The sequence below is a fragment of the Mus musculus genome, chromosome 6 (assembly GCF_000001635.26).
Source record: "Mus musculus strain C57BL/6J chromosome 6, GRCm38.p6 C57BL/6J".
Taxonomy (NCBI): Eukaryota; Metazoa; Chordata; class Mammalia; order Rodentia; family Muridae; genus Mus; species Mus musculus.
Genome location: NC_000072.6, coordinates 51,188,069 through 51,332,247, shown reverse-complemented (window position 1 = coordinate 51,332,247; position 144,179 = coordinate 51,188,069). Strand labels below are relative to the sequence as shown.

General features: G+C 44.6%; 1 protein-coding gene, 2 long non-coding RNA genes and 1 other non-coding gene across 8 annotated transcripts; all 4 read left to right on the top strand.

Moving 5' to 3' along the window:
- Positions 1–23,431: 23,431 nt before the first annotated feature.
- Positions 23,432–46,834, top strand: Gm32479. Of its 4 annotated transcripts, none has more exons than XR_001785247.1 (4): positions 23,605–23,674; positions 43,108–43,187; positions 44,615–44,725; positions 46,311–46,441. It is a non-coding gene; the product is annotated as a predicted gene, 32479 (long non-coding RNA). The 4 variants fall into 4 exon arrangements; XR_869086.2 differs by having other exon boundaries at positions 23,605–23,792; XR_001785248.2 differs by lacking the exon at positions 23,605–23,674 and adding an exon at positions 40,965–42,611.
- A 4,841-nt stretch (positions 46,835–51,675) lies between these two features.
- Gm38821 (predicted gene, 38821) lies at positions 51,676–109,291 on the top strand. The gene is made up of 4 exons (XM_011241556.1): positions 51,676–51,985; positions 60,838–61,041; positions 61,296–61,968; positions 108,906–109,291. Exons 1-4 carry the CDS (start codon positions 51,676–51,678, stop codon positions 108,952–108,954), a joined length of 1,236 nt encoding a protein of 411 aa, XP_011239858.1. The 3' UTR covers positions 108,955–109,291.
- Positions 62,338–62,436, top strand: Mir148a (microRNA 148a). The gene has a single exon (NR_029719.1). It is a non-coding gene; the product is annotated as a microRNA 148a (primary transcript).
- A 15,605-nt stretch (positions 109,292–124,896) lies between the features above and the next one.
- On the top strand, positions 124,897–131,329 carry Gm32403. Of its 2 annotated transcripts, XR_001785436.1 has the most exons (4): positions 124,897–125,071; positions 126,528–126,755; positions 127,490–127,611; positions 131,093–131,329. It is a non-coding gene; the product is annotated as a predicted gene, 32403 (long non-coding RNA). The 2 variants fall into 2 exon arrangements; XR_001785435.1 differs by lacking the exon at positions 131,093–131,329 and having other exon boundaries at positions 127,490–128,421.
- Positions 131,330–144,179: the final 12,850 nt, after the last annotated feature.

Here is a 144,179-nt window from a genome sequence, read left to right as displayed (position 1 = left end):
TACAGACTGCAAGGTGGTGTCCTCAGTTCCCCTATGCTGGGCATTTCTGTTCCTTGGCACCATTGAAGGGGCTACACAGATCTAGGGCTACCCCAGGATCAGACTACTCAATGGGTCTTCAGGAGCTACACCCCCTGTGAAGGACAGACTTTTGAAGCCACTGGACTGGAAATTCAGGAGGTGGGGTCCAGGCATGGATAGATTGTTTCTAAATAGCTGTCAAATAGCAGATCCCCCATTCCGCTGCTCAAGAGCATAAACTGGAAGTGGGGGTCACTGGCCAGTCTTGGCACGAGTCACAGAATGTCCTCTGGAATTCTTGTGAATAAGGCCAAGGGCTCGAAGGCTGCAGTGTTGGGCTTATGAAGGCAGAGGAAGAGCTTTCTGAGCTATGGGAGTCACAGTCTCCTCAACAGCTCGCCGCACCTGAGCAGAGAGCAAGGGCAGAGAGGCCGAGAGAGGCTGGGCTCACAGAGGCCCGGGAACATTCCTCTATTCTTTTTCTCTAAAGCTCCAACGTGAGGGGGGCTCCAGGCTTTCCAACCTCGGAAGAGCAATGTTACTAACAAACTCTGAGTAATTTAAGCCTGAGAAGCCAGTGGACGCAGGAGGAGTCAGTGGACATGAGGACGGGAGAGGGCTCGCACTCACACACTCCATATCCTCACTTGTTCTGGACCCTTGTGTTGAAGAGTGAGTGGATAAAATAATGGATTTCATTATGACATTTTCATCCCTTTGCACTGTCCTTAGCTCGTCTTAGCCTTCTCATTTCTATTTCCCCCTTAAGCTTTCAGAAGGTCTTTCCTTTAGTCGACAAAGCACAAAAGAATCAAGTTTTTAAATGAGTATTACAATTCATAACTAAAACACTAGCGGAGAACATTTCCACAGGACTCAGAAAACGCAAAGCAGCGTTTGCGATGATGCCCATGACAAAAGTATAGCAGAAACACAAATATCATCCGCGTGGCTTAGCAGAAAGTATACCTTAGATATTAAGCCCGAGTGACTCCTTAAAAGCAGAAACTGGGCTTTTCCAGTTCCTATCAGTGTGGAGATAGAGACACTTTGTGGGTACCAAGGCAGCTCAGTAGAGGGAAAGACTCACCTGGGAAAGAACTGGATCTAGCCCAACTCCTGTGGAAAGTTCTAGAGTACTATAAAGACAAAGTTACTTATACAGACATCAGCAGGTTAGGGACCGGAGTTTCAATAAGGCAGGTGTTGCTGCAGTATAGTCTTCGTGGTGGGGTCCTCTTCTTTGCAACTGGAGCCATCAGCTGGTCTTCCGAGTAACGACTCATCATGAAGAATTAGCTCTGGTTGACTCTGACTCCATCATCTATTCTTTAGGTCTGAAATACCTTTGAGCAGGCAGGACACTGATGGGAGCTGGCTTTAGGCACCACTGTCTCTCTTCTGCATCAGCACAGTAGCTTTGCTGCATCGTGTACAGTTTCTTGTTGTGCAGTGCTGGGAATCGAACCCAGCTTACTAGGTAAGTGCTCCTCCACCGAGCTCCAGAAAGCTCTGCTTTTCAGCTGCACCTGGCTTGTTTCCTTTTCTAAGTCTGCTCATCTCACTGACTACCAGGGTTGGCTGCTCTGTTCCCATCTTGATATCACCTCCTTTTTCCTTCCCTCCCCTGCCCCCAGACACTGTTCACTCTCTAGCAAGTTGCTCATTTGTCAGCTCTTGCTGCAGTATAACCTGGGTGTTCTTCCTCCTGTGGTGGAAAGCTCTGCCTGAATGAATAATCAGTTTCCAGATCAGAGGCTCGGGGGTGGGGGGTGGAGGTGAGGTGAGACAGGGCACAGAGTCTGATGCTCTAGTGTTGTTCCTGGGTATCCTTTACCTCTCGAGGGTCAGACTGAGGCTTCTTGATGCAGACATCCTATATCTCCTCCCTGTCCCGTGGCTGAGAGCTGTGTGGTATAAGCAACCCGGAGATTTTGACTCTGTACTTTCCAGGTTTCCCCCATGGGAAGTGTGTCTCTCGTGACACACATGAGCAGTACCTCAGGGGAAACCCCATTCAGTATCTACAGTCACTGCCTCAGTTCCTCAGGAATTCACTAGACAATGTTGAGCAGCTCTGCATGCCTTTCAAGCCACCCCCCATTCATTCCCACCCCTAACCTTATTTCCTAGAGTCAGCTCTTCAATGCTGCTGGATTCATCTCTTTTCTTTCAGCCTGGGATCCATTTTTCTCTTTCTCTTTTGCTCTATCTTGCCTTTTCTTCATTTTTGGTTTTTGGATCAACTCCATCCTGTGTTCTTTTCCCTACCCTTAGGGTCTGATTTGAAGTCCTGTCTCCTGGAGGGATGTGCAGGCTCTCAGCCTCTGTCACTGTCTTCTTCTCCAAGTAGAGTCATATGTGCACTTGGAATGGAGTCAAGCTGCAGCGATTTTGTCTCCCAAGGGACACTTGGCACATGTGGCAACTGTTATCGGTGCTCACTTGCTGAGTTGGGGTACTGCCGGCATCCAGTGGGTGGGGACAGGAGTGCTGCCCAGATCTCACAGTCAGCAACACAGTTACCTGGTCCAAATACAGCTAAGGAGAGGGAAGGGTTGAAGATATGTCTGGGCTCCCCTGCAGGGCCTTGCTTTTTCAACCTTGCCAGGAACTTTACTCTTCACCTTGGCTCTCCAAAAAAGTAGACACCGACGAGTCTCAACTTGGAGAGCCTAATGAAGTGCACGCTCCCTGGCTCAGGTCCCTTCTCCGACATTGTTACTTAGTCCCACCTGTGCCATGTTGGCAGATTGAGCCCCAGTTCTGGAAGTCACTTCCTGAGATCTCCAGACCTTTGACGTCTATCTTTCTTCAATGGACACGAAGCCTGGGTCACCATCCCCCATCCCCCGCCGCAATAGTTTATTTGCCAGTCTGCTCTGTCCACTTTTTCTCTGTCCAAAAAGTCACAGGTTTTCTTTTACTGCTAGCCCTATCTGACTCACATACTTTCCTGGTTTGTATTCTTTTTAAAAATAGAATGTTTTATCAGTTCTTTGGGAATTTCATACACGCATGCAATGCGTTTTGATTATATTCACCATCCACTCCTCCCCTAATTTTTCCCTGGCCCACTCCTACCCCCTTCTCCTTTTATAACCCACAAAGTCCAGTTCAAGGTATCAATATGGCCATGGGTGTGAGCCTACCCACTGAAGCCTGGTTGACACTCTGGGGCCTACACCCTTGAAGAAAACCAATTTTCTCACTCCCAGAAGCCATGGACTGTCGATGGCTCCTCTGCTAGTGGGAAGGGCTTGAGATCTCCCTCCACTCTGACAAATAACACTCCCCCTCTTCCCCAAGACTGTCAAAGGTGCAAAGGAATATAACTAGGGTAGAACAGTCCATTTGTGTTTTCCAAACATCACTCCTGGTGCAGGTGTGTGTGTGTGTGTGCCAGGTCTCCTAGCATAGGAGACTGGTGTTGTGTGCTTCTAGCAAGGGCTAGCTATTTTCTCCAAGAGATAAAGCTGGGTATCGTAGCCTTTCCATAGGTGCTCATGAGTGAATTGTCCCTCTACTACTCGAGGTGGAAGATGTCTTCCTACAGACATGTTTCCCGTGGACTCTGAGCAGCAAGTACCAGAGCAGGTCAGCACCTGCTCACTGTTTGCCTGGTTTATCTTGTGTTTCATGGGAAAGATGCAGCTGTTAAATTCTTAATATAGACTGATATTAACAGCACTCACCTACAACAGAGTTGAGACTGCTTATGCTCTCTCTAATAACGCTCTATATTGCTGTTGGGAAGCCATCTCTTGTGAACCTGTTCCGAGAAACCAATCACACCAATCTTCCTGTGACCTCCTGAAGTCTTAAAATGACAAGACATATGCACTGAGCTTCAGAAAATCCTGTTTTACTGTATTGTAATGTCTGATCTTGCTAATTATAATTTGGCCATCCGTTTTCATTATACAAGTGGCAAAACACAATGAGACGGTTTCAGGTGTCAAGGAAAAATAATGACATTTTCTTTCCATAAATCATGCGGAGAAAACCTTTTAGGGCTTTATATTCTTTTAATGGCTCTATAATTTAAAATTCCCAGTTATATCACTTTATCTTTATGAATGTGATTTTTAAAAAGCTGAACAGTGCTTGTTTTGTTATAAATTACAATTTTATGAGCATTAGAAATGCAGCCTTGCAAATTTCTGCTCATGTTTATATGTGAACATACTCGAGCACTAGCAGATGTTCTGTGATCAATAAGACACGATTTATATACATTATCTTGAAGTGTCCTTGGCTGGAAGTGTTGGTTGGCAATATTCAAATTATGGTTGAATATGAATGATAAAGATCAAGAAGAAAGTTGCTATCCACATGGCCCCTGTGGCAAGTTGTGTCTCAGCAGAAGTAGCTATTGATTGGAGTTAGCATGGTATGCTTACCACAACTATCCAGACTGGAGGCGTTGAGAGTTTAATGTTGCCCAAAGTAATCTTTGTGCTTGCTTCTAGGGCTATAAGATAGCTAGCAATCTTGCTTTATTTGGTAAAGTTTGCTACCAGAGTAAAATTAGACCAAGTAAAATAGCTGAACTATCCCATTTGCCTTTGAAGTTAATAAATAAAATAGATGAAACTTTTCTTCTACCCTCTAGGAATGTCAACCAAGAATAGAGGCCAATATAATTTTATTAATCAGCTTACAAACACATTTATGTATGTATGTGTGTGTATGTATGTATGTATGTATGTATGCATGTATGCATGTATGTATGTATATGTGTTTTACCTGCATGTATGCCTGGTGCCACAAAGGCCACAATAGGGTGTAGATCCTCTAGCACTGAAGTTATGAACAACTTTAGCTGCCATATGAGAACTGGAAATTGAACCCAGGTCCTCTGGAATAGTAGCCAATGCTCTTAGCTGCTGAGCCATCTCTCCAGACACTATTAGGAGATTTTGCCTGCCTGCCTGCTTTCCTTCCTTCCTTCCTTCCTTCCTTCCTTCCTTCCTTCCTTCCTTCCTTCCTTCCTTCCTTCCTTCCTTCCATCCTTCCTTCCTCCCTTCCTTTCTCTCTCTCTCTCTTTTTCTTTCTCTCTCTTTCTCTTTTTCTCTTTCTCTCTTTTTTCTTTTTTCTCTGTCTTCTTTCTTTCTTTCTTCCTTTCTTTCTTTCTTTCTTTCTTTCTTTCTTTCTATATAGCCCTGGCTAGCCTTGAACTCATTGCAGCAACCCTCCTGTCCCAGCCTCTTGAATGGGATTACAGGAGTTCACCCCCAATCCTGGCTTAAATACCTTGGATTTAGGTTACCATTTCATCTTAGTCAGTGGTCCCCATCCATCCTCAGCTGCTATTAGAACTACTTGGAGAACTTATATAGGACACAGAACAAGACAAAAAAATCCAAGCCAGTTGTCTTGGGGCAGGGGCGAGTCTAGGACACTGGTATTTAAAAAGCAACAAACTGACAAGGGAGCAGGTGTTTTCCATATGTCTCTGAGAAACAGGACCTCTGATAATCTTGTTCAAGAGACCTTCAAGCTGTCTGACTAGTTTGCAATTAAATCATGTCTATCATAGTTTTGCTTTAGCTAGAGTACAGGTAGTCCTTTAAAAATTAATCTCTGAAAGATAAAAAGAGGGTGTAGCTTGGGTTACCCTATGTGGTCTCTGAACCTTCACACACACAGCTGAGCCTGGCGCTGGGCATTTGGGGGCATCTGGGGGGGGGGGTCTGAGGTGGTCAGTCCATGGAGATGATGAGGCTCTGTAGCCTCAATCATCCTTTTTTCCCCCTCTGACTCCTTGTGAAGTTCAGTGGCATTTCTGAGAGACTCTCAGAGTGACAAGAAGCTATGGTGGTATTGAATCTAGGAAATCAGGTGTTGAGTGACAGCTCTGCTTCATGCTAGTCCTGACTAAGGACTGTGACCTTGGCCTGGGAACAGGTTACTTACAGTACAGAGTCTTGGCTCTGTGCAAACCCTAATGTTCTGCAGAGTAACCAGATGCCCGCACACATGCACAATGCACCACCTGACTTCTCTGAGTCTCAGTCTTAATATAGTTTTTTGTCTGTATTTTTTATTTTTATTTTTTAAAGTTTATTTATTTGTTTGTTGACATCCCAAACACTGTTCCCCCTCCCAGGCCCTTCCTTCCAGAATCCCTCCCCCCCCCGCCCCCCCTCCCATTCCCTTCTCTTCTGAGAGGGTGGGACCCCTCCTGGGTACCCTCCCATCCTGGCACATCAACTCTCTGCCAGATTAAGTGCACCCTCTCCCACTGAGGCCAGACAGGGCAGCCATGAAGATTGGGTTGCCTGTCTGCTACATATGTGCCTGGGGCCTCATTCCTGCTTGTGTCTTAGCAACAGGGGACTCTTGATATCATCTTTCCATCTTTACAAGGTGTTTGTGAAGGCCAAACGCATGAGGTGAAAACATGTTCGTTTTCTCTCTCTCTCTCTCTCTTTCTGTGAGGAAAAATATGTCACAATCTTATCACAGTTCTTTAAACATTTTAAATCAATACACAAACTGAGTCTGGAGAAGGGCCGGAGAGTTGTTGGCTCAGCAGTTCAGAGTGCTTTTTTTCTTGCAGAGGACCCAGGTTTGATTCCCAGGACCTACACGGTAGCTCACTACCATATGTAACTCTAGTCTCAGGAGATCCGACCTTCTCTGACCTTGTCAGGTACCAGGCTCAACATGTAAATGGCATATAGACATACAGGCAGGCAAAATACTCATATGCATAAGATAATAAAATAGATATAATAAGCTATAAAATGGGCATGGAGTTATGGGCTATGATGTGATGTTTTGACACATGTATGTATTATGCAATGTTTAGATCATGGTAAACATTCTTTTTTAAAATTAAAGTATAATTATATCCTTTTCGTCTTCCCTTTCCTTCATCTGAGCCCTCCCGTAATTTGGTGTTGCTCAGATTACATGACCTCAGCATCGACTGGTGCTGGATAAGCAACCAGACAGGCTCATCCCTGTGGAAGACTGTTTCTCCCATCTCCGTACTCTTTACTTATCAGGAGTTACAGAGTTACTTTCCTGAGGCCCCCTACCCCCATCCACTCCCTCCGTGAGAGTTCCGCCTTCCCTGTTGTCTGTCTATTGTGGTGTACTCATTCAGTCCGTGTCTAGGCAGCCATGTTGTTAAGGTATCACTTTTTGGAATATGTAGTATACGTTGTGATGCATGGCCACCCTCCTCCGCAATACCTCACTTCCTGCTCCTGTCTACGTGTGTCTAATACCCCCTGGAGAGTCTCTGTCTGGGTAACTATCATTCCTTTTTCAGATGGCCACAAGACTGACTTTTAAAAATTCCAGGCACGCAGTGCTTATCTTCCTGGGCCTGGCTTAGAGCGTTTAACTTTAAACACATTGATTTCTGACTTCACCAATGTTGTCACAGATAATAGGATTTCATTTTTTTTTGATGGTTTAATATTCTATTGTGGACAGACAACACACTTTCTTTAATCATAGCCAGTTGTTTCCATTTCTTGGCTACTGTGATTGTGACTGGTGCTGAGCTAACAGGAGGAGTGAAGTATTTCTCTAACACATTGTTTTTACTTCCTTTGGATGCATCTGCAATAGTGGACTGGTATGTCATGTGGTTACTTTCAGCATGTCGACAGCCCACCATGCTAATTTCATAACGGCTGGGCTTATGTTCCTATCTGCAAACAGTATTTGAAGGTGCCCTTCTCAGCTCCTCAGCAGATATCTTTTGTCCTCTTAATAACAGCCTTTCTGAGTGAGATGGTATCTCACTTTGGCTTTGATTTGCATTTCTACGATGGGTAGTAGTGATATGGAGCATTTTAAAATGTAACCGATGGCTATTTGTATGTCTCCATTTTGACAACCCGCTGTAAAGTCTACTCACAGTTTTTTACAGCTAGGTTATTTGTTTTTCATTTGTTATTCATTTGTTCGTTCATTCATTGTTCCATTGCTATTGAGATTGGAGATCCTTATATGTAGTGTTAGCACCTTGTCAGATGTGTGCTTTGCAAACCTTTCTCCTACCTTAAAAGTCGCCTTTCTGCTGTGTTGACTGTTTTCTTTACAGCAGGGAGCCTTCAGAATGCAAAGCAACCCCATTTGTCTATTTTGCTTTGTTTCTCATTGCTTATAAAGTCTTGTTCAAAAAGAGGCCTATTTCACTTCGATTCTTTCTCTGTTTTCTTCTGGTGTTTTCATAGTTTCAGGCATTAGATTTTAGTCTTTAATATATTTTTTGGACATTATTAAAAGACTTGTTTCCCCCACTGTCTGAAGGCACCTTTCTGAAGATTCTCTGTAAGTCTGAGTTTGTTCCTGGTTGCTTTTCTCTTCTGTCTGCTGGGGCCCTCTCTCTCTGTCTGTTTTTATGCCAATACTATCTGTTTTGGTTAACTTTGTAGTATATTTTGAAGTCAAGTAGTTTAGTGCTGTCTGCTTTGTTCTTTTTGCTCAAGATTGTTTTGGGAAAGATCACGAGAGTCAGAGGATGGGGATGTCTGTTCCACGTTAGACTCTTCTAAAGATATAGGGGGGAGATAGGAGGGGTCAATCTGGGAGCATGGGGAGGGGGAGCAGGCAGTGATGAGCAAGAGACGTTGTATGAAATTCTCAGAGGATTATGTATTTTAGGATTTTTGTTGTTCTCTGGTGTTGAGTATTTTGATCAGGATTGTAATAGATCTGTAGATTACCTTGGATCATTGCAGACATTTCCACGGCATTGATTTAATTTTTTGTCAATTTATTTAGTCAATAGTTGCAGTTTTATTGTAGAGGTATTTCAACTTGTTGGCAAAATGTATCCATAGGCACTTTACAATAATTATTTTGTAGCATCATAAAAGAGATTACTTGCTTTGGTTTCTATTCTAGATACTTCACGACTATGGAATTAGCAACCTTAGTGATTTTTGTATATGTTTATTTTGTATCTTGCAACTTTCCTGAGCTATTTATTGAAAGACTATTTGATCTTTTGTTTATCCAAAAGCTTCTGGCTAGAGTTTCCTTTTAGATCTATGGCCAGTCATGTCATCAGCAGACAGTGACCATTTGACTTGCTGTTTTCCAATATGAACGCCCCTTTTTCTTTTTCTTGCCTAATTAATCCGGCTAAGATCTTTAGTACTTCATTACATGAGAACAGCATTCTTGTCATGCTCCATACAGAGGTTTTCAGCTTCTCCATGCGCTACAGTGCCGGCTTCTATATTGCTAGTGTATACCCTTTGCCGTATCGAAGCAGGCAGCATTTCTATCTGATTTGTACACAAGTTTTTATTTTTTTAATCATGAAGGGATCTTGAAATTTGTCACCTGAATTTCTGCATCTATTGAGGTGAACATACGGATTTTGTTGATCTTGTATAATTTATTTATTGGTTTGTGAATGACAAAGTGTTCTTGTGTCCCTGGGATGACTTTCACTCCACCATGTGAACAACCTTTCTTAGGATGCTGGATTCAGACAGATTTGTTTGTCTATCTTCATGGCAGATACTGGCCTAGCGCTTCCATTCTTGCCTACTTTTCTACCTGTACAGTTTAGGGCATTAAGCACATGCACACCGTTGGGCAGTTATCCATATTTCCAGAGTGAAACTCTGGCTACTGCACACTAACATCCCATGGCAACCACTAATCCATGATCGTCTGAGTCCAGCTTTCACATATAAATGGAACCATAGAGTAGTTACCCTTCTGTGATTGGCTTCTTGTGATGACCTCATGGTTCACTCACCATGTTGCAGCATGGATCAACATCCTTTCTTTTAAAAGGTGAATAGCCTCTTAGATGGCTTTGCTGTATGCATCTGAGTTTGTCTGTCTCCTTGATCTGTTTATGGACATTTGCATAGTCTCTACCTTCTGGTTACTATGAAGAATGTTGCTATGGACACAGGATACAAATATTTCTTTGAGTCCATTTTCTGTTTAGAAGCATCACTGCTGGATCATATGGCTGCCAGGATTCACTTTTCTAGAAGCTTCCATATTGCTCCTTAGAACCTATACCAGCTAACATCCTGCCAGTCTGCGCCTAAGGGCTTCTCTACATTCCCACCAAAGCTCATAACCTTCTGTTTGTTATTCTCAAAAAATAATAGGCACTGACAGGTATGAGGCAGCAACTCAGCGAAGCTTTGATTTAGTGGTGGTGAAGATCATTTCACGTGCGGAAGGGGTGGGAAGCGTTTTATTTCATAGACGCCGCAGTTTGGGGATTACAGTGAAGTTCCAATGTGGTGACTACTTTGTTCAAGAAATCTTGCAGGTTCTCACTGGTTGCTTCGAGAGCAAGCCATGTTTTCTCCTGGAGTGTGAATGAGCTATACAAACCGAGACCTGAACTATACAGTGGGAAGAGCTTTTGACTTATTCTCCTCATCCATAAAATTGAGGCACAGTCCTGCCTCGCTGAGTTGCTTCAGTGATTAAGGCAGGCAATGCATTTCACATCCTTAATGGATACAGATGTTCCTCCATTGTGATGGGGTTACTGCTTGGGAGACCCTTTGTAAATGGAAACGATCATGGGTGGAAAATGCATGTCGTGTACTTAGCCCAGAGAACCTGAGCTATCAGCTACACAGTGTACCGTGGAACATTAAAAAAAAAATCAATTAAAATTCAGAGCACAATTTCTGCTGGTTGGCTATCCCTTTCAAACCTCTGTCAGGCTGAGAATCATTAAGTTGAACCATTGCACATCGGAGCTCATCTGTCTACAAGACGTAGTCACTATTATTTCTCGTTACAGTGGGCGGGTGGGTGGAGCATCACATGATGCTTCTGAGAGGAGATGGGGGACCTGGACAGGTCAAGAGAGGCAAAGGAAGAGACAGAGAGAGTATTCTGAGGGTAAGAGGCTGTTGGTGCGGGCATGAGTCATGCTTACGTGACTGGGGGTCTTGCCCACAGTGTGGAGACAGTGGGAGGTCATGTTGGGAGGGTTGTTTGAGACCAGAGGTCAAGTCCATCAAGAAGTGTGAGCTTTTGAGGGCAGTGTGGGACCACCGAAAGTTCCATGTTGGGAATGCTGGGATCAAAGGCAGCCTGTGTTTATTGTTCTTCCAGACAGGCATGCCCCACAGGCTGTAATATCAGCGCTCCATCCCCCAGACTTTGATCTTGACCATTACCAATGTTTACCTTCTGGGGAGTACCTTGGATATTTACAAAGTGCCATGCAATCAGTTTCATTAGCTGAGAGATAAGATTAATTAGACGAATAAGGTAAGTCAGGCCCAGACTTGGCCTTGAAAACTCAGGCAGTAGAGCAAGCTGCTCTGAGGCTGGGGTGGTATGGTGGTGCTTTCTCTCTGAGTATCTCAGAGTCCTGGCCTCTGCCTGGAATGTGCAGAACAGCACAGGAGACTCCCCCATGGGAAAGCCCTGGAGCCTGCCTTGGAGATCAGCCTCCTCTGGGAGGGGTGGAAGTGCGTACAATTCAAGTGGAAAGCCCCGGCATAGGAGCAAGGCTGCTCTGAGGGAAGCCTGGAGTCGGCTTCTATCCCACTTTACCTTAGCATATCTGACAAAGAATGACTGCTCTGCCTTCAGCGGAAATCAATGCAAGCTCCCCAGCGTTTCTGCTACTTAACCAGCGCTTGTTTTCTCAGAGACAGGGCTTCCTCCTCCACTCAGGGCTCTGATCACTTAAGGTAAAAGAGTTTGTCAAGAGAAGTGACTATCAGTGTACTCTTAAGGGAAACAGCATTGAGTTCCTGCGTGTACGCTTACGTTATTTATTTACTTGTTTGTTTATTTGTTTATTTAGTGTGGTGTGTGTGTGTGTGTGTGTGAGAGAGAGAGAGAGAGAGGAAGACAGACAGACAGACAGACAGAGACCAGAGGCTGATGTCAGGATGTCTTAGTTACTTCTCTACCTTATTTATATTTGAGAAAGGGTCTCTCACTGAGCCTGGACATCAACATTTCAGCTAGGCTGGCTGACCAGTGACCCATGGGATCTGCCTGTCTCTCCTCTCTCCACTCCCCAGGCTCTGGTGTCGCAGGCTTGTGCTGCCACACCTAGCTTTTTATGTGAGTGTTGGAGCTTGAACCTAAAGTTTCATGTTTGCACAGCAAGCATTTTACACACTGAGCTGTCTCCACAGCCCATGTTTGATTTTATAAGCTTTCCTGTACTTGCTAAGAAATCTAGTTCAGCTTATATACTTAGAACTTTTTAAAAAATGTGTGTAGCGGCTAGAGATATGGCCCAGTGGTTAAGAGCACTGGCTCCTCTTCCAGAGGACATAGGTTTGATTCTCAGCATCTACATTGCAGTTTGAAAGCATCAGTAACTCCAGCCCCAGGGGATGTGGCACCTTCCCTCGACCTCAGATCAACATGAAGACCAAACATCTGTATTCTTAAAATAAAAGTAAAGAAGAGGATTGTTGAGTCTATATGTGTGTGTGTGTGATGTGTATGTACGCTTGACTTGTGTGTTTGAGGTGTGAGTGTGCCATGGCGTATGTGTGGAGATCAGTTCTCTGCTTCCACATCTGGGGCTCAAATGTAGGTCATTGAGCTTCCGAGGTGAGCATCTTACCTGCTGAGACGTCTCACTAACCCTTTGGCTTACACTGTTACACAATTCGATACTTCAGTTGGTAGAAGATCCATCCTAACTAAATAGATGTTTTAAATTAAAGCGTCACTGTGATGACTACCACATTTGTCCACTACCATTGCTCTGGAGAGCTCTGGAGTTTTCAGATCCTTAGACTATAAATGTTTATGCATGTGTTGAAGGACTTCCAAGCACCAGCCATTCAAGGCTCCTTCCTACAAACTTAGGGATGTGCCTCATACTCTTAGCCATCACTCAGAAAAACAGAATCCAGTGTAGTTATCCCATGCAGAAATAGATTTTATAGAAGCAATTTAAAAAAATGTTACAAGGGCCAAAGAAGAAAAAGACAAGAAGGGCCACTGCCATGTTCAGGCTGGCATGGCAGTCTAACCGCCAGCCCCTGCTCTCAGCTCAACACAAACAAACTCAATGGTGTCTTTGGAGGTTCTTTGTCTTGTAATGTTAAGTCAGGCCATTTTAAAAGAGTCTTATAGGTCCTTTGTGTATATATTATGGCTTCCAGTTTTGTGTTTTTATTTATGTATTCCTGTGTGTGAGAGTGTGTGTCTTGGTGTCTATATGGATTCCTGTGTGTGAGAGTGTGTGTCTTGGTGTCTATATGGATTCCTGTGTGTGAGAGTGTGTGTCTCAGTGTCTATATGGATATTCCTGTGTATGAGAGTGTGTGTCTCGGTGTCTATATGGATATTCCTGTGTGTGAGAGTGTGTGTCTCGGTGTCTATATGGATTTTTTGAGCTTTTTCTTTGGCTCTTTTCCCTGTTTGGTAGTTTTGTCCTATTCTGAATCTGTTTGTTTTATCTTATCTTACTTTATTATTATTATTCCTTTGATGCCTTTTTTATTTTCCAGGAGAGACAGAGAAGGTGTGGATCCCGATGAGAGGGGAGGTGGGGAGGAATTGGGAGGAGTAGGGGGAGGGAAACCATAATCAGGATATATTGTATGAAAATACCTTCTATTTTTAATAAAAGAAAAAAACAGCCATAGGAATTTGTTGCTCATGGTCACAGTGGGTCACAGCACCAGGCTGGTAACTAAAGAGGGAAAACTTGACCTTGAAACATCACAGCTGTTGAAGCCCAAAATGTCTTTCTTATCAAGAACTATGAAGGGTGTGTGGTCGAGGGGAGGGTTGTTTCTGGGACTTGTGACCAGGCTTAAAGCCCTGGGAAATAGGGAAAGCATTGGAACATGCAAGAAGGTTGCCAAAGCAAAGCACGGAATGAAATGAACACTATACCCATCTCTTACAAGAAGTCACAGAGGATGCTGGAGCAAGTATGAAATTCAAGTCTTATTGCAGGACCACAGTTTGCTCGAACGTATTACCCTGGGGGTGCCTGTCACATGGTACACAGCCCCCAAGTCTAATTAACTTCCTTGGCTTTGATTAATACTTACCAACTTATCACGGTTTTAAAATGGAGAGTCCCGACCCCTTTTTCTTTGGTGCTGTTTCAAAAGTGGCTGCCTGTTCCTGCTCCTCTCAGAAAGTGTGATCTGACCAGCAGGCAACTGAAAGTCAAGAGGTGAGAGGCCACAGCCCCTCCCCTCCTACTTGCACCTCATCTGTGATCCCTCTGATCCCATATATCCATACGCTCTATGACTGTGATCTCTATTGGACAGCGCATGGCTCTGCAGTTCCCATTCACGCTGCGTTCTGGGGATCATTCCTTCCCTGTCTCCTCAGCACTAGGTGTATGTCCCACTCTGGTTGATATCAGGGTTTCAGTAATCCTGATTTAATAACACCCCCAATGTCTGTGATTAATTTTATCCTCACTGAGTCTATCTTAGGTGTGAACTGCTGATGTTTCTAAAAGATGTCAAAATTCCTCCCCAAGATGAGTGAGTTATTTACTACCAAAAGGGAAAGTATCTCATGGGGTCTTGATGGTGTCTCAGAACAGAATTAAAGAATCTGGGGTCTGAGTTTAAGTGGCTTAAGGTGGGTCTGTCAGTTAAGGTCTCTGATTAGACTTGGGCACCACTTATGAGGAAACTGTTTAGGGCTGGTGGACATAAGCAAGAGGGAAGAGTTTTGAAATAAGATCTGATAAGTAGTCATTTGATAGGGGAGCAGGTTTGTCCGGATGAGTCACATACTGTCCTAAAAACCAGAACCAACAGGATGTGTGTGTTTGTGCGTGAGTCCATGCAGGTGTGGATGGCAGAAGGAGGGAGACTGAGAGATTTTTGAGAAATGGTTTCAAAGTGTTAAGTTGTAAAGTGTCACAGCTGCTGCTGGATGGGAAGAGCTAAGACAGAAGTTGTGGTACGGAGACAGCCTTCTGCAGAATTGTTCCTCATGGAGGCCAGCCGTTTCCTGGAGGCTCTCAACTGGTTGTCTGAAGCCCACCTACGTTACAGATCTATTGTACTCAGACACCACTGGGTTAAATGGTAATCTTATTAAAAATAATTTGTATGGCAACATGCATAGAAATAATTTGTTTGAACAAATTATCTGTGCACTAGGACCTAGCCATGAATGAGGAGAAAATATTTGCAAAGCATATGCCAGATAAAGGACTTATATCTAGAGTATAAAGAACGCTCCACAATAAGACAAATACAATCCAATAAAAACAGACAAAAGATTTGACTGGACACTTCACAAAAAATTCTCAGTAGCATTAGTCATCAGGGAAGTACAAAATAAAACCACAATGAGATACTATCAGACATTTATTAGCTCAGCAATATTTAAAAGGTCGACCTTGTCCAGTGTTAGTAAGGATGGTAAGGAACCTGAACTCTCTGGCACAGCAGATGGGAGCATAAAATGGTACCAACACTTTGAAAAAGAGTCTGCAAGGTACTTAAAAGTTGGTGTCTTATTTTCTTCCCCAGTTGCTTTGGTAAAATTCTCTGAAAAGAGTGCAGGCGTGGTGGCACATGCCTTTAATCCCAGCACTTGGGAGGTAGAGGCAGGCAGATTTCTGAGTTCGAGGCCAGCCTGGTCTACAAAGTGAGTGTCAGGACAGCCAGGGTTACACAGAGAAACCCTGTCCGAAAAAAAAAAATCTCTGAAAAAAACAACTCAGAGGAAGGTTTATTTTAGCTCACAGGTCCAGGTTACAGTCCACCACTGCAGGGAGGTCAGAGTAGCAAGAGCACAAAAACAGCTGCTCACATTACATCCACACAAGCAAGCAGAGCATTGAATGCATCTTGCTTGTTCTCAGCCAGGTTCCTTTACTCTCACACAGTCTAGGATCCTCTAGGCCCAGAGTCTAGGGAATGGTGCACCCGCCGTGGTCAGGTCCTACTAATGTGATCAATACAACCCCCTATAGGTGTGCTTACAGGTTCTGCTCCCAGGGGATTTTAGCCTTCCTCAAGTTGACAATTAGTGCTAACCTTCAAAGCTAGATACATATCATATGGTCCAGCCACGTTAGTCATGTATTTACCCCAAATAAAATGAAATATATGTTTTGTTTGTTTGTTTGTTTTTGTTTTTCGAGACAGGGTTTCTCTGTGTAGCGCTGGCTGTCCTGGAACTCACTCTGTAGACCAGGCTGGCCTTGAACTCAGAAATCCTCCTGCCTCTGCCTCCCAAGTGCTGGGATTAAAGGCATGTGCCACCACTGCCCAGCTGAAATATACGTTCTTAAGGGACATCTGTGATTGCTTATATCCATCTTTTTGGTAACAGAGCTTTTAATTTTTTTTTCTGTGACCTTTTCTTGCCTGAGAAATTTTGATATAGCTCTAGGTATGTAGAGATCTAGACTAGGCATATAAACTAAAGATTTACTGATAGTAAATTTAACCTAGGACTTGGGGAATGGCTCTGTCAGCAAAGGGTTTCACTTGCTTGAGGACCTAGTCCCATCTTTAAAAAAAGAAATCCATGGAAAAATCCTGGGCATGGTAGTGCACACTGTAACCCACAAGGATACAAGTCCCCAAGGACATGGGGACAGGAGAACACTTGGGACCTGTTGGCCAGCTAATCTGGCCTAACTAGTGAGGTCCTCTCTCAAAGGAAATGGATAACATTCCTGGGGATGTCTTTTCACCTCCACATGCACATGCTTACATGTGTACATGTTTGCCCATGTGTGCCCACGTGTGCACATGTGCACACACACACACCTGCACACATACAAACACATATGCATTTAAAACTAAACTTTAAAGCAATTATTTGATATTCACATAATTTTACCATTGTATCAAAGATGAAAGTGAATTTGCACGAGGTAGATTTGATGGTTTATATTTACATGAAGCGTTGAAATTCTGGTAGGATATTTAATACTGCAGGACAAACCATCACCAGCCTTTTCCAGAGTTGACTGACATTTTGATTTTCCATTAATTGGAGAGAATTGTGAGAATGCATTTTGTGTCAATACATAGCACAAAGTGGCAGGCGTCTGTTTAGGGGCATTTTAGACATCCGGTCTTATGTCCAAGTCTAAAATCATCTAACTAATGATATTTTCACGAAACTCAAATCAACAACTCAAATAGAAATTAAAAAAAAAGAAAATAAAACAGTGTGAGGCATTCACCTGTGGAGGAATGACAGGAAACAGTGAGTCCTGAGTTTTGTTTTCTCCTAGAAACCATGATGTTTCTGTATGAGCAGAAAACTGGTTATGAAAACACGGTGGTTCATGCATAAGACAATCTTGGAGTGGGACCGTGGTGTTTTGAGGGTGTTTGTTGGTGGGTTAGTGTGCATAGTATCAGGTGCCCATGTCCTCTGTTTGGAACAAGACACCAGTGGGGGTCACATGATACAACATGGCTGAGTGCGCTGTCTGAAGCACTTCAAATTCCCTTCACATTTTATTTTGAATTGTTAGTTGTTGTGTGCTCAGCAACCTTTTATTCTTGATGTGTTCCCCAAATCCCCACATTTGTGGGTTCACAATTCACAGTTTAAGAGGCCGGCTTTCAGACAACCCAAATGTCCACAGCGAGTGGCTGGATAAATGAACCACCATGCCTGTCCTCTAGTATACAGGAGCGGCCACGGCTTCCAGGAATGATCCAGAAACTCAAAGGAAAAGTGGGGCTAAAAACTAAACCCTGCAGTTAGGACCTAGAATACAGACTTCATCTAAATAAAACTTGTAAGTGCAAAGCATTTTACAGAGACAGAAAATAGGTCTGTGGTTGTTTGGGGATGATTGGAGCAAGAAGGAGGGAAGACCATTGAAAACCTTTGGCATGGAGGGCGTGTTGCCTGTGGAGATGGTTTCATAAAACACAACCATATATCAAAACTTTGGTCAAATTATATATTTTAAATGTGAGTAGCTTATAGGTCAGTTTATACCCCCTCCTTACAAAGTTTCTTTTTGCCCAGATCAACTGTCTTCCCACAGCTAGAACCGTAAGCCCTGCCCTACTCCCTACTCCCCACCATTGGTGACAAGAGACCCTTCCTCTTCTGACTTCAGTTTGAAATCTTCTCACTACTGGCTGGCTGGCTAGCACAGACTGGGGCTAAGAGAAATGGAGAAGAAACTGACTGGTGTTATCATTAAAGCTATGGGCAGAGGACAAGAAGGATAGTCACACCCTTCAGCACTCTGGTCCCTGGATGACAGGCTGTCGTTCTCAGAACAAAGACATGTTGAAGGGACAAAATCTTACCTGTGCACTGCAGCCTTTCCCATGCCTTCCTTTATTTTATCTTTAGATTAGAGCGGAGTGGTGGGGATTGGCACCTCCATTCTCCAGCACCGGATACCGAGCACTCAAAAGAGTAGGTAATACACCCATCACACTGGGCTAACTGTCCTCTCAAGTTCTATCTGTCAACTTGGCTAGGTTTCTTACACAGTGAGTTTTGACTCCATATGGTCACGTAACCAAATGGGGCCACAAGGTTAATGAGAATAAAAAAGCTTTTGAATGCTTGGTAACCAAAAGTTACTTAAAAGTCAAACCTGTGATGAATCCCAGGCATTCCTGACATCCTGCTCATCCACGCTGCATGGATACTCTACTACAGCCTTGGTTTCCAAAATTGAGCACGGGCACTTCGCATGTCCATATGTCATCATGACATGTAACGCTAACCCACACTTCTTGAAACTCCTGGCCCAGACCTGAGAATATTGTATATTGGGAACTGCAGATGAATTTTGACATGAGATTTGACAGAACAATTTCTGAAATGGCCCTAAATCTACTTCTGCCATTTTATTCCACGTATTTACAAATCACTGTATTTTATCTACATATTTATCTCAACATTGATGTTTATTAAATCAAAATATCAAAAAACTTTGACAGACATTGAAGATGGACTAGTCTTGCAATCTCAAACATTTGGTCAAGATTTAATCCTTTACATGAAAATATTCACAAAAGTCTCATTAGCATGCAGATTTTGTAATTGTTAATCAATTATAGAATTATATGTGTATTCAAGAATTCTCTGAAGATATAGTCTTTCCTATTGGCAAATGTGCAGGCAAATGTATACCTGCTTTATATAAATATACACCCAAGGTCACATAAAAAGAAGCTATGAGTGAAAAATTATTTTATTATGTGTGTATACCTTTAAATGTTATTTTAACTGAAAATAACTTTTTTCATACAATATATAACTTAAAGCCCACTCCACAAGATAGAACCTATCCCTGACACAACTTGGGTGACCAAGAACCTGAGACTAGATACCCCAGGGACCAAGGGTAAAACCAAATAATGCTACTTTAAAAAAATGCAGTGATAAAATGATTTCTAGTGATATTCTGCTAGACTCAGAGATCAGCGCCTTGCTCAGCCATCACCAGAGAAGCTTCCTCCTGCAGCAGACGGGAGCGAATACAGAGGCCCACAGCCAGACATTATACTGAGAGACTCACTCTGCCCTAACTGGGATGTCTTCATCCAATCCCTTCCTTCAAAGCTCCGGGAACCCCGTGGAAGAGGACGTGGAAGGGTGTAAGAGCCAGAGGGGACGGAGGAGACCAGGAGAACAAGGCCCTCTAAATCAACGTGATCCAAGCTCATGTGAACTCAGAGGCTGCAGCAGCATGCACGGGGCCTGCACAGGTCTGCATGACATCCTTTGTGTATGTAGTGTGGTTTCCAGTTTAGTGTTTTTGTGGGATTTCTGGATGTACAAATGGGTGTGTCTCTGTGGGATTTCTGGATGCACAAATGAGTGTGTCTCTGGCTCCTGTGCTTTTTCTTGGACTCTATTCCTTCTGTTTGCCTGTCTTGTCCAACTTCAATGTAATAGTTTTTGTTTTATCTTATTATAGGCTATACTACTATATATATTTAAATGAATGAATGAATGAATGAATGAATGAATGAATAAAAACCAAGCTACTATGGTAAGGGTTAACAACCGAACTGAACCTGTACACGTCGGGAGAAGGAAAATCAGTTTTCTCCAATAGAGTGACACTGGATACATCAACCACTCCATGAAAAGTCTAATGTTCAAGAGTAGTTGACCAACATAGAATTGGACTCCATAGTTTTTTCTTGTGTGTGATATTATTTGGTTAGAGTTTGGAGATTTGCTTTTTTTTTTTTTTTTTTTTAGTTTTGGGGTGTGGCTTTTTATTTTGTTTTCTGGGCAAACCTTTTTTTTGTTTTATTTTTGTTTTTTTTGGGTTTTGGGGGGCAATGTTGTATGGGGTTTTTGGTTGATTTTTGGGAAAGAACTTAAAGTTGGGTGAGTAAGGAAAAGGAGAGGATCTGGGAGAAGTTGAGGAAGGGGACAAATATGATCAAAATATATGTAAATTTAAAAATGTTTTAAACAGTAAAAAATGTAAAAACAAAAAATGATTTTTGTACACTATTTTCTGATCATGGCTCCCCTCCCCCACATCCTCCCAGATTCTCCCCACCTCTCACCTACCCAGCTCTGCCACTTCTCTCTCAGAAAACAAACAGGTATATTAGAAAAACAAAAAAGAAACAAATATGAATTTAAAACCCCAGCAACAACAAAGAAAAAGCACAAGAAGAATATATACACTCAGACACACAGACACAGAAACCCAAACCCATTACAATGCAAAACCCAAAACCATAGTATACAAGCAAATGACCTGTAAGGTTAAAAAATCTTTCTAAAGTACCATAGCATTCATTTTGTGTTGGCTGTCTTCGCTGGACATGGGCTTTGCCCTTAAATATGGTTTGTATATCCAGTGAGACTCTATTGGAGAAAATTAATTTTCCTTTGAGGGTGGTTATCAATCGGAGGTAGCTTCTTGGTCAGGCATGGGGGCTTGCATCCACTTCCCCTCTCATAGCTGAGGCCCCATCTGGCTTGAACCTGTCAGGACCCTGTGCATGCGGCCACAGTCTCTGTGGGCTTGTTTGTGTGTCAGTCCTGCTGTATCTGGAAGGTTCTGTTTCCTTGGTTTCTCTGGGCCTGACAACCTTTCTGCCTCACCCACAGCTCCCTGAGCCCTGAGGAAAAGGGTTTGATAATGCCACCCACTTGGGACTGAGTGTTCCAGTTCTCTCTGTATTAGTTCCCGTCTACTGCAGGAGGATGCTTCTCTGATGATGGCTGAGTGAGGCACCGATCTATGGGTCGTGCAGAATGTCACTGGAAGTCATTTTATTGTTATGTTTCTTTAGTAAAACAATAGTAAACATCTTTTTATTAGGTCATAATAATTGCACCCCATAGCAAATTTCCTCATGACAATGTCAGACATGTGTGTGATCATAGTCACTACCCCAGTTTCCCTCTCCAGTCTCCTCACCCACTTTCTTTCATCACCTTTCATATCTCAAACAGCCTCCCTTTAAAATGTCTTAGACTCTAAATTCCACATAGGAAACAAAACAAAATGAAACAAAACGCATGAGTTTTCACTTACCAGGGTGATCTCTAGTCACACCTATTTTTTTTTTTTTTTGCAAAGAACATAATTTCACTCTTTGTGGATAAGTAATTCTTCACTATGTATAAGTGCACACATAAATGTGTGTGCACACACATACTCATGCATATCATGCTCTCTCTTTCTCTCTCTTTCTCTCTCTCTCTCTCTCTCTCTCTCTCTCTCTCTCTCTCTCTCTCTCTCTCTCTCTCTCTCTCTCTCTCTCTCTCTCTCTCCCTACTAGAATCAATAAATTTAACAACAGTATAGGATACATGACCTACAGGCAAAACTTTATTTCTATATACTAGCAACAGTCAGAAACTAAAAATTTTAAATACCATTCAGAATGTGTGTGTGTGTGTGTGTGTGTGTGCGTGCACACCTGTGCATGTTGCTGAAGGTGGGACCCAGAGTCTTACATGTGTTGGGCATGCACCATCTCCCTCAGCTACAGCCCTGACCTCCTACAGCCTTGTTTTATTTTTGTGCTTTTCTGTTTTCTATAGTCAGATTATCATATCTTTTGTGACTAAAAATGATTTCATTTAGTGTATTTTACTAGACAAATTCTTTGCTTTTCTTTCTTTTTAACCTGACTGCATGTACTAGACTTCTAGTATAGTGTTGGATGGAAGTGGGGGCGGCGTATAGACTGCCTTGTTCTGGATCTCAGGGATGCATTCAGAATTAAATATGGTTTTTTCATTAAACATATAATTGTTTGGAGATGTCCTTTATCTGGCTGAGAAAGGTTCCTTCTATTCCCAGTTCTTTGACTGTTTGCCTAATTTTTTTTATTGGTTTGTGAAACAGAGTTTCACGATATAGCTTAAAGTGACCTTGACCTTGTGTTAATGCATCTGCCCCAGTGTCCCAGTTGTTGGTGCCACATCTGGCAAGGGCTTTCTTTTTCTTTTCTTCTCTTTTTTTTCCTCAAAGCACAGATCAGAAGATTGGTTATTTATACAGAATAATAGAATGAATTTACAACTGTGCTCAGTGTGGTGGGTTTTATTTTCAGTCAGGAATGGATGCTTGATTTTTGTCAAGGGCTATTTCTTACACATGCTGAGATGATCATATGCTTTTTATTTTTAACTTTTCTGTTATAAACTGTACTGATTTAATTACAGTTGTAAATGTCAATGTATTCATTTATTTTGTACATGTGTTTGTATGTATATGCGTGTGCGTGTATACCTGGCATGGATGCAGAGGTCCCAAGACAATCTGTGGGAGTCAGGTCTTTCTTTCCCACAGTGTTGGTACTGGGGATCAACTCAAGTCCTTAAGTTTAGTAGCAATCACTCTTACCCACTGAGCCATCTTGCTGGCTCCTGATTTAATTGTGCATGCTAATTCGAACCTGTATTCCTGGCATAAACCTCTCTTGGTTGTGATGTAATATTCTTTTAGTGTAGTATAAAATTAAATTACATGGTAATACTCAACTCAGAATGAGTTGTGAGTTAATCTTTCTGATTCAACTTTTAAAATAAAAGTTTATATAAAGAGAGCACCATTTCATCCTTAAATGTTTTATTTAAATGTTTTTAAATTTTTTATTTAAATGTTGACTATCTTGAGGCCCTCTGGAAAAAGGATTTTCTTTGTGAGAAGAAAATTTAAGATATTTAATTATAAAGTTATGAAAATTTAACATTTTTGAGAATTTTCCACATGTGCACAATGCATTTTAACCATATTCATTCCCTTTCTCCCCTAACTCCCCAGAATGCACCCCTATCTCTCTCCCAATGGTTGTTCTCCCCACTTTTAACAGTCCACTGGTTTCATTTTGTGCTGCTCATATATTAATGGGTGTGGGACCATCCACTGGATTATGGTTGGACTACCAGGGCCCAAACCTTAAAAACAAAACATAATAAAACAAAACTGACCCTAAGGCTGGAGAGAGGGCTCAACCCTTAAAAGCATTTGATCTTTAGAAGACCCAGGTTTCGTTCCCAGCACCCCCATCAGGCAGTTTAGAATCTTTAGAAAATCTCTAGGGAGGTCTAACCCCTCTCCCACAAGCATCTGTGTGCATACAGTGCCCATATAGATAAACAAGCAGGCACACACTTTTTTTTTTAAAGAAAGGCTTTTAAAAAAAAAGAAAGAAAGAAAGAAAGAAAAAAGAAAAAGAAAACTGCCTTTCTCCTCCCTTGAAGTCATCAACTATCAATTGTTCTTCAGGTAGGGCTGTTACAGTTACACAGTAACTTGATTGTGCAAATGTAGAAATAGTTGGACGTGTAACAACACCGTAATTCACACTACACAGGCATTTCCTGTAACCACCCCTGACAAACAGGTGAGCGTATTACTCAGTCAAATGCTGTGCTAGTGATTTATGGGGTAAGGCAGTGCCCAGAAAAGCAGGGCGAACTGTCGTACACACGCCGGATCTCAGCATCCAGCCACTCTTCCAATCCCGGAGCCTCCACTGCAACTGGCTTGATTCTTCCCTCTTGGAAAAATAAATACGGAACTTAATTTTTATTTTGCAGGAGCCCACAGTTGAGAGGCTTTGCTTTTTAAAGAGATGTTGAATATTTTAAAGAGATGAAGCTCTTACAGTGTTTGCTTGAATGTTTTAAAGATTGTGAGACTATCTTATAAATGTAATATTAACATGAGATTTGAGAGATAAATAAGAAAGGAAAGGTCATGGTTAATAGTGATGTGTTTGTGTATCAAGTTGACATGGGGTCATATGTGTTGGTTAGTTTTGGTCAGCATGATACAAACTAGTCACATGGGAAGAGGGAACTTTAATTGAGAAATTGCCTCTATCAGATTGCTCTATGGGCATATCTGTGGAGGAATTTCGTTTAAATTAATGACTGATTTTGGAGGGTTCAGCTATGGGTGGTACACTCGAACTCAGTGCTGAAGCAAGCACCATAGACCTAGAGGCCAGCTTGGATCACCAGGAACTGAGATTGGAGCTGGACTTGACTACATCTGCAGAAAAAGCATGGCACAAGAAAGCGAATCCTTCAGCTGTGTGTTTCCAACCAGAGGCAAAAGCAAAGAAAGTTCTGAGCTAGTGGGGTAGGGAGGCAGCAAATTTCTTCTGTCCTGTTGAGTTGCCAGATAAAATGTATGATTCCCGATTAAACTCAAATTCTCCATGAGCACGAATAACAGTTTAATATAAATATATCCTATGCAACATTAATAAAATATTATATAACATAACAAAATACAAATTGCTAACATAGTGCCAGATACTTGTGGCATATCTGAAATTCTTATTTAAACAGCGGTATTATTTTATTTCCTAAATCTTGCCACTCTGCCATCTCAGAGTGATGAGAAATGTGGTCTCTCCATGAGGTGATGAAGCTTCAGCAGGCGTTTGGGAACCAAGAGGAGGTTCTTTATGGCATTTCTGCTCCTTGAATGCCCTCACACTAACTCTCTGCTGGAATTTTACTTTCCCAGTTGAATAAATAGGATGTAGTGTTACAGCAGGCTCCATTCTAAAGAGGGTTTGATGGTGAACGTTAGACTTTTATGCATGTCTGCATGTTTACAGAGCAGTTCTAGTTGGCACAGCAGGCATGGAGTCTACAGATGAGAAAGGACTGTTCCCAGCATAGAAAAGCTACGGGCGATCAAAGACTGGGGAATACTTCCTGCCTCCAGAAAGGAGCAACTGTCTTGCCAGTTAAAGATAGGGTGTAGGCTCAGTCCTGTAAAACACACACACACACACACACACACACACACACACACACACACACACACACACACAGACTGTGGGGGAGATTTCTACAGGAAATTTTGATTCTCTATTAAGTTAGTTCAGTCATTGAAGAAGAAAAGCGGCTTGTAGATTCTAAGCTTACAGAGAGGCAGAGTGCCTGGTGTTGCTGCTGCTGTGGGGCTGGATCGTAATGCTCCTTGCTGCATACATCCTAGCAGAGAACGAAGAGAAGGAAAAAACAGAGTATCTGACTCAGGGCACATGGTTGAGTAAATTATGATAAAGTCACACTATGAAGTATTTGATAGCAAAGGCTGTTATGAAGCATGAGAAGGCAGAACTGGAAGGACCAATCTGGGAGAAGGGCAGTATTTGTACCATATGGCTCAGTGAGAAAAATATTACTGAACATAGTTAATTATTGGATATAAAGAGAGAAAATGAGAACTGCAATGGCACCAAGCCTCAGAAGCTCATGTGAATACTTTATATACTTTTCTGAGAAGTAGGTGAAAGGGCCGTATCAGACTGTCTAACCACCCGCCAAGAGAGGGAGGCAGGCTGAGCCTAGTGAGGCTGTAGGAAGATGACTGACTCGTTGGTACTACTCCAAATTCTTTGGCAAGTGTGCACTACTGTTAGTTATAGAATCAAAACAATAAATAGCAAATTAAATATAAACAGTTTTATGGCATGTAGATTAAATTTTTATCAAAGGGATTTTTTTCTTTTGGAAAAATCTTTGCTTATTGAGACCTTAATAACTATTTTAGAAGGTCAGTGGATTCTCAGTGAATGTTGGAATGTAGAATTTTCCAAGTGTCTGTTTTAAGCTTTGAAGATCCTGTACCCTTGGCCCTCTAAGCACATACTCTGCTGACGCTGAGGAGTTTTTTAAAACAGTAAAATCCCAGCCCAGAGAAGGAGGGGAGATTCTAAGTCCCACTGCTAACCAAGAAGCTATTGCAATTGATATCTGTTGGGAGAGGGAAAACCAGTTTTCTCCAATGGAGTGATGCTGGGTATATCAGCCACATCCAAGGGCAGACCTCGTACTCAGCAATAGCTGGGCAACAAAAAACAGACTTGTCATTTTGTGGGACATTTTTGTGCGTTCTTGCTCGGTTTTTGGTTTTGTTTTTAAAATCTTTCTTGGTTTTGTTTTGAGACAATGAGAACATGCAGTTGAATGGGCAGAGAGGTGGAGATGATCTGGAAGATCTTGGAGGAGAGGAAAGAATAAGACCAGAATATATATTGTATGAAAAAAATTTAAAAAACAATCTAAAATGTAATAATAAAAGTTTATTTTTAAAAAGTCTATAGACTGTTGATCAAATTCCTTCTTTCTCATTTCACACCTTATTATAGGCTTAGATTTATCAAAACTTACTTTGATTGGGGTTCTTTAATGCTTTCATCTCTCTTCTAGCTCACCATCTACCAGAGGTAGGGGAAAGGAAATGTTAACAGAGCAAAAGGGGCCTGTTTAGAAATAGTTCTTTGGGGCAATTGCAATCTCTGTTGTCAGGATATCAGCCGTTCAGTTCACATGAATCAGCAGTGGCAGCTGGATCCACTCACAAACACCATTCAGAATCAGCCACAGCAGTTCAATCCAGAAGAAACCACAAGGCTCTGCCAATCAGCCTGACTCTGCTGAAGTGGCAAGAAGCTGCCTCAGGTTATCATGAGAGGTTCTTTGGTGTGTTTCTCTCTACAGAGTCATGACAAATGATCAGTGAAGAAGGCAAGGTGAACCAATGCCACACAGCATAGTCAGTGAAGACCAACATTAGCAAAGCCCAAAGAAGACCAGCAAAGAGTGGCAAGGCGAACCAACACCACAGCACCAGGGTTATACCCGTTCCAAACATCACACATCTTCTCAAGTGTGTGCTCTAGCAAAACATCATCATCCCTTTTCCAGAAAGACCCCACATGACACAACTGAGTCTCCAAAGAAACCAGAAATTTGTACTTCACCTTTTACATTTAAAACATGGTGCATATTACCTAATTTTAGTTGATGGTTTTCCAGGAGTGTATTTTGACTTTGTGGCGTTCTTATGCCTTTTCTCCAGGGAAGCTACAGAAGCAGGATTTTAATCTGCTCAGGAAAATGTTGGATGCTGTGATAAAATGAGTCAATGGTAACAAAGGAGACTTCCCAGGAACACCAATTCAGAAACTCAGGTTCAATCATCAGGAAAGGCTCTTAGGAATCACACTTCTGTTTTCATGCTTGCTGATATTGTTGGCCTTATTTTCAGCGATGACTCTAGAGATTCAGCTTATATCATTCATTCAAAAGTTCAATTTGGTGTTCCTAGTTTAAGTGCTAAGCATTACGATTGTCTTAGTTAGGTTTCTATTACTGCAATGAAATATCATGACCAAAAGCAAGTTGGGGAGGAAAGGGTTTATTTGGCTTACACTTCCATAGCACTGTTCATTATTGAAGGAAGTCAGGACAGGATCAAACAGGGCCGGAACCTGGAGACAGGAGCTAATGCAGAAGCCATGGAGGGGTGCTGCTTACTGGCTTACAAGGCTTGCTTAGCCTGGTTTCCTACAAAACTCAGGATCACCAGCCCAAGGATATCACCACCCACAGTAGACTAGCTCCCCTCCCATTAATCACTAATTTAAAAATGCCTTATAGTGGAATCTAATGGAGGCATTTTCTTTCAGTTGAGGGTCCCTCCTTTTAGATAACTCTAGCTTGTGTGAAGTTGACATAAAACTAGCCAGTACACTGCTAATTTAGTGTCTTACAGGTTGACTTTTCTCTAAGTCTCTATTCTAGAAAGTTCTATACACTTAGATCCAAGAAGGTACTGGAAAGCTTATAAATATATATTTTTGCACTTATAATAAAATTTACATATTATTTGTGGTTTGTGCATCAATAATAAATGAAAGTGAAATATATAACAGTTATTCATGAGGCAAGGTGGGTTTTGGTTGTAGTTGATGGATAAGGCCGATGTGTCTCTCCTCGTGTCTCCTTTAATTCCTAGCTGAGTTGGAGGATTGAATTGAGTTCCATACAGTGGGCTTTTGCTTCTAACATATTGTAGATCACTAAAATTTTCAAGCACATTTCTAATCCATAAAATACCAGCAAGAGGGTGTCAATACCCAAACCTCAACCATCTTGATAGTTACTGTGAAGAAAATGAGTTAAAATGTAGAAATAATTTCATAATTCTTGGAAATGTCTGTATAAACCCAAAGAAGACCCACTGTTGATGACTGATAGTCCTGATGACCTGTAGAAGGAAACTAGAGTATTCATTTCATATTTTGCTTTAGGGTAGATGCTTGTCAATGTGAGATTTGATACAAAATCTCTGGGTTCCCTGTAGACCAAGTGTGAAGACTCTTGGGAGTAAACTTGACCCAGGGTAGCCTCTGAACAGTATAAACCATTCAATTTCCAGCCTTCTCTGTGTTTAGAGGTTAGACTGATTCAGCCAAAAATGTGTCTATCTGTTGTGGCTCTCTGAAGTGGAAACTTAAGGGTTCTTTGGAAAGTCAGTTGGATAGTGTTTCGCTGGGGCAAACACATGAAGGAACATTTCGTTAAAGTGGACACTGGTATAGAAGGCTAAGGCAGACTTGTGAAGGAATGTTTCCCTGAAGGAGACACAGGAGAGAGGATGTTCTGCTAAAGCAAGCACGTGAAAGGACATATGATGAAAGATTCTTTGCTAACAAAATGGATGTATTGGTTCACCTTACATTACACAGTTGAGATGCACTTGTCAGGGCTCCATAGAGAGAAATGCACCAAAAAACGTTTTGGTGGTGTACGGCAGTTTCTTGCCACTTCTCTGGACTCGGGCTGAAAGACAGAGTGATGTCAATTGAGACAGACACATGCTGAGGCAAGCGCCATGGAGGATATGTGATGTTTGGAAGGTGTCTTAGTTAGGATTTTACTGCTCTGAACAGACATCTCTTATAAGGCAACTCTTATAAGGACAACTTTTAATTGCACTCACTTACAGGTTCAGAGAGGTTCAGTCCAGTATCATCAAAGCGGGAACATGGTGACATCCAGGCAGATATGGTGCAGGAGGAGCTGAGAGTTCTATATCTTCATCTGGAGGCTGCTAGCAGAATACTGACTTCCAGGCAGCTAGGATGAGGGTCTTAAAGCACACTCCCACAGTGACATACCTACTCCAACAAGGCCACATCTACTCCAATAGGAGTAGCACCTTCTAAAAGTGCATCCACAAACCATCACAGAGGATATAAATAGGACTTAATGGACAGTGACAGGGACTGAGCTAAGCTTGCTCATAGAGCTAGCTGTGCAATGCTTGTGGGTCTCGAGTCTTCATTGATCTTTGCTCTGCTGAGAGAGGCACATCTGAGAACTCTGGTTGACTTGAGCTAAGGCTGAGGCCTAGCTGTCATTGCTAGGTCATGCCAGCGCTGACGATTCATGTTTGCTATCCAAACTTTACCAAACTGGACTAGTGGGGTATCTGCTGCTGCTAACCTGCCTTCTTTTGGTGATGAACAGCAATGTGGGAGGTTTTGCTGCTAGCTCTTCAGCATGGTAGGGTAACTGCCGGTCAAAATGGTCTGTGATCTATTTCAAAATCACTGGGTGAGTTTAAAGTTCCCAAGAAGGACAATAAACGGTTGAAAAGTTGGAAGCAGCCACTGCTCTGATTTGATCGTTACACTTGTGGGTGTGTTGAATTACCATGATGTACATACCCTAAGACATGCAAATATTGCAATATCTCAATGAAGGGGTAAATAAAGAATCATCCGGATCCGTTAAGTAATGATGAGAGGAATGAAGGAGCAGACACATGGCTGCTCTGAGCATGGCCGTAGCAGGAGCTGGAAGGGGACTGGTGGGAACAGAAGGCCTTGGGCAAGAGTGGGGTCAGGTATCCAAGCCTCTGGAGAAGTCCAGGCAGCTGCTGTAAAGAGCTGGAGAGCAAGCGGTGACACTCAAAATTAGGGAGGGACTTGTAAATCACACAGATGGTATGGGTGCCGAGAGATAACCACACTGGTTATCTAGTGCATGGTTTCAGAAGGTAACTGAAGCTTTGGAAGACTGATCAGTCAAGAAAGTGCCAACCGTGTGACCATGAGATCCTGAATTTGGATCCCTAGCATCTAGGAAAAAACTGAAACATGGTAGCATGTGTCTGCAATCCCAGCAAAGGGGAGGCAGAGACAGGTGATCTCTGGAGTTGGACAGCCAACAGTGTAGCTGGCATGGTAGGCCCCAGGTTCGTTGAGAGACCGTGTCTCAAAAAGTAAGGTGGAAAGTAGTTGAGGAAGAAATCTACCTTGGGGTGGCCTTCTAAACGTGCTGTGTTTCCACTTCAGTATTTCTGTCATCAATGTAGGTGCCCATGCAGGGAGGGAGCAAATCTGCCCTGCTTCCCGTTTTCCCTAGAGGACAGCAACATTGCAGGGGACACTTGAGAGACTCCTGGGAAAGACCAAGCTTCTGTATTTAGTTTGCAGTAGTTGTTTGGTTGTTATTCCAATCAAGACATAATTCTTGCCATGTCCAGGGTCAAGGTGAAAAAGAAAAAGCAATACCTTCAGGAAAATAATGAAGGGAGAGAGAACTGTGTGGCTCCAGCCTGTCACCTTATGCTGAAAAGGAGGGACTGGACCAAAAGGGTCCCAGGCCTGGTGCTCTACCCCACACCTCTCCTGCTCTCTCCACCCTGCTTCCGGATCACAGACCTGGGACCAGCGCTGCACTGGCTGTTTCTTGTTCCCTCCCTGCTCATCTCTCTGCAGGCTTGAGCACCGAGCAGAGTTCTCAGTACTTCTGGCTTCCGACGTTGGCTGCTTATTCTGCTCAGACCTTGAGAGTGCAGATAAGAAAGCAGATGGTTGTGGGTCAAAGTCAGGGACACAGAAAACTTCACACTGGTGTACAGTCAAGAGTCAGAGAGTATTTCTGACATGACCACTTTAAACACTGGCTCTAAAGACTCAGCGGTCTGTGATTACCACACCAAGACCCCGTCTCTGTGAAGCTACAAAGCTGCTTGCAAAGACAATCACAGCCAAGTTTGACAGACCCCGGCAGTGGGTCAGATGGATGGGTCCTTCCTGCCGTTGACAGACATCTGGAGCTCTGAGCACGTGTTGCTACATCACTAAGCCACCTAATGACTGCCTGACCCAGGACTAATCCTGTGGTGGATAGTTTTGTGTCAACTTGACACAAATTAGTCATCTGAGAGGATGAAACCTCACTTAAGAAAATGCCTCCATAGGCTCGGGCTGTGGACAAGCCTGTGGGGGCTTTTTCTAGATTGGTGATTGATGGGGGAGAGCCTAGCTCATTGTGAGTGGTACCATCCCTGGGCTGATGGTCCTGGGTTCTATAAGAGAGTATGTTGAGTAAGCCAGAGGGAGCAAGCCAGTAAGCAGCACTCTTCTGGGACCTGGGATCTGCATTAGATCCTGCCTCCAGGTTCCTGCCCTGTTTGAGTTCCTGCCCTGACTTCCTTCAATGGTGAACGATGATCTGGAAGTCTAAGTCAAATAAATCCTTTCCTTCCCAACTTGCTTTGTGGCCATGGAGTTGCATTGCAGCATTAGAAACTCTAACTAAGACAAATCCTTCCTGGAGATTGGAAAGAAAAAGCAGAGTTCATAAACAAACAAACAAACAAACACCCTACCTCATCAGCGTCAGCCCCTGAGATTTTCGTGGGCACAGAACAGAGCCATTTTAGGCTAAATCATGTACTCACACAAAATGATAATAATATTGTTTTATTTCTGCTTTGTTGTTTCCAGAGGAATGTCTCAGTATTAACGAAGTAGAATAGCAAATATTATGCTTTCAACATTGATGTCAAAGATGAGCCAACACCTTGTCTACAGGACTAGAGACTACAGCTAAACTCAGCTTTAGGATGTCTCTATTTAATGCCGAAACATTTTAGCATAGATAAATATTATGGGTTTTTTAAATTGTTTTTTTTTTTTTAGACACGGTCTTACTATGTATACCTGGCTGTTGCTATATAGACCAAGTTGGCCTCAAATTCAGAAGCTTCTTGCCTCTGCCCCAAAGTACTGGGACTAAAGCTGCATTCAGTTTTCTTTAAGAAGCAGTTTCTCTTGACTTTCCACCCTCTGCTTCTTCCTCCTGCCCCTCCAGCTCATCTCCTCTTCCTCCTTGTTTTCTCCCTCTCCCCATCTTCTTTCTCCCCACTTCCTCCTGTCTCTGCCTGCCTCCCAACAGCTTATAGATATGAACACTGTGCCTAGTTTAGAGATCTGTTCTCTATGTCTCAAAATGGCTTTCATGACTCCAGGTAGTGATACCATTGGTGACATCAATGTCAGAAAAAAAGAATGCCTTTTAGTCTTATGCTCCCTTTAAAGAGAAAGGGGAACTCTTCCAGGATCTTGATGCCAATTATCCATTCTCATTGGTCAGATGGACATCTCTCTGTCTCTGTCTCTGTGTCTGTCTGTCTGTCTGTCTGTCTGTCTGTCTGTCTGTCTCTGTCTCTGTCTCTGTCTCTGTCTCTGTCTCTGTCTCTGTCTCTCTCTCTCTCTCTCTCTCTCTCTCTCACACACACACACACACACACACCTATCTAAACTTGCTGATGGAATGGGGTCCATGTTTGGATTAGATCTTTACTTTGTGGTCTATATATTATGTGTGATACATTACTTTCCAGCAACTATTAAAAAACAAAAAAAGATGGCACAGGTGAGATTAGTCTTACTAGGCTATTGTACTGACCCCAATATTTAAGTATACTATTTCAATTTATTGAATTCAAGTAACAGACTGCATCGCTGCTGCCTTTACCGTCCTTCTTTCCCATACTGTGCAATCCAGAGCTTATTTGTACTTGTAGTGCATCTCAGTTACAAATAGTCACATTCCAAGTGAGCAATAGCCATGCTGGGCTGGTAGCTTCTGCACTGGGTGGTACCTGTCAGCCCACAAAACAGACTGCCCTGTTATTTGGAGGTGTAGAGAAACTTTAATCCAGCAACATGGCTGCTCTGGCAAGGGATCACATCCAAACAGCTTCTAGGTCTGTGTGAAATACAGACATGCCTTTAACCTCAGGAGCCAGAGGCAAACAGATCTCTCTCCGAGTTCAAGGCCAGCCTGATACAGAGCAAGTTCCAGGTACAGAAAAGCTTAGGTCCAGTCATGGTGGTTCACACCTTTAAGCCCAGCACTCAGGAGTCAGTTCTGCTCAGTCGGCTGGGGGTCAGTGCAGTGCACGCAGTGGAGTGGAGTTGAGTTCATGAGGTTCAGTGCAGGTCAGTGGAGACAACTGACCAGAGAATAAGGAGGAGGCAGAAGATTAGAATAAATTGACAGAGTTAGTTTGAGGCCAAGCAGAGCAATTCATTGAGAATCCAGATTGAAGCAGTCATGTTGGAGTGGGATTTGAGCCTGAGCAGCTGACTTGAACCAGCCAGCCAGAGTTCAGAAAGAACCAGAGCGATTGAACTTATTCAAGAGTCAACCTCTGAGACGATAATTACGTCAGGGGAATAAAAGTTACTTTTACATGAAGGGACCTAGCCTCCATCTTCAGAGGACAGTAGACAAAAATCAAGGTTCTGCCAGCCAAGGAAAAGGACAATGGCTGGTTCATGGGTTCTTGACTTTCTTTCAGTTTGTCTCTTCCTGTGATAGAGGAAAGGTACTGTCCATGTGGTTAGCAAGAGAATCATGAGTGAGCCCATATCCCTTCTCTCCTCTTCTGTAGCATTGCGATTCTGCCAGTATCTTTATACTGCTTCCAAGACCATGGCTTGAACTGTCTGTCAAAATCCCAACCACATCTCGTTATATCATTGGTTTCTGGAATGTTCTTCAATAGTTCCCAGAGTGTTGGGTATATGGTCCAGATCTTGCAGTTCAGTGTATGGTAGCAGTCTCTGCTTCATTTCCTATATGCTTGGCTCTGGGTATGGAGAGCCATGTTCAGGTCTCAGAATGCTTTCTGATGTCTCCCTCCTTCTCACAAATCTTTCCTTCCTCTCTCTTTCCTGAAATCTTATTCTTGGGAGGGTTTTTGCCTTCTTCCACCAAGGTTGGATTAAATGTGTCTCCTCTAAGCACTCTGCCTCACATCCTCCTCTGATCTAGTGCTCTTCTGTGTGGACTCCCTTGTGTTGACTCTGCCATGCTTCTGGATGGTGAGACCTTGAGAGGTGTAAAACCCCACAACATGTGTGCATGACATACAAGAAGCACTTAGCACTGTACTTGCAGAGTAAAGGCTCCAACTCAATTCAGAGTCTAATGAATGGGTGTATGGATGAACTCTCTCCTCCTTACAGGCCTTTTTGTTGTTGGAAAGCAGCCTTTGCCTAGTTTTCTATGGCAGCCATGACAAAGAACCACCACCAAGATGGCTTCACAAACAGTTCTGCAGGCAAGAAGTCCAACATCAAGAGGTGGCAGGGCTGTCTGAGTACTCCAAGGAGGTTCCACCACAATCTACCCTGCTGTGGCTGGCAGTTCAGGTCGCCCCTAGTTTGTCAATGGTCCTTCCTGGGTCTTCTCACCTTCCCTCTGCATGTGTGCATGTGTCTGGTCTGTGCTTAAGGTTCCTCTTCCTTCACTGGACAAATTAAGCTGGGGCTCTCTCTCCCTCCAGGCTGTGGGTTCACTTGATCCTTTATAGTTGGATGGCTGTTTTCAAATAAAGAACACCACACAGGTATTGCATATGAGTTAATATTTTGCCACCTTTTGGCATGAGCACAATTCGGTGCACAGCAGACCTGAGAGCAGGTGTGTCTGTCTTCTATTGATGTGTAGAAGGCTGTCATAGCCTGAGTATCCTTAAGATTCTTGGTCACACCACAGCTTCCCTGGACCATCTGTGGCTCTGTGAGTCTCCTGCATAGCCTCTCCAGGCTACAGTCAGTGCTGGTCTAAAGGTGTTCTCATTGAAAAGGTGTAGAGAAGAATCCACTTCGAAACTCTAAATCTATGTGTAAGCAGTTGTTGGTACAATACACTTCCTTGTTGCAGCATGGGGAGCCTGGCTGCCATGGGCTACCAGATGAAGGCCTCCACAGTCCATCATGCATGTTCCCCATTTGAGGGTTAGCTTGGGGTGAAATTGGTCCTTCTTCTATTTTGTTCTCTCTCTAGTTGTGGGACAGATATAGAGCCCCAAGTCCCTCCCACCCTAAAACAGAGAGGGCTACTCAAGGATGTGGCCCACTGGGAGGGTCACAGTATGCTGCATCCATCTGGGGAGGTGTGTTTCTTTGTCAGCCCCCAGCTGCTTCAGAACTGCTGTGCTCAGGCTTTCAGAGTCTACGAAATTTGCCACAGGAAGGGGTTGCATTCTCAAGAGTCTGAGAAGCCTGAAGAACATAGTTTTAAAAATGAAACTCGTGATCCTGGAGAGGAGGTTAAGAGCACTTCTCGGATGCTCTTTGTGAGGATCTGAGCTCATTTTCCAGCATGCACGTCGGTCAGCTCAAACTGTAGCTCCAGGTGGTCAGATGCCCTCTTCTGGCCTCCACAAAGCCCTCTTTTGGCCTCCATAGAACCTTCACATATGTCATACCACACACACACACACACACACACACACACACACACACACACACACACACACTCACCCCAGATACTGAAGAAGCTGAGGCAGGAGGATGACAGTTCAAAGCCTGCTTGTCTGGGCCAGTTTATATGATTTTGGAAATCCTGGTGATGCTAAGTTTTAAGTGTCAACCAGACATAATGTAGAATCACTTGGCAAGAGTCTTAGTGAGAGACTTTGTTAACTAGATTGACCCATGAGCATCTCTGTGGGGGACTGTCTAGACCAGGTTGGCCAATGGACTTGTCTGTAGGGGGTTGTCTTGGTTACATTAATTGAAATGGAAAGACCCAGCTTAAATTTTAGCAGCAGCATTCCCTGGATGCCAGTCTTAGACCATATTAAGGAAAAGAAAGCAAACTGAGTGTAAGCATGTATGCATATAAGCATGCAAACATGCATGTATGTAAGTGAATGCATGGATTCATGTAAGGGTGCAAGCATGCATGTATGTGAGTGTAAGCATGTATGCATGTAAGGGTGCAAGCATGCATGCATGTGAGTGTAAGCATGTATCCATGTAAGGGTGCAAGCATGCATGCATGTGAGTGTAAGCATGTATTCACTTTCTGCTTCCAGTTCCTGCTGCTGTGACTTCCCTTCGTCAATGGACTCTAACTTGGACTTGTGAACTAGAATAAACCCTCCCCTTTGTTGCTTTTGTCAGGATATTTTCTCACAGCAACAGGAAACAAAAGTAAGACAGATTAAATAAATTAATAAAAAAAAACCAAGCGGTTTGGGATATAGGTTAGTGGTAGAGCAAGAGTCGGGGAGAGCAAAATCCAGGTGCTAATACAGGAAAACAGAAAGGGGAAAACCTTACGCATTTTAATTTAATACAGTGAAATACTTGCTGTATAAGTGTGAGGACCTGAGTTCAGATCCCCTGAATCCATATAAAAAGCCAGGCATGGTGGTGAGTGTTTATAATTTCAGAACTGGGGACATGGAGACAAGATGATCCTGGCTGGCTGGCCTACTCTAGACAAATGGTGAGTTCTAGACTCAGTGAGAGATTTGACCTCTAAACTGAGAGGGATGGCGGAAGACACCTGATGCCTACCTCTAGCCTCCATGCATATTCATACGGCACCTTACATACACATGTATGTACCTGTATACACACACACCACCACCACCACCACCACCACCACCACCACCACCACCACCACCACACACACACACAGACACACACAGAGAGACAGAGGGACAGAATCACGACACACAACATTTGGTGTAAAAATAAGTTTATAGAAAAGATACTAGTAATAATGACTGGTGTTAGGATGCTATTGGGTGCTGGCCACTTGCTAACTAAGTACTGGTCCCCCACACTGGCCTCTGGTACCTCATTTCGTCTCCAGCACTAGCCTCCTAATTAGAACCATTAATTATTCTAATTCTACACGTGTGGATACTATGGTACAGAGATGCCAACATAATGGCTCCAGAGCCCATCACAGGGACCACTAGGTCAGAGGTACAAATCAGCTCTCTGAATAACACTGGATGGCACACAGGTAGCCACTGATTTGACTGCTCTGGGTTGTTGCTACTGAGAGATTGGGGCACACCATCAAATCGCCCCTTCCACTCTCTTTTCCTTAGCCATGGCCTTTGGAATGATCTGTTCTTTATGGATGATTTACTGTGCCATCAAATGATAGGAAAAGCAATAAAGTCAATTTACAAGATAAAGGGGATTCATTTATACCGCATTTCTGAGCTAGTATAGGGAGAATGGAGCGGTTCTCCATGGTTCCCTAGTCACTTGGCAGTCTAAATACCTGTGAATGCTTAAAAAGATTTTACTGTATATTTGAAAAACCATGATGATAAGCAAGAATTGGAAGTCACAGTTCTCACAGGATGCTGTGGAGACAGATTTGGAGAGCACGTGGCATCCCGTGATCTCAATTACATATTGAGAGATTTGTGGATACTCAGAACTTGGAAGCAGGAAGACCAACCGCGCCATCCGGTAGGGACGACATGCCACACCAGATCCATGTTAACTCGAGATGTTAGCTTTCAGTCTGTGCATTCTCAGTGAGCAAGAACTAATAACCACAATAGTGTGAAATTTTAGACTTCTTATCACTATGTGCCTACACGTGCTTTACAATGTCCTTTAGGACGGGGAGCTTTCGCATGACGAAACCAAAATATTACTTTTATTTTATGTAAATGAGTGCTAGCCTGCATGTGTATTTGTGCACCATATGCATGTCTAGTGCTGGAAGAGGTCAGAAGAGGGCAGTGGCTCTCCTAAACTGGAGTTTCAGACGGTCATGCGCTGCCATGTGGGTGCTTGGATGGAATCTGGATCCAAGTGCTCTTAACCACTCACCATCTTGCCCGCGCCAACAAAAACATTCCTTTTCTAATAAATAATAAATAGGGCATTTTATTTCCAATCTAGTGATTTTATATATATATATATGCTAGACTACAACGGAACAACGGAACAGACTAACTATGGCATTTTTATACTGCTGCACCATTACAATGTTTCTCATTCACCTCCATTGCTTCCCATGTCCCTTCCCCCAATTGAAATGGTGCTAAAAAGTTCTCAACCATTTGAATACCATCGGACAATTGACTTTACCTAACAACATGACACAGTATTATCCAATGGAAGGAGAACACAAGTTACTAACGGAGGACTTCTAGGAAGACGCTCCCATCTTTTGGGGTCAACCCCCCCCAAACCCAACTCTCTGTAATGTTTTATGCTGTGCTACTCTCTGTGGTGCCTAATGCATGTTACAAAACCTACATGTGGTCTAGAATGTTAAGTACTTGGCTGTTAAGTGGCTGTACTGATTCTGTGAGATAAACGTCCCAGAGGGGTGAGGTTGCTACAGCTGGCTTTTATAATCTAGTACCAAACACAACCTGAACAGACACTAATGTGCAACACAGACATTTGCACATTCGGGTTGTGACAAGATGATGCTATATTAGGCACTTGTCTTGCTGCTGCAGCAAAACTCCAAAGAGAAGCGACTTAAGGGAGGGAGGGTTTCTTTTAGCTCACAGTTTGAGGGTAGAGTGCATTGTGACTGGGAATGTGTGACGGAGGAGCAGGGGGTGTCTGGACACAGTGTCTGCTGTGAGAAAGCAGAGATTGGGGATGCTTTGCTCTGCTTGCATCCCGTTTTAGGCAGCCCACAGGATGGTACTTCCCTCAGTTAGTGTGGTATTCCCACCTCAGCGGAATTCAGATAAGACTTCACAGCCAAGCACAGAGACTCCCCCCTTCCTCAACCCCTGCCGACACCCCCCAAGACTCTAAATCTCATCAAGTTACCATCACACTCAGGCTTTTACTGGGCCTGTAATTTGTTTTCTTGGTGTCTAGTTTCCTGAGTTCTTTATATATTTTGGATATTAGCCTTCTATCAGATGTGGAGTTGATAAAAGTAAAACTCTTTCCCACCCTGTAGGCTGCCATTTTGCCTGAATGGTGGCATTCTTTGCCTTGCAGGCACTTGCCCTTTCCTGAAGTCCCATTTATTATTGTTGATCTTATTACCTGTGCTAACAGTGTTCTATTCAGAAAAATGTCTGCTGTACCAATCAGCTCAAGGGTATTCCTTGCTCTCTCTTCTATCAGGTTGGTGTATCTGACTTTATGTTGAGGTATTCAATCCATTTGGACTTCAGTTCTGTGTAGGTGATAAGTATGGATGGGGTTGGAGTCTTCCACATGCAGCAACTCAGTTTGACTGACTGCTTGCCTTCGTTCTTTCATTCCTTCCTTCATCCATTCATTTCTTCCTTCCTTCCTCTTTTAATATCAAATCCCAGATGTTCATAGGTGTGTAGATTTGTGTTTGGGCCATCAATTCTATTCCAATTATCAATGTGTCTGTTTTTATGTCGAAACCATGCTGGTTTTATTACTATAGCTCTGTGGTGCTACTTGAAATCGGGGATGGTGATACTTCCAACAGTTCTTTTATTGTTCAGGCTTCTTTTAGCTAGTCTGGGGTTTTTGTGTTTCCACATGAAAATGAAGATTGTCCTTTCAAGATCTGTGAAGAATTGTGTTGGAATTTTGATGGGGATTGCATTAAATTTGTAGATTATTTTTGGTAAGATGCCATCTTTATTTTATAAATCATGCTGGTCCATGAGCTTGGGAGAACTCTTTTAATTTGCTGGTCAGGATTATTAATTCCTTGTGTTTTCTTGAGTGTAGTTAACTTCCTTAGGTTGAAGTTTTCCTTCTAGCACCTTCTGTAAAGTAGGATTTGTAGATAGATACTGCTTAAATTTGGTTTTATCTTGGAATGCCTTTCTTTCTCCATCCATGGTGATTGGAAGTTTTGCTGGGTATAGTAGTCTGGGTTGACATCTGTGGAATCTTGAGTTTGTAGAACATCTGTCCAGGCCCTTCTGGCTTTTAGGGTCTCCATTGAGAACTCAGGTGTTATTCTAGTAGGTTTGCCATTATATGTTACTTGGTCTTTTCCCCTTGCAGCTTTTTATATCCTTTCTTTTTTTCCCCCACACATTTAGTGTTTTGCTTATTATATGCTAAGAGGAATTTCCTTTCTTGACCAATCTATTTGGTGTTCTGTATGCTTCTTGTACCTTGCTAGGGTATTTCCTTCTTCAGCTTAAGAATACTTTCTTCTGTAATTTTGTTGAAAATGCTTTCTGTGTCTTTGGCCTGGGTTTCTTCTCCTTCCTCTATTCCTATTATTATTAGATTTGATCTTTTCATAGCATCCCAGATTTCCTGGCTATTTTGTTCCAGGAGGGTTTTTTCCAACATAATATTTTCATTGGTTATTTGGTAATTTCACATAATGTATCCTGATCACATTCACTTCCCAGTCTTCCCAGGTTCATCTTCCCACCCTTGTGACCTCCTCTCTGGGAAAAAAAAAGATGAAGAGAAGAAGGAGGAGGAGGAGTGAGAGGAGAAAGAAGAGGAGGAGGAGGAAGAAGAAGAGGAAGACTTGGAGGAAGAAGAAGAAATACCAGATCCAATTTGCATTGCCCATGTACTCATTGGAGCATGGTCAAACTCCCAGTGGCTGAACTCTTAGAAAAACTTAAGTCCCCCACCCCAACCCCCACCAGAATCCGTCAGCTGTAAAGAGTTACACTTCAGGATCCTTTGCACAATTTTTAAGAGCTCTCCTCAATGGCTTTCTATCTAGATAGTTTCTGGTTTTATCGGGAGAGAGGTTGTCACAGAGGCCTTCTATGTCTCTCATTCTCGACTGTGTGTCTGCAGTGATCAATACCACTGCAAAAGAAGCCTTGCCCTTTACAGTCCTTGGAAGCATGAACCATGGGCATCCCCATGGCCTCAGGCACCAGCATGGAGCACAGACCTCAGTGTGGTCTCCGGCAGCAGAATAAACCATGGACATCAACATGACCCTCAGCTGTACCATGGACAATGGACACTATCATGGCCCTTGGTGGTAGCACAAGACAAGGACATCAACATGGCTTCAGGTGGCAGCATAGACCATGGAAATCCACATAGCCTTAGGTACTAACATGGGCCATGGACATCATATGATCCTCCGATTTCCAGCAACAGCAGGACCACACACACATCAACATCCATCCCCACCCTATCCCAGTCCTCTTATAGGTCTGGTGCCCTCTGGGGTTTAGTGTCTTCTATTCTACTGACTCAGAATAAGCTTATGATTTTTGTAGGAGGCTACTCCTGTCATCTGGAAGTGTGGAATAGCGGAAAAGTGATCCAGTGTCCACATCATGCCCTCCGTTGGCCTGTCTCACATGCAGCATCTCCAAGTTCAGGGTCTCTGAGTGTCTAGGGAGAAGGTGGCTCTCAGCAACTCCCTGCTTCCCTGCTAGGCCATTCTCTCTTAACGTCACTATGAGCACTCTTGTCTTTCTGAAGCCCTTTAATTATAACTTTGTTATTTTAGTGTGTGTGTGTGAGGGTGTGCGAGTGTGTGCACAGGTATGGGTGCTGAGAATAACTCTGGGTGCTCTTCCTCATGTACAGTTTACCTTTGCCTTGAGTCAATGTCTCTCACTGGCCTGGGTCTCACCAAGTGGGTTATTTGGGCTGCCTGGTGAACCCCGGGGATCTCTTGTCACTGCCTCCTCACTCCTGGGATTAGAAACTCGTGCCACTGGCTTTGTCACATGAACTCTGGAGATCCAAACTCAGGCCCTCAGGCTTGTGTGACAAATGACTTGTCCACTGGGCCATCTCTCCAGCTGTATTTTATGGTTTTACAGGTGTTTAGTAGACTAGGTAACATGCATGCTCAGTTTTCATGGATCCTCCCTTCTGTTCCCTTCAAAAACATTGATTTTATTTTCTGTGTGTACTTGTGTGCCTGAGGGCATCAGTAAGTGAAGAAACCTATGGAGGTCAGAGTCTCAGAACTAGCATTGCAGATGGTTATGAGGTGCCATGTGGGCTCTGGGAACTGAACCTAGTCTTCTGCAAGAGCAGCAAGCATTCTTACAGGCTAAGCCACGCCTCCAGTCTCCCCATACATCCTTTTTGTCTTTTCTTATGGATTAAATCATGTCACCTCCAACTTCACGCACTAAGGCTGGAATCTGCAGTACCTCCGGTGATCTTTCAATATATAATGTTGATCTTAATGCTGAGGTCATACTGGAGTGAGCTCCAATCAACATGGCTAGCATCCTCATACAGGGGAAATCTGGGCACAGGAATGCACAGCAAGAACATATATGAAGATGAACACGGAGACACACAGGAAGAATACAAAGGTAGACACAGGCATGCACAGGAACAATGCACAAGAAGGTGAGTGTTAAAGAGCCACAAACCACAGAAAGAGGAAAAGATTCTTCCCTGGATCCCTCAGAAAAAATGGACCCCAACCAAATCTTTGTTTTGGCTTCCTGCCTCCAAAACCATGGTAACAATTCTGTCTGCAAGCCACCCAACTCTGTCATGGCAACTCCGTAAACTATGCTTTTTAAAAACCATATTTTGATGGATATATTTAAGTCACTTCAAATCTTTTAAATAAAAAGGTCGAGAGTTGATGAATAAAAATGCCACCGAGGTTTGAATTACAATCAGCCAGTCTCCCAAGTGTGGCTTAGGAAATTCCACAGCCATTGCCTTAACCTAGCCAGTCCCCAGAACTGAACTTCGCATGGAGATGTCTTTAGTAGTTAATTGTAACAGTTGCCATTGCTATTATGACTAAGTATTAGCTGCACTTTAAGGTTTACTTTAGTATTTGAGTTGGAGAGCTGTCACAGTTCTCTAATGGGATCATTTCATTTGACAGATACTTGGATGTGTGCACCAAGGCAGTGCTGAGCTGGATCCTTGGTAACAGGAAAGAAAAACCTGAGAAAACGGAGTCAGGTGCTCCTCCCCCTCCCCTCCCCCCCTTCTTCTTCCCTTCCCTCCTCCCCTCCCCCTCTTCACTCTCTTCCTCCTCCTCTTCCTCCTCCTCCCCTTTTCCTCCTCTTCCTCTTCTTCCTTCTCCTCTTCTTCAGAATGCTAGTAAGTAGCTCCTGGCCTTGTTAAGGGACCCATCTTTGTCTTGGCCCTAGTAAGGAGGTTTATGGTGCTAACACTGTAGGTGGTTGTTTCCCCTGCTAACACACCCTATGAAGGAGATTCCCCCCCCCCCCAGCTTAAAGACTTAGGGTCCTGCTCAAATTTCTCACCTTAAAGATGTTGTACTAACAACTTATTTTCATTGCTGTGAAAAAAATCCAGCAGGAGCAAGTTAAGGGAGGTTTGTGGTTGGGTTATTTGTTTGTTTGTTGTTCTGTGCTCATAGCTTAAGGGGAGATATAGTCCATTGTAGTGAGCAAGGAAGGGGGAGGGAGGGACTGCAAGGCAGGTGGTTACATTGTGTCTGTAGTCACGGAGCATAGCGGAGAGATGGACACTGGAGTTCAGCAGGCTTTCCCAGTTTCCCCTTTATCTTTGGAGATTCTCCCCTGTCCGTGGGACGATGGCACCCACACTCGGGACGGGTCTTCCCTCCTCAGCCAAGCCTTGCTCGACACACCTTCACACTGTCAGTCACATAGGTGAGTCTCAAAAACTGATTTCCAATTCAGTTAAGCTGGCAGTGAAGATTAAGTATCACAGATGTCACATGTGGCCTGATAACACTGTCACTGGGCAAGTGACATTTGAGGTATATATATCTTCCCTAAACAGAAAGTAATCTGTAATAAGTAATGAAAAGTTGACCTGTGTGGTCACCTCACTATGGTAGCCTCCCACTCCACCCTGCCCCCCGCTGCCAGGAGGGTGAGCTCTGGGAAGAGATGAGAGGGCTTGAGAGCAATCTGTGAGAGCACACATTCCAGCCTTTGGCTGTGCAGCTGTGGCAATTTGCATAGGTCTACGCTATTTATGACTCTGCACAATTGCCCTAAAGGAACCATCTCATTTTCGGATGGCAGTTGCCCACACTGTTCTGGCTGCTGCTGGGGTTTTCCAGAGGCCACCACGCTGCCACATCACCTCAGAGCATCTTCCCCAAGTTCTTTATGCTTCTGTCCCTCCCATGTGCTGAGGTTTCGCTCTGACTAGTTCACTCACTTAGCAACTGTGCATCTCGAACCTCTATGGGCCAGACCTTGTTCAAGTTTCTTGCAATGGGAAGACATGTGTGTTGTAACTTCCCCCTTCCAGGGGGCTGCAGACTCTAGCTGAAGACCATCAAAGTTGGCCTCTGCTCCTCTTGCTACTTTCTCATTGCTCAGTTTTCCCACAGGGGTTTTGTACCTTGAAGGCTTTTTTTCCCCTTTCTTTTCTTTAATTGTCAGGCTTTATAGCACTACTGCACCTGGTCAGGAAACTCCCTGCAGCCTGCCTTCTGACTTAGAGAACCTCCAACGTCACCAGTCACTCACACCTGCTCCCTTCCCCAACAAAAGGTGTGTACTTTTCTAGAGTTTCATTTATTTATTTTTTAATGTGATAATTGTGTGTGTGTGTCCCCAGTACCTGTATGTGTCTGAACGTGGTGCCTGGCTTTCCCCCAGGTCTTCAGGGTGCCCTGTTCTGCTTTCTTCTAATATGAGTCTAATACATCTTCTCTCCCCCATCTCCCCACTCTTCCCTTATGCTCCAGAAACCCCAACTAATCCTGACTCTCCTTTCTGGTTCTTAAGCCAACAGATTCCAGGCCAGTGTGGTCTCTTCCATCTCTGGATCTGTGGCTTGGTGGGTGGCATTGCATTTTGTGTTGTGTGTATGTGTTGTGAGTGTTACTTTGTTATAGCATAGTTTGGTTTTCCCTGTGCTCAGAGGCGATGAGAAGCCCCTCCCTGCTGTATCTGTGAAGACTATGTTAGGTTTTATCCTTTTGTTTCAGTTAGGTGGCTTTTGTTTGGGGCGTGGCTGGGAGCTTGGCTGTATAGCTCTTGTCCTCCCTAGCTCTCCTTGGTATTGCAGATGACTGAGTCCCAATGCTTGAGGTCCCTGGGATCCTGGGTCAGCTGGTTTGAGGATAGGTTTGTCCATTGGAGAATCCAAAGGGGAACTGGACAGGAACTGGATGGCAACTGGATGGCAACTGGATGGGAACTGGGTGGGAACTGGGTGGGAACTGGATGGTAGGAAGAAGAGAGAGCTGAATCTTTCCTTGACTTTCTTTTCTCAGCATCTATGACAGCACTCTATGGCTCCAGACCCTAGGGCAAAGGACCCCCTGGTCCAGTAATCACAGAATCTCATAGTGCCTTCCATTTCCCCTGCCCTTCACATTTGGATAGTATCTCCCTGCTCCTGCTAATTTCTGGGTGGCCTCAGCACCCTCTGGTAGCAGCTTAGCTTTGTTGAGTCCTGAAAAATCAAAACAGTTTGTTTTGGTTTTTGATTGGCCCAAGGCTGATATGTTCCTCAAGAGAGACCATAGCTGCCTTCATAGCCTTAACCTGGCTGAGGTGCTATCCTGTTCGGTCTCAGGTAATCTATAGGTTAGAAGTATGTCCGGCTCATGGTCAAAAAGAAATGCCCCAGTATGTGAGCATCAGCAAGAACTGATCATTGAAGGCCACCTTGGAGACCTTCTTCCTTTTCTTCCCTTTCCTCCCTCCTCTTCGTTCCTCCCCCCTTTCCTTCATTTCTTGCCTTCTTTCCCTCCTTTGGTCCATCTTTCTGGATGTATTGGCAGGATTTAATTTCAGATGGATTTCCTAAGACGAATTACTTCTCTGAGGGTGTCACATATGTCGTCTCTCTTGGCACCTCCAGCAAGCTACACATCTGGGTGTCTCTGAGTTTGTCTGAGAACTAAACATGTATAGCTCTACACCTATGGAGGTTAACCTTGGCATTTTATATTCTAGATGTGAAAGCGATTCTTGAGCGCAGCCCATCAGTAAGGGCTTGCCGGAGTAACCATAGTCACAAGTCGTTACAGAGACCATTAAAATCAGCGAGGCTTGTTCCTCCTGGCTTCTTTCATTCACCTGAGATTAATACTAAAGGAAGTATTTTGTTCATGTTCTGTCCCAGGTTCTTCAGTGTGTCCATTTCTCTCCGGGATGAACTGGATCATGAAGGAAGGGACAACAGATGGCAGTGTGACTTCTTCAAAGATCATCACCCCTTTGGAAATGCAGTCTCCCCTTCCCCCAATGTCACTGAATCTCTTAGTGTTGTTGGCATGAGATCTAACTTATGGGCCCCTCTCCACCATGATGGCAACCTTCCTCCAACATGCCACACTGAACTGTGGGGTACTACAGTGCATTGCTCGGACAGGAGAAATGAGCAGAGGTTGCATAGACCGTCTTTTTCCCCAGATGTTGAGAGCTGCTGTTTTTTCTTCCTCTGAGGAAGTATTCTCTATTTTTATTCTAGTCTTTGGGAAAAAAACGAAACAAGAGACAAGAGGGGATGAGAACTTGTCATCGCTGGGTGCAGGGGCCATTGCATACAATTTTTTTTTTTTTTGCTATAAATACAGAATACGCTGGATACCTGCACACAGCAAGTGGTACCCATGTGTTTGCCAAAATAAACACAATTCTGCCCTGGGTTGTGTTTTTCAACACTGTGAAAAGGTGCCAATTTTTAAAACTGAATTTTAAACGTTATAACCACACCCGATGGTTTGTCCTTCCTGCTGCCTCAGCAGGGACCACTTTTTAAGCAGCCATCCTTGAGTAGCAAGGCCTGGTGAGCAGGCACTCCCTTCACTTTGTTCTAAGGGAGATCAGGGAAGGGGGTGGGGGATTATGGGAAGGGGCTGTGGAGCTCTGAAAGTGAGCCAGAACCCTTGCACCCGAGGGCAACTCACAGCAATCAGAGCAGGAATTTCTGTGGTGATTTTGCACACACGACTCTCATGCCTAATCCTTGGTGCTTCTGCACATGTGTCCCATATGTTCATCCTGAACTTAGCTTCCAGCTGGAACTCGCTCAGGAACGACCTGTGACATTTTCACTTTCGCACATGGAACAGGCCAGCGAGTCCTCGGATGGCACGCCTTTGCTTCGCCACCACTTCATGCCCTGTTGTCATTTTACAGGGTAGGTAGAAAGGGGCCCCTGAGGTAATCCCAGTGGGTCCCAGTGAGTGGAAAGAGCCAATGTAAAGACAGAGGCCAATTGTTGTAAAAGGTCATAGCTGCTTTCACCAGTTGTAGTAGGACCGGTGGAAAGGTACCACAGCAATGAAAATGAAGTATCTCACGAGGTGGGAACAGGCACCCTGCGTCCCATAGCCTGTTCAGATTTGCAACCAGTCTTAATGCTGAAGGAGGTAGGACTGGGGGCTGGAGAGTGTGTTTGCTTTGGCTGAAGGAGACATTTTAAAACCAGGCTAAAAATAGGGAGAACAGGAAGGCACCCATGTCTTTATCAAAGGAAAGTATGCCGGTTACTAATATTGAGTGCCGCATTCTTCCAGACTAATGGAAGTTAATGGAAACATTGCTCCTCCCGGCGTGGTGAGACCAGAGGCAGTGGCAGTGACTGGGTGCCTGGAGTGGGAACTGTCTGGAGTGGGAACTGTCTGGAGTGGGAACTGTCCGGAGTGGGAACTGTCTGGAGTGGGAACTGTCTGGAGTGGGAACTGTCTTGAGAAGGATAACTTAGGAGATGGATGAGCCTCACTGAGGATGTTCTGGACTCACACGGTGCTAGATGGCTTGCTGTTCCAGAAGCTTCCTGCTTTAGATGTAGACCTAACCCAGCCCCGAGCAGCTGAGAAACAACTGAGAGGCCCCTCCTGTCACAAAGGTGTCCTCTGACCCTCCTGTGAGCAAGCAGACAGAGCCCACCATTTTTGGAAGAACCGGCTGTGCAGGTCTCGCCTCTTCCGTTAGTGAAGTCAGGGAGAGACTTTGCACAAGCCAGTATACCGGAGCCAAGTTACAGGCATAATTGAAAACATTTGTAAAATAAACAGACTCTCTCTATATATACATATATTTATATAGACAGTTCTCTTGACATTGAGCTTGAAATTGAAATGTATATGAGGATCAGGGAAAGAGATCCTATTTAGTTTTAATTTGGGTGACTTGTATTTTCCACCAATAAAAGAAGACGTGTGTTTTTGTAGTTAAGGGCATGCAATCTTCACAGTATTGGAACACTGCTTTTCAAAGGGAGAGCTTATTAATAACTAACAACAAAAACAACAATAATAATGTTGTTATATAACAATAACAATAACAGTCAGCTAGATACCTTTGTTCTGTTCTGGCTCTGACACTAGGCAGTAGCTGTGTGTCCTTGGCCAGATCACTTAACCTTTCTTAACTTCAATTTCCTGCTCTGAAACCTAAGGCCATTGGCATGGGCCAGTGAGTCTCAAGCTGGCACCCTCGACTCATTAGAAATCACAAAAGCAACTCAGTTGAATTGAGATCAACATTCAAAAGAAAAATAGAATAAAAAGTGTTGCGATGCATACCATGTTGTGTGGCCCGTTATTTCTGAAAGCGTTCATTTCAGATCCACATACACAGGTATGCCTATATGTATGGCTGCCGGGTGAAAACTTTGCCTCAATTCTGGAGTGAAGCTTAAAAGTTTGAATGCACTTCAAGACAGTACCCCTGGGTCCCCTCAGGTTCCAAGCTGGGTTCCCTGAAACAGCATCCTCGCCATGCATGTTAGGATCTAGGACAAACAGCTCAGGGCAGGACTGAAAAGAAAGTGGAGCCTGCAGGATCTTGAGGGGGAGCTCAGCTACAGAAGGGCTCCCTCAAGAGAGAGAGCATGTGCTCTATTGCCTGTTCAGCTGAGGCCATGGAGGAGGGAGAGCCTCCAGTACCTCCAGGCTCCATTTTGGAGGGTTGCTGAGACCCCTGTAGCGATCATTTCTCTGTCCAATCTCCCCTCTCCCCTCTACTGTCTCTCTCCTTACAAGGGCATTTGGCAGGGAGAAGCAACAGGCGGTTACCTCAGCGGTCTCACACACAGAGAAAAGAAAGCATCTCTCACAGAGACCCCAAGAGCAACCATCATCGCCGCCCATAACCAGCCTTCTTTAGAATGTAAACAGTCAGTGAGTGGCTGACAACCTGGAGACCATGCGTCTGGAGAGCAAAAAAAAAAAAAAAAAAAAAAAAAAAAAAGCTAAAACAAACAAGACAAAACAAAACAAAAGGCATATTTCTCCGGAAGATCATTGACCTCGTTCCTCTGTTCTGGAAGAGATTTTTGTCTTGATGGAAACCGTTCACCACAGTTAACAATATACATCTTGCAGATAGACTAAGCAACAGCTTTTGTGAACGCCAAATGAGTCTCTTGCTCCATGTTATAGGTATTGGCCTGCGAGGCAGGGAGATGAGTGTCCTTCTTGCTTTCTAATTTTCTTTCTAAGGCAGATAACAGATCTCAGTGTTCATTCATCCTTCCTAATTCGACAGTGACAGTGTGAAGTGACATCTCTCTCTGACTGATACCTGGGCCCTATGAGTTAGCAGTGGGCCTAGGGGTAAATGAGTGGTGACAAAACCCTGTGGCGGGGCTGGAGGAGGAAGACTTGTCAGGAGTGGTCCCTGAAAGAGGAAAGCAGTGGCTGTTGCCTGGTGAGTGGGCACGTCTGGATTCCACGCAGGAGGAGCAAAGGCCAAGTGTCTGGAACATTCTGAGCTCTGCATCAATTTGACAGTCTCTCACTTCTTTTTGGGGGGGTCGGGTGGGGTTGGGGTTTGATGACTACGACTGTCATAATCGAAGTCCCATTCACAAGAAGAAGTAATTGATCAGTATTGCCTCCACTAATGCTCGCTATGTTTAACAGTAGAAACCAGAGGAGTGATTCCCTCTGCTGACGGGGCTGACCTGAACCTGGCTGCTCTAATGCGAGATTGAGCGACTCCAGACAAATCAGATATTCTACTAGGAGCTTCATAGAGTGTGGAGAGACAGCATTAGGGAATGTGAACGGTTGGGGCAGATTGTGGGCCCTTGTACTGTTTGAGAAAAACAAACCTCTTCTCATTTAGAAGCTCTTAGAAAGAACCATCAGATTGAGTGCTCCACATTTGAAATGATACTGCCCCAAAGAGGGAACGTGCACTTTGGTGAGGGTGAGCCTTGTTCAGAAGGATAAACAATTCAAGAGGCAAATCAGCTCCGTGTAGGTTGAGGTATATCCTACAAAGAGAGGAGAACCTGGAGTTTATGGCCTAACTTAGTCTTAAATAAGATGGTTCTATATATAGAACATCTCCACAAAGAATACTAGGTTGCAGTATATATTTAAAGGCAAAATTAGATTTCCCCCACCCCTTACTACGCTGTTGTCAGTCAGGGTCAGTATGGTCCCAACAGCTTTAGCACTTCCTGGGGAGTTCTCCTACCCTATAAAGATTCTTACAGTTTCACAGAAAAGGAGCTGCAAAGCTGATTTGTGCAGGTTTGTCCTTCACTCCCTTCCTTTTTACCTTCTGGCATTGCAGTTATCCAGCCACCGAACATTTATAGGAAGCCTCCACGGTCTGTGTGGAGCTGTCTTAAGGATATGATACACCCTGTCCTATAAGTCCTGTCCCCAGGGAGCCTACAGTCCTGGGGACAGCAAGGACTACAAAGACTAGGTGCATGGGGTGTCAGGTTGTGAGCTGTGAGGCAAGGGGTGTGGTGGGTTCCGAGCGCTGGGGTGGCGTGTCACTCTACACACTTCTAAAAGTGCTGTCTATTCTATTTGAAAGTTAAGGGAGAGGTGTTGCAGAGGGTTCCATGGTTAAGGGTGCTTGCTGCTCTCCACGGGCCCCAGATTCAGGTGTCGGCAGCCACGCTAGGAGGCTCGCAGCTGCTTGTGAGCATTAGCTTCAGAGGGAGACAACGTCCTCTTCTGCCCTCCATAAATACTGCGCTCATGTGCAAAACCTCACACGCCTACAAATAATTAAAAATGAAAACTAGTTTTTAAAGTAAAGAAGGAAAGTAAGTGTGTGTCTGGGGAGTGAGAGTCAAGGATCCAGGAAATGAGCCCCACTCAGACCTGGAGCACCAGGGGAGGCTGGAAAGGAACCCAGACAACAGGCAGACAACAGGCAGACAACAGGCAGACAACAGGCAGACAACAGGCAGGGTGAGGGTGCCAAGAGTCTTTCCTTGGGTTTTCTTCTCCTCCTTTTAAAAAATTATTTATTTTATTCTATGTTTATGTTTTACACACACACACACACACACACACACACACACACACACACACACACACACAATGTGCTTGCCTGGTGTCCAAGGAGATCAATCAGAAGAGGGCACTGAATCCCTGGAGTTGGAATCACAGACAGTTGTGACCTGCCATATGGTTGTTGTAATTAAACTTGGGTCCTCTGGAAGAACAGCAGGTGCTCTTAACCACTGAGCCATCCCTCTAGCCCAGCCTGTGACTTCTTAAGGGTCCATGGCAGTTTCTGATGTCCTCTGGAAGAAGAAGCTACAAGAGAAACGGGTCTACCCTCTAGTTCTGGGAGGAGGAACACAGGGCAGCCTCCAGGCACAGACTGCAGAGCCAGGCACGGCACTGTTTCCTGTTATTGTCCACAGTGACTATGAAGACCCAGCAGCTGCTGTTCAGGTTTCAAGCGCACAATCTCTCTTCCTTGTCAAGCAGACCGCCAGGGTCACAATAAAACTTGGAACGAAAGTGATTTTAGCAGAGTTGCCCTGGATGGAGGGAAGGATGACAAAGGTGTATGGTGTGGTCCCCGACGGTGGGTGGCACCTCCCAGCACTTCTGGCAGGACGGCCTGTCTCTTCTAGCAGAGTAGGCTACACTGCAGACTGTTTATGTGATTAGTACTGAAGGAGTCACACAAGTGAGAAAGCTGTGTTGGGAGAGTGAAATAGCCTGACGTTGTCAAGGGATTCCCTTGTGCTTTGTAAATGTAATGGTCTATGCTTTCTCGTGTGGACAGTTTTACACATCATGTCTTGGGCGAGCCTGTACCCTGAGAGGACAGATCTGAAAGCCACAGGACTCTCTCGTCTAGCCCTGATCATCTGCTTCCTATAGCTGGGTATAATAATCTTCACTGGGCAGACCTTACAGAGCACTCTGTTTTGTACAGAACGTTTAGGAAAACCTTTCCCAGGGGCAGGGCTGTTTCAGAAGAGTCGTCAAACAAGCATGTCTGAGCTACTTCGGAACTAAACTTCCTTACGATCTGCTACTTGATTACACTGAACAAACACATGAGATAAGACGGGCTCGCTGTGTGCAGTCACTCTATGTTCTCATGTGGAACGCCACTTACTGGCCCCTTCCTCTGTTTAAGCTGCACAGGCCGTGGGCCTCCTTTGGGGAGTAACTTTGACTCTTGGACTTGTATAGAACTGGCCGTTAGCTCAGTGAGAGGCCTCAAGGGGAGGGGCCGTGGGTGAATGTAGACAACTATCTTGCTTTAAGAAAGACACCTACATAAGCTTGTCTTTCCCCTTCCTCCGATAGCATCATCTCTAATGGAACCCACACTCAGCTATTATAATTACCTAACTTCTTGATTGAAGCCTTAAAGTGATCCATTGCTCATCCACTGCTCCGTTCTGCCGGCTAGTCTTTCTATTTGCCCTGTTTCCCTAGCTCCTTCACTCATATCGGATCTACTGTGCTGAGTTTTATCTGAAGCTTATAAGCCCATTTCAAATAGAGGTTGAGCTTACAATGTGACCTCAGGATCATCCTGCATGGCTCTAATCTTCATAGAAAAGACCTTACAGACAGGCTTCCATGTCTCTCTTCATATACAGGGCTATTGATATTTGTATGTATGCACTCATGATAGCTTCAATCTGTACATTATAAGTAAAGAATGGTTGCTTGTACTTTCTAACTGCCGCTTTAGTCCCTTTCATGGAATATACTTGGAATTACCCTATTAGCCCATCTCTATTGCATGGCTGTAATACAACTCTTAAAACAGAACGAGGCCATAATGAATTGCTGGTTTTTGTAGGTCAAAAGGGTCAAATATCAATGATTTGATATGGTTTTACGTAGTTTGAAACCCACTTATTCAGCTAAAGTCTCAAGTGTCTGAAGTGAGTATTAAGCCAATTTCCATGGGAGATTAAAACACGCGAATGACGTAGATTCTCCTTGGCATGTGGGTGTGTGTGCCACAGCATGGGCACAGAGGGAAAGTGATGTGCCCTTCAGGGGATTGGTGTGTGTGTGTGTTGGGGGGCAGCTCTCTGGATGAAAGCTGGGATCATGCTTTAAAATGGTTATTCTTTACACCACTGTAAGTAGTGTCTTGAAGCCCAGAGACCATAAAACTCCAACACTAAGAACCTTTGGTTTCTCACTGCCTGTTTAGGCAAGGTCAGTCTTTCTACTGGGCTTCACCCACCTGATGTCACTGCTCGTTTCCTGTACCTATAACACTTCCTCATCTATTTCTGCTATTCCTTCCCTTTGGAATGTTCTTTCCACTTCAAAAGGAGTTGAGTGAAGTGGTTAAGAGTGGTCACTGAGCCGGGCATGGTGGTGCACGCCTTTAATCCCAGCACTTGGGAGGCAGAGGCAGAGATTTCTGAGTTTGTGGCCAGCCTGGTCTACAAAGTGAGTTCCAGGATAGCCAGGGCTATACAGAGAAACCCTGTCTCGAAAAATAAATAAATTAAAAAAAAAAAAAAGAGTGGTCACTGAGGCCTGTCTTTTGGGTTCATATCCAACTGTGTAGTTCCTGGAAGGCTGACAAATTGCTAAGAGCCTCAATTTACCTGAGAGTAAAAGAGAAACAATGTGCACCATCATAGAATGGTTGCTATCTTTTGGATTTTGAGTTGGTATTGGCTTTGTGTTACAGAGTGGTAACTCTGGGAGGGGGTGGGACCTTTAGGAGGTGGAGCCCGGTGAGCTTTAGACTACTGTAGGTATCACTCAAAACAGATTTGGGGATCCGGGCTCCACCTATTTGTGATTTTGCTTCATTATCATGATTTGAGCACATTGTTCCACCACGTGCTCCTTTATTTCAAACTTTACACTTGATAGTCCGTCATCAAGGGAAGCAAAGACAGGAACTTGGGCAGGAACCTGGAGGCAGGCACTGATACGGAGGCCACGGAGCAAAACTGTTACTGGCTTGTCCCCCATGACTTGTTCTACTTACTTTCTCAGGGAACCCAGGAACACTTGCCCAGGGGTGGCATCACCCACCGTGGGCTGGTCTCTCCCACATCCATCATTAAGAATATTCCCCACAAACATGTTTACAGGCCAATCTGAGAGAAGCAATTCTGTAACAGATGTCCCTTTTCTTCAAGGTGTCTCTAGTTTGTGTAAAGTTGACGAAAGATCCAGCACACTTGTGTTTATAGAAACAACGATGAAAGCTAGGCTTTAGGAATTTAACCTCAGCAACTTACATCAGATTGTGGAGACTACTAAGACAACTGAAGGAGGACTGATGCGTTTCGTTAACTCTCAATACTCCATCGATAATGAGACTGATAAGGTTCAGGCCCCCTCCTCCCGGCCATTCACCTCTGCAATGGTCTCCTGTGTGTTGTGCTTGAGGAGCGAGCCCTCTGCAACATTCGAGGAAGCGTCAAGAATAAACAACTTGAACATCCTCATAGGTTTGATTAAAATAGTTTTCGACAATGTCTGAGTGGTGCGGCTAGGGCTCTCATTCCCACGTGTGAGCACATCCTCACAGCATAACATGGGGACTAGGGAAGTGCAAATGAAACAAATGGCCTGGGTATTTAATGGTTGCTGAAACCAGTGTTGAGTGAGAGATTTCTTTATACTCCTGTGCTGGATACTTTTTTACATCAGCTTCACACAAGCTAGAGTTATCTGAGAGAAGGGAACTTCGGTTGAGAAAATGTACCCATCAAATTGGCCTGTAGACAAGCCTTTGGGCCAGTCCATTTGTGGGTGGTACTACCCATGGACCCATTGTTCTAGATGCTATAAGAAAACAGTCTGAACAAGCCATGGAAAGTAAGCTGTAAGCAGCAGCCCTCCATGACCTCTGCATCAGCTCCTGCCTCCAGGTTCCTGCCCCTTTTGAGTTCCTGTCCTGACTTCCCTCAGTGATGGACTTTGATGTGGGAGTGTAAGCTAAAATAACCCTTCTGCTCACCAAGTTGCCTATTATCACAGTCTTTATCACAGCAATAGAAACCCTAAGGTAACCCCTACACAATTTTATACCTATTTTGTAGAATATACTGAGACTGAATTCTTTTCTTTTTGAGTTCTGGCAATTTTTCATTGCAAAAGATTCTTTTTCCATTTTTTTTTAAATTACCAGGTGACCACAGGGGTTAGTTAGAACAAACTAAGGACAAGCTAGAGTCATGGGTGTTTGTGAACCCCTGAATGTGACTTCAGTCTGCCGCAGAAGCAGTATGTAGTAACTGCTGAGCTAGGAGTCCAGCTTCATCAGAAACATTTTTTTAAAAGTTAATAACAACTTCATTTCTAAAACTGAGGATCTCTTACAAAGTGGCTTGTAGAGGATTAGGGGCCATTCCACCTTTCCTAGTGAATGTTAAAAGCCTAGCTCTTCACCCAGTTGGAGGGAGCACCTGTGGCATTCCATCTCCACAGACAAATGCCGATAGCAGGATGCTGGCTGGCTATGTGGATACTCCTAAGACTGCCCTCCTCTGCCCTCCCTTGCTATCATGAACGCACCTGTGAGGTATGACACAGTGGGCACTTAGGTGCACAGGTGCTCCATTCAGCTTTACAATCAAAGCCTAACCAGCTGCATCCAGCTTTGCACTCCCTCCTCATGATCCTCTCTCCAAATCCCACCACTAACCACTTCCCTGGATGTCCTCCTTACTATTTCCCTGCTTTGCTTCCACTTTTATGAATGCCTCCAACACGTTTAGTTTTGCTCATGGTGGAGCTGTATACGGAGAGTAGAGTGTCTGTGGTCTCTGGAGACTTGCTCCCTGCTCTCTCCCATCACATCTCTGAGCTCCAGTCATGATGGTGTGAAGAGCTATCATTCAGGTTTGCTGTTATTTAATGCCCTGCTCTGTGAAGGAATGCCAGCAGTCATTGTCCCACATCATCCATGTCTGTTTTTGATTCCAGATTTGTGACTTTTGGCTCACCTGATGAGAATAAAATATTTGATTCAAATCTTTTTTCTCTTTCTTCTTTTTGAGACAGAATCTCACCGTGTAACCTAAGCTGGCTGTAACTTGCGATCCTCCAGTCTCAACTTCCTGAATGCTGTGATTACAGGTCTGAGGTAGCTTCACATCATGGCTTCACTGAAGTTTTAACTTGCATTTCCTTCTCATGGACAAGGATTAATGTTTTGATGCTTGTTCGCCATTTGATTTTTCCCCATTCTTTGCAGTGCCATTTGGAGGGCATGTTTTTTTGGTCTCAATAAGGCTAGCATTTTATCTAGAGGGCTATCTCTTTCATACTGCAAGGTTACTTTTAATAGCAATGCGTCATCTTTGTCTTTACTGATCTTTAAAATTTTTTTAGAAGTATTGCATTTAGAACCAGAAAGATCTTTTTCAAATATATCGATCCTTTCCCTCACATTCCCTCACATTTACCCAAGAGGAAACAGAGTGGGAAGAATAAGGTAACTGGACTGCTGCCATAACTCACAGTTTGCAGCCACAACAGGGACTAAAGCTAGCACCTGGGCTTTCTAGACCCCACTTCAGCTCTTTTGCTATTATACTTGATGACCTCTGATTTTTTTTTTCTTTCTTTCACTTGTTTTTTAATTGTAGAGACAGGGTTTCTCTGTGTAGCCCTGGCTGTCCTGGAACTCACTCTGTAGACCAGGTTCCACTCAAAGTCAAGAGATCTGCCTACCTCTGCCTCTTGAGTGTTGAGACTAAAGCTGAGAGCCTCCACTGCCCAGCCACATTTCATTAAACTTTTTAATGTTCATGGTAATTTAATGAAATTTAATGTTCAAGGTAGAAAAAGAGGAAAAGAAAAACATTTTTAAAATGAGGAAAATTTAAACCCATTTTAATTACTCCATCTACCAGATGCTACAGGGCGCAGCCAGAGTTTCCTTTCCAGGTGATACTGGACAGTCACCTTAGAGCGCTTGCTCTGTGACAACTACTGTGTAGTGCTTACTATACAGATTATGTTTAGCACGATGCTAAACATTTACATATTTTATCTCACAACACTCTAATAGGGATTATTACCATTACCTTGAATGTAGCAGGCGATCCAAAGATATTTGCATCCTTTATTCATTTCTTTTCCTTTTCCTTTTCCTTTTCCTCCTCCTCCTCCTCCTTCTTCTCCTCTTTTCTCTTCCTTCCTTCCTTTCTCTCTCTCTCTCTCTCTCTCTCTCTCTCTCTCTCTCTCTCTCTCTCTCTCTCTCTCTCTTTCATTTTGATAGGGTCTCATTTTATAGCCCTGGCTGGCCTCACACTCACAGAAACCCTCCTGCTGGGTCTAAGGGCAGTGGTACCACAGCCACAGGTGTTTGCATCCTTATCCCAGGGGAGCGTGATTATGTCATGTTACTTGTTATATGACATAGGAAATATAAGGTTGCAAATAAATATAAGTTTAAGGTTGACCTTAAAATAGAAAATATAAGGTTGCAAATAGATGTAAGTTTGATATTTGGTTGACCTTAAAATGTGGAGATTATCCACAATGTCCCTATCTGGGTTCAACATGATCTCCAGGGTAAAGGAACTGGAGTAGAGGAGTCGGTGTCAGAGGGCTGAGACATGGGGAAGAGTTGTCTCCATTGCCGGCCACACACTGAGGAAATGTGAGCAGCCTCTAACTGATTGGGATTCACTCCAGGAGTTCTTAGAAGGAAATAGAGTGAGTACTGCAGATATCTCCATGTACTGCAGATATCTCCATGTTAGCTCAATAATGGCTGCGAGCCCCGATGGTGGCTAACATGGTGATGTCAAGAGAATCTTGAGTTACGGGGGATGACTCTTAATTATCCAGGTGACCCGATCCCAGCATAAGCACAAAGTTCCTTCCTTTAAAGACTCAGGAGGGTCAGAGTGGGAGAAGAAACGATAAAAACAGAGATCAGAACTCTGTACCACCCAGCCTTGCAATGGATCCAAGAGGCATTCTGGAAAGATAAATAGGTGGGTTGTCCTTGGAGGGAGTGAGTCCTGACCCTTTTCTTACACAGCAAAACCCACTTTGGTCCTCTAGTACCAGTTCTTGTAAGATACAAAGTAGTGCTACTTCAAGCCTATACATTTGTGTGCTTTCAATAGGCCACAGAAGACCAACTTACTTAGTTTAGAGCCAATGTAGACCTAGCTGGTGATGAAGATGAGATTTCCCAGAGCCCATTTCCTGGGTCACTGGGACACACTCCTGCATAGATGGAGGTTCCCATGACATGCATATCCACAAGTGCAAACCTCTCCTTAGTCAGCACCACTATGACACATCTGCGCCCCAATGAATACAAAGCCACTAGTGTATTTTATGTGATAGGTTTCACGTTGCTAGGTTGTTTCCAGTGTTTGTTTCAATGGTACAAAACGCAAGCGATGGACTTCTTTTTAAGTAATAGTGTTTTTTTTTTTTTAAAGAGACACTCATAGAATGAGAGAAGCTGGATAAAAAAAGAGTGTACTGTGAAAAATAGCCAAAGCATCCTCCAAAAAGATTGCAATGAAACGTAATTTAAAACAAAGACAACTAGAATTGGAATGAGTTGCTTCTGCTTCTACAACGCTCTTGGTATTAATCCATTTTCATATCTAAGATCCACACTCAACATAATTATGCTCTTGTCTTTAGCTATATTATCCCTTTCTTCTGTAGAATCGTAGTTAGAGAGGGGATTCAGAAATCACCTCAAGCGACCTTTTACCTTCAAGTTACAGGTAGAAGCCGAGAGGCTGGTGAGAGTGAACAGATTTACCTGGGCTCATCTAGTGGGAATGCCTGGAGGACCCACATGCCCCACTCAGGTTCAGAGCCTACCTCCATCAGCTGCAGGGGTCACCAAGGTAGCCCCTAGGCAGATGCTTATTCATCTGTTCTCCCCTTTGAAATTACGCGAGAAATCTGCTGTCTTTTTAAACAGAGGCATATTGGGGGACAGAAGGATAATACGAGGCCAGATAGCCAATACTAAAAGATAAACTCTATGCTTGTCCAAGCAAGCCTATTTTCTTTTGCTCAGTGTGAAATGCGGCAAACCTATGGCTGAGAATAATTCCAGATCGCCTAGTGTTTTACATAAGAGTTCTCACATGAATGGATAACAGGGCATCTGCGATTGTCACCTTTTGTTTTTCCTAACTTGGTTCTGGTACACCTCATGAGCTTGGCCTCTGATGTCCACAAACGCGTAGGCCAACCCCCTCCCTGTCCACGAAGCAAACAATGAAATAGGAAAACGCATTGCCATTCTCTGACTGACCTCAATCGCTGAGGGTGGACCCGGCGCGTTACATCAGCTGGCTGGCTCCATTACACTGCCCTGCGCTGTGCTTGAGCTACTGAAATATTGATTTTTTTTTTAACAGAGCGGCGCGCACACACACTGAAAAAAAAAGAAAAATCAATATTCCAGCTCACACAACAGAACCTGCGGCAGAGCCCGGACCAACTCTGAGGCCCAGAGAGCACCGCTGACAGACCTTGGCAGAGCAGGGGGGTGGGAGGCTCTAGGAGACAATGCCTGGTGGAGCCCCCCACCCCCACACCCGGAAGGGTCAGATAAACACGCAAGTGTGCAAGTGGAAAGATCCCTAAGGATAAACAGTTGGAAGGAGCAAGGATTTATCTTTCCATAGGGGGATGGGGGAGAAGGGACGAGTAAATTAAGAAGACAGGAGGGGAAGAAGTTTCCAGGTAAGAATCTTCCCATGAAAATGTACCTTTCATTTTCCGTATCATCCAGCCACACTTAAGATGGAAAAAAGAAATGATACAGACGTTTTATCACAAAGAAAAACCAGGCCTGTTCTGAGAAATATCTGTGTTTTAAAAGATGCAGCTCGGTGGCCAGAGGCTGTGGTTTTCACCATAACCTGGGCTCTACCTGTACATTGACATTGCTGTCTTCTCTTTGGGGAGGGTGGAGGGAAGGAAGCCATCTAGTCATGTGGCCTCTCATCAATCCCTTTCTTCTACAAAGCACGCCTTCCTTCATGCCCTCCTCCATGCGTGCTTGGGGAACCACTGACAGATCGTGGATATGGACAATTCTGAGCACCTTGAGTTATACCTCCTTCGGATGCAGGAGACCTTGACTCCAGGTTCCACGCTCCACCCCCCCCCCACGCCCTCCACCCCCGTGCCTAATGTCCAGCAGGGGTCAGGACAGACAGACCGACCTTTGGGTTTGTCCCTGTAGGCGGTACAAAAGAAATTGCTATTTTTGATACTTTCAGGTAGCTGTTGGCCTTTTCTTACTTACAGTGGGCAATGGGCAGCTAATTCAAAAGGATGGCTTTTTAACTTTGATGAATTCTTGATTTAGCTTTGTTCTAGAATTCTCTTACCGAGAATTCCTCTCTCAGTTCTTGTAACACTCAGCCCCGGGGGAGGAGCCAAAGTGTCCTCCTCAAGGTTTCCATTTCTCACTCTGCTTAGGTGGCAGCCTCGTCTTCCCCAACCCAGCAGAGACCCAGACCCGAACTGGGCTCTGGCCTGGCCTAGCGGAAGGGGCTGCGGGCAAAGCTGTGTTCAGCGTCTTGCACACGGGCAGGATGGAGACCACGTCTACCCAGCCTGCCCACAAAGGGCTGAACCCAGAGGCCGGGTGGAGCCGGACTAGGAGCCAGGTGACCACCTGGAGTGCCGCACCCCGCCCGGCTCAGGCTCCGCCCCCACCCCGCCCCTCTGCCTGCCGGCTCCGCCCCCTTCCTCCTGGGGCCCCTTCGTCGTTTATTTGCATAAGGAGGCGGTTCCCCGCCCCGCCCAGCGCGCACGTGACCCTGAGGAGGCGGAGGGAACCTGCTGACTTGACACGAGCCGTTTTGCGGCTCCCCTTGGCGCGGAATAGCAAGAGCAGCCGTGACCTCCGACCCCGCCCGCCGGCAGCCAATAAGAGCGCAGGTCGTCTCCAAACCCAAAATTTCCACGTCGGCAAAAGTCAAGATGGAAGGGAGCGGAGCGGAGCGCCCACTGGAAGCCTAGCTCAGCGGCCCGGGGCGCAGAGGGCCGGGCTGCGGCGTGCGGGGGGCCTTTGGGAGGGCGGCCAGGCCAGACAGGCCGATGCAACCCCCGGCCGCAGCTTCGGAGCTCTGGCCCCGCGTTCTGTCGGCCACGCGCACCAACCGGGCAGGATGGGGACTGCGCTCTGCGGACCTGTTGCACGCGCGCAACAGCTGCTTGCGCGCAGTGTGTGGGGAGGCGTGCGGGACCCCGCACGGTGGTCCGGGCTGGATGGGCTAGGGGCGCCGGGCCTGTGTCGTGGACTGCATGCAGATCGGCTGCGGAGGCGCTGCCTCAGCAGGCAGAGGGAAACCGGGAGAGTGGGTGGGTGGCACCGAGGGGCCAGGGCTGCGTGGACGCGGATTCCCAGACTGTGCGCGGGCAGCTGGATAACCGGAGTAGTGTGGTGAGAATGGCTGGGGGAAGGGGAGGCCGCGAAAAGCCTGGCTTTCCCGGGACGTCCCATCTGCGGGGAAACTGGCTTGTGTTCGCCGGCTTTGACTCCCTGCTCCAGGAATTCGTTCTCATGAGGTCCTCCCCGCCCTCACCAACTTTCCAGATGGAAAGGTAAAAAGTTACCGCAACTTAGATTGAGTGAATTAGCTTCTTGCCAAAGTTTAGTAACAGGACCGGAGGAGGTGGGGGCTGGACCGGCAATGGATTCTTGTGTAGAGTAGGTAGGAAGGAGGGGGCATTGTGTGATTCCACTGGTCCGTTTGCTGTGACATTGCCACCAGAGTCTCTTAGGACACCCTTTCTACTGGATTTTTACTCCTGCTGACTGTGGCAGTAATTTTCCATAATTAACTATCCGTACCACTATTGGTCTCATCCTGGACTAAATTGCTTCTAATGAGTTATTCTTCTTTGCCTTCACTGGGGGCGAGGCGGGATGGCAGGGAGCACACCTGCAGGACGAAACTTCCAGAGGAAGACAGCCAGTTTGGTCTTTTGAGACAAAGTTCTGAGACACTCCGACTCTGAGTATGATAGAAGTCAGTGCACTACAGAACTTTGTCTCTAGAGGCTGTGGTCGCCGCCTCCCCGCAAGGGCCCTGGACGCCAAGCTGGTGGCCCTGTTGGCCACGTCGTTGCACCTTTCCTTTGGGGGAAGGGCAGCCCAGAGGGGGCACAAGGGCTTTGTGAAGAACCTGAAAAACTCCTTTAAAGTCAATGGGTTAGATCACATAAAGTAACTACCCCCCCCCATTTTTCTTCTTACCCTGGTGGACTGATTGCATATTTTTCAAGGTTATTTTTAAAATACTAAAATAGTCTGGCTTCACTTATTGAGCAAGGAGAGAAGGACCACAAGTTTATTGATGAGTGTGTTGGTATGTTCAAACTGTACCCTAAGAGAAGGAAATGCACTTGTGCCAAAGCCACAGGTAATGTGCCTTTTACTCAAATGCCCTGTTAGATAAATGAACCTGCAAGGATTGGGTTTGGATTTAGTTTCAGTTCTGAGTTTGATTTAGGCCCATCTCATTTTCCTTTTTTCTTTTCTTTTTTTTTTTTTGGGGGGGGGGTTGTTAATGGAAAGGAAGTACCTTTTCTAAGAAGGCATTTTGACAGTCATTTATGAGGTCAGTGTTTATACTTTGGAGCTGTGAGATACTGTACAGAGAAACTGCTCTCCTGGACCCTAATGGAATGTGGGTTGTGGCTGGCAGTTGCAGTTAATAGTGCGCTCTACAGTGGGCAGTGACTGGCATTGAACTGTATCCTGCTCCCGGGTCATTGCCCTATTTTGATGTTTATGGGTGTGGCTGGAGAGCGAATAGAGTCAAGGGATTACAAAACCGTCATTAACAAAGGCGCTAACCTGACACATGTATGTCAAGCTGTGACACCTAGTGATGAGCAAAAAGGAATGAAGCCTTCTTTGTTGCTTAGGGACAGCTCAGTCCTGGCAACGTTTGTAGAATGCTTCAGAAGCCCCGAGGTCTCCTGGAGTGTGACTCTGGGAAGTCTTGATCTAAAAAATGAAAATCCACCGCCTTTACTTCTGAGCACATTCCTATTGGAGTAGAGATAATGGGGAAGGGCCAATGGGAAAGTATTGGAGGAAGGACTTGCCAGTTGGCGGCACCTGTCTGGACCCCTAGCCAGGCGCTCTTCTGAGATTGTTAGCTACACCCAGTCTCCTTTCTTCCCACCAGTGACTGTTGAGCTTCATTGCTTCAACTCTCTGCCCAAAAGGTAGCTTAATCTTATTTTTGCAGTTGAATAAAGTGATCCAAATTCGGGTTCTTTTTGTTTTCATTTAAGATATAAGGTAAGCTTCCTGGTGAGGAGGGTTTCTTTCCTGATTTTTGTGAATGAATGTGTTCACAAAATACTATGAAACTACTAATTCTCACAATAGGCAGAACCAACTTTGTATGAGAATGCAGTGGCCCTTTGAGCAGATAAGGTGAAGTATCTGGGAGAGTAGCCATCCATGCAAAGGATTAGGTCAGGACTCTACCTTCAAGAAAGAGCCAGGTTTGGAATCCCTCACTTGGGTTCACCTGGTTTGACCTCATTATAAAAATGATTTGGTGAAAACTCTTGCTTTGGCCATGAGCGGGTTAAAGGGCCAGCCAGGAAGGAAGGCTTTGTGGCTTATCCTAGTGGTGTGCATGCTGGGAGTAGGGTCGAGGAAAACCAGCAGGCTGGGTGTGCTCTGAAGCTGGCATACTCCCACTGACTTTAGATATTGAGCAACCAGAGCCTTGTTACCAACTGAGCATCAGGTGTTAGATGCCAGGGTACAGCTGTGAGCAAAATCGGCTGACATCCGGTTCATTCTGGAGTCCATTCTCATGTTAGCGGTTGGCAATGCCACCATCATCAGGAAGGGTGTTAAGCATGACTGGGAAGAGGGAACAGCCTTTGGGGAAGGCTATGTGTTATTTTAACCCAGCTTGCTGAACCAGAGGGTACTGTCACCAGCACCCCAATTTGCATGGCCCAGGGCCTTCTTCATTTCCAGTAAAATAACTGAAGATGCAGCTGAATTGTATGTCATGGACACCAGTTGCCTGTCAGTACTGAACAAGCGTTTTTATTCGCAAATGCAAAGGTTGGCAACTGTGGGCATGGTTCTGGAAGATACCCACAGAGTGAGGAATTAGAGCATTGTGCCACTGGACCTCAGGGTTTTTTGTTGATAAACTCCAGGATTTTGGGTAACCTTGAATTAAAAAAAAAAGTTCTAGAAGCTCCCTGTGTACTCAGATATTCCTTAAGGACTTTTAAACTTACTTTAATTACCTGTCTGTGGGTATATGCACATGATTATTAATGCCCTAGGAGGCCAGAAGCATGGGTTCCCCCTGGACCTGAAATTACAAGCAGTTGTAAATTTCCCAACATGGGTGACAGGAACTGAAAAGAGCAGTGTCTTAGTTAGGATTTCATTGTTGTGAAGAGACACCACAACCAAGGGACAACATTTAATTGGGACCAGCTTACAAGTTCAGAGGTTCAGTCCATTATCATCAAGGCAGGAGCATGGCAGTGTCCAGGCTGGCATGGTGCAGGAGCTGAGAGTTCTACATCTTCATCTGAAGGCTGCTAAGAGAAGACTGGCTTCCAGGCAGCTAGAACTAGGATCTTAAAGCCCCTACCCACAGTGACACACTTCTTCCAACAAGGCCACACCTACCCCAATGAGGCCACACCTTCAAATGATGCCACTCCCTGAGCCAAGTGTATTCAAACCACCACAAGCAGCATGTGCTTTTAGCCACTGAACCATCTCTCCAGCCTCTCAGAAACTCAGTCGTCGGGAGCATAGTGGATACTCTTGTCTTGGGATTTCCAGGAGCCACGGGTGTGTTACCATTAAGTCCGCATGTGATGTTCAGGAAGCATGTGCTTAGCCCTTATTCTGTGACTTAAAGTGTTCTGAGTGGACAGTACATGTGGCATGGACAGGGGTTTCCTTGGGATAAGCACTTCAGACACAGACTGAAGTCTTAATGCAAAAGGGGGCAATGGCAGAACATTGGTCACACTGCTGTAGGTGAGAAGGACTAAAATCCCATATGGCAGCCTTGGAGACTGATGGAGGGAAGATGGGGAGGTTTCTCGCGATTATGATCCACACATTCATTAACTTGATGCTAGGAAAATTAGCAAAGGCTTCCCCGGAGGAAAAAGCCAACGCCAGGATGGCTTCTTTGCTTTGCTACTTAGCGAGTCTCTTGTTGCTCCTTCATAGGAAAATCAACCAGTGTAGCTGCTCAGCACTTAATCTGAGCCTAGCATAACTGTACAGTATTTAATTTGTGGGGAGTACCATTAGAAGCATTCACATGTTAAGTCCTTGTAGTTGATCATTCATGTGACAGACAAGGAAATTGAGGCATAAACAGATTACATAAGTTAACGCAGGCTTGCGGCTAGTCTGGCTGACGTCAGATACAAGCCATGTGTTGGTTTTAATGTCAACTTGCCACATATTGGAGCCTCACGTGAGGAATTGTCCTGGTTGCCTTACATATGGGAAAGTAAAACTTTAAGAATTTCGTTTGTATTTCTGTTGCTGTGATAAAACACTGGCCAAAAGCAGCATGGGAACTGAAAAGGGTTGGTTGGTTTGTTTGTTTGTTTGTTTGTTTGTTTTGATTATAAACTACACTCCACCATCAAAGGAAGCCAAGGCAGGAACAGAAGCAGAAGCCATGGGGCTTACTCTTCCTGGTTTGCTCAGCCACTGGCCCTCTCCCGCCAATCAACAATCAAGAAAATGCCTCCTACAGACATGCCTTCAGGCCAGCCCGATGGAGACAGTTCCTCAGTGCAGGTTCCTTCTTCCCAAGTGTGCCAAACCTGACAACCGAGATCAGCCATCGGAGCCAGCATTCAGAATCATTGTCTGCTCTGAGTAGCCATGCTGTATAGTGTAGTGCAACCAGGACAGTTCCTCACGCGAGGCTCCAGTATGTGGCAAGTTGACATTAAAACCAACACATGGTTTGTAGTGCAGTAGTTCTCAACCTGGGGGTGGGGAGTGTGTGTCAAATGACTTTTTCACAGGGGGCATATGTCACATGTTTACATTATGGTTTATAACAGAAGCAAAATTACAGTTATGAAGTAGCAACAAAAGTACTTTTATGGCTGGGGTTCACCTCGACATGAGGAACTGTATTAAAGGGTCCCAGTGTTAGGAAGGTTGAGAGCTACTGCATGTAGTTGTATTGTTTCTATGCCTAACTACGGTGCTATAAAACCTGGAAGTCTGAATTCAACCTTAACAGTGCTGAGAGCCAGGCATCTGCTCAATGCAAATGTTAGTTTTTTTTCTTTCGTGTGGGAGGTTGTTTTCCAGGGTGGCCATAGCACTACTTTGGAAAGTGTTGTACTATTTTGGATGTACTGCCCACATTACCACTGGGCAGAATTGAATGCTGAGAAAAAAATAGCAATTTCTTCAACAAGTGTCCTGGTTAAAACTGTTTGGGAAAAAAAATATAGAAGTAGGAATCAAACAGCATTAATGTTCAGTCAACAACCCTTGGGTTTCTAACAGGCGTCGATGTGACACAGTTCGGGGGAGGTACACATACAGAACCCTGTCCGTCAATTGGAAATGTCCAGTAAGGCTTCCCAAAGGAGATGATAATGGAGCAGAATACTAGGTACCTGGGCAGAGGGAAGGAAAGACATTCTGGTTACTGAAACAGCAAGTGCAGACTCATGGAGCCAGGCACCAGTGTGGTGTGCTTAGGAGTTAGCAACCTTCACACGTGGCAGGCATAGAGAGCTTGTGTGAGCAACGGGGAAGAAGATTGGCAGGGGAAACCGTGAGCACCTTGTGGACTACATTTCACAGTTTGAACTGGTCCTGAAAGGCGAGGAGAACAATGGAAAATCTCAAACATAGAAAATGAGCCCTCAGCCCTGCTTTTGTAGAAAACATTCTGGCACGAGAGAGAGAGAGAGAGAGAGAGAGAGAGAGAGAGAGAGAGAGAGAGAGAGAGAGAGAGATGTTTGGAAGTAGACTCCCAGTTATGAAGCTGTTAAAGAATCAGAGGGCAGCCATGGCAGAGATGTCTGGCATGGCCACATGGAAGAACACCCAAGGCAACTTGTCTGTGAGGTCCTTTCATGTGTATTTCTGGTAGTACTGACCCCGAAAAGATACCACACTCAAGTACATTGTGGATAAGATTTCCAAACATTGGGCTGGAGAGATGGCTCAGCAGTTAAGAGCACTGACTGCTCTTCCAAAGGTCCTGAGTTCAATTCCCAGCAACCACATGGTGGCTCACAACCATCTGCAATGGGATCTGATGCCCTCTTCTGGTGTGTCTGAAGACAGCAACAGTGTACTCACATACATAAAATAAATGTGTCTTTAAAAAAAAAATTCCAAACATTAAACTTTGCTTGGCTGTAGTCCTCAGTTAATTCTAGAGTGTAATATTAGAAATATTTCTTTACCCCTTAATGACATACTGGAAATTTTACTTGGTTGATGAAATCTAAAGAATTGCCTATTGCTAAAGCATCTCAAAGACGCATGATACAGAGAGCATCTGAGCTGCAGGTGGAGGCTGGAGAGGGCTTTTATAAGGAAGTGTCTGAAGTAGTGGTTCTCAACCTTCCTAATGCGGCAACCCCCTCATACTGTTCCACCGGTTGTGGTGAGATATCCCCCAACCATAAAATTACTTTTGTTGCTACTTCATAACTATAATTTTGTTATTGTTATGAATTGTGATGTAAATATTTGTGTTTTCCAACAGTCTTAGGCAACCCCTGTGAGAGGGTCGTTTGACTGTCAGCTTGAGAACTGCTGATCTAAAGCCCTGGTGGGCCTCATAGACCAGGTTAGAAATGGATTGAGGAGGAAGAGTGGGCAGTTATTATCATTCAGCTCTCCAGTTTGGAAAGGAGGTCCCATGGGAATGGAGGCTGCAGGAGATGGCTGTCCACACCCTACAGGCAGGAGTCCTGGCTTTGGGGGGAGCTCGCCAGCACAGTCAGCACCCCCCCCCATTCTCCTCCCACTGACTGAACACAAAGACTAGGGACACATAGCACACCTGAACAGCCCATGGCGGCTAGTGTGATCTGAGGGACAGGTGAGGGATTTCCAGGTCTGTTTTATTGTCTCGATATTCTGCTACTCTGGTGAAACATTAAGAGAAGAATCATAAAAACGAATCACCTGTTTGGAGTATTATTAAAGGCTCAGGTGTCAGCCTGGCTGTGGTGGTGCACAACTTGGATCCCAGCACTCAGGAGGTAAAGGAGGCAGAGAGATCTTTGTGAGTTCAAGGGCAGCCTTGAGAGAGTTGCTGGATAGCCAGGGCTAGATGGAGAAACCCTGTCTTGAAAAACCATAAATAAATAAATAAATAAATAAACAAACAAACAAACAAACAAATAAGCAAGCAAGCAAGTTCAGGTAGCTGCATCTACTTTTTTCCCTGCCATATAGCATCATCCTCTGTGTCTTCAGTGCACAGCGTTAATTATCTTATGTGCATGACTGTTTTGCATGTATGTATGTACACCACATGCATGCCTGGTGCTTTCAGGGTTCAGAAGAGGGTTCAGTTCCAGGGGAACTGGAGTTATGGATGTTTATAAGCCACCATATGGGTGCTGGAAACGAAATCTGGGTCCTTGGCAGGCACAGCAAGTGCTCTTCACTGCTAAGCCATCTCTCCAGCCCCAGGTGCTGCAGTCAAGCCACTGACACCTGTGCAGTTTGACAATGAGCCTTTTTTCTCCCGTTGACTGTGGTGAATTTACATTGCACAAAACATGCTGATTCCTGGGCAAGGTTCAGCTGCATAGGTGCTGCCTGTGGAATTAGCACGATTACTGACCTCCAGAAATTCGATTTTCATTACGTCAAACTTCAGGTCTGTCCACGTTTAATAGTAACACCCAAGGACAATGAGGTTCCCTTGCCCTCAACCGGAAGGGCAACGGAGTGGATTTCTGTGAGGGTAAGAAGTAGTTGTGGCATTGTGCTGCCTGGATGATTTGTAAGACATTGGTTTTTAAGAGGCATTTGAATTTCAGAGATTGTGTGTGTGTGTGTGCAGATTCAGTTAACCATAGGGAATCATTTTAAAGAAGCACTCAAAACCAGTGGCCCATGAATGAGTTTTCTCATGAATGAATTTCTGATGGGTCTTACACTTGCTGTCTTCCTTTCTTAGGGAGACCACACAGGACCTAAGGCAACTGGAATCCATAGGCTTAATGTAACTGCCCTCTTACCCCAGAGTGCCCTAAAATGTGTTCACTTCTTACCTGCAATGTGATATGAGGAAGGCTAAGAGGCACGCTCTGGTCGATCTCCATCTTTAGCCTGGTTAGACTTCTGGGTTTATGTTTAATTCAGTATCATCTGTGTGCATCAGCAGGCAGAGGTACCTGATGGATAGCTGCACCAGTAAGTCTCACCTTCCATGGCAGGAGAGCTGCCATTCCAGAGGAAGGCATAGCCAGACTTGAAACCCTAGCATCATGCTAGAAGGAGAACAAAAGCTAGTTGGGGTTCCTTGCATAATAAAATCTATATATTGCCTTTGAACCTGCAATTCCACTTGTATTTGTTAGGATGCTCTTAGCTCTAATATAAACCTAGTTTGCCTCAATTACCAGAAGAAGAAGAAGGAGGAGGAGGAGCAGGAGGAGGAGGAGGAAGAGGAGGAGGAGGGGAGGGGGGAAGGGGGAGGGGGAGGGGGGAAGAAGAAGAAGAAGAAGAAGAAGAAGAAGAAGAAGAAGAAGAAGAAGAAAACATTTCTAAGAAGTCTAGAGGTAGCAAGCTTCCAAGATCAGTTAAAAGGACAGCTCAGCAGTGCTTTGCTTTGCAGTTTTGAATTTTGTTTTCTGTAATCCTATGTGGTCATTCTCAGCTTCTTTGCCTCTCTCTCTCTCTCTCTCTCTCTCTCTCTCTCATACACACACACACACACAAGGATCTCTGGTGGCTGAAGGCAGAAGCACACTCAGCATGATGGCCTTGAAGAATGTCCCTGTGTGCCTTGACTTTTCCAAGACCGTTAGTGACTTTCTGCTATATCTGATGGAACAGAGTTGCATGGGAGCAAAAACTAAGTTCTATTAATACTGGCAAAGAAGAGGTGGAGAGGTGCCTCTCAGAAGGTTGTTAGCAGCAGGGTCTGCTGAAGGTCCACTAAGGGAGTAGCCTCACAAAACTGCAACTGTGGCGATTGACACTCTTGGCTAAGTTATCTTTAAAGGCAGAACTTAAGAACTACGATGTCCATTGATAGAGGAAGAGCTAAATCTAAATCTGACTCAGCCACTCAAGTGAAAAGTGAACCATACTTGTACTCTCCACTTGAAGGGTGGAGGAAGTGTTTCCAACAGAGAATGTTATAGAACAACAAATGGGTCTGACCAATCTTTATCCTCTGTCTGCAGTCAAGTACATGTGTGCTTAAAACAGACATAGGCTTCCCTAGGTACAGTCAGAAGGGATTACAATCAAGGATTGTAGAAGAGTTTTGACTCTTGTGGTGCTTTCAATGAGAATGATCCCCAAACGCTTCTGTATTTGATGACTTGGTCTCCAGTTGGTGGAACTGGTTGGGAAGGATTGGGAGGCGTGGCCTTATTGGAGGAGGTGTGTTACTGGGAGTGGGCTTTGAAGTTTCAAAAAATGTAGACCACACATAGTGTTTGTCTGTCTCCCTCCATTCCTTCTGCCTCAAAGGTCAGAGATCAATATGTGGGCTCTTAGCTCTTCCTTCACTCTGTCATCAAGGACTCTAACCCTCTGAAACCATAAGCCAAATTAAATGCAGTCTTTAATACATTATCTTGTTCATGGTGTTTTTATCACAGCAATAGAAAAGCAGCTAAGACAGCATAAAGGGTTGTATTTTTTTTAATTGAACTTTTAAAAAAATGATACAGCACTCTTGAGGACTGAAGAGATGATTGGAGGGCTAAGAAAGCTGTTGCCTGTCTGTGGAATCTGTTTCCCTGGCTGGGCTGCCATGTCTGGTCTCAGTGGGTGTGGATGTGCCTAACCTTGCAGACTTGATGTGCCAGGGAGGGGGGATACCCAAGGGAGGCCTCCACCCTCTCAGAGGAGAAGGGGAGGGGGTAGGAAGGAAGGCCTATGTGAGGAGAGGTGACTAGGGGGGCAGTGACCAGATGTAAAATGAACAAATAAATTAATGAAAAAAACAAACAAACAAATGAGGGTGCCTTGCTCTTCCAGAGGACACTAGTGTGGGTCCCAGAACCCATGTGGAGCAGCTCACTACCTCCTGTAACTCCAGCTCCAGAGCTCTGATGCTCTCTATGTGTGGTACACACACACACACACACACACACACACACACACACACGTACATACAGACACACACATACACAGACACATACATACAGACACACACAGACACACACAGACACGTACATGCAGACACACATAGAGACACACACACAGACGTGTACATACAGACACACACATGCACACACACACACAGACAGACACATAATACAGACAGACACAGAGACACACACAGACACGTACATACAGACACACATAGAGACACATACACAGACATATACATACACACACAGAGACACCCACACACAGACACACAAACAGACATGTACATACAGACACACATAGAGAAACATACACAGACACATACATACAGACACACACAGAGACACACATACAGACATATACATACACACACACACAGACACACACACACACACAGACACGTACACACAGACACACACAGACATGTACATACAGACACATACATATAGACACACACATACACATAGACACACATACACAGACATGTACATACATACACACACACAGGCACATACAGACACACAGACACATACATACAGACATACACAGAGACACACACACATACATACACACAATTTGTTTTAAATCTTAAAAAAAACTTAAAATAATGTACTACTCATAATTAGAAATTACATTTGCCACACAGGTGTCTGTCAGATAGAAAATAATCCAGTGACATCACACCAACAGTAGCTTGATGAAACACACCTCTCATGTTATATGAATAAAGAAGCTTGTCCCAACTTTGTTAGCTCTTACCCACGTCAGGCATGTTACTCTTTGGTGTTAGCAGTTTGGCTTCCTGAAGTGACAACAACTAACTACATGTGGCTATTTAAATTTAAGTTCCTTAAAAATTGAATAAAATAAAAAATTCTATCCTGTGTCCAGGCATGGGCTTGGTCTTCTCCTAGCTCTGAGGCTTGGTGCAGACACTTTACCTCTTTGTACATGGCCTTCCGATTGTGAAAGCAGTTAGAATGAGAGTATGCCGTTCGCAGAGTTGTTGGGCAGATTATATTTGTTTTGTGCCCTGTACTGTCAATAAAGTACCTTATTATTACAGTCACTGGGGACCGCTATAGTCTGGATATGGTTTCTCCCTCAAAGGCTTCTGTACTGGAAACCTGGTCTCTGTTGGCGGCAGGAAGGAAAGGGGTGGGGGCTAGTAGAAAGTGACTAGTTCACATGGTACTACCCTAGTGTGGTTTAATGTCTTTGTCAAGAGCTGGGCTAGTTTTCTCCAAACTGAAGTCCATTTGGAGGGAGGGAGTTAGGTCCCCCCAGCAAGAGTGGGCTGCTGGTAACAGCTTGGCTTCTGTCATCTTTTGTACACAAGCCTGTTTTCTTCCCCTTTTCTGCCATGTTGTCATGTTACCAGAAGGTGAGCAGGTGCTAGCACCATGTCCTTGAGCTTTCTTACCTCTAGAACTGTAAACCAGAACAAACCTCTTTTATCTATAACTTACCCAGGCTTTGGCATTTTGTTATAGTAATGGGAAACCGTGGTCTAACACAGGACTGTTTTCATCTGTATTGATTCAGCACTGGCTAATTGCAGGATGTAGTTGTTATGTCAGGTTCTATGGAGAAAACGGAAGGACAGGTGTAGCAAAGTGTCCCTGTCACACAGGAAGAGGCAGAGCAGGGAGTCACAGCCAGCTCTGCTCCCAGGGCTTAGGGCTCCTTGGTGTCTAATCCATCAGTGACCTTTCCTGGTGCCCTTGCTGTTCCTTCTCTGGGCTTTTGAACAGAGCCATTGCTTCCCCAAGACCTGTAAGCTTTCAAATCCATCTCCTCATTCACTCCCACAGTCTCTCCCGCTACCTTCCTCTTGGCCCATACCATTTTTTTAATGGGAGAAAAGAGGACAACAGAATTTTCTCTGTACCACATTTTTTTTTGTGATGTTTGAATCCTCCTGGTTTCTACTTGTGGACTTTATCAAAGTTACACAGTCCCTCTGAAGGAAGCCACTTGCACTGAATTAAGGAAAGGAACCCTTGCCAGAGGACAGAACAGGAAGAGGTGGTTATCTTGAAAAGCTCCTAATCAAAGTTAAAGGCACTGGTGTCTCCCTGGAAGGTTCAGTTGCACACACTGGGGTTGCGTATGGGGGTGGGGGTGGGGCTCACAGGAAGGTATGAGGACCCTGGAGACTGGGAATGGAGGTTGGACTCAGAAGAAGCAGGGGCTGCTTACACTCAGGTTGGGAGGGGCTGATGTCTGTCATAGACTTCTGAGGGGCCTGATCTTCAGCACTGTAGTTAGAATGTCTGCAGACTCTCCTGCTTGCACCATGGGCTATCAAGTAGATGGGCTCAGTCCTCCAGGCAACAGGGAAAGGACTACCACTGGATGGCCTTGCTCTGTGATTTTTTTCTGAACCCCATTTCCAGTTGGCCCCGGTTTTCTAGTGGGTTAACATCTGTGCTGATATTTTCATGGGCTAAAATGCTGTAGAAAACGTGAAGCTCTTTTCAGTCTTCCCAAGTCTCTCCTCTTCCCTTCCCCCTTCTCTTCTTCCCCTCCTTCTCCCCCCTCCCTTCCCCATTCCTCTCTCCTCCTTCTTTTCCCTGCCCCTCTCCCTCTTTTCTCCTCTCTCTCCCCACTCCCCTTTCCTCTCCCTCTGTGTCTCATGGGGGTGGGATGGGAAAAAAAGACAACTGATATTGCTTTTGAAAGGCCTGAGAACTGGTTTGTTAGGGTGCTGTGCTGCTGTGGCGAGATCAGAGAGAAAAGCAAGCCCCATGCTCTGCCTTAAGCCTTCTAATGTGAATAGCTGATAAGAGTTTATCTGGACGGTTGGAAACTGGACTCTGAGTCTAGTCAGGCTGTTCTGCTGTAGGAGATCTGAAATCACCTGAGGCATCGGACTATGCAGTAGGTCGTGGAGAACTTACCTTGGCAAGGGTTCTCTGAGGAGAAATCTGGGGCACCGTACGAGGCTTCCTGCTGCCATGTTGCTTTGCCATTGCCAAGCCTAATGGTGAAGTTTCCTTTCATTCCTGAAAGAGACTGGGGGCAAAGCTCAGTGTTATAGCACTTGACCGTGTGTGTGTGTGTGTGTGTGTGCACTTGACCCTTGACCATGTGTTGTGTGTGCACTTGATCCATGTGTGTGTGTGTGTGTGTGTGTGTGTGTGCACTTGATCCTTGACCTGACCGTGTGTGTGCACTTGACCCTTGACCGTGTGTTGTGTGTGCACTTGATTCATGTGTGTGTGTGTGTGTGTGTATGTGTGTGAGAGAGAGAGACAGAGAGAGACAGAGAGACAGAGAGGGACACACACACACACAGAGACAGAGACAGACAGAGAATGTCCGCAATGCCTAGTTCATTTTGCCACACAGCTTCCACTTTAAGCCTCCCAGTTGGCAGAGCTGTTTTGTATGATTTGATGATATATCCCAGCACCAAGCACTACAGCAGACTTATAGTGACTGTTCCACAACCACAGGTATTTGAATGTCTTTGTCTTTCGTGAATTTGTGTGTCCTCCCGTCTCTCTGTTGGTTCTGTCTGTCTGTCTGTGTCCCTTGACTTTGAGAGCTAATGTCACTTCAGAGTTTACTACTGCTGTTGAGCTAGCCACACCCTTCCTTCTGTGCATCTGCTTTCCAAGTTCTTGTGTGGCATGAATTAAGCAAGCGTGTCTCAGCCAGAATTTTTTTTTAGGTTGATTCCGATTTGGGAAGCATCCAGGCAGGAATGATGACTCTGAAAGATTCTCCCCTCTGTCTGAAGCCAAAGGGTTCCCCCCAGAGCCACTGCTGTGCAGCCAGATTTCCACTCTAAAGCTCCAGTGGCTGCTGGATTTGTTGCCTTTGCTGTAAACAAACTCTCCCAGCAACAGGAGTCAGACTCTCCTGCTCGGGGGCTTTTGACTTCTTCCTGCCCCTTTCCCACTCTTCTTTGCCTTCTAGGGGAGTTGGTGCCCTCTGCTATCCCACAGCTTTCTAAAAACCTTGAGATTACAAGCATCATGGACAACTCACCTGACCTCATACACTTATTGAGTGGCTGCTTTGTGCCAGGCACAGTTCTAGGTGGTAAGACATGCAGTCCTTCCTCATTTGTATTGTACAAAAGGATAATATAGTAATAAGAAAGCTTCTATATAAATATTATATCATTGAATAACTTCAAGGAATTAATGATTCTAATGATTAAATAAGAGCTTGCTCATACATATTTTAAATAGATAATTGCTGGTATCCAGTCACCAGAACACTTATATTTTGTTTGGCCCATTTTAAATGAATGTCGCTATTTTAAAATTTCAGTAGTGTCAGTTACCAGAAGTTATACTCTTTGCAACAGAGGAAAAATATTGCATATCTCCTTAAATATGTGCTGGGGAAGTAATGCCTCAAGGTTTTGTGGTGAAAAGGGGGCAGCTGTGCAAATATTTAAAGGAAGGTGGTAGGTGGGTCGGCAGAGTAAATCCATGCCAGTACTGTCTGGTTATAACGGGGGTTTGGCTGGGAACTTCCAGAGATTGTTCCGAAAAGTTAGGGAAAGAAGTGTAAAGACTCCTCATAATACCAGCTTAGCCACTGGTGTTCTGTGTGACCAAGCAATCTACTCCTGGGTGTGTGGTCAAAGGAATCCAAGCCAGTCTCCTGAAGAGGTAGGCATATAAACTCCTGAATTTGCCACAGCCCAATTCACAAAAGCCAAACTGTGGACAAAACTTTAATGTCATCAACAGTGAGTGGCTGTCTTAGTTACATACCTAACTTAATTTATTCTCACAATAATCTAAAATTACTTTTATCTTGAACAGTAGATGACAGAGACACAATGAAGCTAAATAGGTTTTTCAGTGATACATAGCTATTAAATGATAGAGGCAGGAGTCAACCCCAAGTAACACACACACATAGACACACATACACACATACACACACACATAGACATACACACAGACACAGAGACACACACACAAACACAGACACACACAGAGACATACACACAGAGGCACACACAGAGAGATACACAGAGAGAGAGAGACACACAGACACACACGCACAAAGACATATACACACAGAGACACACACATGCACACATAGACACACATACACAGACATATACACAGACACACACACAGACACACACAGACACATACACAGAGACACACACACAGACACAAACACACATAGAGGCACACACATAGACACACACAAAGACATAACACACACACATACAGAGACACACACATGGACAAAGACACATACACAAAGACATAACACACACACATACACAGACACACACATAGACAAAGACACACACACAAAGACATACATACACACAAAGACATACACACACATAGAGACACACACATATGCATACATTTGAAACAGGGTCTCACTCTCTAGGTGGCTGGCTTGTAACTGCTTCTCGGGTGCTGGCATTAAAGGGTGAGCCTATTCTGGCTTGACTCCCATCTTAGGGTTTCTATTGCTGTGATAAAATACCATGACCAAAACCAACTTGAGGATGGAAAGTCTTATTTCTGTTTACAGTTCCACATCGTCCATCACTGAGGGAAGTCAGGGTACAAATGCACACAGAGCAGGAACCTAGAGGCAGGTCCTGAGGCAGAGACTATGGAAGGGGGCCGCTTACTGACTTGTTTCCATGGCTTGCTCAGTTTGGTTTTCTATGCATTCCAGAACCACCAGCCCAGGGAAGGCACCACCCACAGTGGGCTGGGCTCTCTTACATCAATCACTAATTAAGAAAATTAAGGCTTGCCCACGCGCTTGCCTTCAGGCCATTCTTATGGAGGTATCTTCCCAATTGTGGTTTCCTCTCCTCAGGTAACTCTAGCTTGTGTCAGGTTGACAAAAACAAAACAAAACAACAACCAAAAAAAAAAAAAAACCCAGCAGCACACGTTCCTATCAGGGAATTGAGCCCATCTCCTGAGTGACAGATGGAGAAACTCATCACTGTGCTAATGAGGACAATTCTTAATTATAATACAAGATCTCTGTTTTTAATATAACACAAGTGATTAAGTTTATAGAGCACATGTCTGCATCAGGCTTTATTGGACACCTCATTTGTATCACCTCAGTTAATTTTCGTAATGACATCACTCTAGTATCATCCCCAATGGATAAGGAAGCAGAGTCATGAAACAGTTAAGTAGTTTGTCCAGTATTTCAAAGCTGTCAAATAGCAAGGCAGGTGCCGGTCTAAATCCCAGAGAAGCTCTTTGAAAGATGCAGCAGAGGGCCAGAGAGCTGGTGCCCACGGGGAATGGCAAGACCTGATTGGCCACTAGTAGCAGGGATCCATCTTTGGGACCTTCTGGGCCACCTTTACTCTGTCACTACATGGCTGTCAGAAGCCACCAGAGCATTGTAACATGCCCTGTGAGCGACTTCCAACTACCTTTACCTGGGGACGTCTGGGCGAATGTTAGATCATGTAATAGCTCTGGGTTCAGTTCCTAGTACCTCAAGTAAATACATAAAGCCTGCAGTGATACTATCTCTGTAGAGACTAAAACAACGCTACAGGTGGTTTAAGGATTGGGGTGAGGGTGGGATAAAGAATTCACATAGAACCTGTCCTTTTTATTATTATTCATTAACTTCATTTGCATCTGGGCCAAAAGCTAAAGGGATGAAATATCAACGATGGCTCTGCATACATCAGGGACATTGATGGAGCCTTAGGTCACATTGCAGTGTAACCAGGATACTATTGGGATTCATAGAGGCCATCTTAGGATTCTCCATGGACAACCGCCTTGTACGAACCATGCTTTTGTGTATTCAGATGTCATTGTTCAGTTATTTTCCCTCTCCCCTCCCTGCTTCTTCCCCTCTTCCTCTCATCCTTCCCATCTCCTTCCCTTTTATTCTATGCTATTTTCTTCTATTCCCACGCAGACCAGGCAGGCACTGCACAGCTGAGCGGCATCCTAGCCTTATTTTCTAGTTTGAAATAATAGACTATAGAACGCCATTAGCTTAGTACACCTGTGTCCATAGCTATTTAAAACCTCCTTTGTCTTGTCACTGGTGGATAACTTAACAAGAGATCATACAAAAAAAAAAAAAAAAAAACGATGTGACGATGTTATCACCATGGTGTGTTTAAGGTTGGGCCACCATCTAACTACACTGTAAATGAAGACTAGGCCTTTCATCCATGTGTGTCATCATTTGACTTCTAAAAGTTTGTTATGAAATGGTGGCTTTTGGCCAGTTGTCTCTAGGTAAAGGTAGTTGGAAGTCGCTCACAGGGCATGTTACAATGCTGTGGTGGCTTCTGACAGCGATGTAGTGACAGAGTAAAGGTGGCCCAGAAGGACCCAAGGATGGACTCTTGCTACTGATGGTAGATAAGGTCTGGCCACTCCCCGTGGGCACCAGCTCTCTGGCTCTCTGCTGCATCTTTCAAAGAGCTTCTCTGGGATTTAGATGTTCACCTGCTTTGCTTATGTTTTACATATGAGCATACATGGACGTGGCTGTGCCTCACAAAAGCCATCTCTGGTGCCAGAACTGTGGCCAAGTAGTGCATAACCCAGTTCACAGTTGAGGTTCCAGCCAGAAATGCCTGCCAGTTGCTACTCAAGGGCTGAGAGACAGCAAGTATGGGCTTGCCTGTGTGCTTCAGGGTAACAGGTTCAGAGCGCACCTCCTCCCAGTCAGGGCTTGGCTTTGTGGCTGAGTTCTGAGGGCTTGTAACTTGGCAGATACTATCAGTATTAGTTCTGCAAAGATGAGTAAGGCGTGGTTCCTGTCCTGCAGAAACTCAGACCCTGGTAGGATGGATTAATGTGTAAATGAATCATTGTAATGTATGAGAACAAGGCTGGGAGGCACCAAGGAAGTAGTGCCCATCTGGTGCCAGAAGACAGAGTGAAGAAAAGCCTTACAGACATAGGTCTTGAACGATGACAGAAAACTTCAAGTGCTTCCTGGAGATCAGAGAATCTAGATAGCTCAGCACGCCCAATGCGTGGGGACATCCAAGCTTTGTGGCAGGCTTGAGATCTTATATCATTGAGGTCATATGGACTTATACATTTCAAAATGGAGACCAGGGGGATAAGCTGAGAGGAAAAGTCAGGGACCACACATCACAGAGGCCCTGCTGCATTGTGTCTGTGCCTTGGACTTTATGCTGAAAGCCTTAGCCTTGTAGGGCTCTAGGCAGCAAGAGACATAGCCAGATGAACATTCAGGAAAAGGCCCCTGCTCCAGAAAAGCACATGATCTGAAAGGAGTGTGTGTGGTATCGGATGGAGGGACAGGCAAGTTAGGATGATGGTAGGCCAGAAGTCAGAACCCCTCTCTGAAATTGCTCAAGAGAGATTAATGAGGTAGAATAAACCACACTTAAGGCTTGCCCTGACATTGGAGAATAAGAGAAGAAAAGGTTTAAGATGACAAATTCTGGCTTGAAAAGTATCTGGCTTACGACTTTTAGAACTGGTAGCATAAAAGAGAAAGAAGAGAAGGTTGAAGACGACAGAAGCTCAAAACACAGTATGTGATGAAAGCCATAAATAATCTCTAAAATCTAACCATAAGAGCCTTTTATTTAATTAAGTAGCAATGACTTTTTTCAGGGTTGTTTATATGTAACCATGTGTAGAAAATCTTTTTAAATCTGTTTTTTCTTCCCATCCCTTAGCTCCCATCAATAACAACTCTGAGATAATTATTTATTATTAAATACCTAGGCCATAATCTCTGGCTCATTCACTGACTGGCTTGTAACTTATTTAACTCATTTTAATTGTTCTATGTTTATCGTGTGGTTAGGTACCTCTCCTTCAGTCCCAGCCTGCTTCTTCCTTAGCATCTTCTCAGCATCTCCCCACATGGTTAATGTCCATCTTCTTGGCCTATTCATTTCCTGTCTGTCTCTCTCAGCTCTCCCCACATCTCTTTTTTAGTCTCTTACTATTACCCAGAATCCTCTCTCTTCCTGCTAGTGTCCCGCCTCCATTTCCTGCCTCAGTTCATTGGCCATTGGCTTTTTTATTGACAAGTGATATTTATAAGAAATTCTCTCTACATTTCTCCCTCTTAGTCCAATAAAAGTATCTTTTTTATATATTAATAAATTACATACAATATTAACAATTTTGAAAAACAAGTAAGAATTACATTCACAATGTCTAGTCCATTTGTATTTGGCAATTTTGGAGAAAGTACTCTATCATTTATACTATCTTGGTGAGTTAGAGGTCTGTACTTTAATCATTTTCTATTTAACGTGAGAGGACCTTAAAACATTTTCCTAAATCCTAACAATTTAAGCTTAATTGTGAGATTGTCCAGTTTTCAACCCCATTAGAGACCTGAGAAGGAATAAATATTGCATGACTATGCAGGAAGTGCAAAGCAAGTAGCTTCCAAAACTATTGAAATGACAGAAGTCTCTGGCTGCCTGGACAGCAACCCACAAATTGTCTCTATAACACTGGAGCATCATCTTCAGCCTTCTGGCCCAGTATATGAGAGACATTTTTGTGAAGCAGGAATTACATAGGACTTACCTTTCTTGCCCTTATAAAGCTCGGCAGTTGACTTCACTGCATCTTGTTTGTCCAGTTTGGAGAGTGTTCCGTCAGCAGCTGAGGCAAGGGCATTTTCCTGCTCAGGGGCAGCTTGCCGTATTTGAAGCAAACTCCATGTGGAGGTTCTTTGATGCTCATCTTCTTCACTGACGTGGAGTGAGGATGCTCCCAGGAGTAGACATGTCTCCTTGTCAAAAAAGATATTTTATTAATAAAACATCTTTAAATGCCACATTCTATAGATTTCTGAGGTTTTTGAAGACTATCTATTCTGTCTATCTGAATTGTTTGTTTTATCTGTTCACTATCTGTTTAAAACTTTGAAAACATATTTTTCCAGTAAACTGGACTAGTATTTAACATGACCATGAGTTTGATTGTTTGACTACTAACTTGCATTTATTGTTTATCCTAAACTGTCTGTAATATCAGATTTCAAATAGATTAGAACCATGTGCCTATGTTCTGGCAAATATAATGGTGTGTATTCATATTTATGGCATTTAGTTTAACAAAGTGATGACTCAGCACTTCTAAGCATTAATGGTATTGAATTAATGTACATCTGATTGTTAATAAAAGTATACTATGTAGTCCTTGAAATGGTACATAGCCCTCTAAGTGATTTGTGCTGGGTGGTTTTGTCAACATGACACAAACACAGACATATCTGGGAAGAAGAAATACTGAGAAAAATGTCTCAATAAGATTGGTCTATAGACAAATATTCTGGCTAGTTTTATGTCAACTTGACACACGCTACAGTCATCAGAGAGGAAGGAGACTCAGTTGAGAAAATGCCTCCAGAAGCTAGGCAATCCTGTAGGGAATTTTCTTAATTAGTGATTGATGGGAAAAGACCTATCCCATTGAGGGCAGGGCCATCCCTGGGCTGGTGGTCCTGAGTTCTTTAAGAAAGCAGGCTGAGCAAGCCATGAGGAGCGAGCTAGTCAGCAGCACCCCTCCATGGCCTCTGCATCAGCTCCTTCATCCAGGATCCTGCTACTCTTGAGTTCCTGTCCTGCTTTAGTTCCTGTCCTGACTTCCTTTGATGATGAACAATGATGTGGACATGAGCATAAGCTAAATAAACCCTTTCCTCCCCAATTGCTTTTGGTCATGGTTTTTCACTGCAGCAATAGTAAGCCCAACTAAGACAAAAAGATATATATTCATTTATATGGATGAGAGCTGTTAAGTCATTGATAAGCAGACTATAACCACATAACCACAGAAGTTAGGTAGAAAGTAAAGGGTTGGAGGGAAGGCTGGATCCCCTTAGGAGGGGAACTAGGATAGTTATGGATGGATCACACAGGAAAGGAGAGAAAAAAATGACCAGGAAGGGAATATAGGAGAGATAGCTAAAACGAAGCGTCATTTGAAGACCTAATACAGTAGAAGCGCTCTAAAATATATACACATGTCAAGGTGATCGAAATGGAATCATCAAATAACAGGAGAGACAGAGCCCCAACTGGATATCTCTTATCATCAAATGAAGCTTCCAGTACCAGGGATGGGTTACATCTAATTGAGTCATTGGCCAAAGGGGTCTCTTTGGAAACCCCAAACAAAGCCAAGGCTATTAGTGGCTCTCCACAAACTGATGGTAAGACTACATTTGCTGAAGACAATACTTCCACAACTCATTGAACACCACTCTTAAGGGTGGTCCATGCTAGCAGCAGATGCCAATACAAAATGAATTACTCAGTGGCATCTTCAGAGGTTCTTTGTCTCATAATGTTGCCTGGACACTTGTGGTTTTTTAATCTTACAGGTCCTTTGGGTATGTACTATGGCTTCCAGTTTTATGGGGGTTTGTTGTTAATTGTTTTTGGTTTTGTTGTTGGTTTTTTTTTGTTTGTTTGTTTTGTTTTGTTTTTTTGAGACAGGGTTTCTCCATGTGGCCCTGGCTGTCCTAGAATTCTCTCTGTAGACCAGGCTGGCTTCAAACTCACAGAGATCCATCTGCCTCTGCCTCCTGAGTGGTGGGTGTGCACCATCCCCGCCAGGCTCAGTTTTTTACTTTTTATAGGATTCCCATGTGTACAAACATATGTGTCTCTGTGTCTATATAGGTTTCTTGTGTTTTTTCCTTTGTCTCTTTTCCCTGTTTTGTTTGTTTGTTCTATTTCAGTTTTGTTTTGTTTTATCTTATTGTATTTTAGTATTTTTCCTTAGATGACTGATCATTTTCTAACGAGAGATGGAAAGGGTAGGGAGGAACTGAGAGGGGAAGCTATAAACAGAATATATTGTTTGAAAGAAAAGTCTGTGTTCAATAAGAGAAAAAAATGGTTTATAGGTAAGTCTGTGGGGCACCACTTTGATTAATGATTGATGAGTGGATGGGGGGTCCTAAGATGTAAAAAAATCAGGCTGAAAGGTGAGAGAGGCAAGCCAGTAAGCAATGGTCCTTCGTGGTCTTACTTCCTACCTCCAGGTTCCTGCCTTGACCTCGTGGCCCCACGCCCCCCAGTGATGGAGTGTTACATGAGAGGTATAAGCTGAAATCTAACCTTTCTTCTCCAAGTTGCTTTTGGTCATGGTGTTTATCACAATGGAAACTCTAACTAAGACATGTGTATTGCTTCTTTTCTCTGAATGGCTTTGTTTTAGCCATTCCTGTTTGTGTACCATTTATAATGTACACATTGTGCTGTGTTTTTATACAGGTAAATTATATACTTAATAGGAAATAAAATTTCTGCCCCTGTATATTTGCAGTTGACAAATAAAAACCCTGTTAGAGTTTTACCTGAAGGAGGCAACACCTTCAGGAGTATTTGAGCACTGAAGGTTCCCCTCCTTTTGTTTCCCATTCCACGTGAGGCATAGGACCTGATCCACTGCCCTCCTCATTAGCGGCTGCTGCTGGAGAAGCAGTTGTCCTTTGAGAACCAGAGCGTATGAGTTGCAAGTGAGAGGTAAGTGACTCCTGGGGTTCGCTCAGCTCAAGTATTTCTAGAGTTCAGGTAGATGAAGGATACTGAGGCCTGCATCACACAAAAGGTGAGGATGAAGATTCATTTCCAGGACGGACCACGTTGTGCCCCTTTGAAGTGAACTAGCCCTACGTGGTGGTTTGATAAGAAATGTCCCCCACAGGCTCATGTGTTTGGACACTTGGTGCATCCCCTGCCCCCCACCCAATTGGTGATATTACTTGAGGGTTATAGAATGTATAGGATGTAGAACCTGGCTACAGGAAGTATCACTGAGGGAGGGCTTTGATAATTTAGGGCCTCACTTCCCATTCATTCTGCTTCCTGTGTATGGATGGCGATATGATCTCTTGGCTTCCTGCTCTGACCACCTGCTGACATATGGATTCTCCCATTACATCTGTGAGCCCAACACTCTTTCTTCTGTAAGTTGCTTTGGCTATGGTGGTTTATCACAGCGACAAAAGTGAATTAGCATATACACTGTATATTTAAAATATAGTTTCAGGATGTTGAGATGGCTGAGGAGATAACTGACTCCTGAAAGCTGGCCTCTGACCTCCACACATTCTGTGGGGTGCATCTGCATGCATGTGCACATGTATGTGCATATACATACATACATACATACATACATACATACACACAAATAGATAGACAGATAGATAATAGGTAGATAGATAGATAGATAGATAGATAGATAGATAGATAGATAGATAGAATGTTGTTTGAATTTTAAAACACACATTCCATAGGCAGCTTGGGAAGGGGTTAGGTCCTGAATCCATGGGATGTAGAAGTTTAGTTTTAAGTTTATTTGTGACTTTACTTCTATAGCCTCTCACATCTAAGTTGAGACACTCTTTAGAATTTCATGGTGGAGAGCAATGGTGGTCTGGTGGCAAGCTATTAAAGAATTAACTGAACAGATGAAGTTCCACCATTCCTTAATGCACTGTAAATGCTAGCAGCCTTTGCACGGCCAGCTCTGCCTTCGACAGGGTAGTGTTGTTTTCTGGGCATATACTATGTACTATCTCATCTTCTCTTCATGATAACTCAATGAAGTGAGAGGCAAGGATGCAGTCATCCCAGTTTTACTGAACAGAATCCAAAGCCACACAGACCAGAAGAGGTAGAACAGGGACCAGAACTGAGCCTTCTTGTCTCAGTCCATGCTGCCTCATGTGACCCTGAGAGAGTCCTCTCTAAATGCCATTGGGTTTAACATGAACCTACAAAGTCCCATTGATCACTTTGACTCCTATGTTGTATAACATGCACATCTCTGCAACAAAATCCATCTCCTCCTTTGTTGGTGTGCTGCAATCAGCTTTGAAATGAGGATTTAGTGATTCCCGGATTTCATTTGTAACTACAGATCTTGGTAGTGGAAAATATTCACTCTTGAAGCCCTAAGGGAAAATAATATGAGTTGCATTACAGTCTTGCCAAATTCACATTAACTCATTCATACTGAATAGGAAAAGATGTTGAGAGGCAGATTTATTTCTTTGTGGTGGTAAATGCTTATGCAGAATGGGAATTTTAAGATCCCTTAAAAATAACTCAAGGTTTTATATTTGTTAAGTCTTCTTTAGTAATACATGGCAAATGTTTCGAAAATTATAAACAGAAGCTAGAGAGATGTAAAGCTATTTCCTTGCAATCTTGGGACCATGGGTTTATATACTGTAAGAAACCGGTCATGGTTGTACATCCATATTCTGAGACTGAAGGTAGAGGCAGATGGATCCCTGGAATATTGACATGGAAACTTGAGAGTTCTTTGGAGGGTTAGTTGGATGGTGTTTTGCTGGGCAAAGATGTGAAGGAACGTTTCGTTAAAGTGGACAGAGGTGTGAAAGGCTAAGGCAGAGTCTTGAAGGAACATTTTGCTGAAGCAGACACAGGAGAGAGGATGTTTTGCTAAAGTAAGCATGTGAAAGGACATGTGATGAAGGATTCTTCACTAGCAACATACATGTATTGGTCTGCCTTACGTTGCGTAATTGAACCAGATTTGTAGGGACTCCATAGAGAAAAATGTACCCAAAAAAACCTTGTGGTGGTGTGCAGCAGTTTCTTACCTCTTCCAAGGACTTGGGGTGATTGGATGCAGATGTTGAGGTAAGACATGTGGAGGACATGTGATGTTTGGAGGATATGAATGGGACTCCATGGAGTGATGGAGACAGAGCTTAGCTTGCTGGTACAGCTAGCTGTGCAATGCTTGTGGGTCTTGAGTCTTTGCTAATCTTTGCTTCCCTGAAAGAGGCACAGTCAAGAACTTCTCCTGGTGTCCATCTAGGACCCCTTGCTGACTTGAGCCCAGGTTGAGGCCTGGCTGTCTCTGTTAGGTCATGTCACCACTGTTGCTAACCTAACTCTACCAAACTTGACTGCTGATCTATCCGTGAAGTGTTTGTGAGTGGATCGAGCTGCCGCTGCTAACCTATGAACTGAACTGCTGATTTCCAGACAACACAGACAGGAGTTACTCCAAAGAACCTTTCTAAATAGGTCCACTCCCCCCATATCCTTTCTTTTTGACTACCTCTGGTGAGTGGTGGGCTACAGGGAAGGTTAAGGTGTTTAAGAACCATCATTAAAAAATAAGGTTTGAAATAATTAAAGTTACAGAACATGCTGTCCAGCAAGCCTAGTCTAGTTTGTATAGTTCCAAGAAGATAAGCTATAATTGATTATATCTCAAACAAAAAGATCAAAAGCACCCCCAGGGCACTTGAAGTTGTCCTCTAACCGCCACAGACACATGCACCTAAGTGCTTGGATACACACACACACACACACACACACACACACACACACACACACATGAAGCCCCACCTCCAAACACACATACATGCACACATACATCTGGACACATATACACACAAAGAATCGAAAAGTAATTCAACTATAATAAAACATGTCATAAAGAAGACAGGTGCCTTAGTCACTATCCTGTTGCTATGAAGAGATACCACAGCCATGGCAACTCTTAGAGAAGGTAGCATTTGATTGGAGGTTCACAGTTTTAGGGGGCTAGTTCATTATCATGGCGAGGAGCTCGCTGGCATGTAGACAAGTGCAAGATGAATGAAAGTAATGCCAAATGCATGATGACTTACATACGTGCAACAGCAATGTATCAAATGCACTGAGTACACTGTAGCTGTCTTCAGACACCAGAAGAGGGCATTGGATACCATTACAGATAGTTGTGAGCCACCATGCTGTTCCTGGGATTTGAACTCAGGACCTCTGGAAGAGCAGTCAGTGCTCTTAACTACTGAGCCATCTCTCCAGCCATTGATTAATTCTTTTTTTAAAAAGATTATTTATTTATTTATTTATTTATTTATTTATTTAATGTAAGTACACTGTAGCTGTCTTCAGACACAGCAGAAGAGGGCATCAGATGGTTGTGAGCCACCATGTGGTTGCTGGGATTTGAACTCAGGACCTTCAGAAGAGCAGTCAGTGCTCTTAACTACTGAGCCATGTCTCTAGCCGTTGATTAATTCTTAATCCATTTGGGCTACTGTGACATACGCTGGTAGCTTAAGATCATCACAAGTTTGTTTCTCATTATGGAGGCTGGGAACTCCAGTAGCAAGCTACCTGCGTGTGCATCTTCCAGAAAGGACTTTCTCACAGATGGTGGCTTCATATAGTGCAAGGGATGCGCTAGTTCCTGGGGGACTGTTTTATAAAGGCATGGTCTTTCCTGTTGCTCAGGAAGCATTCTGGCAAAGGCAACTTAAGGGAGAAAGGGTTTGTTTTAGCTCACAGTTCAAGACACAGTCTGTCATGGCAGGAAAGTCAAGGCAGCAGGACCATGGGACAGTTAGCTACAGCTATTGTACAGGACCATCCTACCAGTCAAAAGGCCAGGCTTTCATCTGGGCCTGCTTACCAGAGATCAATCACCACAAGCTGTGCTTAATGGTCATCAATGACTGTTAGTCAACAGTCATCTCTCTTAGAAAGAGGGGCTGGGGAAAGTCATGGGACCCTCACCTAGCCACCCCTCCCACCGGTTGTATTAGGGGAGGTGACTCCATCTACAGAGTGGAGGAGGGGTCATCATCCATGCTTGGTCAGACCTACCAGTGTGGCTGCTTTAAGAGAACCCACTGCTCTGTAATAAAGTGTAATAAATTCATTGGTTTCCCAGAGAGAACTTTGGTAGAGTCATACTGTAGTTTGTCTTTGAGGCCATAGGAGGAGGGTTAGGTGTTATTTATGTTATTATGTTATATAGATTGTTTTGGACAGTAGCAAACTCTTAACTATACTAAGTATAGTAACATTTTAGTCCATGAATATGGAAGGATTTCCATTTATTGTGTTTTCAGTCTCAGTAATGCTTATTTTTCTTATATTTGTGTGTGTATACATGCATTTTTATATGTGTGATTGTATGTGTGGTGTGTATGTATGGAGTATGCACCTGTGCATATCATGTGTCTACTCTGTCTCTGTCTACATTATTCCTTGGAGACAGGGACTCTCACTGGAGCTAGGCTGGCAACCACCAAGCCCCAGCAATCTCCCTGTTCCTGCATTCCCTGTCCCCAGCATGCATACAATGACATCAGACTTTTTACATAGGTGCTGGGGGGTTGAATTCAGGTCCCGAGCTTGCCCCCAAGCCATCTTCATAGCCCCAATAATATTTTATAGTTTTCTGCGTACAAGTCTTTTGTCTCCATGGCTAAGTTTATCTTAAATGTTTTATTCTTCCTAATGCTTTTATGTCTTTTTCAGATTGATTGTTGCTAGTGTATAGAAAGACAATTGACTTTTGCGGTTGGTTTTGTGTATGCAAAGTTTTATGGATGTGTCCATCAGTGAACAGGTTGCATTGTTTTGTGTACATGGGTGTCACCTTTAGAATGTTCTGTGGGTCAGCTATATCATCTGTGATCCGAGATAACTTTATGTCATCTTTTCCAATTCTAATTCCTTTTACTTAAGTTACTTGACTTACTTTCCTAGCTAAGGCTTCGAGCGATGTATTGATAGATGCAGCAACAGAGGGAAGCACTGTCCTTTTGGGGGCAGGGATGGAGCAGAAACTTCAGACTTTCCACAATGAGCATCGTCTTTGCTTCAAATATTTTATATGTTGTGTTCTGTCTGCAGTTCATTGATAAATTTTTGCCATAAAAATGTGTTAAATTTTGTTAGATGCCTTTTCCATGTTTACGGAGACAAAGATGAATTATTTTTCACTCCAGCCTGTTTATGAGATGTATCATTATATTATGTGACTTTCACACACTGAACCATCAGCAAATTGAAGTAATAAATGCTACTTACATGTGGGAGCCAGTCTTTTAAGGCCCTGTTAAAGTGGTTCCCAACATTGGTTTTTTTTTAGGATTTATGTGTAGTATTCATCAAGGGTATTGGCCTATAGATTTGTTTGTTTCTCTAATCTTTGTGGGTTTTTTTGTTGATGTTGTTGTTGTTCCTTCTGCTACTGTTGCGGTTAGTTGGCTTTTACATGTGTTTGCCTGCATTGTGCATCATGGGATGGTTTGGAACTGATTGGAACTGATCTCTTACTCAAGGTTTGGAAGTTGAGAAACTGGTGTCAGTTCTTTTCCCTGGTGCTTGATACAGTTCACCAGTAGAGCCGCAAGGCCACGGGCTTTTCTTTATTGGGAAGCTTTGAATTGAACTACCACTCTCCTCCACAGCTCGAGTCTGTTGAAATCATGTCTCCCCAGCTCAGCCTTGGTATCTGATTGGTCTTACAGAGATCAAGGCACTTCGTCTAGCAGTTCCATTTGTTTCTGTACAGTTATTCACAGAATAATATTATAATTTCCATATTTCTGGAAAATCACATAGACTACGCCTTCAAGTACATTCCATGTATTTGGACACATTTACTTTATTTCCAATCAAGCTGAAACGTCATCAGTTTTGTTGATATTTCCATCTTGGTTCCACTGATTTTTATGGGCTTTCTGGTCACTTTTTTGCTATGATCCTTATTATTTTGTTCCTTCTGTGGCTATTTTAATACTTTCCCCTCACCCCCATGGTCTTGGCCCTACATGTACCAGCTACTTTTACACATGATGCTTTTTACTATAGACTGGATTTTTCAAAACCTACTTTTAATAAGGGTTCTTAAATGCCTTAACTTCCCTTCTAGCCACAACCCACCAGAGGCAGTGGAAAGGAAAGGTTAATAGGGCAAAGGGGGATGCAGATTTGTTTAGAAATATTTTTTGGGTGGGGGGGGGTGATTCCAAACTCCATTGGCAGGATATCAGCAGCTCAGTTTACATAAATCAGCAATGGTGGCCTGATCCACTCACAAACACCATTCACGAATCAGCAATAGCAGTTCCATCCAGAAGAAACCTCGAGGCTCTGCCAATCAGCCCAAGTCCACAGAAGCGGCAAGAAGCTGCTGCGACACCAACAGAAATTCTTTGGCGTGCCTCTCTCTATGGTGCTGCAACAAATAATGATCAGCAAAGGAGGCAAGGTGAACCAATACCACACAGCATCAAGACCAGCATCAGCATCATCTATGACGACTAGCAAAGAGTTGCAAGGCAAACCAATGCAATAGCCTCATTCACTGTGTGTTGGGTTATACTTATACTCTTTCCAAACATCACGTGTCCTCTCAAGCATCTGCTCCAGCAAAATATCACATACCCTTTCAACAGGCCACCTCCAGAAAAACACCATGTGTCTGCTCTTAGCAAAACATCCTATCACATATCTGCTTCAGCAAAATATCCTCTCGTGTGTCTGCTTTAGCAAAGCATCCTCTCATAAGACAGTTCCCAGAAAAACATCACATTACACAACTGAATCTCCAAAGAAACCAGAAATTTCCACTTCAATAGATTTTCCCAAACACACAGTAACTTCTCCGTTATATGAAACACTGCTGTGAGTCCTGAGCGCTCTTTCCACCCAAACCACCTGCTTCACCATCGTTCCAGGAGCTTGTTTCAAGGTAGAGTTCATGGCCTTTCATCAAAGATACTGAACTAGCATCTCTGGGGGCAGGCCTAGGGGCTTGCATTCCTCTCCCGCTCTGTGCATGGGCGTGTGCGTGTGTGCTGGGATGCATGGGCATGTACAGCCTGCTCTTCTGCACATGTCTGGCAATGTCGCTCAGGCCTTCATGTGTTACTGAGCCATTTCCAAGCCCCGTGGACCTGAGTTCTTACAAACAAGACCTGCACTCTTATAAGAAGGTGACTTCTGTTCTGGAAGGAGCTCAAGTACTCAGAGACTCCTTGAGAAAGATGGTGCAGGCAGATGTGAAAAGCCTCTCTTTGGCCATGTGGCACTTTGTGAGGGTTAAGTCCTAAGGGGGGGACAGGCATCTCTGTTTCTGTGAGGAAAACAGCGACAGTCTTATGGCAGAGTGAAGATTGACAGTGGAGCCTACCATGCACAACAGAAAAAATTTCCTCTATCTAGCTCACAGCAACCCAGAGTAGAATGTGGACTGTTTCTCAGTGGCTCCCAGGCTCCCATAAGGACTTGTAGCTGATAAATGTGACACTCAACGAGGCTTTCCAGAAACAGCCTTGGAGGCAGGGGGGTATGAGAACCTCCAATGAGACAGGCAATCTCAGCACCATGACTGCTCCAGGTGCATGTTAATCAGCAATAAGTTACTATCATAACCAAGAAACTCTCAAACCAGCAGGAAAGGCCCTCCTTGTGTCCGGCATTTCCACGCTGCAGTCTGTTCATCTGGAACCACTTCTGCCTTGTTGTCATAAGGACAGATGTCTTGCTGTTTTGCCAGCTCTGTCCTATCTGTGAGTCTCTAAATCACACACATATTTTCCCCTTCTAGTGGGGGATGGAGCTCTTTCAAGTTGGAAGAGTTGCTGGGAGTGCCCTGGCATTTGCTGCCACTCAGACAGTACTGGGAGTGGAGTGGGCATCTGAGGCTGCCCCGTGCCCATGACCAGCATAGGCATCAAACCTCCATATTGATTGTGGCTTTGTAAAATGCAAAGTATGGGTGTGGGGAGTCCCCCAAAATGTTGGAAGAGCCATTGCCCATAGTGTAAAAATTCCAAAAAATTCAAGATCTGCACATGTCCTTGGGGTTGAGTAGAATGAGAAGAGGCCAGACTGACACCACGCTTTCATTGTGTTGGATGGGAGCCTCACTCCAGTAGGGTTCAGCTTCCATCTACAATTGAAGAAGGCTTTTAAGTCAGTAGCAGTATGTCAAAGCTTTATGCATTTATCTCAACACTGGGGGCTCCTAGAAGATCAAGTCTTTGTGTGTGTGTGTGTGTGTGTGTGTGTGTGTGTGTGTGTGTATGCATATGTATGTCTTTCCCTATGTATGTCTCTTTGTGTCTATCTGTGTGTATGTGTGTCTCTATCTGTGTGTGTCTCTGTGTGCGTGCATATGTGTGTGTCTCTCTCTGTGTTTGTCTCTCTGTCTGTCTGTCTGTCTGTCTCTCTCTCTCGTGTGTGTGTGTGTGTGTGTGTGTGTGTGTGTGTGTGTGTGTGTGTATGCATGTGTCTGTGTGTCTATGTGTATGCTTCTGTGGAGCAGAAGACACACTGAGTGAGCTCTGGACCTCTGGATGCTCCAGGATAGTTCCTCTACCTCAGAAGCATTCCTTTCTGACCTAGATACTTACTTTCTCTGGATATATACATTTACTTTGGCTTTTGACAACATGACTTATTATATACATTCCTTCCTATGTTTTTCAAATCAATGAGTAACATTTTTTTCTATTGCATTAAAAATCAGTTGGCAGAGAACACTTCCATTTCTTCTAAACATAAATGCAGGAACAGCTTCTGTTAGGGCATTGAGGCACTGCTGGGGTCTTGTGTGTGCAGGCTGTGTCTGGTGGAAGATATAGAATTTATTCTGCAACCGAACTGTCTGAGGGTTGCTATTTTTCCCACAGAGCATATTTATTTCCTTTTTGACAGTGTTTGAGGTTATGGACTCTATTTCTGCTGGACAAAAGAAAACAGTGCACCATAAAATCTATGACATCATACTGGGGAAAACCAAGCGCATTCGTTTTCTCTGAGATGAAGCCACCCATCTTAGTAACTGAAGGGATGAGAAAGCAGACACTCTGAGAGAATGCAAGCTTAATTTAAGCAAAAGATGATCCTTGGTTCTTTCGGGTTCCATTAAAAATAAACTACATAATTAAATGACAGTCAGATTCTCTGCAAACATGCCAACAGGGAGGGAGGGTTCCTCACCTTTTGGCAAAGTGGAGAATCAATACCCATCAGGGGAAAGAGAGAAAGAAAGAAAGAAAGAAAGAAAGAAAGAAAGAAAGAAAGAAAGAAAGAAAGAAAGAAAGAAAGAGGGAGCAGGGAGAAAGGGAAGGAGGGAGGGAAGGAAGAACAAAAGGAGAACTCCTCACAAGAGCCACAGATGATAAAAGATTTAAAATGTGAATAAAATATCACAGGTCATCATTAAAGCAGATAATACCGTTCTCTGCCAAGGCAAAGGTCTAATCGGAGGTACAAAAGCAGACTCCAGCACAGGGGCAGGTGGAGAAAGCCTCAGGGCTCCTACCTCTGGAAGCATCTCCTTCCCCATGGAGATGTTTGCTCCAGGAGCAGCACTGGGAGCCAGGTACCTCCCCTCCCCTGACCATTGCCAGAGCTGTGAATACAGCCTAAACATTGATTGTTTCATAGATGTGTAGAATGAATTTTGAGCCTGAGAACAAAGAGACAGTGCTTGCTGTCAAACACAGAGAGATGAATCTATTGTCTCCCTCCATTGATAAGACCCTTTAAAACCCAGCCCAGAGAAATGAGAGCTAGGAGAATTCTGACTGGATGGCTGTAGGAGCCATCTCAAATTGAAAGGCTTTTGTGGATACAACTGGCAAGACTTATGGGACATTGATAATTATTGAGTTCTTGCCAAGTAGACTATTGTGGGGATTTCTGTATCCTAAAGTCAAATTCTTATTTTGAAAAAGCTCAGGAAATGATATTTTAGTACGTGTGCTGTACTGGTTATTTTTGTGTAGCTCTGATCATGATCTCAGATGGACCAGCTTCCAGGGGGCAGTATTTATTTTGACCCATGGCTTTGGATGGTTCTGTCCTTTATGGTGGACAGGGCTTGGAGGGAGGGGAAGGGGGGGGCAGGCTAGAACCGAGCTTCCAGGCTTCTCCTTACTTCTCTTCTGTTCTTTCTGGGTCCCTATGGCACGGAATGTCCTGTGGGCGTTCAGGGCAGGCCTTTCCCCAGTTATTCTCCTCTGAAAGGGAAGACTCCACTGGATCCACAAGTCAAGAGGAAGCTTTTCTCCTTGTAAGTTACTCTCTTGGGTATTTTGGTCAGCGCTCTACAAGAGTAACTAATACAGGCAGCGTGCTAAAATATTGACTTTCAGGCTTCTCTGGCAAACACTTGTAGCCATTGTCTTAGTTAGGTTTCTCTTGGTGTGATAAACACCATGACCAAAAAAGCAACTAAGCTTAGCATTTGTAGTCCAACTTCATCCAGGGAAACCGGGGCAGGAACCTGCAGTTAGAAGTTGACTCAGAGGCCATGGAGGAACTCTTGTTTATGACTTATTCCTCATGGCTTGCTCACCCTGCTTTCTTAGAGGACCCAGGGACATTAGACTAAAGGTGGTCCCACTCACAATGGGCCGGGCCCTCCAACATCAATGGATAATTAAGAAAGTGTCCTACATGCTTGGCTACAGCCTGATCTTACAGAGGCATTTTCTCAATTGAGCCTCCCGTTTCTCAGATCACTCCAGTTTGTGACAACTTGACAAAAAAACTAGTCATCACCCACAAAGTCATACTGCCAGCCCAGGTTAAACTTTCTGTTTACATTAGTTTTTACAGTTAAGTTTTAAATCATCCTAATGAGATAGGAGCTTATTGAGATTATATTCATTACATATGTATTTAGGATATATATCCTGGAAATGTAACATGTATTTGTGTTGGCTAATCTTGAGTCATTTTGACACACCTGGGAAGAGGGAACCTCAGCTAAAGAACTGCCTCCATCAGATTGTCCTACGGGCACGTCTGTGGGGCATTTTCATGACTGTTAATTGATGCAGAAAGAAAAGCCCACTGTGGGTAGTACCATCCCTAGGCCGGTAGGTCTGGCCTATATACAAAAGGTAGCTGCTGAACATGAGCCTGGGAGCAAGCCAGTAAAAAGCGTTCCTCTGTGGTTTCTGCTTCAAGCTCCCATCTTGAGTTCTTGCTCTGGCTTTCCTCAGTAAGGGACTGTAACCCGCAAGGTGAAATAAACTCTTTCCTTCCCAAATTGCATTTGGTCATGGCGTTTATCACAGCAACAGAAAGGAAGCTCAAACTATTGTATATAGCAGCCCTAAAGGCAAGCAAACTAAAGCCAAGAGCACTTGGCTGAGACTATTCATTCCTACCACCTCGCTCCAGCGAAGGCAGCAGGCTGGGCTCTGGCCACCCTTGCTATGTCCTCAGGCAGACCCGGGTCAGTGCTCAGAGCATCTCACCTTATTCGGCTAAGGTCCCTGATCTTGCACTGCTGGTATTCTCAGTCCTGATAAACACCACCCCATTTTCTTCCTGTGAACTTTACTTCGCTCATTCTCCTCCATTTACAACCCTGTTTATCTTGTGCGATGTGGAGTTATCAGGAAACACTTGTTTTCTCAGTGTTAAGTGAAACTTGTGTCATGATTTGATTTATCGCCCTTGTTGCTTCAGCTTTCCTGGCCTTCTACATACAGTGTAGACTTCAGTTCAGGGACAACCTGCCATTTGCATCCATGTGTGAGACTGAGAACTTCAGTGGTGGCATTTGATAATGTAGCATGGAGACCGCAGATAGCTGTATCTTTTTCCTGTTATGTTTGAAAACATGATACAAACCTGTATTAGCGGACTTGATTATTCCTGGAGTGACCTGATTATTTCTAAAAAGATCTAGATTGGGCATCTCTCTCACTCCTTTTTAAAATGAGTATTCTTCCTTCAGATGATATATATAACTGGGTTCAGACCTGGAACATTCTAATTAAGAAGCAAAGTCCCAGAACTCCTCGCAATACAAAGGGTCTGAAGGTCTGACTGAGTGCTTACCTGGGCTCAAGACCCAGTCTGCAACAGAAGGGAGGGAGGGAGGGAGGGAAGGAGGGAGAGAGGGAGGGAGGGAGGGAGGGAGGAAGGAAGGAATGAAGGGGGAGAGAGGACTTCATGTATAAAATATGTAAATGAGCAACAAACTAGAAATATGGACATGCTTATATCCACTGTTACATTTATATAATAAAAAAAAAATCAAGAATTATGTGAGGGTGCCAAAAATGAGTAGTTCCATTTTTAAAAAGATTTTATTTCATTTCTAATTAGCATATGAAGTAACAGGTTTATATGATTCTAATACACACTAGGTTTTGGTTGCTCCCCTCTCCCACCTCCCTTGGCTTCCATCCTTACTCTACACTTCCACTTCCAGTATTTCCCTGTTTGCCATCAAATCACACTGTGTTATTGACCTCTGCAGCCCTCTCCCTTAAAGCTTAATTTCCTGGCCTCTACCCATACTTAGTCCCAGCTTAAATGCATGCATTGTATATATATGTATGTGTGTGTATGTGTATATATGTGTGTATATATGCTAATATATTGCTATATATACTAATATATTACTATATAATATACATATAATATATTATATTAAAAAGCATGCAAAATATAATATATCATACAATATATGTATATATGTATGTATATATATATATATATATATATATATAATTTTCATTGTCTATTCGTCAACTGATAGGCATCTACACCAATGCCATTTCCTGGATCTTGTAAAAACAGCAGCAGGCACAAGCCCCTTCCACTCCACTCGAGCTCCGGGCTTCCTTGCCAGCGGAGTCGCCTGACACCCGCAAGGACCCACACAGGATTCCCCACGGGATCCTAAGACCTCTGGTGAGTGGAACACAGCGCCGGCCCCAATCCAATCGCGCGGAACCTGAGACTGCGGTACATAGGGAAGCAGACTACCCGGGCCTGACCTGGGGCACAAGCCCCTTCTGCTCCACTCGAGCCCCGGGCTTCCTTGCCAGCGGAGTTGCCTGACACCCACAAGGGCCCACACAGGATTCCACAAGGAATCCTAAGACCTCTAGTGAGTGGAACACAACTTCTGCCAGGAGTCCGGTTCGAACACCAGATATCTGGGTACCTTCCCTGCAAGAAGAGAGCTTTCCTGCAGAGAATACTCTACCCACTGAAACTAAGGAGAGTGCTACCCTCCCAGGTCTGCTTATAGAGGCTAACAGAGTCACCTGAAGAACAAGCTCTTAACAGAGACAACTATAACAGCTAGCTTCAGAGATTACCAGATGGCGAAAGGCAAACGTAAGAATCCTACTAACAGGAACCAAGACCACTCACCATTATCAGAACCTAGCACTCCCACCCCACCTAGTCCTGGGCACCCCAACACAACCGAAAATCTAGACCCAGATTTAAAAACATTTCTCATGATGATGATAGAGGACATCAAGAAGGACTTTCATAAGTCACTTAAAGAATTACAGGAGAGCACTGCTAAAGAGTTACAGGCCCTTAATGAAAAGCAGGAAAACACAGCCAAACAGGTAGAAGTCCTTAAAGAAAAACAGGAAAACACATCCAAACAGGTAATGGAAATGAACAAAACCATACTAGAACTAAAAAGGGAAGTAGACACAGTAAAGAAAACCCAAAGCGAGGCAACGCTGGAGATAGAAACCCTAGGAAAGAGATCTGGAACCATAGATGCGAGCATCAACAACAGAATACAAGAAATGGAAGAGAGAATCTCAGGTGCAGAAGATTCCATAGAGAACATCGACACAACAGTCAAAGAAAATACAAAATGCAAAAGGATCCTAACTCAAAACATCCAGGAAATCCAGGACACAATGAGAAGACCAAACCTACGGATAGTAGGAATTGATGAGAATGAAGATTTTCAACTTAAAGGGCCAGCTAATATCTTCAACAAAATAATAGAAGAAAACTTCCCAAACATAAAGAAAGAGATGCCCATGATCATACAAGAAGCCTACAGAACTCCAAATAGACTGGACCAGAAAAGAAATTCCTCCCGACACATAATAATCAGAACAACAAATGCACTAAATAAAGATAGAATATTAAAAGCAGTAAGGGAGAAAGGTCAAGTAACATATAAAGGAAGGCCTATCAGAATTACACCAGACTTTTCACCAGAGACTATGAAAGCCAGAAGAGCCTGGACAAATATTATACAGACACTAAGAGAACACAAATGCCAGCCCAGGCTAATATACCCGGCCAAACTCTCAATTACCATAGATGGAGAAACCAAAGTATTCCACGACAAATCCAAATTCACACAATATCTTTCCACGAATCCAGCCCTTCAAAGGATAATAACAGAAAAGAAGCAATACAAGGACAGAAATCACACCCTAGAACAAGCAAGAAAGTAATCCCTCAACAAACCAAAAAGAAGACAGCCACAAGAACAGAATGCCAACTCTAACAACAAAAATAAAAGGAAGCAACAATTACTTTTCCTTAATATCCCTTAATATCAATGGACTTAATTCCCCAATAAAAAGACATAGACTAACAGACTGGCTACACAAACAGGACCCAACATTCTGCTGCTTACAGGAAACCCATCTCAGGGAAAAAGACAGACACTACCTCAGAGTGAAAGGCTGGAAAACAATTTTCCAAGCAAATGGTCTGAAGAAACAAGCTGGAGTAGCCATTCTAATATCGGATAAAATCAACTTCCAACCCAAAGTTATCAAAAAAGACAAGGAGGGACACTTCATACTCATCAAAGGTAAAATCCTCCAAGAGGAACTCACAATTCTGAATATCTACGCTCCAAATGCAAGGGCAGCCACATTCATTAAAGACACTTTAGTAAAGCTCAAAGCACACGTTGCACCTCACACAATAATAGTGGGAGACTTCAACACACCACTTTCATCAATGGACAGATCGTGGAAACAGAAACTAAACAGGGACACAGTGAAACTAACAGAAGTTATGAAACAAATGGACCTGACAGATATCTACAGAACATTTTATCCTAAAACAAAAGGATATACCTTCTTCTCAGCACCTCACGGGACCTTCTCCAAAACTGACCATATAATTGGTCACAAAACAGGCCTCAACAGATACAAAAATATTGAAATTGTCCCATGTATCCTATCAGACCACCATGGCCTAAGACTGATCTTCAATAACAACATAAATAATGGAAAGCCAACATTCACGTGGAAACTGAACAACACTCTTCTCAATGATACCTTGGTCAAGGAAGGAATAAAGAAAGAAATTAAAGACTTTTTAGAGTTTAATGAAAATGAAGCCACAACGTACCCAAACCTTTGGGACACAATGAAAGCATTTCTAAGAGGGAAACTCATAGCTCTGAGTGCCTCCAAGAAGAAACGGGAGAGAGCACATACTAGCAGCTTGACAACACATCTAAAAGCTCTAAAAAAAAAGGAAGCAAATTCACCCAAGAGGAGTAGACGGCAGGAAGTAATCAAACTCGGGGGTGAAATCAACCAAGTGGAAACAAGAAGAACTATTCAAAGAATTAACCAAACGAGGAGTTGGTTCTTTGAGAAAATCAACAAGATAGATAAACCCTTAGCTAGACTCACTAAAGGGCACAGGGACAAAATCCTAATTAACAAAATCAGAAATGAAAAGGGAGACATAACAACAGATCCTGAAGAAATCCAAAACACCATCAGATCCTTCTACAAAAGGTTATACTCAACAAAACTGGAAAACCTGGACGAAATGGACAAATTTCTGGACAGATACCAGGTACCAAAGTTGAGTCAGGATCAAGTTGACCATCTAAACAGTCCCATATCACCTAAAGAAATAGAAGCAGTTATTAACAGTCTCCCAGCCAAAAAAAGCCCAGGACCAGACAGGTTTAGTGCAGAGTTCTATCAGACATTCAAAGAAGATCTAATTCCAGTTCTGCACAAACTATTTCACAAAATAGAAGTAGAAGGTACTCTACCCAACTCATTTTATGAAGCCACTATTACTCTGATACCTAAACCACAGAAAGACCCAACAAAGATAGAGAACTTCAGACCAATTTCTCTTATGAATATCGATGCAAAATCCTCAATAAAATTCTTGCTAACCGAATCCAAGAACACATTAAAGCAATCATCCATCCTGACCAAGTAGGTTTTATTCCAGGAATGCAGGGATGGTTTAATATACGAAAATCCATCAATGTAATCCATTATATAAACAAACTCAAAGACAAAAACCACATGATCATCTCGTTAGATGCAGAAAAAGCATTTGACAAGATTCAACACCCATTCATGATAAAAGTTTTGGAAAGATCAGGAATTCAAGGCCCATACCTAAACATGATAAAAGCAATCTACAGCAAACCAGTAGCCAACATCAAAGTAAATGGAGAGAAGCTGGAAGCAATCCCACTAAAATCAGGGACTAGACAAGGCTGCCCACTTTCTCCCTACCTTTTCAACATAGTACTTGAAGTATTAGCCAGAGCAATTCGACAACAAAAGGAGATCAAGGGGATACAAATTGGAAAAGAGGAAGTCAAAATATCACTTTTTGCAGATGATATGATAGTATATGTAAGTGACCCTAAAAATTCTACCAGAGAACTCCTAAACCTGATAAACAGCTTCGGTGAAGTAGCTGGATATAAAATAAACTCAAACAAGTCAGTGGCCTTTCTGTATACAAAGAATAAACAGGCTGAGAAAGAAATTAGGGAAACAACACCCTTCTCAATAGTCACAAATAATATAAAATATCTTGGCGTGACTCTAACTAAGGAGGTGAAAGATCTGTATGATAAAAACTTCAAATCTCTGAAGAAAGAAAGTAAAGAAGATCTCAGAAGATGGAAAGATCTCCCATGCTCATGGATTGGCAGGATCAACATTGTAAAAATGGCTATCTTGCCAAAAGCAATCTACAGATTCAATGTAATCCCCATCAAAATTCCAACTCAATTCTTCAACGAATTAGAAGGAGCAATTTGCAAATTCATCTGGAATAACAAAAAACCTAGGATAGCAAAAAGTCTTATCAAGGATAAAAGAACCTCTGGTGGAATCACCATGCCTGACCTAAAGCTTTACTACAGAGCAATTGTGATAAAAAACTGCATGGTACTGATATAGAGACAGACCAGTAGACCAATGGAATAGAATTGAAGACCCAGAAATGAACCCACACACCTATGGTCACTTGATCTTCGACAAGGGAGCTAAAACCATCCAGTGGAAGAAAGACAGCATTTTCAACAATTGGTGCTGGCACAACTGGCGGTTATCATGTAGAAGAATGCGAATTGATCCATACTTATCTCCTTGTAGTAAGGTCAAATCTAAGTGGATCAAGGAACTTCACATAAAACCAGAGACACTGAAACTTATAGAGGAGAAAGTGGGGAAAAGCCTTGAAGATATGGGCACAGGGGAAAAATTCCTGAACAGAACAGCAATGGCTTGTGCTGTAAGATCGAGAATTGACAAATGGGACCTAATGAAACTCCAAAGTTTCTGCAAGGCAAAAGACACCGTCAATAAGACAAAAAGACCACCAACAGATTGGGAAAGGATCTTTAGCTATCCTAAATCAGGTAGGGGACTAATATCCAACATATATAAAGAACTCAAGAAGGTGGACTTCAGAAAATCAAATAACCCCATTAAAAAATGGGGCTAGGAACGGAACAAAGAATTCTCACCTGAGAAATACCGAATGGCAGAGAAGCACCTGAAAAAATGTTCAACATCCTTAATCATCAGGGAAATGCAAATCAAAACAACCCTGAGATTCCACCTCACACCAGTCAGGATGGCTAAGATCAAAAATTCAGGTGACAGCAGATGCTGGCGTGGATGTGGAGAAAGAGGAACACTCCTCCATTGTTGGTGGGATTGCAGGCTTGTACAACCACTCTGGAAATCAGTCTGGCGGTTCCTCAGAAAATTGGACATAGTACTACCGGAGGATCCAGCAATACCTCTCCTGGGCATATATCCAGAAGATGCCCCAACTGGTAAGAAGGACACATGCTCCACTATGTTCATAGCAGCCTTATTTATAATAGCCAAAAGCTGGAAAGAACCCAGATGCCCCTCAACAGAGGAATGGATACAGAAAATGTGGTACATCTACACAATGGAATACTACTCAGCTATTAAAAAGAATGAATTTATGAAATTCCTAGCCAAATGGATGGACCTGGAGGGCATCATCCTGAGTGAGGTAACACATTCACAAAGGAACTCACACAATATGTACTCACTGATAAGTGGATATTAGCCCCAAACCTAGGATTCCCAAGATATAAGATACAATTTGCTAAACACATGAAACTCAAGAAGAATGAAGACTGAAGTTTGGACACTATGCCCCTCCTTAGAATTGGGAACAAAACACCCATGGAAGGAGTTACAGAGACAAAGTTTGGAGCTGAGATGAAAGGATGGACCATGTAGAGACTGCCATATCCAGGGATCCACCCCATAATCAGCATCCAAATGCTGACACCATTGCATACACTAGCAAGATTTTATCGAAAGGACCCAGATGTAGCTGTCTCTTGTGAGACTATGCCGGGGCCTAGCAAACACAGAAGTGGATGCTCACAGTCAGCTATTGGATGGATCACAGGGCTCCCAATGGAGGATCTAGAGAAAGAACCCAAGGAGCTAAAGGGATCTGCAACCCTATAGGTGGAACAACATTATGAACTAACCAGTACCCCGGAGCTCTTGACTCTAGCTGCATATGTATCAAAAGATGGCCTAGTCGGCCATCACTGGAAAGAGAGGCCCATTGGACACGCAAACTTTATATGCCCCAGTACAGGGGAACGCCAGGGCCAAAATGGGGGAGTGGGTGGGTAGGGGAGTGGGGGTGGGTGGGTATGGGGGACTTTTGGTATAGCATTGGAAATGTAAATGAGCTAAATACCTAATAAAAATGGGGGGAAAAAAAGAAAAAAAAACAGCAGCAATAAACATGGATATCAAGCATCTGCAGTAACCCAAGAATCTTTGGGTATATGTCAGGAGTTCTATAGTTGATTGATACAAAGGAGAAAAAAAACCCCACAAACTGTCAATCAACATACTGGCCAATGAATTGAACCAATGGTTCTCAAAAGTAAATGAAATGGCCGATAAATACTTTTTAAAGTTGTATGGAGCCAATGAAATCCTGAGCAAGTGTACTCGTGGGCGAGCCAAGTCCTGACTGAATATGTATTGTTGGTGTGGACACAGCCATACCAAGGACCCCAGTGCCTCAGCCCCATGGGAATGGCAAAGCCTTCTCCAGGTGAGGCCCAGAGGGATGGGGATGCCTTCCTCAGGTGAGCACAAATGACTGGCCAGTGTGTACCAGAACAAGCAACTGTCACTCCTCTCTCCGACCCCAATGCTTACTACCTGAGACAGCTTACCTACTGACACCTACTACCTAGACCAGCTAACCCAGCCCCTCTGCTATACATAATAAACACGCCGAGGTTCCAGCCTGCTGTTGTAGCTGCTACTACTCCAGCAGAGTGCACACAACCCCTCACCCCAGGCTTTTTGTATGTGAATCTATGTCCTGTGTTTATCCCCTCATTACGACTAATCAGGGTTCTAGGCCCTCAGCCAGGTGAGTTATACTGTTGAGTGCTAAGTTGAGCATGCCTAGCTGCCAAGGAAATGAAAATTAAAACGACTCCGAGAGTCCATTTCACCCCTACCATGGAGAAAGCAAAGGCTAACAATTGCTGGCGAGGATACAGAAAAAGGAGAGCCGTACTTATGGCTGGGAACTATAAACTAGTTCAGCTCCTATGGATACCAGTGGGAGGCTTTTCAAGAATTAAAAAAAAAAAAACCAAAAAACAATAACAACAACAAAAAAAAACCGTCATATTTAGAGATATAGGAGACCCAGTACTTGGGATGCTGAGGCAAGTGGATCTCTGAGTTTGAGGCCAGCCTAGTCTAGCGACGAGTTACAGGACAGCCAGGGCTACACAAAGAAACCTGTCTCATGTAAGTAGGGGGAGAAGGGGGGAAGAGAGAGAGAGAGAGACAGAGAGAGAGGGACAGAGAGAGAAAGAGAGTCTTAGAGACAGAGAGAGAGTCTTAGAGAGTGTACTGGCTAGTTTTGTGTCAACTTGACACAGCTGGAGTTATCACAGAGAAAGGAGCTTCAGTTGAGGAAATGCCTCCATGAGATCCAACTGTAAGGCATTTTCTCAATTAGTGATCAAGGGGGAAAGGCCCCTTGTGGGTGGGACCATCTCTGGGCTGGTAGTCTTGGTTCTATAAGAGAGCAGGCTGAGCAAGCCAGGGGAGGCAAGCCAGTAAAGAACATCCCTCTGCATCAGCTCCTGCTCCCTGACCTGCTTGAGTTCCAGTCCTGACTTCCTTGGTGATGAACAGCAGCATGGAAGTGTAAGCCGAATAAATCCTTTCCTCCCCAACTTGCTTCTTGGTCATGATGTTTGTGCAGGAATAGAGACCCTGACTAAGAAAGAGAGAAAGAGGGAGGGAGGAGATGGGAGAAATGCTGATGATAAATTATAAAGGTGTTAAAAAGCAATTCATGCAATATATACTAATCTATACTCATATCCCTAATCTGAGAACTATTATATATTCTTTCATTTCTAATTGTTCTCATTTATTTTTATACTCCTGAATAATTTTTATCTTGCTGTAGACATAGGGCATGTTCTGTATGATGTTAATTCTTTGAAATTTGTTATAATTTCTTCTGTCTTTGGTACAGGTTCAAAGTTTCCTTTTGAGAGAAACATGCTTTCTATTCATTTGGTACCCGGTGTTATACATGTAGGTATACACAGAACGGTATTGAAGTATGATCTGCATATGTGTACACATGTACAAACAGCTCTGGATTACCATGTCTATGTGTTCTCACATACTGAAGTGCACATATGTGGGGAGTGCATAAAGTGCTGAGTGCATGTATTATTGACAGGGTCAGAGACGCCAGTGTCTCAGACCCATGAAAATGACAAAGCCTTCCTCAGATCAGGCTCAAGAACTGGCAAAACATTCCTCTGGTCCAAGTGTGAGTGTTGGCAGATGCCTGGCCAGTGTGTACATAAACTAGCTATCCCTCCTCCCTCCGGATGACAGTCACCTGACTGACGTGAACTGTGCTCCCTCCTCCAGATGACTGACATGAGCAACTGCTCACCTACCAAGACTCGCTAGCCCTTCTTCCCGGGCTGCACATAATAAATAAATGCTCTGACTTTCCAGGTTACGTCGCTGGTGCCCTCCATCAGAGTGAGCACGGCCAGCCTGAGCCCAGCTTTTCTGTCTATGTGTCCATGTGTCTGTCTTCTTTACACCCCCTCTTTGCCTCAGGTCCTTGGTCTGAGTTTTTCTGTCTACTTAGGCCACAGGATCTCTTTCTTGGCTTGTGACTTCATGTAACCTACATGAGGCTGCTTCACATATGAGCATCATTGGCTCCTGTAGGGCCGTGTTCTGTGCTCTGAGACTCCACAGTGGGGAGTTACTGGGATGTCTCCCCACCTGAAGGGGGAACTAGCTTTCAGGCCTGACTGATTTTCACTTCCATGTCATATTATAGTGTGAATTAACTCATGCATGTGATTGAGGTTGGCAGCTCAGACTTTCTCAGGCTTCTTAAATTCAAAGTGTGTGGCGTTAATTCTAGTGTCTGGATTCGGGAATATACAAAACACATCTCTGCCAGTTCTAGTATGCAATCTACTATCTCATCCCGTGGGGTTGGCCATTTTCTCTTACGAGCTCATACTTCTTCTAAACAAATGTCAATCAGCAAACGATCTACTGATTGGCCTCTTGTTATGCAGAGACCAGGGTTTCTCGGCCTCACACAGTCAACAGTTTGAGATGAATGATGTCTTCTTGAGGTCGAGCTGCTGTTTGTTGCATTGTAGGAGGTTCCACTGAGTCTTTGGCCTCTGCCCGTCAGATGGAAACCTGCAGCACTCACCTCCTTCCTGAATGGTGATAATTAAGAACGTCTCTAGAGTGCACAAAATTTGTCCAGGGAGTGGGGTGTGGGGGGTATCACCTCCAGTTGAGAATCCCCAATCCCCACTATAAGGAAACGGCATGTTTCCCTTTAAAGCTGATGACTGTGTGTTCCTGTCACTGAGACAATAATCCCATTGATCTAGTCTTACTGCACATAAGGCGCCATGCTTTTATAGAAACAGCTTTACTTAGACCTAGAGAAAGAAAAGCATGGTCTATCACACTGGCATGTAGGGCCAACCTAGCAGTGGGTTGGCTCCACAACCACTCTGTTCCTGTAGAGTTTTTGGGAGGATATGAGCAAACTGGCCAAGTCCTGCTGAAACAAGTGTCACGTGGCACTACTGTTATTCCCCAAACTGCCCTTGTACAGAGAGAACAAGGCTCATTCACCAACTTGACTATTCTTCCCCAGGCTCTATGGTATGTTGCTCGTTTCTTTCTGAATGTGTTCGTGGAGACAAGCCAGCCCACATAAGAGTCAAAGGGAATCATAGCTTGATCTGTAAGTAGTTAAAGCTCAAGTCTCCCTGTCACAGAGGAGCAGAGACCCATGTACCTGCATTGTTCCACAATGCTATCTGTACCTTGTAAGACCCTAGGTGCTCGTGCTGGAGGAATGAAGGGTTACCAGGCACTTTCTTAAGCCTGGCTCATCATCTGGTAGACACTATCAGGGCTCCATCCGAGCAAGCCTGATGGAAGACTGCTTTTGATTTAACAGTGCTCTGAACAAGACCCTCCTATGGCTTTTTACGAATTCATTACAGAGTTTTGTGAACGCACCTGCTATCCTGTCCCATGAATGGCTTAGTGAGGAGTCACAGCAGCCACATAGATGCCAACAGTGGCAGAATTTCCTCGGAGGACTGCTCAAAAAGATCAGAGGCACATGGGCTCCCTACCTCTACTTGTAAGAGAATTTGAAGTCAAGGGAGCAGTTGGTTCACCGTCATATAGCATCTGTAATTTCACAGACTGCTCTGTGTGTGTGTGTGTGTGTGTGTGTGTGTGTGTGTGTGTGTGTGTGAGAGAGAGAGAGAGAGAGAGAGAGAGAGAGAGAGAGAGAGAGAGAGAGAGGAGAATCCTACTCTTTGAGGCCTCAACAACAGCCTTGAAGCACAAAGGGCCCAGTAGGAGCTGGAGAGAGCAAGTTTCTGGCCACTAGGCTCTTGGTGCTGACAAGCTTTCGACCGCCTTGCTCCTGAGCCACAGGAGTATAGCAAATGTGTACAGTGGCTGCTGCTGCGGACCAAGCAGCAGCAGAACAAATTCCCCTGCGAATGTTCACTTTCCGAGGGCAAGCTGAATACTGCTGAATTCCTCGCCAAAACCTTCCTATTGGTTAGAGCTGCAGAGGGCAGAGGAAGGAGGCTCCACCCAGGAGCAAAGATGTGGGAGGTTTCCAGAAGCCTACAACCTGCTGCCTTCCGCAGGGCAGCTGCCTTCACTTCCATATGGATGGAGCTGTAATGACCTTCCACAGCTTCCAGACTGCTGCTGCCCACCAACAGGGCCTGAATCCCTTGCCTACAATTCAAACATCTTTTCTGTTGTGAGATATGAGTGTTGGGAAGATCTCAGCCTCCTGCTTATAAGTTAACTGCTAGGCACTAATGTGAAGGTCTGCTGGTACCATCAACATTACACAGAATTAGCTAGGGTCCCTCTCGTCTAAGAGTTATAATCCCTTTTTTCTTTTGTTCTTGGATACTGGGCCAGCCCTGTGGATCTGAAACCTGGCTTCTGGGGACAGCACTAGAGATGGTGACCTCAGGACTCTGTAGCTCTTTCTGAGTTTTCCCTTTTTATTTTATTTTATTTTATTTTATTTTACTTGTGTCTTGGTTTTTGCTTTGCTTTGAATGCACTTATATTCACACAAGGAACCCTAGGCTGACTGCTCGCCTGGGCACATGTGAGTCCTCTGTACGGAGGCACATGGCTCCTGACCAAAAGCTCACATCATCACTGTGAAAAGTAAAACTTAAAAATGCAATGAGTCCTTGAGTTAAAACATGTTTGAGGCCTTTTTAAAAACACTTGGAGAAAATGAGATTATCTGGATAAGAGGGCAGTTTTCACCAACTTTTGCCAGCCAGTGGAACCCCAGAGTGGTCTCCACCAGTCTTGCAGCTTCCAGAGAAGGCAAACCCCCAAGTTCCCACCTCTAGTTCTGACCTCACTTTGATCACCAATCCCCATCCCTATCCATCCACTCAGAGCCTCCTCTTAGACGGCTACTCCAGCGTCACCACAGGCAGGGATAACCCTAGTAATAAGGGACATAGATCCTGAAACAGTCACCTCCTGTGACCAGGAACAACTTCCAGTGGTGGGACTGGAAAACCAACCCCGTCACAAAACCTAATACCTACAATTTGTCCTGCCAACAAGATGTGCAAGGGTAAAGATGGGACAGAAGTTGAAGGAATGTCCACCAATGACTGGCCCAGTTTGAGACCCATGCCATTAGAGAGAGCCTGCCCCTGACACTATTAATAACATTCTGCTCTACTTCCAGAAAGGTGCCGACTGTCACTGCCGTCCGAGAGGCTCCACCCAGCAGCTGATGGAAACAGATGCAGAGACCCACAACCAAACATTAAGTGGAGCTTCGGGAATCCTGTAGAAGAGGAGGAGGAAGGGTTGAAGGAGCCAGAGAGGTCAAGGACACCACGAGAAAACCTACCCAGTCAGCTAACCTGGGCTCAGAAGAGACTGAACCACCAAAAAGAGATCATACATGGGACTGACCTAGTGTACAGCTTGGTCTCCATGTGGGACTCCTAACAGCTGGAGCAGGGGCTGTCTCTGTTGCCTGCCTTTTGAGCCTTTCCCATAACTGGGCTGCTTTGCTGAGACACAATCAAAGATGTGTCTAGTCCTATAGCAACTTGATATACCAAGGCAGGCTGAGATCCATAGGAGGCAGCCTTTTTTCTGAGCCTTTTCTGGTGGGGGTGGGTGAAGTTGAGGGGGAGGGGAGGAAGCCTGGCTGAGAGGTGAGGTGAGAGGGGGACACTGGGAGGACAGGAGGGAGGAGAAGCTATGATCAGAATGTAAAGTAATAAATTAATAAAAATATAAATTTAAAAAATGTTTCTAAAAGTTTCATAATTCTGCCCACTCCCTGACCCTGTCTGTGTCCATAACCAATCCTGGACCCATTTGCTACCTTTGGATATTTTTTAAATTCTTGAGTCTTCCTGTGTTTGTAACCCTCAATGATGGACATTGTAATTAACAACATGATGCAATTTTTGAAGACACAGGAATGATCTCTTAAGTGAACAAATGCGACCCCCACCCAAACACCACCACATTGAACAGTTACATGGATAATAAAGGTTTGTGTTTAATGGGGGGAAACCAAAACCTGGCCACACTGAACTCCCGACTTGACAGCTGTGTGAGAACTGTACCTCTAGTCCCCATCCTTGCAGTCCCAACTTAGAACCTTAGACTCACCTTGGACCTCATTCCTCCTGGCTCCCTCCACCACCCTAATCTAGAAAACTGGGATGCCCCTAATCCCATGATGCAACTGTTTTCCCCAACTGTCTCTGCTACTGCTGAGGTCAGGGTTACTGCTGTGGCACACCTGGATTACTTTACATAGAGACTTCAGCATTTCCTGATGGGTCTTTTGCCTCCACATAAGTCTTCCAAGGCATGTTTATAGCCCTAAAGTTGAAATGCTCCATTAGAACTTAATCTCATCATATCCTCACTCTACCCGTGAGGGTAGAGTTTGCCATTTCAATCGAGCAAAGCCAGGGCCCTTATCTCTGTACAAGGATGTACAGAGCTCCATGTCAAGGCCCTACATGGTGTGAGCATCTTACATCAAGGCCCCACGTGGTGTGAGCATCTCACATCAAGGCCCTGCATGGTGTGAGCAACTCCTTCAACCTCCACCACTGATTCCTAGTCTCCCTCCTACTCTCTCTACATCCATGATGTTGGCCCTCTGGTTGCTCCTCCTGAAGGTTCTTGAACCGGCTGGGGTCTTCCTACTTGTGCCTATTGTGGGCTAGTTCCTTGCCTGTCAGATACTTAAATAGTTCCAATGAGATTAGATCTGGGTACTCTTTTAAAATGACGATCAGCACCCCTCACCCTCCCCAAATGCTCAATCCCTTTACCCTTTGCAGTTTGTCTCTCATCCACACCATCCCCTAAAACAATATTGTAACTACTTCCTGTGGTTACCACTTGTCTGTATGTCACAGCTAGAATGTAAACTCTATGAGAGTAGCCACAGTGTCTGTCTTGTGTTCCACATGAACATAGATGTTCCTGCCCATAGCTGTTGTATGGATTTGATGAATGAATAAAATGTTCTTCTCTACATTTAAAAAGGCTGAACGTACTGTAGGAACCATTGAAGAATTTGAGTAGCCAAAGGATATTATTAGAAGAATCAATGTCTTTGATCAATTTCACCTTTTTTTCTTTCATGATCCACCAATAATATGTGATAGGAGGAGGAGGAGGAGGAGGAGGAGAGGGAGAGGGAGAGGGAGAGGGAGAGGGAGAGGGAGAGGGAGAGGGAGAGGGAGAGGGAGAGGGAGAGGGAGAGGGAGAGGGAGAGGGAGAGGGAGAGGGAGAGGGAGAGGGAGAGGGAGAGGGAGAGGGAGAGGGAGAAGGAGAAGGAGAAGGAGAAGGAGAAGGAGAAGGAGAAGGAGAAGGAGAAGGAGAAGGAGAAGAAGAAGAAGAAGAAGAAGAAGAAGAAGAAGAAGAAGAAGAAGAAGAAGAAGAAGAAGAAGAAGAAGAAGAGAAGAAGCAGCCATCGCCATTGGATTATTAGGTTCATGAGGCAGGAAACTGCTCAGCGTTTACAGGAACCTGTCAGGCCAGTTTGGCACGTATGCTGACCCTTGACACACAGCCCTGCAAATGCAGATATGCAGCAGCCTTGATGGAATGCACAGTGACACATTAAGGGCCTTCCGAATACACTGCTATTTCAGGCCATTGGAACATTTTAAGTTATCAATGTGTTTGATTACCAAGAGCTACATTGATGGCTATTTTAAAGTGGGGGAGCTGAGGAGGTGGATCACCACTTAAGAATATTAGCTGCTCTTCCAGAGGACCTGGGTTCCTTTCCCAGAACCCACAGGGTGGCTTACAGCCATCTGTAGCTATCCAGGGGATCTGACATCCCCTAGAAGCCACTGGTGGTACTGCATACATGTGATGCATACAGTGCTTCATTACACACATGCATACATGCAGGCAGAACATTTATATATATAAAATTAATTTTAAAAAGTTAGTTGAGGGTGATGGCACACACCTTTAATCCCAGTACTCAGGAGGCAGAGGCAGGTGGATCTCTGTGGGTTTAAGGCCAGCCTGGTCTATAGAGTAAGTTCTATAACAACCTAGTTCTAGGGCTACATAATGAGACCCTATCTTAACAAAAACAAAAAACTGAAAAAGACAAAAAACGAAAAGACTGGGAGTGTGTAAGTGGGGCTAGAGAGGTGGCTCAGTGGTTAGAGTGGGTATCGCTCTTGCAGGGGACCACCTATGCAGTGGCTCACTACGGAAACTCCAGTTCCAGAGGATCTGACATCCTCTTCTGGCCTCTGTGAGCATCAGACACACACGTGGTACTCATGTACACAGGCAAACACATATACATACAATAAGAAATCTTTCAAAAAAGCTTTAAAGATGGGGGCTGGGGCGTGGTGGAGAGAATGCACCTGAGAAGTGGGAATCCTGGCAGCCAGACTCAGCCTGGGCACACTGTGGCATCGGGTGGAAGCATTTCGCTAGGCCAACCCATCTGTTTCCTGGAAGGTGTGGCTGTGGATGGTCCTGCGGTACGGTTTGGATGAACGGCAAACCCAGTGAGCACCATTTCCTCATCTGGTAAATGGAGCAGTGATCCAACCCTGGCTGAGTTACCTCAGAGACATGAGCTCACATCCTTGGCATCCCACACAGGGTAGCTGTTGTGTGAGAGCCAGTGGAAGGGGAATGGCCGGTGGCGGCGGCATTAGAAAAGCATCCTGGGAGGTCTATGGGTGTGGAGGAGTACAGAGCTTTGGCGATGACCAGGACAGACCTCAAGTGCGCATATTTTAGGGTGCACTCGGAAAGCTGTGAAAGAGGGTCACGGCCACACTTCATAACAGCAGGGTAAGCTGAAGACGTTTCCTCTCAAGACTGCCCGCTTCTCCCTGGTTACTCTTTAGCCATGGCTATTGTGAAGAATGGGGCCTCTTCCCAGGGGATGAACGCATTTGGCCAAACCTCTTGTCTCTTCCAGAGAGCAAAGGCCTGTCTGTGCTGAAAGGTGAACACCCACCACTGACCCTCGAGACTCCAGCCAGGACCTGGTCTCATAGAAAACTATATATTTTTTTAAAAAATTAAATCGAATTAGAAAACCAAAAGTCCAAGTGAGTGTTCTTCCTCCAAAGAAGAATTTGTGAGCAAAACCAACGGCCTTGTGGCAGGTTCTTCACCACATCTGACAAAGACTCTTCTCTTCCCAGAGGCTGCCCTTGGCCTCTCTGTGAGGGTTGAATGTATTTAATTAGAAGTAATTTTTGGAAATGAAGGAAAAATATTAAATTATCTGGTCCAGAGCAAAACAAAGGACCCTGATTTCAGCTATCCATCAAGAGTTGACATCGAGGGTAGTGCATTGCTGTAACTCAAATGAAAATATCCCACTTAAAAGCACAATGCCCTCATCCACGCCATCGTTATAGGAAACCATTAAGGCATTTGCTCAGCACTGTGTGCTGGGATCATGCTGTATAGTTATTTTGATTGCCCAGCAAACCCTGCTGAGGCAGGCCCTCCGCTACATCTTAAACCAAAGCGGAGAGAGGAGATTAAGTTACTTAGGTTTTCGAGAGAATAAATGAGTGGACCAGAGTGAGACCTCGGACGATAAAGGCAACTGTTTTAATCTACCCACCCATCACGTTAGAAATTTATTCACTGTATAAAACGTTACTTAATATGGGCCTAGACCTTGTATATGAATCACTGCTGTGGTTTGACAATGTTCCTTCTGAAAGGAAAGTGCTGAAATTTAGTCCCCATTAAAAGATTCTAAGAGACAGGATTTGCAAGGGCTGAGGCTCTGCCTTCATGAGGGAGTGGCTCTCCATCCTATGATTAAGAGTGTAGAATGTTATCTGAATGTGGGTATCCTATGAGGGAGTCAGGCCAGCTCTCTCTGGCCATGCAGCACCTTACAGCATTCCAGGACTCATTCAGGAACAGGGCCATCGCCAGATCAGCCCCTCAACCCGGACCTAGAACTACAAGCCAAAATAAACCTCTTTTCTTTATAATTTGTCCCGTCTGCTGGTATTGTGCTATCAGCAACACCAGACAGACTAAGGAAATTACACTGTTGGGTAAATTTTAAAAACCTCTGAAGAGTGCTAAAAGCCTCTAAAACGGCTAAGCCAATGTATCTGAAAAGAGAGGGCCTCACTGTGCTGTTCAGCAAAGCTGCAATGGCTGTAAGTCAGTCCACAGACTAAGGGCACTCCAGGGAGGAGGGCACGCAGGAATCTAGGTCCTCCTCAGCTCACTGAGTGGGTTCCAGTACCCCAGTGTAGAGAGGAGCAGATGAGGGAGCCAGGCTGTCTTCCTCAACGCTGGACCAAGTTACTGTGCTGTCCTTCAGCCCGTCTCTCCATGGGCATCACCCTGTGGCGTCTATGGCTGAAGCCAGACCCATTGCAGCCCTTGGTTCCCTTGCAGAGCACAGTCAGTCCCCTATTCCAAGACTGGCTTCAGTTTGATTTTCAGGTCTTTGTTTTGAATTTTGGATTAAAATGTTAGTGGTAGTTCTGTCCAATTTTTGCTTGGAATAGATGATATGTCACCTCATAAGTATGTTGTGGCCTCACATTTTCTTACCACCATATTATCTCCAAAGTCCTTGCATACATTGTTCATCTCATCTGCTTCTGGTGACAGAAGAATCTCTGATGGTCAAGGGGACCACTGTTCCTCCATTTCATTTGCTTAGGAAGCTGGGAAGCAAAACCTTCTGCTGAGGGAGGATACATCATGACGGCCCAGTCCCTGACCCTGCCTGTCACAAAGGATTGAAGTGGCGTGTGCCTTACCACTGGTACTGTTCTGGCCAAATGTCAAAGTCAAACCTCATCTTTTTCTTCCTGTCTTCTTTTATCCTCTTTGTGTCCCCCCTTCCTCCCCCTCCCTCTTCTCTCTCCCTCCCTCCCCCTCTTTGTCTTCCTTCCTTCCTTCCTTCCTTCCTTCCTTCCTTCCTTCCTTCCTTCCTTCCTTCCTTCCTTCCTTCTCTCTCTCTCTCTCTCTCTCTCTCTCTCTCTCTCTCTCTCTCTCTCTCCCTCCCTCCCTCCCTCCCTCCCTCCCTCCCTCCCTTCCTTCCTCCCTTCCTTTTTGAGACAGGGTTTCTCTGTATAGCCCTGATTGTCCTGGAACTCACTCTGAAGACCAGGCTAGCCTCAAACTCAGAAATCTGCCTGCCTCTGACTCCCAAGTGCTGGGCCACCACTGCCGGGCTCTTTCTTTCTTAATAATGGTGAATCAGTGATGGTCCTGGCTTCACCCTGTCTGGATTTGCGTAGGAGGGGGGAGGGAGGAGGGAGGGAGGGAAGGAGGGAGGGAGGAGGAAGGGAAGGATTGAGGGAGGGAGGGAAGGAGGGAGGGAGGGAGGGAGGAGGGAGGGAGGAAGGAGGGAGGGAGGAAGGAAGGAAGTTGAGACAGAGCTGCCATGCCTGAGTCTGAGCACGGGGTTAAGCTCTGCCATTCTTCATATGCAGAGAACTGGGTGCTGGGAGATCTTCACACCCTAATTTAGGTAGTAGGATTTATTTATTTATTTATTTATTTATTTATTTATTATCAGCCACAAGACAATTCTAAAACAAACGGTAAGAGAAGATGGAAGTGAACTTGAAATGGTGTGAAAGAGTTGTCACTAAATGTTCGGGACTATTAAATGACTTCCCTTGGTGGTAGTGGGCACAAGTGTAGAGTGTCACGGTCTTGCTCTTACATATTCATAAGACAGGATTGCCAGTGGAGCAAACAAACCTATGGCTGGCTCCAGACGGCTGGCTCCAGACGGGCACCAACAGCGACTTAACTTACTGATTGGTCAGAGCTCTGACTTCCACTTTGCATCCTTGGCTTCTGCAGACAACTTTGACCTCGTTCTGGAAGGAGGTCGCATTTGGCAGGCTTGCTGAGCTCCTTGTCAGAGCCTCTCTCAGGCTGGCTGCCAATAACCCTCCCAGTTACTGTGTTGTAAGTCTGAGGAAAGTTGTTTTGGGTCATCGCCCAGGGCCTGATGCCCCAGTTGTTGACACATATGTCACAATCTTTATATCGCTTTATAGAGCTAAAATTACACATCACGAGGAGTAGAGAATTTACTCTCTCTGCAGTTGTAGCAATTCTGTAGTCTGGAACCTTAAACGCAATGTTCCCTTTATAAATAAAAATTTAAAACCTTCATGTCTACTATGTTTGGAAAGGCAGAAATGGCTGGCCCCACTAACTTCTATCCTGTCTGTTTGACTTGCATAATTTGGGTGAGTTTCTGTTTCCTGAGAACACATGCCCTCATTAAATCTCTGGGCATTTGGATACTGCTAGAATTCCAATATGTTTAAAACAAAATCAAGCGTCACCTGTCCACATTGTGAATGTGACACTGCTGCCCACAGAACCTTGAGTTTTCCTGGGAGATTTTCATCCTTGTGTTTAAGGCAGCCTCTCACATGTTTTGTTTTGAAAAGTGTGACGTCCAATCAGAAAGGAGATGTGTATTTAGCAAGGAGGTAGAAGAAGGTTCCATAGGAACAGGGTGAGAGGGAAGAAAAAGAACAAAACAATCTCCATTAGCCTTTGCCGCAGGGTCTCGAGCTATTCTTAATCTTGACAGCAGGATTAATGAGGGGAAAACAGTCCCCAGAAGAAATGTGGTCAGAGGCGCTGACCTACCCTCCATCCCCTCACGCCAAGAGGGACCGAGTCTAGAGAAAATTTCCCCTGTGAGGGTTACTGGGAAAACAAGTCTTTGGATCTTGGTAAACACTCATCGACCTTGGGAGCAAGCAGCCTGGGGTCAAAGCATAACAGAGCCTCAAGGCTGAGGAAGAACCTTCTGGAAGGCTTCGGGAAGATCACCTATAACTTTATGAGACAACGTGGAGCCCTTACAAAGCTGTGCTGGGTAGAGCCAACCTATGGTCCGTGGCAGGCGGAGCCCTTTGTGGGCAGAGCCCTTCGAAGGCGGAGCTTCCAGCTGGGGCCCTGGGAAAGATGTCAGGAGAAAGCAGAACTTGGAAAGTCTTGGAGGAGATGGGTACAGGGGATAGGAGAGTGGGAAAGAGGTATTGGAATGACAGGAACGGGGAGTGTTGTAGTGAGTTGTAGCAGTTAAGATGCAAAATCTGCGGGCAATGGTAGTATACACCTTTAATCCCAGCGCTTGGGCGGCAGAGGCAGGTGGATTTCTGTGAGTTTGAGATCAGCCTGGTCTAGAGATCTAGTTCCAGGACAACCAGGGCTATACAAAGAAACCCTGTCTCAAAATAAATAAATAAATAAATAAATAAATAAATAAATAATTTTTTTTAAAAAAAAGGAAAAACTCTCTTCTGTATGCTCTTCTCACTTAGATTGTCTAGAACCCACCCTTCACAAAAGGTGGAAATGCTCAACAGAGACTGTACAGGACAAGAAAGCAGCCATTTCCCAGGCTAAGGTCAGACTCTCCTACATAAAAACATGCACATAAGGGCATGGCTTGTTTCTCTGAAGTCAGAGATGTGAGAAAATACACTGAAGGTGACTTCAAATCAGTACCTCCATAAAAATGTATTTTGTTTACAATTTATACACCCAATTCCTCATTGTCCATCAACATCTAAGTAGTGGGTAGATGCCTCAGTGATAGGAACACCTCACGTTATGAGCTGAACAGTCTCATGTCAACTTGATATAAGCTAGAGTCAGCAGAGAGGAGGGAGCCTCAACTGGGAACTGTAGATCAGGCTGTAGGCAAGCGTGTAAGTTGTTTTCTTAATTAGCGATTGATAGGGAAGGGCCCAGCCTATTGTCGTTGGGGTGGCCTTGGGTTGATGGTTCTGGGTCCTATAAGAAAGCAGGCCGAGCAGGCAGGAGAGCAAGCCAGCGAGCAGCACCCTCCATGGCCTCCGCATCAGCTCCTGCCTCCAGGACCCTGCCCTGTTCGAGTTCCTGTCCTGACTTCCTTGGATGATGAACTGTGATGTGGATAGAAGAGATGTGTTTTGGTCATGGCGTCTCATCGCATCAGTAGAAACCTTAAGATGCATTAAAAGTTTTTTTTTTCCATATTATTTATCCTGTGGGGTAGTCAAAGTGTTCCCAGTTTTTATTCTTGCTAATAAGAGTTTTCTGAAAAGCCAGAACGATGTAGTAAGACTGAATTCAAGCTCGGGAGGTTTCCTGGTTCCCAGTTTAAAGCTAGCCCATCCATTTTACCACACCTTCTCCAACAAGGCCACACCTCCTAATAGTGCCACTTCCCATAGGCCAAGCAAACGCAAACCACCACAGGGACTACCATCATTTTTACAGCTCTGTGGAGGACGAGAATTAACAGACAATATTGGGAAAATACTTCTGCGTCACGGTAACTGACAAAGGCCTGTTTCCCCAGAGAATAACTAGGGAAGGAAAAGAAATGGACCCAGACTTAAAATGACGAGAGTATAAATTTTAAAAAGGATATATACCCCTTCCCATAAAAGGGATATGGTCATTTGATAATTAGAAAAATGATTCTATTTTTAATTCTTTAAGTGGCAAAAGCAGCCAGTTACAGTAAACTAAGGTAAAGAGTGATTAGAGATTTTAAATGGCCATTTTTACCAAGATTGGTCTCTGAATCGTATAACCTTAGGTTCGGGGAAAGCTAACGTATATAGTGTGACGCTGCCACCTGCCCTAGGAGAACATTAAGATGAGGATTCGTGACTTAAAAATCAAACCGCAATTGCGGTAGAGCATGTGGAAAGTATTTAAAGCAGAAGGAGTTTGTCTAGGAGCCTCTTACAGCCTAAGCCGGAGTCCCTAACCCACAGGGAGCTCCGGGAAATCTTGGGCAAGAAGCGCAGGAAGGCCCAGGACTTTCCGTCATTTGTTCTCTTCTGTCTGGGGCCTTGGCTGGTTCTGTGCAGTTAACAGCCATCGCATAGCCGTAGACTCAGCAAGAAAAGCTCAAAGAAGGGTTAGAACTTTCTAGCGCAGGAGGAGGCTGTGCAGGCCCCGCTGCAGAGGCTGAGGCTCTGTGCTCGGAGACTTCAGTTAGTGGCTGGTTTCCATCATCAACAGGATAACAAACGGCTGATGCGCTCTGCTCTGCTCTGCGTTTACTCTGCCTTGGCCCCCAAAGTTGCTACTTAAGCTTCCCATCTTGGAAAGCTCTGAGGCTGAGGCCCAGGAGAAATTTTGTAAGTTCAGGCCCTCCCTCTTCCGGATTGCTGGAGTCAAGTCTCCTCCCATCTCAGGGATTCCAGGGCACCAGTGCCCAGGATGCTGCCAAAGGCACTGGTCACCTCACACTGTGTCTGATTCTCCCACTGCAGGCTGGTAAATGAGAGCAGGAAGCAGCAGGCCTACTTTGGGGGGAAAAATCCCCCTTATGGCCCAGGGAGTAAGTCTGGAGAAATTCTCACTGACTCAGCTATGCAAGATACCCAGTAGTGTCCCAATTATAACAGCCTAATGGCCGCTACGGACGTCTTCCTATCACTTGGCCAGTGGTATTTGTGTTCTCAGCATTTTTAATTAGCAGAGATGCCACCGCTGCAGAGGACCACATATAACCCAGAAAAACTGTCAGGGGCACACTATAAAAATTGAGTATGTGTCACCAGTAGATTTAGATTCTTCAGGTTAATATTATTTTTGCAATTAGGTAGTGAACTGGCATTAATTTACTCGTGCTGTGTGATTAGGTTAATTTACTCCAGAAAAGCTTACATTTCCAGAATTAAAAATGGTGGCCATGTCTTCTCACGATCCATCAAAGTCGCAGCTGTGCCATAGAAACCCGGCCATTTTGTATTCTTATAGACTGTGCAATAATGGCTGAAGATGACCAAGTGCCGGGCCCCATAGATCTTCATGCTTAAGTACCTACGGATGAATGGTTAACTTAATCAATTACTTTTCCTATAGTTCGGCTTTTATAAATAGAAATCAGCATATAATGCTTAGGGCACTGAATTTTAGATGTAATAGTGCCTGAATGTGTCAAAAACAAAAGAGGCTTGCAAAAATAAAGCTAACTCGTTGTTGGCCTTCGTGGCTGCAGATGCATCCTCTATGTCTGCCTGGATCACTTACGTCCCTTAAGGATGCAAACGTGCCTGCCCTGCTCACACATTCCCCGGAACTGTGGTCCTGCTAGCATTTTTGAAAATTACTTTAATTAACCTTATTTCATCTTGGGTAGCGGTAGAACACTTTTATTGGTTAACTATGCATTCCTTTGTTTTGTCATTAACCTTGACTTTCGCCCTTGGAATTGATGGTAATTTATATTGTGAGCCAGGTGTTAGAACAACATGCACTGGGGTACCCAGCAGCCGTGCCCTCAGTGGCTAGGATTCTGTAGCTTACAGGAGACAGAGCAGGAGTTGGAGGGCTGGAGAGAGAGGAAGCAAGGCTTAGCCCCGGGTTCTCCGAGGATGGATTCTAGTCTCCAGCCCAGGACGTGGATTTTGGGATAGCCTCGGCTGGGGTAGTCTCTCAAGCCAGTTCCCAGCTACTCCTGAAGTCAGAGAAAGGGATCATTTACTGAAGGGGAGGAATAATGGCCAGTCCCTAACAGTTCCACTCTAATAGTCAACCAAATATACTGTAATATTAGGAATAGTGTGCCTCTACTCTACGAGTATCCCCGTCTTTCCCTCTCTCCCACTCTGTCCACAGCCAAATACCTCTACCGTAGATAACCAAATACTCCCACCAAATATAACCAAGTCCTTGGCTTTACATCTGCACTCTTGTCACAGCACACAAAAGCCCAGTTTCAACTCTTCCTGTCTGTTTTGGTTTGGTTTGGGTTTTTTCCTATTGTGTGTGTGATTCACAAGCCCCTGAAGGCCAGGGCACTGTGAGGCCACAGACAGGGAGGTACTGAGGTCCAACTCCAGCCCCCAAGAGCATGGCGCTTGTGAGCTGACAGAAATAGCTTTCCCTGAAGTGCTTTGGCACGCCAGAAGAGGGAGAAGTTAGTTTCAGTACAGAAAAAAAAAAAAAAAAAAAAAAAAAAAAAAACCGACATTCCACACATACTCTTTTCTCTAGTGGTTCGGGGTCTGTGTGGCTGTGTCATCACTACTTCCTGTGCACTGACACCCCCTTCATTCTGTGGGTTAACGCATGAGCCGCAGAAGAAGACGTTCTTCCCGCCTGTGTTTATTAAACATAATGGCTTACAGATATCAAGGGAGGATCATTCAGAAAGTCAGTACTTTTCAAAGAGCCAAACCTTTCTATTTTCTTCTCAAGATCCAGGCCTGTCCTCAGCCCCCCTTTTGGCGGAAGAATTTTGTGGGTCTAAGTTCCCACGAAGGTCACTAGGTGGGCAGAAGTGGGTGGGGAGGCTGTGGCCAGCGAGCAGAGCCCCCAGAAGCTGTCCACACTGCTGCTGAGGTTGAAGACAGTGTGTGTTTGCTTAGAACTGTCTAGAACACACGGGAGAGGCGTTATGGGGAAAAAAGGGGTCTTGGATGGGTAAAACTGTGGACAAAGAGCCTCTTAGCAGAGACAGCTTGGTCCTACCTGTAAACATGAGTGGTGAAGGGCAGGGGCTGGAAGGGTAGAAAGAATGTCATAGGAATCCCAAGATTTCTCAGGTGTGGAGGACACCCTGGCTTTGACACTTCCCAACACCCAAGTAGACTGTCACTACAGAGAACTAAGTGAGACTTCAAGATCCTAATGGTCAAATCTCCATTTTTTATTTCACGGAAGCCATAGTCTTCCTAGTATATTAGTTAGTGAGTGCTGACTGACTAATGTCCCTAGTCCCTAGTCAATCACAGTGGCTTAGCACAGTCGAAGTCACACCTTGATCATGGTCCTCCCTGATTGAGTTTGTCAGTGCCCTGAGAGGGTACCTCTCACACAGCAACTCAGGGGGACCTGCTGACTTTCATGCTGTGGCCCCATGGAGCCAAGGGCTTGCTGCTGGGTGTCTGTATTCTGCTGACACAGATAGAGGACCTTGCAGGTGACAGGCAGACCTGCTCACATTCCTTAAACCTTTGTTGAGTCCAAACCTCACCTGGAGAGAGACTGGGCCACGGCACCTTGCACAGGAAGAAGATTGAATGGGCTTGGGCATGCATAAAGGCGGGTCAGCCATTTGTAGGTGGGTCAGCCATTTGCATTGCTGACCTAAACATGGAGATGAGTCAGTTGACAGCTATTTAATGAGTGATCTCTAATAATTCAGGACTTTTGATCTTTGGAGGCCAGAAGACTTGATTTTGAATATTGTTGTGTGATCTTGGGCTAAGAATTAAGCCTCCAATTGTCCTGTGGGAAATGGGCTATCTCATGGGGTCACTGTGACCATGAGATGAAACAAGAGACAACAATGCGCATGTGACAATGCATGCTTAGTCGTGGGAGCCTTTGGGACTGGATGAGAGGAAGAAAGGAACACTCTCTTTGTCCTGTTTGGATTAGCCATGGGTGCCAGCGAGGCCCAGCCGGGTCCAGAGACCATCTTCCTCGAGACAGCAAGAACGGCTTTAGTTTTCCCAATCTCTTGCTAAATTTCAGTTATGCATTTTGATGGACCTGGGATTTGGAAAAGAAAAGCAAAAAAATCCCCCAGCCCACGGCGCCCATTTTCTCTGATCAATAGAAATCCAGGCACTTAGCAAAAAGCCCCAGCAAATTATCTTTGTTCTGTCTGAGACTGCCACATACAGAAAGCAGTGGCTTTACTGTTTTTCTTTTTTAATATGTATTTCTAGAGGCAGTAAAAAGAAACAATCTTTTTAAAAAATCATTTAATTTTTTTTACTTCAGACCTGGGCCACGGGACTCGACTCCGGTGCCTGGTGTGTCCAGAATATGGCAGCCATGAAGGGTTTCCACAACTATTTACTGATTGGATTAGAAGATGAATGAAAGCTGATACCTGGGTAATAACAATTAAGATAATGCTGGAAACATGGAGGCTATGTGGGGGAAGTACAGCAGAATAAATGTGATATTTCCTAAATGGTTTCTTCTCTAGTAAACAACAACAACAACAACAACAACAACAACACACACACACACACACACACACACACACACACACACACACACACACGGGAGTGGGAGAGGAGAGAGAGAGAGAGAGAGATCCTACACAAAGCAACGTGAAGAGGAAGACAAACTGCCTTTCTTAGCACATTGTCTTTTCAAATAACCTTGTAAGCCTCCCTAGTTAATCTTTGTAATGATGGGATATCTAAAACAATAAACAAAATAACTTCCGGTGCTCAGAAGGTTAACAATTTTTATTTTGTCTTGGTTTGTTTTTATTTGTTTGTTTTCTTCAAGAAATGGTTGTTCAATTTGAGGTGGAAAAAAAATGGCTCCTGAAATTGCAAAACGTGGTCCTGTAGTGCCCCCTGGTGTCTATTTTATGGAATTGGCAAAGCCTGAATTGTGTTCCGCCCTAGTCATTAGCATAATCTTGACTTATTTATGAGCCTGAGCTAGATTCTTTTAGAGAGGCGTCCTTACAGGCTGCATCAACCCCCCTCCCTCTCCCTCTCCCTCTCCCTCTCCCCCCCCCCCCCCTCTCTCTCTCTCTCTCTCTCTCTCTCTCTCTCTCTCTCTCTCTCTCTCTCTCTTCCTCCCTCCCTCCCTCTCTCCCTCTCTCTCTCTCTCTCTTCCTCCCTCCCTCCCTCTCTCCCTCTCTCCCTCCCTCCCTCCCTCTTCCCCCCTTCCAACTGGCGCACTACCACACTATGAAAGCAATTGTATGTCAATGTTAGCATAGGATTTAAACTGAAAGCAGTATTACATTGGAAAGAAGCCTTTTCACCTCAAAAAATATTAATGGCTTTCCTTTAAAAACTATTTTTCAGAAAGCAGATTATTAAGCAGTTTCTTTTGTCCATAAAGATATTCTTTATAAATCGGTCTAACAGAGGACAGTTTTAATTTTAATTTTAGAGATTTATTATCACATGTAATAATTAAGCCATTTTCTTTTTTTTTGTTGAGAACCATTCATTTATATAAAAGATATACAGAACCAGTCTAGTTTGTGAGAATAAATAGATCAGATAAATCCACAATAATCCAAACGGCAGGACTCTGATGCCTAAACACTGACACTAAAATTACACTTAGAATTATTTAAGAGGGGGGAGGTCAATTTAGTGCAATTGGCAGGGTTTTTTTTTTTAAAGGGCTAAATGTTATCCATGGCCTTCAGGAACTCCAGACCTCGGGCGGAGACACATTGGCAGTGCTCACCGTATGAAGCAAATGTAACATAAGAGGAAGCACCCAGGCTGAGAGGGAGGAGGAGAGACGTCCCCAGAAGCCACGACTTTGGAGGGCTGCAGCGGCAGAGGAGGCAAGGGGGAGCGGGACATGGCACGGGTAGAGTGGGAAAGAGCAGAGAGCCAGCACAGCAGGGAGGGGGTGAGCTTCTGGGGTCCTACAAGGAGCCCAGGAGGGTTCCAAGGAGTAAGGCAGAGGAGAGGCATGAGGAGCAGCCTATACCCTCCCCCGCTCTCGCCTTCCCGCACCCCACCCCGCCCCCCCTCCCCCGGTACCAGCTGGAGCTGACACCAGATTATCAGTGAGATGAGTCTCAAATTCCCTTTCCTGGCTTTCCAGGAACAGGGAGATAAAGAGCTTGGATATCAAGGAAGAGGCACAGGGTGGAAGGACAGAGGACTCTGTCCTATCCTCAGACAAAGCTCTGGTTGGGCGATGCTAACCTCAGGCGTGCTTTGTGACTTCTCTCAGTCTTAGTCCTTTCTCCTGTAAGGCAGACGTGATAATCTCTTCTTCATGGGACTGGAGAGGGCGTGGGGGGCGTGCTTGGCAGAGGGGCTGAGACTGCAGGTGCCCTGAGAATGGCAGTTACTTTCCACAATCGGGGAGTCCTTGCAAGGACTTTCATCATAAAGCGCCTTGTCTGGCTCCGTGTTCTTATGTGACTATAGCGTTGGCATCTAGGCTGGAAGTGTCCTGTAAGTCAGGGCCACCTCATTATCACAGGTGGGTGCAGGGAAAGTGAAGGTCAGGAGGACAGTCTAGTGTGCGTTTGCCACAGCTAGGTTCAGTGATGAAAGCTAAAAGCTGGAGGAGTCTTTCCCATCTCTGTTTAGGGAAGTCCATTTGCATAATGGTATTAGCCAAGCAGGTGAACAAAGACAGGCTGCAAGGCTGGAAAGCCCTGGGTTGGAGCTCCAGTTTCCCTGACTCCATGTCTGTTTGCTCAGCTGGAAAACAGTGAGGCGGCGACTTCTCTGAGACAAGACAGAACCTACACAGTGCTTGCCTCCGGCCCCTGGGGGTGCTATCATTGCATCTAAGATTTAAGAAGAACCTTTCACAAGTAAGGATGTGACTCAGTAGAATGCCCGCCTAGAGTGCCCAGATCTCCAAATATGGGCTCTAGTAAGTAAACTGGGTACGGTGGCACACCCCTGAAATCCTAGCACTGGGGATCCAGAGGCCAGTCTTTGCTACACGGTAAATTTGAGGTCAGTCAGTCTGAGTTACACGACACCCCGTCCTCAAACCAAAAGCAGAGCTGGAAGAATGGTTTTGGGGTTCAAAGCACTGGCTGCCCTCCTACAGGATGCAGCTTTGATTCCCAGCACCCATACATACAAGGCAGCTCACAGCTATCTGTAATTCCAGTTCCAGAGCATCCTTTGCCCTCCTCTGGTCTCCGTGTAATCTGATGCCCTCTTCTGGCCTCGATGGGCATTGCATGCACTTGACACATGCAAAACACACATAAAATTAAAATAGATATATATTTTTTTAAATGAAAAACGAATCCCCAGGAACCTTTGCCTCATTAAATCCACACAGAAGAAGCTGTAGGTAGTAATTGTTCAGTGTGCTAGGTGTGGGTATGATGTACCTGTGTTTTCATAAAATGAAGAGTAAAACTCTCCTGACATGCAGTATGAAAAGATCTACTTTTATACAAAATTTGAAAATGAGAGACTAATGATCAGTCATCTACACCCCCGACACCACACACACACACACACACACACACACACACACACACACACACACCACCTCCTGAGGTGAACAGCTTTGCTGTCACATGTTCCTGTCATAAGTCACAAACAATAGGACCACCCAATCATAGACTGCAACCTTCAAAACTATGAGCCACTATATATTTCTTCTCTTTACAACTTTCTCTTTACAAGCCTTGAATATTTTGTTATGGTGACAGAGTGCTGAGTCTTACAGGGGGTGTCCTGGTACAAGTTCGTTCTTTTACAATGTCTTCAGACATCAAAGCCTAAGGATGCACACAGCAGGCAGTAGACCTTCTCAGTGCACCAGCTGCCCAGAGAAGCCCATGTTCTGAAGAAGCTGAGGTTTTAAAAGGGGTTTGGGTTTCCTCTCTATGGCATATGTTTTAAAATTGGGCTGTGTTAGGTGATCAGAGGACTAGATCAGGCAATAAAAAAAACTCAGTGCATAGAGGCTAGTGTCGTGGAAGCCTCCCTATGCCCGAGATGATACAAGATCATTGTGCCTTGTGTGCAGCGTGGTCAAGTGTCCCAGCAGACAGTCACCGAGGAGTAAAGTGCCTGCATTATAATTAAACAGAAAAGTCTAAAGATTTTTATTCTCTCCTTTTGTTACTCTGAAATCTTCTTGAAAAATCGAGAGAATGTTGTACTTCACTTTGTTGTGTGCAGAGTTCGGGCTAACACCGCATGCTGGGTCCAGGCAGAGCAGCAAACGCCGTTGGGCATCACAGTAGTCAAAATTTTCATTTGGTTTTCCTTTACACCACAGATAGAGCACTGTAGTGATTTCGTTCCTGATGCTGAAGATCTGAGTCCATGCAGGTTATCCCTGTGCTTCGTATCCACAGAGAGGAAAGCTCTGCAAAATGTCAGCTGTTAAGAGGCCGAAGAGAAAGAAAGGCGGGCTTCGTGCTCGGGCCGGACTAGAACGCGGGTCCTGGCAGGTGCACTGAACACAGAGCAGAGGCACCCGCAGGCTGACCCAACTTTATGCGAAGTGTTGCTGGCACACAAGTGAACCAGCAAAGAGAGAGATGAGAAGCACCCAAACTGAGGGTCTTTAACAGTTTGTCAGAGTAAGCCCTGCCCCTCCCCATCTAACTTCCTCCTGTCTTGACTTAGTTGATGTACAAAATAGCAAGGCTTACTTCCATGAGACTGATATGCCTTTCTTTGCTAAAACCCCAGGGTTAGTGAGTCCCATGGCCCTCCTGTCTCCAACTCCGCCCCTAGCACCGGGGTTGCCAGCACTTGCCTCCACGGGCAGCTTTTTTACTGGGTGCTGGGATGGGAACTGGGGTCCTCATGCTTGCCTGACAAACACCTTACTCAGCTTCCATGAGAATCTTTTAAAAATGAAAGCCAGACAGAAGGTGATTGGCGGTTTTTATAAACCTTCAAGCTTACACGACTTTTACATATTGGAAAATTGCAAAGATGTATGAATTGAAAATATGGCTGCAGACCATTCGTTTTTCGACCTTGAAATAAATATTTGTTATCTTGTCTCAAGATGAGAATAATAATTATCCCTACCACCAACAGTATGAGATTTAAATGAGATAATGATTCCCCAGCATGTAAGTGTATCTTGCTGCAGGTTGTGCCAGATGAAAATGATTTAGCGAACAATTTGCATAACAAAGTGAATATGTTTCACATTAGTCACCTGCACATTAAAATATTAAATTTAATATAAATTTATGACGTGTTTTATCACAATTTTAAATATCAGATTGCAATGTGTGTGTGTATACTTGTGTATGCAGTAAGAGTTTAATAAGTACACAGTATCTATTTTGTTTTTCAGGGGTGCTGGTGTGACAGACACAGTGTGCTCGGCCAAGGATTTGCAAAGAAGAACATCATTGCTGGCCTTGGGAGCTCCCTGCAGAAGGGGGTACTAGAGTCTGAGGGATGGGGGCCGGCAGGGTGAGAGAAACTGCTTTCCACTCCCTGTGTGTTTCTGTGATGGCGATGTGTCAGAGAAGGCTGCAGTGGGGTTGGGGGGGGGATGAACCAAGTCTTGGGGACACTTGGAGCTGGCAGGGTACAGTTCTGAGTTCTCTGGGTGTGCACTGGGAATTAGGCCCTGCCTGTACCACTTAGTTAAAAGCAAGGAGGTTAAAACTCTCCACCTTCCAGCTGGAGGAACAGTCCAGAGGTTGTCAACCCTGACTGTTCTTCCAGAGCACCCAGTTTCAAATTCCAGCACCCAACATGGCAGCTCGAAACTGTCTGTAACTTCAAGATCTGACACCTCCACACAGACAGGCATGCAGTCAAAACACCAGTGCACATAAGATGGAAATAAACAAATTATTTTAAAAAACAAAAACAAACCCTGTACCTTCAAGAGGGCATCAGATGTGCTGGGAGTGCTGAGGTAAGGCTAAGGAAGACCCAACCCCATAGCCATTCTTCCATAGAAGCCAGAAGTCCCTGACAAGGGGGCATCTGGTCACAGTCCCCTGTCTATGTGACACGTGTGACAGGAAGGATGATGTGTCTCTGCCTGTCACTGTGGGCCTGACCCTCACTCACACTGTTGGGAATCTGGGGTAGAAGTCTCTTCAGAAGTCACACACCCCAACCCATCCCTCGGAAATTAAATGGCAGGTTGGGCTTTCCTCTCTAGGCACCAGAGCACTGGAGTTAATCTGCATCTGAGCATCACGACTCAACAAATCGCCTTCTGCATTTGTTTTATTGTAGACTGGTGATTATAATAAAATTAGTTCTAGTCCACATTAGTGGCTCATAATTTGAACTTCATGAACAAAACTGATACAATCTCGCTGAGCCTTCTGTGGCTGAGCAACTCAACTGAGTGCATAGCTCCTCTTCCTCTCCCTCCTCCCTCCCCCTCCTCTCCCTCCCCCTCCCCCTCCTCCCTTTCTCCCCCTCCACCCTCTTCTCCCCTCCTTCCCCCTCTCTTCCTTCTCCCCTCTCCTCCTCTTCCTTCTCTTCCTCTTCCTCCTCCTCCTCCTTCATCTTCTTCCCATTTTTAGATTGTTTGCAAATTCCTTAAAAGAACAAAACCTATTTCAACTGTTTTTTTTTTAATAGTTCCTAGGTAGGGTGGCTATATAATTCAACATCCAAACTGGGACAGTTGTGAGGGCAAAAGGCTGCCTATTAATAATTAAGCTGGGACAAGAGCATATATCAGCAGGGCTACAGCCAACCCCCATAGGTGGCAATCCTTTTTTTAGGGACAGGCTGACCCTCTCCAGAGGTCCTGCTAAGCAATGTTGCTTTCTTAGTTTCTTTACCTGCCCCTCCAACCTCTTAAACTATTAATTTGGGGCAATCATCTTTGTAAATTTAAAGTTTCTCCTTGTGACACAGCTGGCTATTGTACAACTTCAGAACAAACTCAAGAAATTCAAAGGACGAGAAACAGGAATATTTATATCCAGGCCTAGGAGATTGTTAGGGACATCCTTTGATGTGACCACTGGACTTCAAAGGGAAATCTGGGCTGGTAATTCTTCAAGCCAAATTTGTGATCTGAACTTAAATGTGAAAAGGTCCCAACTCTCCCTTAAGCCATGGGAAATGTTTGATAGGTAACCCCAGAGTCTCTCCCCTCCATGAAAGTCATAGTTATGCCTACAGAAAGTCCACCCTGAGGACTGAGGCAAAGTGCAGTTGACAAAGTGCTTGCTTAACATGTGTGAGGCCACGGGCTTGATCCCTGGCACCATATAAAACACTCATGGTGACACACACCTGTAATCCTAGCTCTGTGGACGTGGAGGCAGGAGGATTTAAAAGTTCAAAGCCAACCAAGGTCCTTCACCTTTTCTAAAATAAAAATAAAAAGCACATTCTTTGACATCAGAACAGAATATGTATATATGTGGAACAAAGCCTCATTTAGAAATATCCAGGTAGTGGCAGGGACTCCTGACCTGGATTCCAGGCTGACTCAAGCAGTGCTAATTAGTGAATATCCTTGCCACCAGCTATCCGTTATCCAGTCGTGACTGGCCACAGGATGGCTGTCAGCTCTGATTTTGGTTTCTCCAGTTATCTTGTGGCAGGCAGCAAGGGCCTCAATGCAGGAACCATTGTCCAATTAGAAGGACTGTTGTTCACATATTTAAGATTTCTCCATCCTATTTTCTCTGGTCACACGGGTTTGTGTGAAGTCCAAGTGTGATCACACACAGTATCGGAGTGAATATTGCTAATTATAAAGCCCCCAACTGTGTGAGGTTCAGTGATGATGAGGTGCATTGAACACTTTGGCAGTTATAGATTGAACTGCTGGGTACCCAGAGATTTGCAGGGTCTGACATATGTTAGCTGGGGATGTCCCACTCAGGTGTGGTTTGTGTGTAGCTGATGCCAACAGCAGCCTACATGTACACAGGAGGATGGTGGCCTCAAGTTAGGACAAATGGAGGTGGGCTGGTGAGACGGCTCAGTGGATAAAAGCACTGGTTGCTCTTCCGGAGCTCCAGCAACCACATGGTGGTATCGCCATCTATAATGGGATCCAATGCCCTCTTCTGGCATGCAGGTGTACATGCAGATAGAGCACACACGCACGCACGCACGCGCACACACACACACACACACACACACACACACACACACACACGCACACACATGCACACTCACGCACAGCTCTTCCAGAGGACCCAAGTTCAATTCCCAGAATCCACAAGGAAGCTCATACCTGTCTGTAATTCCAGGTCCAGGGGACCTGACTTCACATGCAGGCAATATACCAATGCACATAAAATAAAAATAAATTCTTTACAAAGAAGGAAAATAGGGATTGAGGGAGGGAGGGAGGGAGGGAGGGAGGGAGGGAGGGAGGGAGGGAGGGAGAGAAGGAGGGAAGGAGGGAGAAAAGAATAATAGGAATGAGATCAGCAGAGGGGGGAGAAAGGAGGTGCCAAAAGACATGGAGCTTGAGAATTTCTAAGGCTTTCAAACAGAAAGCTTTCCAGTCCCCCGATCAAGGAGTGAACGGCCATATCACCACGAGAGTGGGCTCAGATTTTTTCCATCACATAAGATATAAAGCGGCAGGTGAGTCGGAGTCACACCTCCATCTTGCCGTGTGTGGAAGCAATTTGATTTGTTTCCTTCCTGTGTATGGCAGATCTCAGGTACCCAAGACTGACCCCATGTTGATGTCCACACTTAAAAAGCCTCAGCACCACAGGGGATTGCTAGCTGAGGAGGGGGACTGCCTGAAGCAGATCTTTCTTCACCTTCATATTTCATGGGTGCCGCTCCCTCTCCTAGCCTGTAACAAACCTGTCTGTGCTGTGTGTGCATGTGTTCGTGTGGAGGGAAGTATGTATGAGCCAGTGCATGCGTGTGAATACTTGATGTCTTGTTGGGTGTGATTAAGGGAGAAAATGGGGACTTCTCTTTGTTTATTTTGCAGATAAATCTCACTTCTAATCCAATGCACAGCAATGTCTTGTGCCAAGGAAAGGAAGCCCCTGGTGCCACTGCGGACATCCGTATAAATCACAGACAGGCTTTATTCCCGAGCGGCGTGGGGCTGTGCAGATTGGAGCGACGTCGCACACTCTCATTGGGCGATGCTTCATTACTTGACGGAGAGTCCCCAAGGCTGAAATGTTATTTAAATGTGCTATGAAAATAAATGTGATTTACACACGTGTCGTCTGTTAAGATGTCCTTCTCTGCTTCTGCTTGTGATGTCCGGCCTCAGAATTAGGGCCTCAATTAATTGTCAGTTCAAGCTACACACATGGTTCATGACAGGACATTGTCCACAGCCCCAGAAGTTCCAGAAAGAAGACAATGTTTACTGAGTGGTGAGATTTGGCTGTTCAGTGGTGTGTTTAACTTTATGGATTGAGTGTGTGTGTGTGTGTCTACATATGTGTACGCATGTGTGTCTACACGTGTGAGCGAATGTGCTAAAGCTGGCCCCACTTCCTTTGAAGGGCTCAGGGAACACATGCTTTGCAGAAGATGCATCAGTTTCCAGCAGTGGGAAGACGTTTCTGGTCAAAAGAGAAAGAAGAAAGTCTGATGTGTGTTTGGGCAGGGCTGGGGCCCACATGTTTGGCTCAGAGTGAGTGGAAAGCTCTTGAAAGGCAGGTTTAGTTAGGATAATGAATGTCAGCAGGCTTTCTGCCCAAACGAGATGTGACTCACAAGAAGGTGTGTGCTTGGGGTGTTTCCATTACCGAAGGGAAGGGCTTGTCTGAAGGGGTGAAGATGGTCCTCCCAACAGCCCACGGAAGCCCTATTCAAAGTTTCCATAAGTACTCAGAGCCAGCTCCTTCTGCCTCAGCTTTCTGTCTCTCATCGCAATTCTTCCCTCTCCACTCTCCTCTCACAATTTTATGTTTCCTTTTAAGCCTAATGAGTCTCCTTTGCGCTGACTGTAGGTACAGGATATAGGACCACCCACGGGAGCATGGGAAGCCCCTTGACAACCACATCCATGCAAAGGACATTCCCTCCCATCACTGCAGTGTCAATAGGTACTCAGCTGGGGGCATGGCTTCATAGCTGGCTTGATCCTGATCTTGTCTTCTGTATGCTGTCACAGCCACTGGGAGTTCACATGTGTAAAAGCACTGCTTTGGCCAACAAATATTTTGCGGTGGATATTCACTGCCTCTGTTGCTTACAGTCTTCCTATCCCTTCTTTTTCAACCATCCCTGAGCCTTGCACTTAAAAAGATAAGGACAGTTGGTTGCTCTGTCTATTTGCAGAATAATAGTATTAACTTCTCCTAATGACTCCCCATGACTTAACCAGCCATGGGTTTTTAACCCAGTCCATGGTACCAGCCATGGGTTCTATCTTCCAGTCAGAAAGTGGCTGTTTAAAACCATAGTATTTGTGTCAGGATTGCTCCCGTGGGCATGTCTTTCCAGGCCAGCCTTTATTGTAGTTTCCAAGGTTTACAGCAAGGTTACAGATCTAGAAAAGACAATGGATTGTTTTCTCTACAGTGACCCTTCCATCTCTATGGAAGGTAGCTAGAAGGGGTGAAGCTTCCAGATGGTACCAGAATGAATTTTTTCCATGTGCTATGACCCAAATGTGTGGTGTCTTCAGAAACTGGGTCTTACCATCAAGTTCTGGATGGTAACCAAGAGGCATGGTAATAGCTTGTAATGTTTGGGGGCTCTATGACACCCACCAACCAATGAACCTAACAAGGGCAACCTATAACTGGCACTGAGCCTTTTATCTGAAAGTCCTTGGAGTTTGGGGGAGGCATTGTCCCCTATTATAGGGCAACTCAATTTGAACCCCTTTCATATATGTTTTTATAGATACTTTAGGAAGCTTCTATGGTACTAGGCTTCCAGTTGGCATTTTCAAAGGTCTTCAGTGTTAGCGAACTCTTCATTCTTATTCATGTGCCTTTCCCTCCTCCTTCCCCATTCAATCTTCTCTCTGACTCTCCTCCCCCTTCATACACCAGTATTCTCTATTCTGTCCCTTGGACACCCCCTCATCCCCACGCCTTATCAGATTTCTGGCTTCTTGGGTTACTCCAATTGAAACACAGACGTGTAAAGACGTGGTTTAGCAATACCCTAAATGGAACCTACTTCAAGTTCTTTGTAGACCAATGTTGGCAAGCAAAATACAAGTTATTTACAATTACAATCTGTTAGAATTTCATTTTGAATAAGCAACAATGTAACCCCAGCTACTTCAGAAGCTGAGGCAGGAGGATCACAAGTTGAAGGCCTGCCTAGGCAACTTAATGAGACACTGTCCCCAAAATATATAGTAAAAAAGAGGCGGGCTCAGTGGTAAAACATTTGCCAAGTATTTTCAAGGTCCTGTGCTGAATCCTGAACAATATATAGTCAAAACAGTTAGCCAAAAAGCAGGGATAACACTGAATGCCTAAAAAGGGTGACTTTAAAAAAAACTTAAAAAATAATTTCAGATCTATATAAGGTATTCAGCAAGAATGGCAGTGAGCCTTTTACAAGGTTCCTCAGATGGTAAATATGGAGATATTTGTTCTCTCTCTCTCTCTCTCTCTCTCTCTCTCTCTCTCTCTCTCTGTGTGTGTGTGTGTGTGTGTGTGTGTGTGTGTGTGTGTGTGTGTGTGTGTGTGAGACCTCTTTGCTGAGTGGTTTGGGAATAAGTTGTAGATGTACTACTACTTTATCCCATAATCCTTCAGTGTATATTTCCTAAATCTATTTGCATAACTGCAATGCAGCTAGCGATCCAAGAAATTAAAAGTCTCCTCAGTATTATATGCAGAGAACTTTCAATCCTATGCAGCCGCTTCCCTTTCTAGGAAAAAAAAATGTTTTCACTTACTTTGGGAGAATTCTGTTTTTTGTGAGGACCTCTTTGAAAAGGCAGAGTCTGTTAAAGTTTTAGTATATTAAACAGCTGATACAAATCAGCTTTTCTCTTAAAATATGTAAGTGCTGTATCTATGTACATACTGTAGCTACATAATACTGAATCTGTGTGTTACTGAATCTATGTATGACCTGTACCTATGACCTCTTTTACTTGGTACTCCGCTTATATAGCTATGACTAAATGTCCATAGCTGGCAAAATCTTGATACGTCCTTGGGTCAAAACAACAGCAGATTGTGCAGTCCACGTGATTTAAATTTAGCCGTTTGGTCAGAAGCTGTCCCTTTCCTGTGTGCCACTCACAGATTCTGAAAGCCTTGGCCATGACTTTGCCTCTGAGCCCTGCAGTGAAGAAAATGGAAGCCTAAGGTTGTGTTTGCAAAGTGTTATGGGCCCTGGTGATTTGGTTTGAAAATGTGTCTCCATGAAACACGGTGCCTGCTGAGCTGTGACACCGGGGTGCCACTCATTAGAGCTGGCTCCCGAGAGGACTTCGTGTAAGTCCTGAGAGCCAGGCACTGACCAGTCATAAGGGGAAAAGATAACATGGCTCAAGGACTGACAGCTGACCGTAGAAGGATTGGTGGATTGCCTTTATAATGGTGTTGACAGACGGGACTCGAGACTGTTTTATAGGCTATCGAGTGAGTTCTATTAGACCCCTCCCATGCAGCGGCTATGTTTTCGTCACATGATCTGACCTGTGGTTTATCCAGAACGCAGTATTAATAAGCTAGGTGGTAAGGACATTTGCTTAACTGGGTATGCACTGGTATAGTAAACTTGTTATAAAACCAAGCCAATAAGGGCTTCTGTTGTTCCTGCTGGTTCCTGGAGACGGTAGGCAAGCAATCAACGTGTTCCTGCCAAGCCTTATCCATCCAGGTTTGTAAATGTTCTTTATTCCTCTCGGGAAAATGATTTTAGTCTTAGGAAGGAAACACATGGCTTTCTTCTTACAGCTCACCCTTCTTGCCAACTGCCTTTATTTCCCCTGGCCTGGCACTAATGAAAGGAGACTTTGATGAGCTGTGAGTGGTCACTCCAGTGGAGGGGAGACCGAGAGACTCCGCTGTTATGTTACGGTGCTCCTTTGAGGATACTTCTGCCTTATCTCTAAACACACATCTTAGAAAGTCATCACTGACTGTGGGTGACAGAAAGACCCATGGGCCCTGGGTTACCTGCCACAATGGTTTTCTGCAAGTTGAGTTCCTCAGGAAATCAACGTTGGGAAAGTCAAAACAGCCCCATATCCAGCCCACTTCTGTCTCTTCCAATCCCCGCTGGGCTCAGTATACTTTAAAGCAAATTTCTGCTTTTTTGTTTAAATGTGCTTTTTTTTTCTATAAGGTGTTAGCAATCTGTCTTATGTTCTCCCACCCCTGCTGGGATTTATGATCCAGTTCGTATTTTACTACACCGTCTTGGCAGGTTACCCTACTTGAAATTCAAACCCAAGCAACTTGATGGGGGGAACACACATAAAAATATTAATTTGGTGGATATTAAAAAAAATCACGCTGGTTATAAATCAGGAGCTGTCCACTGGTTCCTTTCATCATCTAAATGGTCCTTCTAACCAGACTACAAATCTTCTTGGGGAGGAGGGGGGCTTAGAAGGTTGGGGGTTCCCTTCCTGAAGTTTTGGAGACAGCTTACATCCAACACTTCCTCAAACCTGGTTTTGTTTTCCAAAGGTAATAAAAAAGCCAGTAGTTCTGGTATAGGCAGGCTAATTAGCCAGCCTCACAAAACACACTCAGGGCTTAAAAGAAAAGTTGGCTTGGTCTAAAAGAAGTCAAGTTGTAGACTTTCTAAATGGTGATTGGAATGGGGGCTAGGAAACTTGGAATGAGTGTCACTCCTTTTGAAGGCACAGTGACGGGACTGAGCGACCCACTCTGCTACGATGATGATGGATTGGTGAATCAGGATTAAGGTATCAGAAGCAGTATGTCCCAGTAGGTGTGTACCTGAGGCAGAGCTGAGCCGGGAGGCATTCTCATAGCTCCTGCCAGCCTTCACGTGTGTGATAACACCCATGACTATACAAATACAGCAGAGGCCGGGTGGGGGTGGTTCCACTCCTGTGAAGTAAACTTATAAAGTAGCCAAAGATCCTATGGCCCAAAATACTATTTTAATAGATTCCTCCGTTTCCATCTCAGAACTGATCTTCACAATTAAACGGCTCCTGATTGGTGCTTTAAAATTTCATGAAAACTCCGGGAATCGGTTTTTAACAACTGTGGCTGGTTAGAAAGCTAAAGCTGTCCTTATCACAAATATCTGGACAGGCAGGCAGGCAGGCAGGCAGGCAGGCAGGCAGACAGACAGACAGACAGACAGACAGACAGATAGACACAGACACAGTTTGTAGCTGCGAGGGAACAGGACATTGAGGATAAAAAGAAAATCTACTATCTAAGAAATGATAACCAGTTTTCTATAAAAACCAAAGCAAGGTGCCGATGCTAGCTTGCCAGCAGCAGAGATACTAGCCAGTGCTGTGGTGATTCTTTTTCTTTAGAGGAAAAATATTGCTAATAATCGGCTCATATTACTTTTTTTTCCCTTACCATCTTCAGAGGCAGCAATGAAGGGAGGCCTCATTTCTGCCTGAAGAACATAATGACAAAAGTGATTTCATCTTTAACGGATTGTCCTACCAGGTTACTGTGCAATCTCATCCTGACAATGCCCTCGACTTGAAAAATGATGCTCGCGCCTCGAAGAAATGGAAGTTGAGGAAGGGTGCGGGTAGTCGGCGCTTCACTCTAAAGCAATTATGGGCTCTTCACGAGTCTCAGACAAGAATTGATTTTTAATTTTAGATGATTAAGCTGTGGGTGCAAGGGAGTTAGGATACGTGACCTTCCTTTGACCTTGAAGATTGGACTCTTCTCATACCAATTCAATAAGGAAAAGGAGAACTGTCTACGGCAAAGTTCTGTCTTACTGTTCCCAAAGGCACCGCCTGTCCTTTCTCTTACCCAAACCTTCCTGTTTAGAAAGATGGACAAATAAGTAGGATCGTATGTGGGGTGCCAGGTGTGAGCATAGATATATCTGAAGCAGTCGCAATGTGGTGACATGAGGAAACCTTCTCAAGGCACTGGATGATGCAAGCCCAGGTCCACTGGTGCCACCACTGCTGAGCTCTCTCTACTGCTCTTGTAGAATGTATCCTTATGCATGGACAAATAAATAGGATTATATGTGGGGTGTTGGATGCGACCAGAAATATATCTGAAGTAATGGAGGCCACAGGAGGGCATCAGATCCCCTGGAACTAGAGTTACAGATGGTTGTGAGCTACCATGTGGGTGCTGGGACATGATCCCTGGATTCTCTGCAAGAGCAGGCAGTGTTCTTATTCTCTGAGCCATCTCCTTAGCCCCTAAATACTGATTTTAATAGCCTCAGGTAAAACTTGAGAGGTCCTCTGGTGAGAGTCAGGGGGAACCTGCCTTTACCCCAGACCTCCGTTTCAAACTCTTTCAGTGGGCCAGGCCTCTGTCCAGATTGAGCCATCTTCCAATATCAAATGTGCATGCTGTCTATAATGTGGGCTTTGGACTCTCCTAGATTCTTCCCGCCCGACCCTGGACTTTGTCTGAGGCTGCCATCTTCTTGTTCATTCCTGTCTTCCTCCACAGGGAGTCCTTTTGTTCTTTCAGGACTCAGCACAACTTGAACGAGGGCCTTGTGCAAGTTAGGGAAACACTCTACCACTGAGCCTTATCCACAGCTGCCTTTTTACTTTGCGAAAATTTGAGGCAGGTCTTACTGTTCCCTGGGCTAGCCTTGGATCTGTTCTATAGAGCAGGAAGGCCTTGAACTTTCCATCCCCCTGCCTCAGTCTCCCAAGCAGCTGGGATTACTGGCTTGTGCCATACAGCCTGGTTTTCAGAGTCTTTCTAGAAAGTGTCCTCCTGTCTGTCAGATACTTAGCTCCAGCTACTGCTTGCCCTGCTATCTGCTGACTCTGTGCTTTGGAACTTGGTGGCCATGTGTTCCCCTCACTTAGGTTTCTCTCCTAGCTTAGTTTGGGTGTGTTTCTAGGTGGAGGTTTATATCCTCTGTCTCAGACTCACTTTTTGCAGGATGGTAGCACACACAGGATTATTGCATCGATGACACAAGATGGACACAAAGCCTGGTCCATAGCATGTGCTTCACAAACATCCAAAGCCTCTACCTGGCAAGGACTGTCATGCTCCTGCAGCGCCTTCCTTTCCATCCAGTGTGGAAAGATTTTAGAGTATGTTCAATAATTATTGAAAGCCTAAGTCATTAGTGTGTCCCACCGTCTAATCAGCAGGTCACACTTTCCCTTGATTTTTCAGGGAAGAATGATCAACCCCCCACCCGACCCCCACCCCACCCCCACCCCGGGCAAGGATGACTTGATCGGAAATGGATTCACCCTGAGAAGCAAACGCCTGAGCGAGAACTGATGGGAACCTGGCTGCTGATGGCGGAGCCCGCACCCACTCAAATCCCAAACGCTAGAATGAGGAACTTGGGAATGGCATCACAAACTTCCCAGATGCCCACAGAACCGCAGACCTCTAAAGTGGGCGTGGTCAGCAGTTCAGAGAGTCCTGAGATAACACAGGGATGGGCGTGGTCAGCAGTTCAGAGAGCACCGGGATAACTCAGGGATGGGCCACAATGGCGCAGCCACTCTTCCTTCAGACTCTTGAACAGCCTGATCTTTTACAAAGAATGGTGACTTCACTGTCCGGACTCCAGAGAGAGAGAGGTTGCTGGGCTGAGAGCGGGAGCCCCTTCCTGGTTGATACCTGAAGTGCTTTGGAAGCAAAACCTTAGAGAGTGACGTCCCTGGCGAGACAGAAGCACTGAACCTTTGTTATGGAACAATGCATGTGCATACATAAATGCTATAAAATTAGCGTAGACAGCTGGCAAATCATTAATTAACAGCAGCAAGGGTCTTCAGATAACACTCCGGGGAGGCTGCAGGAGGAAGAAGCCCTGAGCCCAGGTTCAGTTTTACCCACGATCTGAATTCGTCCTCATAAGAAAGAAGGTGAAGTGGAGGGAAATAAGACGCCAGAGCATCTATTGCTTTCCCTCCTCACTGGCTCCGGAGGGAGCAAACAGGGAAGCCATCACACTGCCCGGCTGTCTGCCAGCCGTACCCCCAAACCAGACGCCAAATGAGCACTGGGCATACAAGGCTGTGCCCAGGACAGGATAATTGTACCATAAATATAATTAAAGTCAGCAGGAAGACCATTAAGGAGAAAACCAAACTTTAAAAAAAAATTAGTACTAGTGAGGAAAATATCATACATTCTTTTTATTCCACTCTTAATTTTGTTTACATGATTCATACAGTTTGCAAGCGCATCCCCAGAGAACATTAGGATGGCACTGCATGCATAAACATTCATATATAACATGCAAATTAGAAACAATCTCAGGATTTATATAGAAATTACAGCCACTTCTAGCAAATTAATTCAATGACCGAAAAAGGCTTACTGTCTCTGTTCAAATCAAGAGGGGAAAATATTGGGCAAAGCAGATTTATTTATTCAGGAGGCCTGCGCCTTTTCCGGGGCTGATGTCCCTTTAGCCTGGAGATTTCCATTTTTTTTATTGGATATGTATTGGTGATTGAATTTCCTTTGAATTCAGGAGCAGTCAATGGGGGCCATAATGGGCTGTTTTAAGTGATAGCGTTACTAATATCATCATAAAGCTGATTAGGCTGGAAGAGGTTTCTGTGGAGACATGGCAGAAAGGAGGAGGTTGCTTGAGTTAAAATATTCAAGATATTGAGTCAGGCGGCCCCATGAGTGCAAATTTAACAGTTTATAGACGAAGAAACTGAGCTCCAGAGAAGATGTGGCCTGACCGAGAAAATAAAGAAGATGATTTACAAAATCAGACCGGAGCCTGGGTCTGCTCTCCAAAGCACTTCATGGGCACACTGCTGTTTTTGAGTAGATGGGGCAGGTGACATTTGAATACATTTTCATGGAAGATTTTTCTCCACATCATTTGCTGGCGATGCTTCCTCCGGGGACTCAGATAGATGGGCTGTCAGAATGCCACCTTTACCTTCAGTGTCGCCATGTCTTTCTCAATGTGGCTTTCCAGTCCTCCTTTGGGGAGAGAGCTGTATGCCTTACATTAGCCCCCAAAACACAGTGATGGCGGCTGAGCTTGCTTCTTGGTGTTTTTCTCTTGCTAGCTATGGGAACAGACTCCAGCTGGCCTGCAGGAGAGATAAGAGAGCAAATATTTGGAACAAACTTATATCAAAAATTATTTCTTGCTGATCTGAAACTAGCAGAGAGTCCTTAATTTCACCTGAAAGTCAACACATGGCGGAGATCCCAGATTCCACCACTCAGTATTAGTTGGTCGGCCACAAAACCATCGCAGGGCCCAGCCAAGAGCAGCAGATCTGTGCCTAGACCATGACTGCAGACAGACGTATGAATGAGCACAATGAAGGGCAGGGGGATGGGTAAGTATAGAGCTCTTGCCTAGCGCATAGGCTCTAGCTCTTGGGGCACACGAACACTAAGTTAGACTGGTGTTTCAGTAAACACACAATAACACTCGTATCCAGAAGCTGAGGCAGAAGGATTATGCATTTGCTACCAGCCTGAGCCACATAGTGAAAACCTATCTTAAACAAACAAACAAACAAACAAAAGCAAAAGATTTAGATAGGCACTCAGTGGAGGCCATCAGAAATGCTCTTAGACTCATGAGCAAAGATAAACATTTACTGACACATGATGCATAGCTTGTGTGTTTCTTTGTTACAAGCTGTTTGTTTTGTTTTGCTTTACTGTTGTAGATGACCAGGAACTCTCTATGCAGAACAGGCTGGCCTCCTGTTCATAGATGTCTGCCTGCCTCTGCCCGCTGAGCGATGGGACTAAAGGCATACACCACAGGGAAGGTTGCTAAGTAGTGTTTTGACAGTGGCTACCATAAAGATTTTCAACTTAAAAAGAGCCCGTCCCTCCCACAGGCCGACTGGCGCTTCTTCCCGTAGCTAGCAAGAGAAAGTGACGCAGGCTCAGACTCCCATCACTGTGTTGTCCTGGCCAAAGTCAGCCACACTGCTGGGCTCAATTTGAGAACCAGAAAGCCACATCTTGAGAAAGGGAATCAGATTGGTTTTCAGATGAGAGTCATCTGATCGTCGTGATATTACTGTCTATGTACTTGCTCTATGCAGAAAAGAGAGAGGAATGGATGCCTTATATGCATTTAAGGTCTTGCCCTTGTTCTCATCCTCTGTTTAAATGGTCAGTCTGAGGTTATATCTATTAGAGAAGACAGTGGTAGAGGAAGCAATGGCTCTTTGGCTCTCCCACGGCTCTGCACTGTGGCTTTGGTGCTGTCTTTGGGTCTCAGGAGGCCCTGTGCTATGGTTTTGGTTCTGTCTTTTTCTAGCTCCCGTGAGTTCTCTTCTTCACCCTTTATACCTTGATGTGACCGGCATAATCCCCACTCCGAGTTGCACTGGGCAAAGCTCACCTTCTTGCACCCCTTCACTGAAGCCCATGGTAGCTTTCAAAGCTCTTCCACATTTGTCCCTTCTCTTACTCCACAGTCTCCCTTGAGAACTGTTGTTGCCTTTTTGAAGATGAAGAAACCAAGGCTCAGAGAATCCAAGTGATTTTCCGAAAGTAACTAACAGGCAAGCTAATGACACAATTAAGCTAGAGTCCAGACTCCCAGTTCCTAAGCTTGAACTTCTGGTGTGCTCTGCTATCTCTCTAGCCTGGGGTTTTGCAGCCAGGTGCTCAAGGGTTACCTGAATAATGCTTCTGTCTAGGGTGAGTCAAGTGGAAACAAGGTATCCTTAGAAATCCCCAGACCTCCACTTAGGAGGTCTTGGTACAGATGGCTGAGCACTGTATAAATGCCTGCACCTTGTAACAGTCTGCCCGGGACTCCAGAGCACAGTCTTGCCTTGTGGATTAATCACTTCATATCTATGTTTTAAAACCCTGTTATGGGTCTTTTAAAGGCATGTTTAAAGATGGAATGCTCCACCAGGAAGCACGGTCCATTTCAAAGCAGGGCTGTTTGCAGGTTGCTGCTCCAGGAGGGTTATTAAGAACAGAGAGAGGTAGTGGGAGATCTCTGCCTCCTACTTCAGGTAACTTCTTTCTCTTTGACTCTATGGAAGGAAGGCATTATCTGCCCACTTGGGTGTGGTATCTGCCTTATCCTTTGCTTCATCTGGGTTGTGGAGCACCAGGGAGTGATGCTGTTATTGATCTCAGAATGAACGATTATCACGATTCAATTTGGACTAAGATGTTTCCTGGCATGTGGGACATTCAGGGCTAAAGCTAGGTCAGTCCCCGGGAGTACCTGGCCACCCTACCCCATCCTCTGCATAGATCCTTCGAGGGAACAGATGGGCAAATCATCCCCCATCTAAAGGCAGCTACTGTCTTTCATGTCTTCTGCTCGCCACACAAGAACTCTGGTGTGGAGAAAGTTGTGACTGGGAGACATAAAGTAATGATGAGAAGGGAGCTTGGCTTGGCTTCCAGAGCCAGGCTGTGTGAAACCATGGATGAAGATGTTTGTGAATTAGGAAGTCCTGCTCAGTTATTGACCTGTGCTAGGTCACTCATCGTTACCTCTGTTTTCCTCTCTATGAAGAGGGGAAACCCAGCAAAGTGGTCGAAACTTCCATCTCTATTATGAAGGGACCAATGTGCCCCTCTCCCCATCATCCTAAGTTATTTAGTTGACCTCCCAGGACCGTGTCACCAAACCACCTTAGAAGGCTTTCTTTTTGCTCAGTCTAAATGAGAAAGTCCAGTCAGAGCCAGTCAGAGCCAGTCAGAGCCAGTCACAGAGTAAAGTCTCAAGGCTTCTGCTTACCTCAATGAAATTCCAAAATAGTGGAAATAGTTTATATTTGTCTTTTCTAATGTAAGATTTAACCTTTAGTTCTTGAGTAACCAGAGACTGTTGAGTCTGGAGGGGGATCTTGGGAAGTTAATTACAATTAAGTGTGGCAGGGGCAGTGAGGTTCCAAAGGTCAAGTTAAAGCCCCAGCAGCAACCGCCTCTTCACTGACACCAAGGAGAAAGGCAGGTAGTGTTGCTCTCTTTATGCCAGTGCAGGGTCTGGTTAACAATAGAGTGTGCCTGGAAGTAAGGTAAAATTCAAAATATATGTCTGAAAACAGAATTGATGTCCCCCTTGAGGAAGCAAGTGATGTTTTGTGCAATTAAAGCCTTAGTAGGAGAGTGACCATCCAAGAGCAGATACTCAGCTCCAACTCCATCCCCAGAAGTTGTGCGATCTAGGGTAGCTTCCTGCTTTGGTCAGAGAGATAGAGTTGGCTGGGTTCCTAGCATCCAGTATGGGATCCCTGTTATGATGACATCTCTTGGCTTTACTGTCAACACTGATACACTGATGTATACACATCCTTGATGGTAGCCACAAAGAGTTTCTTTACTACTCACCCAGAGCATCACTGAACCTCCATGTGTCTTATGCCTGTCAAGGCTTTCTGGAACCCACACATCATCTGCGTCATCATCTCTCAGCTGATTCCTATTCTGTACACCAAGGTTCAGGGCCTCTTTTCCAGCTACAGGCTCTTTGACAGTCCCTGTGTGCTGCTGCCATGACATACACACAGCTTCGGTCCTGGAATTCTGACTGGGGTGGTGAGGGAACGAAGAAAGGATGATGCACAGAAACAAGTACAAAAAGCTGGGCTCAGGTCTGATGTGTGCACTCGGATGGAATGACCAACTACGGCAAGCAAGGACGGAATGTTAGCGTATTTATTATGTACAGGACAGGGGGAAGATTTAACTAGTCTTCGTAGGGGGTCTCTGTAGGCAAGAAGTCTCAGGCTGTAAGAGGAAGAGGAAGCCAGAATCATTAGTTTTTGCACACAGTCATCAATGGGCCACAAACACTCATGCTGAACCTGATCCACATGGGGAAAGGCCTTGCCAATCGCTCACGGGTCTGGGGCCTCCTTCCTCCCTGTAGTGGGCTGTGCTATCTGGTGTTTCCGAAAGCCCTTTCAGCACTCAGCAGCTCCAAGCACCACCACCACCACCACCACCACCTCCCCCCCTGCCCCCGGG

What these genes read in the sequence shown, in the direction of transcription:
- Gm38821 (XM_011241556.1), top strand. Translation starts at nt 51,676, where the DNA reads ATGGCAGTTTCTGATGTCCTCTGGAAGAAGAAGCTACAAGAGAAACGG. An exon ending in GAGCCAGGTGACCACCTGGA is followed by an intron (nt 61,042 to 61,295) that starts GTGCCGCACCCC and finishes GCAGCCAATAAG; the next exon opens with AGCGCAGGTCGTCTCCAAAC. An exon ending in CCAACTTTCCAGATGGAAAG is followed by an intron (nt 61,969 to 108,905) that starts GTAAAAAGTTAC and finishes CTCTACTTCCAG; the next exon opens with AAAGGTGCCGACTGTCACTG.